The sequence below is a fragment of the Pinus tabuliformis genome, chromosome 5_1 (assembly GCF_031772625.1).
Source record: "Pinus tabuliformis cultivar Carrire ecotype Pingquan chromosome 5_1, CPIR1, whole genome shotgun sequence".
Taxonomy (NCBI): domain Eukaryota; kingdom Viridiplantae; phylum Streptophyta; class Pinopsida; order Pinales; family Pinaceae; genus Pinus; species Pinus tabuliformis.
The window spans coordinates 563,888,058-564,032,236 of NC_142305.1; the positions used below are offsets into that span (position 1 = coordinate 563,888,058).

At 33.6% G+C, this 144,179-nt stretch overlaps 1 pseudogene; it reads right to left on the reverse strand.

Moving 5' to 3' along the window:
- Nucleotides 1-3,416: 3,416 nt before the first annotated feature.
- On the reverse strand, nt 3,417-3,914 carry LOC149166073 (histone H2A pseudogene; annotated as a pseudogene).
- Between the last annotated feature and the right edge of the window lie 140,265 nt (nt 3,915-144,179).

Here is a 144,179-nt window from a genome sequence, read left to right on the forward strand (position 1 = left end):
TTTAAATTTCCAGATTTAATTTATTGATCTCAATCTACTATAACAAATAGTTTAACCAGACCTGTTGGGTTTGGCCTGCTGTTGCGAGTCAAACCTGCCTTGCTGTTTGAAGGCCTTGGTGATTCAAAGCAATTTTGACTTTGCAAGAACTGTTTGAACAGTGAGTATGTGCTGGTGTCTGATGGGTTGTTAATGAGTTTGACTCATTGCCCAGTCAGGAAAACCTGCTTGCCTCTTTGTAAAGCCCCAAAAGTTATTTTTTAAACACAAAGTGTGAATTTTTTTTAATATTTTTGTGCTTTCCAATATTCGATAGCGAAGTCAAACTTGAAAACTTTGCCTCACAAAGTTTGTTGGGTTTTTTTCAATGACCCAGTCAACTTCTTTGTTATATGCTCTCAAGCATTAACAAGACTGTTTTAAATATTTGAACTTCTTTTCAATGACCTCTCATTGCTTAATATATAAATCATATTAATGGTTTCCATGCGCTAATAGTTGGTTCTAGTTCATCTCACACATGGTAAATACTTGTGACGGGATTCCTTAGCATGTTTTGGGTTAGAAAATTCAATATTAAAAAACTAGAGCTTTCAGTGATTGACCTCCTTAGTCAATAGAAAGGAACATCAGAGGGCACAGTATCTGATAAAGGGTTTAAAATAATCAGAGGACTGGTAGGTCTTTACCAAAGCATGAATACCATAACTTGATCTTATTTTGAACTTTCATTATAGCTGTCATGGGTTATAGTGTATTTGAATTGCAGTCTTAAAAAACTCTATTATGCATATGTTGAATATTTGATCAAACTATATATAATTTTTATTTGGAAGAGTGTATTACTGCATTTTTGTTTTGCTACACTTTATTATGGGTTCAGAATACAAGTTTTATCTTGTTTAGATTGGGCTGTTGGTTCCAGATAGCAATTTCTGTGCTAGATGGTGGTACTTACAGTGTCTAATAGATAATTTATTGACTAATGGTTGTCTGATTATCTGCTCCTAATTTTCAAGAACACGGTTATGGTTTTTCCACTTCTATTATGGTTCCAAGAAGTTTGCTTAGCATTATGAATTGTGATATTCTAAGAGGTTTGCCTGGTCATTTTAGAAGTGGTTAGTTTCTTTCTTTTCATAGTCTCCCTGATCCTCTATTCACTGCATATTCCTTATTTAAATTCAATCACTACTGCAAGAATCTCATTGTGTGTGTGTGTGTGTGTGTGTGTGTGTGTATATATATATATATATATATATATATGGTCTTCTGTTGACATAGACTTCATATTGGCCACTTGATGAGTTAGTTTATGAGTGACTTGACTGCAGGGCCTAAAGAAAATAATAACATGAACGAGTTAATGGATTCCATGGTTAAAGATATGGAGGAGGACACAATGAATTCAGTCTATATATGTGTGTGTGTGTGTGTGTGTGTGTGTGTGTGCGTGTGTGTGTGGTCTTCTTTTGACATAGACTTTATATTGGCCACTTGATGAGTTAGTTTATGAGTGGCTAGAGTGCAGGGCCTAAAGAAAATAATAAAATGAACGAGTTAATGGATTCCATGGTTAAGGATATGGAGGAGACACATTGAATTCAGTCTCTGCTATTAAATTACAACCCCCTTCCTATTGGGTAAGTTTTTAGTATTTCTCACTGATTGTTGATATCATTAGTTTGTTTCAGAGTTTCATGGTGAGAATCATTTGGATTTGAGTTGGCCTTGGATGAGGAAGCAATTGGATCCTTAAATTTATTTGTATCGCTTATCTTAAAATCTCAACACAATTAAAGGTTATGGTTTCCAAATTTAATGATTTTCCCAAATATGGTAGATACTGTACCAAGAATATAACCACCTCTAGTTTTTCAGAAATTAAAACAGGGATTATATTTAATAATAAGAGAGAACCTACGATTCACAAGAGGCTTTTGTGTTTCAAACTTATAAAACATGGCAAATGAACCACATAGAAAAAAGTATCTTATATCTCGTACATCATTTTCTAGTTGTTAGGACTTTTGGGAAATAAAATGATATTTTCACTGTATTTTCAATTTATTGTATAATCTCTGGATTGATAAATTTCCTTTTGACAATATCTTGGATTTTCTCATATCGCAGTAGTGGCGACATTATACGAAGTCAGGGTTTACCCATTTTAGGATTATTGATGAATTTCCTTGAAATGATGTTAATTGTTCAGCTTAGGGCTTAATTATACAGCTGCAGTATTCCATTGGCAATGATACAGAGGAGCCTAAGATAAAAATTATTTATCAACATAAAAAATATGGCATATATGGCATATCTAGCATAAAAATTCAGGCATAATTTTAAGAGTTGTTGCAAGAATAAATTTTTCTTAAAAAATTATAAAAACACCTAGAATGAACATAACATCATACATTTTATAAATTTTATTACTATTTGAATAATTCAATCCATTTTGATACCCTGAACTCAGTACCAAACTATGGGAAAGTGAACAACAGGAAAAGTCGATGGCCATAGCCGGAATGACTCGCAATTCACGGTGGAGTAGTGTTTTAGATTCGCGTAGTCTTGGTGGTATATAATAGAAATTCCAGATTTTAAGAAAATTTGGCAGAAATTTTTGACAATATAATTATAGCGATCAAGTTTCATAATTTTGACAGCCCTAAAGTTCTCAAAAAATGAATTGCACAGTCACATTTAAAAAAAAAAAACAAACAAATTGGAATTCCTGACAGAATTTCTAAGAACACAAATGGGTATTCCTTACGGAATTATTCCCTTGCTGGTCATAGTTTTTTACATTAATTCGAGTGAGTTTATTTATAATAATTGATATCATCAGTTGTTTCAGAGTTTCATGGTGAGAATCATTTGGATTTGAGTTGGCCTTGGATGAGGAAGAAATTGGATGCTTAAATTTATTTGTATCGCTTATCTTAAAATCTCAACACAATTAAAGGTTATGGTTTCCGAATTTAATGATTTGCCCAAATATGGTAGACACTGTACCAAGAATATAACCACCTCTAGTTTTTCAGAAATTAAAACAGGGATTATATTTAATAATAAGTGAGAACCTTCAATTCACAAGAAGCTTTTGTGTTTCAAACTTATAAATCTTGGCAAATAAACCACATAGAAAAAAGGATTTTAATCCAAATTATTTACTATACAAAAGACATCACCACCAGTCTCCATATTGATTGCACATGAACAAAACAGGGAGCAACATGCCATACAAGCACCGTAACCCATAAAACCTTCGAAGGCTACAACATTACCATCAAAGTCACACAGAAAAACCCAAAATCACGAAACCCAGGCCCGCTGACAGTCAAATCAGGCACATTCCTATTCATGGCTATGGATGCTTAAAAATATGCCAAGACCCCAAAATCCAAATGCCACTAGGACTTCTTTGAACCTTTAGCCTTCTCTGGCATCTTTTCTCTAGCCTTCTTGGGCAAGAGCACCTAGTGAATGTTGGGAATTACGCCTCCATGACCTCTGGTAACTTTCCCCAAAAGCTTTCCCAGTTCATCGTCATTTCTCACGGTCAGCTGAATATGGCAGGGAATTATCCTATTCTTCTTGTTGTCTCTGGCAGCATTTGCTGCCAATTCAAGAACCTCAGCTGCTAGGTATTCGAGCACAGCTGCAAGAAAAATGGGGCCTCCAATCCAAACCCTCTTGGCGTATTTGCCATTCTTCAGATATCTAGCGAGCCTTCCAACAGGAAATTGAAGGCCGGCCTTGACTGATTTCATGACAGGCTTTTTCTTCAATCCTCCCTTTTCGCCCCTAGCACCCTTCCCTGACTTAGTAGAGGTAGCGCTCTGTCTGAGTGACCATATATGGCTCAAGTATCTCCTTAAACAGCTTGAGCACTTCACCCACCTATCCATTCTGTGCATACCCAACAATCATCACTGTCCATCAAACCGCATTTCGCTTGCTCGGTGGTTCTGCTCTAGGCAAGGGCGGGGTAGTAGGGGATGCTTCGGTTCACATGAATTTTTCAAATTAAGTTGGTGCAATTGCCATATGCTCGTTAAGGCATTGGTGGGGTTGGTGAAGTTGAAACAGGAAGTCGGCGTGCGAGGTGACAGTGACGGAGGTAACGGAGTTCACGTTCCGGCGAGGCGACAGAGACAGAGAGGGAAAGGCGAGTTGGGTGGTGGCCGAAATAATGCGCTTTTCAGATGATCAGAATCTCTGAAAAATTGCATTATAGACTACTCCTATCAAAAGTAATAGTCTTGAAACACACTCCTTTAACGCCCACCAAACAACTTTTGCCAACGTAAATGAAAGACGTGCCTCAGCAAAAATTATATAATTGAAAAAGGTGATGCAATTTGCGAAACAAGAGACAAATATCAAAAGTAATAATGGGTCATGGGTCTTACTTATGATTGATTCATGTAGGTTGGAATATCAAAAGTAATAAAGTCTCTCTTTTATTATATGATTGCTTCACGTAGTTTAAAATGTGTAATTTACACACACATATATCTATATATATATGGGGTAAGGGTCACTACGGAAGAAGAGTGTATGTAGGGATGAGGTAGCTGTTGCATGAGAGGTGGGAAAAAGGTAAGGACCCATGCAACTCTATGGGCACTTCTATACCTTTCGCATATCAATTCATTCACACGACCAATATGGCCACGTTCATACTCGTGTCATATTAGTTCAACCACACAAAATACTATAAAAGTCATTATCCTATGAAAATATTTGAAAATAAATTAATAAATTAATAATAAAATTTATTTTATATTAATTAATATTATGACTCGTTATCCAAATTCAATTTCCTTAAATAACATTCCAAACATATATAATTTAAATTAAAACTCAAGACAATACATACCTTAGTGCTAATAATAATTAGCCAAACATGATAATCCCCTTGATTATTTGTATGAAAGCTTCAACCATTAAAAGGTGAATGAGCAAAATTCTATATTTCAAAAATATTTATGAAAAATAAATTAATATAGAAAATGGTTAATTATTTTTTAGTTATGTTTGGAGAACAATATAAAAATTATGATTAAAGCTATTCTTTTGTCAAACTCATATATTTATAAAAAATAAATCAACATATAATTTTTAATTTATTTTTCATTATGTTGAAGAATAATATACAAATTATTGCTAAAGCTATTGTTTTGTTAAACCCATCTTAGGTTATATCGTAAATTTTGAAATTTCTCATTTTATATACTGTGCATTTTTCCTCCTCTTCATTTAATTATTTTTACGGAAACATTTACATTTAGAACATAAAATACTATTCTAATTTTTTAAATTTAAGTAGTTTTTAAATCATTTTTTCTCGCAGTGATAGAAAACAAATTAACGATTTTAATTTCTTGTTTTAGACATCTTTATCGTTTTATCAATGGAATTCTTTCTTTTTCTATTAAATCAAAAAAATTGAAAATATAGTTTTCTATTTCCTTTTTTTCACTAGATAATATGAGTTTTCAAAATCACGTGGGGATCATGTCTAGCCTAGGCCACACCAACCTTTAGTATCGCACCTAGTCTAGGCCACAACAACCCTTAGTATAGATGGAATTTTTCCTACCAGTTTTAAAATATATGTCTTAGGAAAATCTTTTAGGAACTTCCTATCCCTCCATATTTTGGTTTGGCCAATTGAATCTCTTTCTCTCTTTTATTAAATAAAAATAATTGAAAACACATTTTTCTAAAATTATGAAGAATTAGTTTTGAATTATATATAAATTTACATAAAAAAATTTGCAAAATAAATAATAGGAAAATATTAATTACTTTCCTATAATATTTTTATTTATTTATTTATTTATATTATTAATTTTTTTTAATAAAATTGTATAGCTTTTTCTTTTGAAACATAAAATTTAAATATGAATAAAAATAACACTCTTTTAGAAGAGCTCGAGCTCAAGCTAATTTCAATTAACACATTTTATAACTAATATTTAGTTAATTCAACCTACCCGTGATTGAGACCCACTTGGGATACCGAGAAGCGAACCTTCTCTATATCTTATGCTATAACCAAGCTCAGTCCTCGAGCTTGTAATCATTTTGTCTCATTTAAATCCCCCCATACCTATGTTCCAACTAAAAAACAATATGGTTTTAAGTAAACGAGTTTATAATAATATGGTGGCTCGTACAAGATAAGTTTTTCTCAAAACGTTAATTTCAATGAAAACTTTGAAAAATAACAGTTTGTTCACTGATATGGATTATTAGAAGTATAGAAGTATGTGTTCAATTTATTAAAATTGGGTAAAAAAATGAAAGTACGAATTTGAAACATACAATTTTTATATTTGTCAATTGGAGTTATCTTGGATGGTTGGACAAAATGTTTGTTATTTCCCTTGTCTAGGTTCAATTTTTTGAGAATGATATGGTGATGAGATATATTATTGTAATGCCTATGTGTTTATGAATATTGTTGTATTAACCCCCACTCTTACCTTAGAGAGAGAACGATTTCCCTTGAATAGAAAAATACAATATTTATTTATGAAACATTTGTATAACTTAAAAAAATTCATATTTCTATGAGAGCGATATGCTGTTTTTCCTTAAAAAGACAATGCAAATGTTCATGTTAAGACATTGGTTTATTATTTAAGTCATAAAATTGTTATAAATAAATTTGTACAAGTATAAATAATAAGTTGTTCTTGAATCCCACCATTTTTGCATATTTTTGAATATGTAAATATTGAAGCCTTCAATTTGTGAAGTCAAATATTAAAAATGACCTTGAAATTCTAACACATATACAATCCAATGAATAATATTAAAGAGTTTGAGGGAAATTTAAATAACAATGTGGCTGTATATAGCTTGGAAGGTAAATTGGCTATCAAATCCATGAAAAGGAAATGAACAAGCTTACAAAGCTAGATCATGGGTATAACAAAAAAACCATGAACCTCATAAATTTTTATTTAAAACTGAAGAAAGATGAGGTTAGGTTACTAATAGTCAAGGAAAAACTACAAAATCAAAACAAATTACAAATTAAAAAACTTGTCTTATAAAAGAAAAATGGTTAGGTAAAAAAATTGCATAATTCAACAAGAAAATATGTTTACTTATGTTAACCTCAACTCTAATGACCCTGAATATGACATAATTAAGAAACCTCTCAGATTCTAGAATGACAATATGAATTAAGGTAATAAAAGAAAATTGATATATTATAAGGAGGTGGTCAACCTTAATATATAACATCAAAATTAATTCTCTTACTAATATAAAGAAGAAAACTAACATTATTAACGTAAGAAAAAACTCTAATTAACTCTATAGTCAAACATGGGATTGGGAAATTCCTAAAATATTACCAATTAAAATAATTTGTCATCTTTGTAACAATAAGAGGGTTGAAGATGAAAAACACTTTCTCTTAGATTATCCTGGGTATGCCAACATTAGATCACAATTTCAAAATATTTGTTGTAATGGAGACCTTCCTAAGTTCTTAACTAAAAGAAAGTAGGATGATTCATAGTTTTCCTATAACTTTTTAAGAACATAAATAAAATTATAAGGAAAACCATGTAATGCCTCACCTTCCTTAAGGCCAGTCTAATCCAATGTAAATTTTATATATATATATATATATATATATATATATATATATATAAGTGTGTACAAATTCATTAATGATGAAAATATGAATCATATTTGAAAACATCATAAGAAATGAAAATGATAATGAATCGAAAAGGTAAACATGTTTTTGTTTTTACAATCCTAACTATCAAGTTGTCAATTTATTTTTTAAATCTAAAAAACCATCTAACAGATAAAGAAAAAAATTCAATCTTAATTTCTTTTTTCCAATTGTCTTGAATGTGCATGCATCATAAAAGAAAAAAAATATTTATCCATAAAATTATGGTATAGAAGTGATCCATAAACTAACCTACATATTACACTGGACAAATTGTTACAACAGATCTGATAAAACTATATTTAAAAATCTAAAAATATATAGTATTTGGGTTTTATTTCTCTTTATATTTTTTGATATGTAGATTATTGTTAATTGTGTATACATGCAAATTAGAATTATGCATAAAATAGATAAAATAAAAATAGAAACTCTCAAAAAATGATTTAACAAAATATATGTCTTGGGAAACCCTTTTGGGTGAAAGCCCAATTGGAAGGTGAGGTTGCTCTGCTCTCCTTCTCTGAATAGAAAATGACAGTGAGTACAAAGGGGTATGGTTGTGGCCTGTGGGCTACTACATTGCATAGATCCTCTCCATGTTCTCTATCTCCTTTCCCTCTTGATTGATTTTTCTCATATGTGGAACAAATTCACTTGAAATAATATAACCCCCTTTTCCTCGTAGTTGCTCAGTGATAAAATAGCCCGATAGACTACTAGTGGTTAGATTTAACTACCTCAACTCTTAACCAAAGTTACAATATGGACTCTTCTAGAGTCTTCTTAATCATAATAATATGGCTAGCCAATTTTTCAAGAATAATGGGGGCTGACATTGGATCCTCTTGAATTATGGTGGTGAAAATAGGAAGGTCAACTTATGACTAGCATACATTTTTCATACACACTCTGATTGAGACAATTATTGCATCGTTGGAATGGTATTTCTATGTAGAATATGAAACAAATGTGCGGCACTAAGGGAGATATTGTTCTTTACTTTAGATAATTTAATTAAAATAGTTTTCTTCATTCATATATTGCATTCACCCCATATTATCATATCATCAATAACAATTATGTAGAAAGAACAATAACATCAATCAAGGATAATTTTAGGGGCGAATGTTCACCCTGTGGCGAAATTAAGGGGTTTTAAATTTTTAGTGGGCGAATATTTTGTATCATAGTATATTTTTACAAATCACCTCAAATAGCCCACCTTATTTTAAGGGACAGGGTAAAAAAGGTAAATTTAGCCCTTGAAATTAGGAGTTACAACCTTCCATTCGCCCATTTTCAAGAATAGGTTTTATTTAAGTGAATCCATTCGCCCATTTTCAAGAATAGGTTTTATTTAACTGAATCCTATGGGCCAAATACCATATTTATAAAAGAGGTATGGTAAATTAATAAAAATATAAATAAATGAGAGGTATGGTAAATAAATAAAACGTTTTTTATATTTACTCCATAAGTCACCTGGTGTAAACAAATAAAAATATAAGTAAAGTGGAGGTACGGTAAATAAATAAAACGTCTTTTTATACTTACTCAAAAGGTATGGTAAATAAATAAAAATATAAATAAACTAGACGTATGGTAAATAAATAAAACCTCTTTTTATATTTAGTCCATAACCCTCGTTCTATTTATGAAGGCTCAAGAAAGAGGTTTTATTTAAGTGAATCCTATGGGCCAAAGACCATATTTGTAACAGAGGTATGGTAAATTAATAAAAATATAAATAAACTAGAGGTATGGTAAACAAATAAAACATTTTTTTATATTTACTCCATAATTCACCTTATGTTTACGAACACTCATGAAATGGGTTATATTTAGGTGAAACCTGTGGGAAAAATACTATGGGACAAATACCATGGACTAGATTGCTATTAATACCATGCAAAAAACCATTATTAACCCTAATGTTAGAATTAATAAAAATAAAAATGGCACATGGTATTGACCCATGGTATTCACCAAAATGGCACATGGTATTGACCCATGGTATTCACCTGGAATGTGGCCTATTTAAATGGGGCAATTAAACCATCATAGATCCATTTTTACTCTTCTCTAAGAGTTCAAAATGCTAAGATTCACTAGGACTTTACAAAGTTTTATTATTTAGTGAAAGACTCGCCAAGATCTTACAAGATTTTATAATTGACTAAAATATTCGCCATGCCTGGTGAGAGATTCGCCAGAAAATTATATATACATATTATATTATTGATAAAATCGCCTTCCATTTTTCCTATATACCATGGAGATTCACCCATTTATTATATTTATAAATTTAGGGGGGGTTCTTAAAATTTTCCCTGACATCAATTATGCAGCAAAATAATAAAAGCAACATTTGAAGAAAAGCAGGAAAAAAAAGAAACACCATTATTCTGTTAGAGACTAGGTAAAAACCCTAGAAGGGGGAAACCCTTTTGAATTCTTCTTCTTATTAAATTATCATAAAGTGGTCAACAAAGAGGGTACAATGTTCCAATTCACCAATCACAAGACTATATAGAAAAAGCAACCATGCAATATCCAAGAGATGAACCCAAAAAAATACCCATCAAAATCAAAGTTCCAAGTTTGCATTCAATAGTTAAGATCTGCGGTCAACTGTCAACAATACACTAAACCCTAGCCGCATGGAACTAGTGACCATGCGTGTGTCTGCAACACTCGGGCACATTGAGAAAAATGTATGTGTGCGACTACAACCAAGATTTGCTTGTTCCAACGCTATTGCTACAGATCAAAAACCCTAAATTACATGTGAAAGATCAAACCTCGCTATTTTGGAACTGTACAAACCAATTTTCTGTGAACCAACTTCATAACTGTGCAAGGCAATCCAAATAAAAGAGAAGAAGAATGATTGATGATGATATCCGAATGAGGTTCACTTGAACTTTATTTATATGCTTCCAAGGGTGCCCAATTTCACTTTAGGTTTGACCTGTCCTTTTGAGCACATGTGGGTTTCTATATTACAAATGCATTTTCCTTAACCAAATTAAATTCTTCCAATGACTAGGAGAGGTATTTCTTGATGAGGAAGATTTTCCAAAGGAGGTAATTTGTCCTTGAGCTGCCAAATTAATAAGAGACAAATTTTTTCCTCAAAAAAGTGTCGTTTGATGCCTCAAAATGTTCTCAAAAGGTCTTAGACCCCAATTTTCCGAACTGGGTCTCACAGGTAAAAATGGTCTGGTGAGTTGATTCATTCACATTTTCCACTCTAAAAGCATCAAGGTGGATGAAGAAAAATATAATGATCCAATAAGATCATACCTCCCCATTTTGGGAGGCTTTGGGTCCCCGAAAGATTTTATTGAATGAGGTAAGAAAAATTTTCCTCCACCTTCTCTCATGTCTACAATGTATCTTTTCCAAGAATTTATCCTTTCAACCCAATCTACCAAAGGTCATCTTTCCCATGTCTTGTAGTTCGCGACCTATTCTACAAAATTGTATATTTTGTCAACTCTTCCTGAGCGTTTGGTGCCAAATCGCCCACAGATGGTAGGACTTGTTCCACTCCTGATTCAACATGAAGGCTCATAGAGCTTTAATTTCTTCACATTCATAATTGAATAAATATGCATGTATGGGGTAGAATAAGTTTCTAGGCATTATCTCCCACCTTTTTCTAGTGTCTCAAAGGGACCATATCACATTGCCTTGATGTTCTTGCTAGGACCTTGTAGCCTCTTCTTGTTGAATTGTAACCATACTCTATCTCCCACCTTGAATTAATTCTTTGTTCTATGTTGATCATTGCTGACCTTATATTTTTATTGTGACTTCTACAACTTTTCTTGTACCTGTATGTGGACTTGCATGATCTTCTCAACAATTTTTTCAGCCGTGAAGGCATCCCCCATAGGATCCTCCCTCAATCCTCCTTACTTCCCATATGCAATATCTAAAGGTGAGGGCAAAAAATATCCAAAACAGGTTTCAAATGGGGACTTACTAGTAGAAGAGTGGACTACTACATGTTATGGGAGAATTGTATATATACTAGATTTTTATCCCAGATCTTCAAATGCTTTTGATTATAATCGCTCAAAAGATGCACTAAAGCTTTGTTGACAACTTCCATTTTCTCATATGTTTAAGGATGGAACCTTGTATGCCTCTTCAAACTTGTGTCCATCTTATCCCATAGTGTAGTCCAAAATGCACTGATAAATCTTGTGTTCTTGTCTAAAATGATGCTCCTTGGTATCCCAAAGTGCACCCAAAACTTTCCAAAGATCAATTTTGTTACTTATTTCCCATTGATGGTCTTCTTACAGGGCATCAAAACACAGATCTTCTTGAAATTGTCAACTACCATGAACATGTAGCCATGTCCCTTATTGTTTGTCTGTAAAACTCCCATAAGGTCCATGGAAATGCTTCCCAAAGGTTGACTGGGTATAGGTAACGGATTATATGGACCCTATTTCCTGTTACTAGTCTTTCTCGTACAATAAACCACGCATCCTATTATGAACCTGGCTACATGTTCTTGCATTTTGGGCTAATACACATGCATATGCAACTTGGCCACTATCTTCCCTACACCAAATTTACCTGCAACCTTGGAGGTATGATCCTCTTTGATGAGCTACAAATACTCACTTTTAGGAACACATAATTTATTGATCCTATAGAATAACTTGTCATAGAGATGGTAGTCACTGATGTTGTCACCATCATGCACATGAATCTAGTTCTGAAACTATTGAAACACCTCCTTGAAGTCCTTATCCTTCGAATATCCCTATATATGCATCTTGGGTGAATGGATCCATGTGCATTAGAGTTCCCAAAGTTGTTATATTTGATTTGGGTGGCCTTGAAAGCATGTTGGGAATTCTTTTCTGTTGCGCTTCTTGTACTTGATCACTAAATGAAACTACTATAGAAACCCCATACACTTGTGATGTTTGGTCTAATATATATTACTCTAGGCCTATAGTTATTGTAGTGGCTAGTGATCTATGTGGATTATTGTCTCCTCTCCCATCAGATAGTGCTTCCACTTCTTCACAATTTGCACTAGGGCATAAAGCTCCTTGTCATAGGTAGGGTAGCTAAGAACTACCCCATAAAATACTTTAGAATGATAGCATACATTCTGTCCTCCCTACATTAAAATCAATCCAATAGCATACCCACTCACATCTTTCTGCACTTTGAAGGGTTGTTGCAAGTTTGGTAATGCCATAATTTGTGCTTGACTAATCTTATTTTTTAGCTCCTTAAAGGCCCTATGTTGATGCTTTCCCAATAGGAAACTCTTGCTATTTGTTGTTATTACATGGAGTGGTGTTTCTACTGCTAAGAATGAGGCTATGAATTTCATGAGAATTTTGTTACCCTAATGAAACACCTAACCTCAAAAAAATTAGTAGGCACGAACCATTTTATGATGGCCTCCATCTTGGAAAGATCCATCTTTAGCTCTCCTCCACCTATCACATGCCCTAGATGCACCAAATACTTGTATGCAAACTCACACTCCTTAATATTTCCTAACAGTTGGTTCTTCTTTCATGTCTTTGAACATGCGTCAAATGTATGATGCGATCCTCCCAGGTAGCATTGTATACCAGTATATCATCCAAATAAAAAATAACAAATAAATCTATAAAAGGGTATAGTATATCATTAATTAACCTCATAAATGTATTTGGTGCATTCCATAGGCCAAATCGAATTACTAACCACTCATACAAACCTTGATTAGTTTTGAAGGTATTTTTTTGGGTATCTTCTTCTTTAACTCAAACATGGTGATATCTAGACTTTAATTCTAGCTTGGTGAAAATTTTCACTTGATGCAATTGATCTAGAAAATCATGTATCTTAGGCAGGGGGTACATGTTCTTGAGTGTGATTCTTTTCGTCATCTTATAATAAATACACATCCACCAAGTCCCATCCTTCTTTGCCACAATGATGATGGGTGACCCAATGGTAAGGTAATCGATCGAATGACACACTATTCCAGTAGTTATTGCAATTGTTTCTTCACCTCACTTGCTTCTATAACAAACTTCCTGTATAGCCTAATGTTTGGAAATGGAAATTATGACAATAGTTGGATCTCATGCTCCACTTCCCTCTTAGGCGGTAACCCTTTAGGCTCCTGAAAAACAGCCATATATGCCTATAAAAACTCTTTTAGTCGTTATTTATATTTCTTAGCACACCCATCCAAGGATGCATTTCCTCTTATAGAATCTTCTATAGACTGATTTTCTCTTAGAAATAGTAAAACATACTTCTTGCTGGAAATAATAAATATATTGGCATGCTTTTTACTTATAAACAAAATTTAGACTTGCCTTTGTGCGTGTTGAAGATGAAAATTTTCACATCCTTGATGAGTGAGTACTAGTTAGTTCTATGCATGAATATTTCATCTCATATGCGTATGTAGGAACTTCTAAACACAACTCCACATACATCAAGGGGAACTATATTTAGTTCTACTTCATCAATAAAATTAGCGTTGATGGAAAATATAACTTTGTATTGTTTTGTTACCTTCAACTCAACATCCTTATTTACCCATCCCAATGGATATAGGCTTAGATGATTATGAACTTCCTATCCCAAAATTTCAACCAGCTCTATTGTAGTGAGATTCTCTTGTGATCATAAGTCAAACAATGTATCAATCATTGTTTTCTTGGGCTTGTATCTTTTTTTTTGTAAGCTATGGTAGTTCCTTCTTTTTTCTATTTATAAAAGCAAGTTGTTCCATATACAAAATCTTGGTGGCCTCAACTTGCCTGCTTGGGAAACCAAGTCTGTTGGCCACCTTTGTATGTTATAAGCCATCTAGTAGAAAAATTTTACAGGTCTTTCAACCCAAGCTATATACACTTCACAACTAGATACACAGCTTAAGGTCTGAACTAACATACAAAGAAAAGAAAATTAAAGGCTATCCGCTAAAAATACTAGTAAAACTTGGAAAGTACAAAGCTATTCCTTGCTATCATCCTATTTGGAGTCCACGATAGTCAGTGCTACAACAGAGTCATCGAGCATCGGTGCCAGCTCCATAATTCATTGTTGGATCCTATCCAGCTTGCTATCCTGCATAAACATCATCATTTGTAGATTCTTCATTTCCTTTTTGAGGTTGGGCATGCCTTGGGCGATTTCCGCCATCTCCCCCGCCACCTATTCCAGAGCTCTGGCCAACAAGCATTTCATGACCAAGTAAATGTGCAGGGTTTGCTTGAATATAGTCATCCTGCCCCTAGTATGCCCTAGGTCAAGTACAATGTCACCCCATTCTTCCATTTTCGGCTCTGAGTCTTCCTCCATGATATTGTCCTCCATTTCCTATATCAGCTTATGAATGTCAACATCCGCTCCATCTTTGTATGCTCTTGCAGCCTCATTGACTGCCACCTTGATGAAATTCCTACCCTTTCTAGGACCTGCATTCTCTGAAGTGGTAGGTTCTTTTTTAACTGTCTGGCTTTGGTGCCCTCAACCCCCTCAGCCCCTACCTCTGCCTAGGTGAGCCATCTCTTCATTTTCAGACTCCTGGAAATACCCCAACGTTTGCGCTGACCTGCTCCTATCTTCCCTTCTCCGCATTGTATGCTCTCTCACTACTCTTTCCCTCCTCATGTATCCCTTCGCACCTACTCCACGTCCCATCCGTCTGCCACCGCCACTCTTGCCAACCTCTCTCCTCATAAACGTGCCACATCTCTCCATCGATGCTCCCACATTCATGTAGGATGCCACCATGCCCTGCTGTTCAAGCATTGGGATTGTGGTCGGTCATCCTTTCCATCCTCTCTTCCTATTTGTCTTAATGCTCATGCCCTCCCGCTTCATCACCCCGATCAGGGGTTCTCTGACCTGTATCTTTAGGTGGAAGAGTTTATTCAATTCTTTCTCTTCTTGTTGCCGAAGATTATTTAGATTCACCTCCTTCTGCACTTACATACAAGCAATATTCTCATCCATATCCAAGTTTTTTTCAACCTGGTTACTCAAATCAATGGTCGTATGATTCTTCTTATTATTATATTTCTTTTTTTTCTTCATGTTAAGCTAAAGATGAAGCTTCCAAAACTTCTCCTCTATATGGCCATCAATATTGCAGTGGTTGTTAGGATCTTTGCATTAGTTTCTTATGTATGATATCTTTTTATCTTTCCCCCCTTCCGTTTCTTCTTCCCCTTTTTAGAAGTGTCATGCTTCTCCTTCTACTTCGATCCACTTGATTTCCCTTTCGTCAGGCCTATGTTCTCCAGTTAGTGTTCCTATAAAAAGGCCTCATCCGCTAATCTTGGCTAAACTAACATCACTTCATTTTCCAAATGACTATCTAGACCCCCCAAATAATTTAGGAGTACATCTCGATACTTTCAGGAGATAATCAATATTATGGCCATGCTTCTAAACTCTAGGGTGTACTTTTGTATGTTGTCCCTTAACTTCTACTAGAAGTAGTGCCAATGGATCCACTCATCCTCTATAATACCCAATAGGTTAAAGGTGTGACCTTATGAGGGTTTTTAGGTCTCCCAGTTTGTGAGAAAGGATATCGCTCCAACCTCAAGGTCTTCGTGTAGTTTTCCCACCAAGTTAGGGCATCGCCCTGTAATTTTAGCCACGCACCAAGGGAAGGAATTTAAATAAATATATGATTAGATAATATCGTTAGTAATAATATTTTTCTAAAAGCACATAAAACTTGAAGAGGTAACTTAGATAAAGGTCAATCCGAAGGCGATGGTTCATAGGATCTTTGCAAATCAAAAAATCCAATGGATATGCCCGATATGGGCCAATCTCTTTCTCTTTCTGGAGTTGGAGGAAATCTAGTCACAGAGATCATGCATGGAATGTGAGCCTTATTACCTCTTTCTCTACCTTCCCACACCTATCTTCCTCGATATCTCAGTAATGATATAACCTCACCTTCCCCACCTATCGACAAAGAAGCATAGCCGACACCATAGGTGTTGTCCCCACTTGCCTATAATAAGGTGCTCTCAAGGGGTTCCCTATGGGGTGTGCCCACTTGCCCATGAAATCAAAAGGGGTAAATAGAGAATAAACTATAGTAAATAATATCTATACCTCTATTAACAGTCTTAAGGATCAGAGATCCTCTCCCAAATGGGCTATACTTTCACCTATGATGATTGTTACGTTGCCTGGTAACCCCTCTTTGTACGTTATGCAGGGAGGGGAAGGAGAGATGGTGTGGTTGTATCTTTTCAAAGATATGTTGGAAATAATACTGAGAGGGGGGGGGGGTGAATCAATATTATCATATCAGTAAAACCTTTCTAATTTCATTCTCAGAAACATATACGCTACTTCAGTTAAGTGAACCCGCGTGTACACGCTACTGTGTCTAAAGCAACTAGCGTATATCCAGAGATATTATGATTTACTTAGCTTATCTTCAGTAAATGCATCAGAACATTATTAACCATTTTAACAGTAAACAGGTGCAGTATAACAGAACAGATCATCACACAAAAGCCGCACACATGAACACCATGATATAAGGTGGAAACCCAATGTGGGTGAAAACCACCTGCTGCAATTTGTTTCTATCTTCCTTTAATAAGAAACTTCTTTTACAATGTACTGGTACAGTCCTTTACCAGCACGTAGGCTACAACCTGCAGAGGGCTACAACCCTCATAGCTCTTGTACTAGCCGATCCATTTACTAGTACGTAGGTGCCAACCCTACAGAAGGCTACAACCTTCACTCGTTTTCCAGCTGCTCCTGGAAGGGAGCTACAACCCCCTGGCTCTTGTACTGGCTTATATGTTTACCAGTATGTAGGTGCCAGCCTACGATCTTCCCGGGACCACGTTTCATACATTTTCATACTGGATCCATAAAACAACCTGCATCATCAATCTTTGAATCACCCAATACTGAATCACTGAAACCCTGTCATCAAGAACACAGAACACAAACCAGAGCCCAGAACTCTGCAACAACCACCAGAATCAACAGCAACCTGAAATATCAAATCTTATTATGCATACGCTACTTGGATGAACCCAACCTGCGTGTATACGCTCTTTTACCAAAACCAACCTGCGTACAGATCTGCAAATTCAAGCTTAAAACTCCGCAGCTATATCAGACATCAAAACATACCCAGATCATAATAATAATAAACATGCGTCAGTAGATCTAGTCTGTCCACAGTCAAACCATATGAAGATAATTATTCCAAGCCTTGAGATCTCGTTCCATCATCCTCCACATGAGTGAACCTTGGTTCAGATCACCAACCCATAACCAGCATTTGGATCTCACACTTCCTCAGATCTTCATCACTCACACACACTCACTGCATCCACTGGCCTAATGATCTTTCTCCTTATATAGCTTTAGGCCCTTCACAATACCACGGTCCAAAACCATAGTAACCCAATACCATCAACTCAATACTAGGGATCAACACGTTTGTCGAGACTCCATGGTCCAAAACCATAGGCACAAATTCCAAGGACTAACTACCACGGACCAAAAGTAAGCTTTCCTACATGTACGCTCTTTTCCGTTCATGAAACGGCGTGTATACCCTACTTGGTATATAGCGAACCTGCGTATACGTGACTTGGTATATAGTGAACCAACGTGTATACACGACTTGGGCTTAATGAACCTGCGTGTATGAACTTTCTTGGCCTGTTGTACTAAGATCTGTCCTCTGATTAAGTTGCCATCACCTGTACCTGTCTCTGAGTGAGTTGCCATCAAGGACAACACTTGTATCATAATGCCAACAATCTCCCCCTTTGGACTTGATGGCAACCACTACACCAAGTCACTCTCCCCCTTTGACATCAAGGGCAAAGGGCGGACCAAGATATTCTCTTCTTTGGTATACCTTTTGCTGTCCATACTCCCCTTGAGTACCTGCTGAAATCTCCAAATGTGTTCCCCTTTTGTATATGCCAATGTGTACCAATCTATCCATGCTCCCCCTGAGTACATGCCAAGTTGTATCAATCCATCCATGCTCCCCCTGAGCAGATGCAAGTTCTAAGACTATCATTCATCATATATGATCTGTACCATAAGCAACAGCCTGCAATACCATTCCTTTGATCAAACAGCAAGATGCATCATTTAGCTTCATAGATTTTATCAACAACTTCTAACCATAATTCCAACAATGCATTATTTGAAGTATATGCTCCCCCTGAGCCTATGCCATCTGTAGTTAGATCTGATCATGCATACATCAGTAATAAGCATCAAGATCTCATCATCATCAAGTTAGGATTAAACACTTCTAACATCTTACAAGTATCAAAACATTTCCAAACATCCTCAGCAGACTGTAAATGTTAACTAAGAGAGCAGATATTGGACTGAATCATATCAGACCCCTTTTCTGAGCTTATCCCCACTGCATTTCTTCAGACCGACATATACGCGACTTTGCAGTGTGAAACTCGCGTATATACGCGACTTCCCTTCATTAAACTTGCGTATGAGAATTAGAACACTGAAGTTCTAAGCCTTCAGCTCCCCCTGAGTCTGTTATATATGTGCTGTGCTGAGTACCTTGTGCTGTGCCACATTTTTCTGACTGAACTTCCTTCTTCTTCCATATCTTCAGGCATGTTGATGATTTCTTCTTATCATGAGCTTTGTTCCTGCAATCCTTTGCTCTATGTCCAAACTTGTTACATGCATAGCATCTTACATGTTTCATATTCCTCCTATAGTAATGAGCAGCTTTGTGGCCAAACATATTGCAAGAAAAGCAATATCCATTAAAGTACCTTGAATGTGATTATCTTTCTGCATGATGGTCTTGAAACCTTCTTCTTCTACATATGGCTGCAACATGTCCAAGATTATAACATTCAACATTATTCATGGGAGGAGTAAAAGATTTTCTTTGAGGAGTCTCTTTCCTTGACTGTTGATGGGGTTGTCCTTTCATCTCCTTGTAGAGCCTTTCAGATTTTGCATTAGAGATTCTTGTCTTACTTTGTGAACCAGATTCACCTTCAATAGACTCATGAAAACCAAGACCAGTTTTGATAGCAGGGGACCTTTGACTACTAAGAATATCATCCAAGATCTTAGTACTATCTTGAAATCGTAATCGTTTATCCTTTTCTTCTATTTTACTTTTCAAGATATTTACCTCAACTTGATGTTGTTCTTCTTTTTCCAGACATTGCTTCTTCAAGGTCTCTTCAGCTTTCCTTCCTTCATCCAACTGATGCCTTAGTTCGAGGATCTCGTTTTCTTTCTCTTTATTCAGCGCTAGCAACATTTGTCGAATTCTGGATGCACATTCCAACTGATCTTTTAATATGATGATTTCTTCCTTGAGGGCATTCTCCCTTTTGCTAGGTGGGTCTTGCTGATCTATGATTTGATCTGATGCTTCATTTGCTTGTCCATCTTCAATCTGAGGTGATTCATGATCTGAATACTTGCCTCCACTCAACGGTGGGTTGTCATTGTTCCTTTGAGCTGTCTTCTTCTTCTAACGTGCTTTCTTCCCCATTGTTCTACGAATCTCCTTCAAGCGATCAAGCTTCTCTGAAGGACTTGCTCTGATACCAATTGTTGGAAATAATACTGAGAGGGGGGGGGGGGGTGAATCAGTATTATCATATCAGTAAAACCTTTCTAATTTCATACTCAGAAACATATACGCTACTTCAGTTAAGTGAACCCGCGTGTACACGCTACTGTGTCTAAAGCAACTAGCGTATATCCAGAGATCTTATGATTTACTTAGCTTATCTTCAGTAAATGCATCAGAACATTATTAACCATTTTAACAGTAAATAGGTGCAGTATAACAGAACAAATCATCACACAAAAGCCACACACATGAACACCATGATATAAGGTGGAAACCCAATGTGGGTGAAAACCACCTGCTGCAATTTGTTTCTATCTTCCTTTAATAAGAAACTTCTTTTACAATGTACTGTTGCAGTCCTTTACCAGCACGCAGGCTACAACCTACAGAGGGCTACAACCCTCATAGCTCTTGTACTAGCCGATCCATTTACTAGTACGTAGGTGCCAACCCTACAGAAGGCTACAACCTTCACTCGTTTTCCAGCTGCTCCTAGAAGGGAGCTACAACCCCCTGGCTCTTGTACTGGCTAATATGTTTACCAATACGTAGGTGTCGGCCTACGATCTTCCCGGGACCACGTTTCATACATTTTCATACTGGATCCATAGAACAACCTGCATCATCAATCTCTGAATCACCCAATACTGAATCACTGAAACCCTGTCATCAAGAACACAGAACACAAACCAGAGCCCAGAACTCTGCAACAACCACCAGAATCAACAACAACCTGAAATATCAAATCTTATTATGCATACGCTACTTGGATGAACCCAACCTGCGTGTATACGGTCTTTTACCAAAACCAACCTGCGTACAGATCTGCAAATTCAAGCTTAAAACTCCGCAACTATATCATACATCAAAACATACCCAGATCATAATAATAATAAACATGCGTCAGTAGATCTAGTCTGTCCACAGTCAAACCATATGAAGGTAATTATTCCAAGCCTTGAGATCTCGTTCCATCATCCTCCACACGAGTGAACCTTGGTTCAGATCACCAACCCATAACCAGCATTTGAATCTCACACTTCCTCAGATCTTCATCACTCACACACACTCACTTCATCCACTAGCCTAATGATCTTTCTCCTTATATAGCTTTAGGCCCTTCACAATACCACGGTCCAAAACCATAGTAACCCAATACCATCAACTCAATACTAGGGATCAACACGTTTGTCGAGACTCCATGGTCCAAAACCATAGGTACAAATTCCAAGGACTAACTACCACGGACCAAAAGTAAGCTTTCCGACATGTACGCTCTTTTCCGTTCATGAAACGGCGTGTATACCCTACTTGGTATATAGCGAACCTGCGTATACGCGACTTGGTATATAGTGAACCAACGTGTATACGCAACTTGGGCTTAATGAACCTGCGTGTATGAACTTTCTTGGCCTGCTATACTAAGATCTGTCCTCTGATTAAGTTGCCATCACCTATACCTGTCTCTGAGTGAGTTGCCATCAAGGACAACACTTGTATCATAATGCCAACAAGACACAATGAAAGGTTAGGGTAAGAAGCTAAAGCTAATAAGGTATGGGCCATTCAACATTTCAAACCATTGTGGTATGAATGCCTTCAAGCTTGATTTACCAGTTTGTGTATATACTATGGTCAATGTGTACAACATGAAGCTATTTGAGCCCTCCTTTCTCGATGAAGGAGAGCCACTTTTACCTATTTGGATGATCAAACACACACTAGCTTAAAGGGGATGGAAGAAAACACTATGTTGGATGTGAGAGGGTCAGATCCACAAGATTAGTAAATCAAGAGTATGTTATTAATTGATTCATAATTATGCCTCCTTTCACTTTCACTCATATTCCTGCCTATGAAGTCAAGCGAAAATTTACTCTCTTCCATATCAAGAACACATGAACCCTAAAAATCAATCAATTCCTATGTTGATCAATTCAAGCTCCTATTACTATGTTCTTTAGACACTTGAGCACTATTAGTTAGGTAAGCTATCCTTAAACCAATCAATCCTTTCCTTGCAATCGGGTGTACCCTTCTAATAAGCTTATAGGTCCAACCCTTCCCTTTCTTCTTTATTGAATTGAATCAAATAGGGTTTTTATTATGGATCCAATAGGTTATGTGGCTAGGAGCACCTATTTATAATTAAAATGAGGTCTCGAATGAAAGAGAGATAGATTTATGCCTTCAGTCGATCATTTCCATAAATAGGACCTTAGCGGGCACTCTCACTAAATAATGTAGATTGTGAGGTTTGGAAATGGGTTACTGCTACAAATTCGAGCATAGCTAGTTATTTTTTTCACTAAGTAGAGTTGGATCTCCACCAGGAACAAGATTGATAATCTCAAGAACCTTTCTTCCGTTTTTGGGTCGTGCACTGCCTAGAAGGTTTGGAAATTCGAAAAGGAGTATATCCCCATGCATCAAATTATATTCCACGCCTTGCCTTATCGATCAAGAATCTATTCTACCAGTCTTATAGCTGAATGAATTGACAATTATAAGGCACAAAATGTGGTTAAGGGATTCTCACAAGTTGAAGGGATTTCTTATTATGGGACATTTTCTCCTATTTCCAATAGGAATTCCATACTTCTTGTGCTTTCACCTACTGCCTCCAAAGGTTGGTTAATCTATCAGATGGATGTAAAGAGTGATTTTCTTTATGGGGATTTACATGAGGAAATCTACATGGAGATTCCTGTTGGTTTTCTATAGTATCCTTCACTAGTGTGCATGCTTCGACAATCTCTATATGGTCTCAAACAAGCTCCCAATGCTTGGTATGAATATATGGATCATTTTTTTCTCTCTTCAGGGTTCAATCACTCCAATCAGATCCCATTTTTTACCCTCAAAGACAAGGAACATAAATTTTTATTTTAGTTTTTTTACGTGTATGATTTTATTCTCAGAGACAGTTCCTCATCCATGATTAAGATTTTTAAGCGGGCATTGGTGGCCAAGTTCAATATGATAGATCTTGGTCTACAAGTTCATCAATACTCAGAAAGACCTCCATCTACTAGAAGAAATATTCCCTTTATCTACATCAACGCTTTGGCATGGCTAATTGCAAACCTGCACCAACTCCTTTTCAAGTGGGTGTTACACATTCAGTTTCCCCACACCGTGTGTGAATCATTTGTTGTATCGTCAATTGGTTGGGAGTATACATTATTTGACTCATACCTGACCTAACATTTCTTTTGTAGTTTGACTTGTCTCTCAGTTCTCCCATCCCCCTCATTAGTTTATCTATGCTAGTACGCTCCCTCCCTCCCAAAAAAGATCAGTATCTTGAACCAATCCCTACAGCTCCCTAGATCTAGTGTAAGTAAATTGTTCACTCATTGGCCATTCCTACAAGTGTTCACTCACTCTGGTCGAATCATAGACCACTAGTGGGTATATTTATTGGACATCTATGTATGATCAAATGTGAGAGCTTGTTTAAAAAAGTTGCAAGTGAAATAGAAAGAGTCGTAGTTCTACAAGAAATAATGAAGAAGGTGCAATGACTATTAGAGAAATTGTTGAAAAAGAAAGTATTGAAATTGAAACAAGCCATAATCAGAAAAGAGGAAAAATTGCATGATCTTCTGTTTGTATATTCAAAACTTCTTTATCTTCTTATTCCAGTGAAATAAAACAAAAATATACAAGAGATTCACAATTGGTTCATGTCAACTATTAACTGTTGGAGATGACAAGAAGTCTCAATTGGAAAAATGAAAAGGCTCTATGCAAACAAGAAGCAGTCAAGAAGCTATCAAAGAGGAGATTTATACTCCACTACATGATTGGGTAACTCGTTCTTTGGATGAAAAGTAGAAAATAACAGATCATATTGCCAAAGAATTTTCTATTTTCGATGATGAGGTTGTTGATTTTCAAGATGAAAACCATAGCATAGAGAGTAAAATATTGAAAATTTAAAAGATAAGGATGCACGGTAGAAAAGTTATTGACATGGAAAAAAAATCTTCATATTTCTGGAATTGCAGTCACATATGTTTTGACATTGCATGAAGCTATCGAGAATGCGCTTGCAGTGTCTATTGAGGAATGAAATGTAAAGAACCTGGTACTGAAAGCAACAATAGATATGTTAGAAAATGCTTTAAATTTGGGTCCTTTGTTAATGACTCCAATCGGAATAAAGATTCACCAAACCCCAATTTCCACTACTAGCACATCTCACAGATCTAGTGGAGCACTGTGAATGGTTAATGCAATCAAATGTCATATAGTAACTAATATATACCATAGATTAGAAATAATTTAGCATGTATGGCAGGCGATTTCTATTCTGCTATGGTTAGCACAACAAATCAACTCATTTTTTTATTTTCTCATAAATAATGTTACAAAAGACAAGCATTTCATTAACAATGACTTGCTTGCTTTTGGTCAAAATCTTTAATTGTTGTCTGATTTGGAAAAGAAAAACAAAGAATTGCAAAATGTTAATCAAATGAGGCAAATCAAAGTTGGATGGTCCAAAATAATCACTATATTAGAAAACCTTATTTTTGAATGTAAAAGAATAAACAATAGAAGAAGTGATGTATTTCTAAAGGCCATGCAAACTGTTGAAGATCTAGAAGGTCCATGCATTATACGAAATTCTAAATTTATTACAAAAGATACACTAAAATTTGGACTAGACACGAGAAAAAAGTGAATGGCAGAGCAGTTTGATGTTATAATTGATTTTACTCCAGAAGAAATTGACAAATGGGTTCTTTACTTTGTCAGTATTAATGAGAATAAATCTCTGTTAACCACTCAGTTACAAGAGGAGGCAATGGAAATCAAAAAAATAATTATTCGATCAACATGTGAGGCTAGAGATTATAATGGGACCAATGAAATAATTCATTCAGGCTAAGTTAGAGACATGGGGTCAAGAAGCGATGCATTTGGGAGTTAGTTCATAGTCAAACAATTAGCCTATATGCTTTCACAAATCATAAGTGCCCTTAAATACTTGCATATATATATATATATATATATATATATATATATATATATATATATATATATATATATATATATATATTCTTTTTTTCTTTTTCCTTTTTTTTTAACTAGTATTTAATCATCGTGATTTGTTAATTTTACTAATGTCACATAGTCTATTTGTTGAATGCATTTTCTTTCTTTCTTTTGTAGCTCTCCTTTGCATATTGTAGTTCATGTATTTACTTTTGGTGGATGTAGAAGTAAGTACTTAAAGAGAATATGCCACAATAGCAGAGTGAATGAGCTAATGAATTGAGCCATTGAGCATTTTCATTACTGATACAAGCAATTTGTGCTAAGAATCAGAGTTATTAATGCTTATCATCTAATATTCTATGCATTTGTATTATGTTTATTTATTTCAACTATAACTATGATGATTGAAATTTGAAACTCGATATTGTTATTGTTACTGTGATTGTATTTCTTAATGTTACAAACTTATGCTTTGAGCATTTGTATTATGTTATTGATACATATATGATAATAACATGAAACATGAGAATAGTTTGTTTTTCTATGAAACATAAATAATTTTCACTGTCATCATATTTTAAAATTTGTTTGGAGTAGGGGCAAAGATTTTTGCAAATAATTTTTTGTGCGGAGTACATAGATTATGACAATGAAATCTTCAAATCTTCCTTCGTATAGTGCACTTAATCCGCAATTACATTTATATGCTCATTTATTAAAATATAACTATAAACAAGGCCTCAAATCTATGAAGAGTACAATGTGTAATCAATTGATTAGCAAAGTTTGTTTTGTGCAAAAAAAATTGATTTTACTGAAGTGCGAAAATCATAGTCAGGCTGCAAAAGGTGTTTAGTGACATTTGTGTTCATGCTCAATGGTTTTGGCTCATAATTAAAGACTCCAAATTTTTGCATAAAATGCATATACAATACTGAATTACTTGATTAACGCGAGTCTCTATACAACTTCCTCTGCACACATTTCTTTTGTACATGCTTCCTTTGTACAACCAACTTCGAACAACCACATGCTTCCTCCGCACATCTACCTCTATACAAACTTCACCTATTAAAATCCACATGAATATTATTGACATTAGACTATTGGAAAATAAATGTGAACATTAGAATATTAATAAGAATGAATGTTAGATGTGTTGCAATTTTGAATTTCAAAAGACCTTCTTGTTTTTTCGGTTAACTCAAATAGTAATATTTTATCAATTAAGATTAATATTTTAATGTTTTCAAAAATCATAACCAAAGCTTCAAATCTTGCTATTTTGTATTAGTTTTGAGAATACACATTAATTTTAATATTATAATGCTCTTAAAATCATGATTTTATGTTTAATATTTTAATGCTCTGAAATAATGCAAAGTCAGATAACATTGCGAAGTGATAATTGTTGTGTATTGAATTGAATTTCCAATGAAACTTTGTTGATAGTGTGAACCTCATTTCTCAGTTCATAATTTAAAAAAAAAAAAGTACTTTTATTGTAATGATCAAGTTTGATGAAGAGATAAAAGCAATTTATGAAGCATTTATTGTGCAAATAGACAACGTGTAGAACATGTGACAACGATGGACGTATGGAAGTAGAGACATAGGAATATGTACTTACCTACTCAGTGATAAATAAAGCAAGTGTGTAGTTATGAAAGGTATATTAATTCAATTAATTACAATTTCAAAATGCAATTACTGATCGAATGGCATTATTGAGTACGGAGGTAACTATTTGGAGGTGGTTTTTCATGTGCACAATCTATGCAGATAATACATGTGGAAATAATTTTATAAATTTCTAGGTTGTATATTGTATATCATATGAATGTTTACAGAGAACTGGATATGTGTGGGAGAACTGATAATACTATTTTATCTTATTTGGTAGAGCTCTTAATCTATAGAGTACGTAGTATGGGTGGGAGAGTAGTTAGGTATTAATGAATGAAACGAAAACCTCTTCACAAAATAGAGTTATGTTCTCAAATATATCACGTATGGGAGAAGATATGCAATTTTCATTGTGCGGAGCAAGAAGTGAAAAATAACAAATGTGGATGAAATATAGACCTTTTTTCACACATAAAAAAGATATTTGGAAATACAAATATCATCAACAATATCGTATAGGTTAATTACTTACTAAATATTAGCAATAAAATCCTTTAGTGGATGAAATAGATCACACAAAAATGTGACTGAAATTCAGAATTCTTCGCATAATAGAGTTATGTATCCAGATATAATGTGTACAAAAGAATTTGGGTAGTCTTCGTTGTGCGAAACAAGCATGGACATATCGATATTAATTTGTGGGAGTGTTTTGTGCCGAGTGGATGATTGGGTTATTGTGGAGGCATATGTGTTTTCTATTAATGATAAAAAAACATGTAAAATGGGGCATGTGCTAGAGAACCAGACATGTTTCTTCTTTACCTTTTTTTCCTTGGAAGAAGCTGCAACAAAAGCAACCTTAATAATACTCAAAATAATGATGTATGTACGTATGTCCACAATGGAGATTTTGTGCAGGGAAAGTGTGTTGTTTGCACTTCTGCACATTAAAATCCCTACACCAAATTAAACAAAACCAAATGACATCAATAAATTGTGCAGAGATTTGCTTATGTGAAGATTTCAATGTGCAGAAAGTTTTGTACAAAGGAGTACATTAAATTACCAACCTCAGAAACAATGAAACCTCCACACAAAGGATGACCTCAACACAATGTCTGAAGCAAGATTAATTAATCATATTATCATTGATTATTACTTTGAAAAACAACTATGCATTGTTTAATACCAAAATTTTAGCAATAAAATCCTTTCCTAAACTATTAGCAACAATATCGTATAAGTCTAGTGTTTTCTTTGTTGCTATTGTGAACAAAAAATATGGATTTTTTAATATTAAATTATTAGTAATAAAATCCTATAGTGCCAAGTACGGAAAACCACACATTGAAAAAAATCCATACAATGGACTTCTTCTACACTTCCACACAAATTCCTAATTTGAAACATATTCATAAATAAAAACATTATACATTATTTACAACTAAAATATTATTAATAATATAGGCATAAAATATGCATTTTTAGTACTAAAATATATAATCAATTGAATAGAAATAATATGATTTATTTTCAAGTAAAATATTATCAATAATCTAACCATAAGCAATATTATTGAGTAAATATGAATTATTTAATACAAAACTATTAGCAATATAAGCTTATTGAGCTCAATAGGGTGATCCACATATTAAAAGATTTCTTTTGCACTTGTGCACATATGCCTAGTCTAAAACATATTCAGAAATATGAACATAACCATTATTTAGAGTTAAAATATTGCCAATAATACCATTTCTTGTCATAATAACAGAATTTCATAGATAACTACACATTTGCATGCCTGGTGAACATTGCTTACATCTTGGAAATCAACAAGCACCAAGCACGGCGAACTAACTCCTCGGTGGCCTCTACATGGAGCAAGCCCTTCAATTTCAAGGTAAAGAACTTCCTCCACAGTGCTATTGATGGATACATCTTCGACACCATCTTCGTTTTCTATCCAATTCGTAGAAAACCATAACAGACCGAAATTAGAAGTTGAGCAAGGTGTTGGATTTGGATGTTTATCTACAACTTCTAGATATCAATAAACTAACTCCATAGTTTTGACTGTGTGGAAGATGAGGTATGTATGTCAATTTTTCAAATACATGCCCGTGTTAATCACAAAGGAAAATCACTAATGATTTTTTTTGGCAGATAAAAGTTTAATGTTAAAAAGTTTGAAAAATAATTGATGATCTTCATAATTTTGCTATAGAAGCTATTCTAAACTATTATGCTTTCTTAACACGGGAAAAAAAAAACGACTATGTAAATTCATCCAGGAACACATGACGTTGATTTTATTTTTTATTTTTTAAAGGAAAGGCATTAAACTTAAATATTCATAATTCAACATTATCTTTCTTCTTATTATTATTATTATTACAGGTTTTGCTATCTACCAGTCAAACAATCTTAAGTGTCTAATAGATATGTTTAATATTCATATGCTAATTTCAAAATACCGCTTACTAATTTTCATTGTGCTACCTATAGAAGCATTCACCAGGTGTTAATCATGCAAAAATTTTTCCATACATGTTACAAACACAATTGAGAAGAGATGATTAAAATAGAATTCTTGTCTAGGTCGTTCAATATTGTTCTCGAAATTGCGAACCATAAGTGACTATCATTTAGAATGAAACTGCAAAACATGTATAATTAGTGACAACCATCCGGTAATGATGTACAAATTTTAAATATTATATTATGTGATAATACTAAAAAATGTTTGGACAATATACATTACTAGCATATATTTCTTATTTTTAAAGTACTTTTGTGCTATGGAATTATAAACTCTTATTTTTTTTTATTTATGTATATTTGATCTAACCCATATCGTTATAGAAGAAAAAATGGATAGAAGCATAACATGTACCGTTAAGGACAATCATAACTCTTTTAAGAGGCATGTTTCTATATTATTTATTTTACTTTGATTATATTTTCATTCCACAACACAATTGTTTTTTTTTTGTGCTCCCATTTCGTTTATGCCATATCTTTTAAGGTGTTATACATAAAAGTTTTTTGTTTTGTTTTGTTTTGTTTTGTTTTATTTATTTTCCAGGAAACATATGACACTTAGAGATTCAGATTCAGGACAACAATTATACTTTGAACATTTCTATAATTCTTTTGTGTTTTCTAAAACTAAATTCCATCTAGTATTTTTGTACTTTAGTAACGAATTTTCTTTATCTTATTTTGTTTTCGTTAGACAATTTTTACTTAGTTTCAATTATAGTGTTCTTTTAAGCACGAGTTTTAGTGTAATATTTGTGAATGGGAAAAAATTATCGAATTCAAATGATGTTACAATAGTCATGGACAACAATGTGGACATAGCAATGAGCATTACCACAAAAACAAATATTGCAATAAAAAAAAGAAAATCAATGGAAAGTATTGAAGAAATAAACGCAAATATGTACTTCTGTGCAAAATCAATTAACTTTGTACCAACGTTTTCCTCTTTTCCAATCCTTTTTATCATTTCTTTGTTTTTCTATTTTTTTCTTTCTTTTTTCTTAATAAAAACAAAAATATTATTCAAATTCAATGGTTATAATTAGGAAAAATAATGTGGAGTCAATGCCATTTTCGACCAAAGATATCAATAACAATATAACTGGAAAAAATTTCCATGGCATTGTCTTGGTCACATATCAACATTTTTGGAAAAAATAAATAAGTCGAAAGAAATGTTCCACGAAAAATTAACATATAAGAAAGCAGGAATGACAATAACATTTCTTGTGCCAATATCATTAGTTGAACAACATGAGTAAAAGCTTGTTTCAAATGCCAATGTTTCTATTAAATATTTCAAAATTATTCCACATCATAAATATGATTATGAGAAAATTATTTTTCTAAATAGATTTAACAGTGTGTAAATCACTTGTCCTATTTCTGAAAATATGTCACGCAGTGAAAATTCCTTTCTAGTAGGCACAATCGTATAAATTATGGTGTAGAATTTTAGTTACTCACGAAATTTTAATCTAAATCACAAGAAACAATCCTACTCTATTGCTCTGTCGAATTAAATTCACAATTTAGAACATCAATCACAAACATGTGAATACAAATAACAAACATGCATACATATTTTTCCACAAGAAAGAAAATACTAAAAGCCCCTTATGTTTTATTACAATAATTTGATGAATAGAGATGTATTACAATTTCTTGCTCATATTGAGCACAACTTGTAAGTGAATAACCTATCTCTCTACTCAATCAGAAGCTTTGTCCCAAACATAGTCAATTTATGCGTTTTCTTGTGCCCCTATTTCCTTGCAAAATTACTGGCCAAATTAGGCCACTATTATTAAGGAATTTCATCCAAAATTATTGTGCAATTCCCAAGGTTGATCATCTCACTACATGCAATAGTTGTACACTCAAGACTAGTCTACAACTTATATTACATGGCCTTGAAATATCCACCACAAGTGGGAAAATTGAATTCTCTACATGCACTATCTATTTTGGGTTGATTGAATAGTTAATTGGATGATCACTAAGTTACACTGCTATCCCACTACACAACTGACCTTCCACTAGGTCCTCCAACAGTTAGAACTAGTTTAAATGAAAGAAACTTGAAATAACTAATCTTGATTGCTACAAAAGAGCAATCACACATGCTTAACTAAACTCAAACTACTCTAACTCAAATTTACTTTTCTAACTGAGTTACAAGAGCCATGTCACCTCAGTTAATTGCATCCAAGTTGTTTGTTGATGTGGAAATTCGAATTATCTCAATTTGACCAAGGAAAAATCAAATTAAGACTTTCTTGCTACATTTTTCAACAGTCCCTCTGGGCAAGAAAGGGATTATAAACCATTATCAACCACCCCTATCCTACACCTATGGAACTCAAACTTTCCTTTTGACAAATCCTTTGTCAAAATGTCAACATCTTATTCATCTGTCAGAATGTATTGTAGTAGCATTAACCACCTATGCACACAATCTTGTAAATGATGATTCCAAAAATCTATATACTTGGATCGATCGTGAAATAGCAAATTCTCAAAGAGCTTAATACAACTTTGATTATCAAAATAGATGATTGTTGGATCCATCATCTGGCCAAATAGTCCCACAAGTATCTTTCTCATCCGGATCACTTTACATGTTGCTTGAGTAGAAACCATGTATTATGCGTATGTCGAGTTGAGCACCATAGATATTTTCTTCCAGTTGTACAAGGAAACCTATGTGGACCCAACAGTAAAAATTCCACCTAATGTACCCTTTCGATGGGATGGAATCCCTACCCAATATGCATCTATGAAGCCACATAGCTTCACTCCCTCTATCCGTCTGTACCATAGTCCATAATAATTAGTGCCTCTAAGGTACCGTAAAACATGCTTAGCTGCCTTCCAAAATAATTTGGTCAACCTACACATAGCTTGGCTCAGTTGATTGACTAAATAGAACATATTTGGTCATGTGTTCACGAGATACATTACTGAACCCTCTAGTTTCCAATAAATGGTAGCATTCACTTCTTCACTTGAAGTGGCAACCTCCTTCCTCTAGTTGGTCGTTAGATGTGTGTCCATGGATTTTTAACTCTCCATACAAAATATTTGTAGTGTCTAATTTGCAAACATCCCTTGAGACACAGATAGTTCACCATCGTCTTTCCATACATCCAACCCGAGGAAGTAGTGCATAGACCATGTCCTTCATTTCAAATTCCCTTGCAAGGTCCTCCTTACAAGATCTGATTAGCTACTCATAACCAGTTAAAATAAAATAATCAACATATAAGACAATAATAAGCAATTTAACATCTACCAAGATATGATATCTCTTTGCATCTGCTTCACTTTTGGTGAATCCCAAACAGGTGCGATAACTATCGATCATAGTGTACCAAGCACAAGGTGCTTGTTTGAGACTGTACAATGCTCGCTTGAATTTGCAAACATGAGACACGTGATCAAATATCTCAAAACCTTTTGGTATCTTGATGTACACATCCTCCTCAATAACTCCATTTAGAAATGTTGTTTTTACATCCATCTAGTGTATCTTCCACCCCATCTGTGCAACCAGTGGAAGAATTGATTTAATGGATGTGTACCTTGCTATAGGAGCAAAGGTCTCCTCATTGTCAATTCCCTCAACTTTAGAGAATCCTTTAGCCACAAATATGGCCTTACTACTTAATGCAGCACAGTCTTCCACGTCCAACTTATGCACCTTCCTCAAATGAAATTTCATCTGCTTCACCTGTCTAATGGTTATGTGTCCCAATAATGCTTTCCCTTTACTGAAGATCACATCATAACCAGAGTCTTCCAAAACTATTACAAAGATGATATTCTTCTTTAGGCCTGGAACAAACATGACATCCTTGAGTCTGAGAGGGTATCTTGACTATCTCTGAAATATGATTGTACTAATTCTAGTCATGTTGTACCTTCTGTCATCCCTCAACTCAATATGCATCTGCATATATATCTCTTACAGGTCACTAAAAAACTATTGACATCCTTTCATGTGGAGTGAGGCACCAGAGTCCAAGTACCACATGCTTCCCATGACTATGTTGGCCATACATGAGATAAGGGTGAATTCAAGCTTGAACTACAAAGCCAAGGCTTCACCTGATGCTCCTCCTAAGGTATTCTTGCTCAAATTTTTGTGTGGACACTTTGTGTCATAATGCCCGAATTCATTACAATTGAGGCATTTTACTTTGGACAATTCTTTCTTCTCCCCCCTTAGCTAGATTCTGGTTTGGTTTGAGATTTCTTTCCTTTTCCCTTCTGTCCCTTTCCAACCAATGAAATTTTTTCTTCATCCTCTCCCTTTGATGAAGTCCCATCTATGGTATTTTTCCTTAAATTCCTCCTGTACCAAATTAGACCATAAGCATTCAAAATTTGGTAGTTCCCCCTCCCATTCATCGAATCTTGGTAGCTATTCCATCTCTTGAGAAGGCCTAGAATGGTTAGGCTTACCAAGTCATCTTCTGCAACATTAACACCAACCCCACTAAGTTCATCACGAACTTGTTTAAATTTTCTTAGATACTGCAGGATAGTGTAATTCTTCTGCATCTTGATATTTTGAATTTTATCCTTGAGTGCCAATTTCCTATGGTCATTGTTATTCTCAAACAATTCTGTCAGTGTCGTCCACATTGAAAAAAGAAATTCTTTCCCATGGATATTTGGGAGTATGTCATCTCTCACTACCTCTATTGGGATGGGGTCCCCTAGGGTACCAACTTTTGGGGCAAAAGTCCAAGTTTTTATGTATAAAGATGTAAAGTCTCTTTAAATTGTGGTCGCAGAGCATGTAGTTATTTAAAGAATCAAAAAGGGTTTTACCCTTATTTTATGTAAATTGAGTCGGCTTTGAAGACCTACCCATGGTCCATGGACCATGGGATTGTATAAATAGATGTGTCTAAGAGAGTCTGGGGCATAAGAAGAAGAGAATAATAGAAGTTATCTATGGGTACAACAAAAAGAGTCTAAGTTAGCGCAAAAGGTAGAAGAAAGGATCTACAGTTGAGTGTGGACAGGCCTAGATTAGAGTTTGCAGTTGAATGTGTGGACCCCTATAGCTGAGTGCACAGGGAAGTCGTGAGTATAATCTTAACTAAATATCAATAAAAGAAGATGATTCCAAAAATTCCTTTGTTTTATCTCTTTACTTCTGTCACGAATGAATGCGCTTTATGCTATGATAAATGATGATTTTGTAAAATAATGATGTATTGATGTGCAACTTTACTAGATATATATTGTTGTCTAAATGCAATTGATATTAAGTCCTTACGCGAAGATTATATCATTATATGTTAAAAATATCGAACACCTAAGTAGATATGAGTAAATACTCGATTGGGAGTAATCTATGATGCGTGTAAGTAGATAATTCACATGTTCAGGGTCTACGAAAGCCAATCGTAGACCTTCACAGAGGTCTAGAGGCTGATTAAAGTAAGTTACATCAATAAGCCATAAGGGCTTATCGATATGCAAGAAGGCAGATCTAGTGCACACAACAACATCACGCTAATCTCTGGGTGCGAAAACTTGGTTCCATCATCACCCCATACTGCTTCGGGTGAGACTTCAATCCACGCTCCATAGATTGATGTTGAAAGGGCTAGTAGGGTAGCGATTTGTTTGGTGTAACTAACTCTGAACCTCCGTCAGGACCCACTAAGCCAAAAAATGGTTCTGTTGCTAGGACATGAGTTGAACATAAAAATCACTGAACTAGAGCTGAAGTCACAGCCTTCAACCCCGCTAGAGGTTAGGGAACAACGTGAAGCCACTATTAAGGATGGAGTTGCTATGGTGGATATCGCAATCGTGGACTGCACCATGCTATTAGAGCAGGCCATGGAAGTAATGACTACCTGGCAGGAAGAACCCACCCCGTAGGTATTAAATACAGACGTCTACGAGCTCCAGGAGTAATACGATGAAGTAAGGGTGATGATGTGCACCGTTGCTACAATACAGTTCCTCGCCAAGCTATAGGAGGCTAAGCAGCTCCTTACACAGGTGGAAGCGGAGCAGAAGAAAGAGGTTGTCCTTAAGGCCAGGTTGGGACCTTGGTTGGATGAATCCTACATAACCTCGACCAACATACAGGAAAAGTTGGAAAACTTGCAGAGTATGCAGCAGAAGATTAAGTAGGATAGCGCGAGACCAACCACAGAGCAGCTAGTAGAACAAGTCAAGTAAGCAGCCACACAAAGCACGACTGAAGTAGCGATTGCACAAGTGGAGTTTGGGGATATTCATAGCAAGGTCTTTGCACTGGCTGAGTGACTCAAGGGCAAGCCATGATATTTGTGTTGGGGCCATGTTGGGATGGGGTCCCCTGGGGTCAATTTTTGGGCAAAACCCAAGTTTTGGGGCAAAAGCCCAAGTTTTGGGACAAAAGTTCAAGTTTTGATGTGTAAAGATATAAATTCTCCACAGATTGTGGTCACAAAGCGCGTAGTTAGTTAAAGAATCAAAAATGGTTTTACCCTTCTTTTATGTAAATTGAGTCAGCTTTGAAGACCTACCCATGTTCCGCAGACGAGGGGATTGTATAAATAGCTGCGTCTTAGAGAGTGTAAGGAATAATAAGAAGAGATGAATATAAGTTGTCTATGGGTACGATAGAAGGCGCCTAAGTTAGTGCAGAAGGTGGAAGAAAGGCTCTTTAGGTAAGTGCACAGAGGCCTAGAGTAGAGTTTGTAGATGAGTGCGTGAACCCCTATAGCTAAGTGTGCAGGGAAGTCTTGAGTCCATATGCTTAACTGAATATCAATAAAAGAATAATATTCTAGAAATTCATGTGTTTTATCTCTTTACTTCTGCTATGAATGAATGCGCTCTATGCTATGATAAATGATGGTTTTGTAAAATAATGATGTAATGATGCACGAATTTACTATATACATATATTGTTATCTGAACACAATTGATGTTAAGCACTTACGTGAATATTATATCATTGGATGTTAAAAATATCAAACACTTAAGTAGATCTGAGTAGATATTAAATTAAGAATAATCTATAATGCACATAAGTAGCTAATTCACATGTTCAGTATCCGCGAAAGCCAATCATAGACATTCGTGGAGGTCTAAAGGCTGATTAAAGGAAGTTACATCAATAATCCATAAGGGCTTGTTGATCTGCGAGAAGGAAAATCTAGGGCACCAAATGACATCACGCTAATCTCTAGGTGCGGAAACTTGGTTCCAACATCCCCCCCATACTGGTTCGGGTGAGACTTCAGTCCGCAGTCTGCGGATTTTTGTTGAAAGGGCCAGTAGTGTAAGGATTTTTTTGGCAAAACTAACTCTGAAGCTGGGTTAGGACCCCCTAAGTTAACAACCTCCAGAATTATTCTCCTTGCCTTCACTACATCTTTCTTCCATTAGGCTAGGTTCTATGCATTATATTTCGTTGGCTTTGGAACATATTTCTTGATGTATTCTAGCAAGACATTATCATCAATCACTAGCAACATGTGATCCTTCCATGCAATGATATTAGAATTGCCTTCCAAGGCATACTCTAGTCTCAACCCATTGAAAATCATCTTCCAAACTCTAAAGAGATCCTTCTACACTAAAACGAAAATTTGAACCTCCTAAGAAATAACTTTAAAATTTTTTGTTCTAATGTGAATCCTACTATGATACCATGTAAAACTTATGGTATATAATTGTAACTTCTCATAAAATTGTAATCTAAATCACAAGACACAATCCTACTCTACCTCTATATAGAATTCAATTCAAAATTTAGAACATCAATCACAAACATTCATAGAGAAATAACACACATGAACACAATATTTTTCCAATGGAAATCAACTGCTAAAACCCCCTTATGCATGGTTACATTAATCTAATTAAAAGAGATGTATTACAATTTCTTGCTTAGACTGAGCACAACCTACAAGTGCATAACCTATCTCTATGCTCATTAAGAAACTTTGACCCACATTTAGTCAATTTATGCCTCTACTTAATCCCTTATTTCCTTGCACAATTATTGAGGAAATTAGGCCCCTATTATTTAGGAATCTCCTCTAAAATGATCGTATAATTCCCAAGGTTGATCATATGACTGCGTGCAACACCTGTAAACTCAACACTAGTGTCTACAACTAATGTTAAAAAACCTTGGAATCTCCACCATAGATGGGGAACTCAAATTCTCTACATGCACTAGCTATTTTGGGTTGATTGATGAGTTAACTGAATGATCACTGAGTTAGAATGTTGTCCCATTGCACAATTGACCTTCCACTAGTTCCTCCAACAATTAGAACTAGTTTAGCTGAAAACACTTGAAATAATTGACCTTGATTGCTACAAATTAACAATCATGCATGCTTAACTAAAATCCAACTCCTCTAAACTAAATTTACTTAGATCACTGAGTGACAAGAGCCATGTCACCTCAGTTAAATTCAGCCCAGTTGTCTGTTGATATGGAAGTTCGAATCTTCTCAATTTTGCCAAGGAAAAATTAAATTGATACTTTCTTGCTGCATTTTTCAACACCATGCAATATGTTCCAGAAATCAAATATGAAAATGGAGAATAGGAGAGAGTTACAACAAGCTTTGTTTTATTTAGAGTTTTTATTATTATGAAGTTCATTGAAATTAAAAAAAATTACATATATGTAGGTCTGTATATTTCAATGTTCGGGGAAAAAATTATTCATCATCTATTGTATGATTTTCATGTATTATTTTACAAATGTTTCATATGTATCATGTTCAAGTACATGATAAAAGTGTTTCCGCATGTATCACAATTAAATGAGCACTGCAACAAAACGTTTTTCCAATGATATTGCTAAAAAATATAAGAAAAAGTTTTTTGTACATCACATTCAATGTTCATTTCAGTAGTGAATACAGGAAAAATATTTGTCAATATAAGAAAGCCACTTTCCCCGCCAAGTGGAATATGCGCAGTAAGCTATATCATATTGTTTAAAAAGACTTGGATGAAGAACAAAAAACAAGAAAACATGTGATTTCATGTGACTAAGTTTCTATTTTCTATATTAATTATGCAATATCTTCAACGATATCTCAAGGTGGTTAATGTATACATGATGCCATTTAAAACTGTATGCGCAAAATGCATTACTCCAAACACAACTTCTAGAAATATAGATACTATTATGATTTATTGCACTTCTTGCAAACAACACTCTGACTTTCTTTATTTTCATCGTGAAAATTGCATCATACATGTAGCTGACAAGACCAAAAAATAATCTATCCTGAGGGGTGTCGAACTAGAAAAAAGTATTATCTGCACTACGAGAAATTACCTATGACCAATCCTATGATGAAAAAATAGATGCTATGGAAATATTCAGCAACTTCGAAATACATGGCACATTTACGATAAACCATCAAAACATAGTTGTACATATACACTGAAAGGTTTCTTTGTTTACATTGTTAAGAAATTAGGAACCAACACAATTTTCACTTTTTTGCATTTCCAGACATCCTAATAGCTCTTTCATTTTATTGGACATTTGTGATCTATTTTTTCATTATCAAACAATATATGATACCCATGCAAACACGATTAACAATCTACTCATCATAACAACAAGATGTTTTTTTCTTTCAATGCAAATGTTATTATGACATTGTACATAAATGTAATCCAATGAACTATTTTTGTTTGTTTTCGCTCTATGTTTTATATTGTGCTATGTCATTTTTTATTTTTTATTTTCGTCCCTCATTATTGTTTTTTGCATTTTTTTCTTGATTTATCAAATTTTCAAGTTCTATAGCTACTTAGGATCGGTGACATTACTTTATTAGGTATTTGTTTCCTATTTAATTGGTTATTCCATACAATATTTAAACAAAGATCCAAATAAGTCGTCATACAAATCTCAAACGATTTTTTAAACTGATATAACTTATAAAAGTTATTATATGTATACATAGATTTGTAATCTAGAATAGTCTCATATGTTTCTTTGCATCAATTATGTCGATAATATTACAATACATAGCCTTTAGAATACATTAAATTTTAAAAATCTATTCAACAAATAAAATAAAAAAACTAATAACACTTTCTCTATTAATTAACCATTTTTTCTGGGAATTAATGATTATATTTATTATGTTATTAGATCAAGATCTCATTCATCTATTCATGATTTGAACTATCTATTCTGATAATGTTCTTACAGTATCTAGTTCATCTTCGAGATGCCTAAGCATTAGCTAAAGTTCTAGTATTTGATGCATTAACATTATAATATCTTTGTTAATCATTAAGATATCTTTGTTGAGCATTAAAATATCTTCACTTCCTACATGTACATCTTCATATGTACCCCTGCCATTGTTCCTTTGAGCCATTTCTTTAGTGTTAGTAACAAATGCAAAAAATAATAGAGAGATTATAAAGTAATACCTTAAATAGTTTCAAAACAAAATGAGCATTGACAATTTGTTTTTACAAGCAACGAGCATATATATATATTTAATGTGTTAGAGGTAATAAGTCATGTAAATCACGAGTTGACATTTAAGTTCTGAAACAACATGTAATTACTATCGATTTCAATGATAAGCATTAACTAGTAATTATTATCAATTTGGATAGTACTAATTCGCTTGATATTTAATCATTAAAGGCTGTTGTAAAACTTATTACTTTAAATCATATACATTTTACTTAAATTCCAATTTGACATGGTGTAATTGAAATGGTTAAGTTTCATGATTAATTATCTTACATTCTTTAGCAATCAATGTCGATATATTATTTTTATTAAAATCATAAATCACATTCTATTTTCATTAAAAAACACATATCTAGTATATTTACTATGCAGAATTTCCATCCTACCAACCAACTTTTACTTTGAAAAAGTAATTTTTGAACCTATACGCCAATTCACTACTTGAATGTCTTTTTTCCTTTCTCGCATTATGAAAATATTTAATGAACCTTGTTTATTGAAATAAGTAATGTTCCTCATTTATGTCTTACTGCCACTTCTAACTAGCGAGACAGAATACACAATAATCATGTAATAAAATATGTTATAAACACTAATGGTATACTACACAGATAATTATTATAGTATGTGATATCAAATATGATGAATGAAAATTGATACTACATGTTAGCTTTGAACCTTTTCACTGCCAAACTCAACACTTATGTATCAATTCCTAGAAAAAAATCTACAGTTTTTTTTTAATGCGAAATGCGAGCATTCGTAGAATCAAAGCGTGAAAGCATCCTCCGCATAACAGACCACCATATAACCATAAAGAAATATTATGTTCAATGATATCAAAATGATGATATTTGACAATACATAGATACACATTACTTATAATTAAGATATTGCAAAACCAGATACGAAATATTTAATACTAAAATATTAGCAATAAAAAACATTATTTGTAATTAAAATATTCTCATAAATATCATATCGGTCCACCACTAGTCTCGGTGTTATTGTAAACAACAAATATAAATTCCTTCAATGTGAAGTCCAAAAATACATAGATCTCATTACAAATAGGCATAAAAAAACCTTCTTCTCAATGTTCCAATCACTGATGTCATTACAAGTTCTTTGCATTACAGAATGATCCAACCTTCACTCAATTGAGGAGTGATATTAAGTAATACATAAATTTTCATCATTTATAACTAAAATATTGTGAACAACAAATATGCATTATTCAATACTAATAACATTACCAATAACATTATTTTAGGAACTTTAATTCAACTTAATATTGCAAAGCTCACTTTTGATTAGTGGTACCTACACAACATAGTCCTTGACATTCGCATTGCCATTGTGTCTAAGTTCATTGTGCACAGCTCATTGTATCGATTTCTGAACATCAATATTTCGTACAATGATTAATTTTTATAATGATATTATATAAATAAGGAAAATCATAAATATATGTATAATATTGATGCTTGTAATGATTAACCATTAATACATATTAACTATATTGTTTTTTATAATAATAATGGACTATGCATTTTGAGAAAGTAATGAATCAAATGAATTTATAAGCATAATTAGTGCCACCATGAAACAATCTCAATACTTACAGTAAGAGCACTGGTGTTTTATCCTATGCGAATAAAAGGATAGGATGTATCATCACTACTCATGCTAATGGACCCTAGCTCACAGTGCTTGTAGAGGAAGCGTATCCACACATAACGTACATGAAATAAGTCATGTAAATGTTATTGTGTAGAGCAAGAAATACTAAGAAAGCATGAGGTGAGACAAAAGTATAGGTGAAATGCATGCCCCACTTAATTAGTTGTAGAGACAGGTAGATACACATCATTTATGACTAAATTAATACCAACAATCATATAAGTCCACCTCTTGCTTTGGTGGTATTGCAATTATTTATATTAAATTACCAAATGTGGAAATTCACACATTGAAAGTTTCGTCCACAAAATGGACTTTCTCTGCACTTCCTCACATACGTTAATGTGAATCATTATTTATAATTGAAATTTACTTAAATAACAATAGTATACATCATTTAAAATTAAAATATTATCAATAATATGTGCATAAACAATGTTATCATCCCCACAATTCAAACTTGAAATCTTCTTCTACTAAAAATGAATATTTTGATCAATGTAATCCGTTTTCTTACACAACTTTGTGTGAGAAACTTAGGCCATTGTGTGGAAGCGAGAAACTTTGCCTATTGTTTGGAACCTAGTTCATTATGTTGAGCTCTTTATTTTATTCTTTTGTTGGAAAATAAATATGTCATTACCTTTATTATTGGAAAACAAATATGTCATTACCAAGAAAAAAACTAATAACTTTTGTGCAAGAAACTTATCCTATTGTGCATAAATTAGCTCATTGTGTAGAGCTTATCTATTATTGTATGGAAATTAGTTCATTGTGAAAAGCTTACGGCCTATTGTCTGAAACTTAGCTCATTTTGTGGAGCTATTTATTTTATTTAATTATTGCAAAACAAATAAACCATTACCTTTATTATTGGAAAATGAATACATCATTACCGAGAAAACAACTAATAACTTTTATGCGAGAAACATACCCTATTGTGTGGAAGCGAGAAATTTAGCCAATTATGCGAAACATAGTTAATTGTGCAGAGCTTATAACCTATTACATTTCCATATATAATGCATACGAAAGAAGTTGTGCAATCGTAGTTGTGTGGAGCAAGTAGTGCAGAACAAGAAATGTGGATGAAATATAGACCTCTCTACACAAACAAAAAAAATTACTAATTGCATGAAAGAAGTTGTGTGGAGATAGAAATAACAAGAAAATGCAAGTGCGAAAAACATTATGGAATAAGAATTTAATAACATATATATGAGAAAACAGAGGCAACGATAATGACAAAATGCAAGTGCGGAAAACACTCTTGAATAAGGATTTAATAACGTATATATGAGAAAAGGACTAGTTTTTCATAGAAAGCTACCCAAAAACACATTGAAAACTTCTTCTACACGATACAACTCATCCGCACATATGCCTAATTTAATTGAAATATTATCAATAATTTTGTGGAGCTATTTATATTATATTATTGCTGGAAAATGAATACGTCATTATTGTTTTTATATTATTTTATTATTGGAAAAAAATACATCATTACCAAGAAAATAACTAATAACTTTTGTAAGAGAAACCTAACCTATTGTGTGAAAGCGAGAAACATTACCTATTGTGTAGAACCTATCTCATTGTGTGGAGCTATTTGTTTTATTTTATTATCTGGAAATGAATACTGCATTTCCTTTATTATTAGAAAATGAATACATCATTACTGAAAAAGTAACTAATAACTTTTGTGCGAGAAACTTAGCCTATTGTGCGAAAGTGAGAAACTTAGCCTATTGTACGAAACTTAGCTCATTGTCCAGGGCTTATAGCCTATTGTGTGGAACTCAACTCATTGTGTGTAGCTTATAGCTTATTGTGCAAAAATTAGTTCATTGTGCAGAACTTAGGGCCTATTGTGCATAACTTAGCTCATTGTGCGAAGCTATTTATTTTATTTTATTAGTAAAAAATGGATACATCATCACCTTTATTATTGGAAAATGAATACATCATTACTGAGAAAACAACTAATAATTTTTATGTGAGAAACTTATCCTATTGTGTGGAACTTAGCTCATTGTGTCAAGCTTATAGCCTAATATGCAGAAATAGCAAAAACTTTGCCTATTGTGTAGAACCTAGCTCATTGTGTGGAGTTATTTTTTTATGTTATTATTGGAGAATGAATATGTCATTACTTTTATTATTGGAAACAAATACATCATTGCTGAGAAAACAACTAATAGCTTTTGTGCGAGGAACTTATCTTATTGTGCAGAAGCATGAAAATATCCTATTGTATGGAAATTAGCTCATTGTGTGGAGCTTATAGCATATTGTGTGGAACTTAGCTCATTGTGCAGAGCTTATATCCTATTGTGTAGAACTTACTTCATTGTGCGAAGCTTGGGGCATATTGTGGGGAGCTTAGCTCATTGTGGAAAGCTATTTATTTTATTTTATTATTAGAAAATGAATACGTCATTACCTTTATTATTTGAAAATGAATATGTCATTACCGATAAAATAACTAATAACTCTTGTGTGAGAAACTTATCATATTGTGCGAAAGTGAGAAACTTAGTCTATGATGTGGTACTTAGCTCATTATGCAAAGCTTATAGCCTATTGTGTGGAAATAATAGAAATTTTTCCTATTGTGTGGATCCTAGCTCATAGTGCAGAGCTATTTATTTTAAATTATTATTGGAAAATGAATACGTCATTACCTTTGTCATTGGAAAATGGATACATGATTACCGAGAAAAAAACAAATAACTTTTTTGCAAGAAATTTAGGCTATTCTGTAGAAGCAAGAACCTTAGCCTATTATATGAGACTCACCTCATTGTGTGGAGCTTATATCCTATTGTGTAGAAATTAACTCATTGTTGATATTTTATAGCCTATTGTGCAGAAATAGATCATTGTCTGGAGCTTATATCCTATTGTGCGGAACTTAGCGCATTGTGCAAAACGTATATCCTATTGTGCAAAACTTAGTTCATTGAGTAGAACTTAGGGCCTACTGTGCGAAAATTAGCTCACTATGCAGAGCTTACAACCTATTGTGCAGAACTTAGCTCATTATGAAAAACTTATAACCCATTGTGCAGAACTTAGATCATTGTGTGAATCTATTTATTTTATTTTGAAAACCATTATGCAAAAAAAATCAATTACATAGTCATAGAGGCAGGGACTATGTTGCATCGTAGTTATTACCCTTGTTTATTTTATTTTTTATTTTACTTTTAAAATTGTATTTCCCCAAAAAAATATTTACATTTTTCCCAAATATTTTAAATGTATATTATTAAATAATAATAATAATAATTGAGACGATATTATGTAATGTCGCTTTTATATTTATAATAAACTTTATGTTTTCATTCTTTGTTTTTGATGGTACCAATGGTCAAGGCCATAATGTTAAATAATTGATATTTTTAATGCCAAGAATAAAATAAAATTTAGTAAAAATTTGAAAAACATTTAAAAGTAAGCATTTAAAAAAGAAGAAAAGGAAAGATAGAGGCGTTGTTTTTCAAGATTTTTTATAGTCATTATATTTATCTTTAATACCATTGTTGTAAAATGTTTGAATTCTAACCTCAAAAAAAGAGGGGATGCTACATCACCAATTTTCAACTCAGTGTCATAATCATGATTTTATGCGAACTCCAAAAAAATGAGAACTTGGTAAAGTTCTCATTAGGTTTGTAAATTGTTTTGAGAGGAACTATATATGTATATATGTATGTAATTTATTAAATTAAAACTTAAATTCAAAGGGAAAATTAGTAACATCAATAATCCTATGAGCCTCAATGTTATGTTATGTATGTCTAGATACAAATTAATGATGTATTATAAAATTTACCTTAGGCTACATCATACTTGACCTTAGGAATGGTTAATAACATTATCACTATAAGATTAGTCTTTGTCAGGCCAGGCAGTGACTCCTCAAAAACAATTCGTTGATATTCATTCAGGTTGGTATTTATTATATACATGAGGGAGAGACTGTTCATTTCATCTCCCGGGGACTATTCATATTCTCTATTATTAATTTACATCAATTTCAATTATTCACCCAATCCTAATGATTAGGTGTCAACATTCCCCCCTTAATCTGAAGGGATGTTGTTGAGTTTAATCATTGTTCTGAATCTTTCAAGCTTTTCTCTTCCAAGCGCTTTGGTGAAGATGTCTGCAATTTGCTCATTAGTGGAACAATGGCAGAGATGGATTGTTTTGGCCTCAACATGATGTTGAATCAGATGATATATAGTATTGATATGCTTCGTTTGATCATGGAATTTTGGGTCCTTGGCCAATTTTATTCCCAAGGTATTATCAATCATGAGTGGAGTTGATTGTACTTGTTTTACCTGCAAATCGTCAAGAATTTTCATGAGCCACACAATTTCTTTTGTTGCCTTAGCTGCTACCACATATTCTGCTTCTGTTCTGGAATCTTCTGGAACTGGTTGTTTGCATGATCTCCAGGAGATAGCTCCTGATCCAAGACTCATAACATATCCTGAAGTAGATACCCCAGTTTATTTGTCTCCATCGAAGTCTAAATCAGAGTATCCAATCAAGCTGAAGTCGTCCACTTGTATATACTTGATTCCAAACTCTTGAGTTCCCTTCAAGTACCATAGAACTCTTTTTGTAGTAGACCAATGTCCCTCACAAGGCTTTTTCATAAACCTAGAGAGGATTCCAATAGTAAACAAAATGTCTGGTCTGGCAATAGTTAGGTAGTTGAGACTTCCTACAAGCTGTCTATACTTTGTTGCACCCTCAAATTCTTTTCCTACAATGAATGTGATCTTTAAGTTTTGTTCCATTAGAGTAGTAAGAGGATTGCATTCTGTCATGCCAAATTGTTCAACAGATCTACAATGTAATTCTTTTGAGAAAGAAATATGGACTTCAGATGTTGAGTTACTTCAGTACCAAGATAGTAATGAACATATCCCAAATTAGTCATTTCAAAACCTTTCCTCAATTCCTTCTTTATGGATGCAATGTAGCTTTCATTGTTCCCTGTCATAAAAAGGTAATCTACATATACCACAACATATACAACTGTTTTGCCAACTTTCTTGACAAATAAAGTTGCATCATCAAGATCATAATGTTTGAAATTGAGTTTCAGAAGATGCTCAGTTAGCTTTTCAAACTAGGTTCACGGTGCTTGTTTGAGGCCAGAGAAGGATTTCAAAAGTTTGCATACTTTATGTTCATGTCCTTTCATAGCAAATCCTACAGGCTAGGACATAAAAACATTATTTTTTATATCTCCATTCAAGAAAGAAGTTTTTACATCCATTTGATGGACTTTCCAACCATTCTGAGCTACTAGGGAAAAGAGTGTCCGGATGGTAGCCCATTTTGCTATGCGGGAAAAAGTATCCTCATAATTGACCCCTTCCTTTTGTGAAAAACCTTTTGCCACAAGTCTGGCTGTGTGCTTGTCAAGTGATCCATCAGCTTTATACTTGTTCTTGTAGACCCACTTGTAGCCAATTGGTTTGGTTCCTAATGGAGGATCAACCACCTTCCAAGTGCCATTGTTTATCAGGGCATCATACTCCTTTTGCATCGCTTCTTTCCAGTCATAATGAGAAGCAGCTTCTTTGAAGGAATTTGGTTCGAAATCTGTAGACAAATTCAATTCACAATCATAAGAAACATCCATATCAACAGGTGAATCAGAGTCATTCACATCACCTCCATTTTTCTGGTTTGAATTTCTAGTTCCTATCTTTCCAACCTCATCATGATGAACACTTTCAAGTTTCTTTATCAGCCACATTGGATGATCTTTCTTACATGGTCCAGGCTGCTCCACTGATTGAGTTGGAACTGAATCAAGATTGAGTTTCCCAATTCTATCAATCACATCACTTAAAGCATCATCCGTTATTGGAGTTTCATGTGGGGGAGAGAGTGCTTCAGAAGAAGATTCCACAGGTTGATCTAGTATAGGAATCCCCCCTTCAAGATGTGGAATCTGATTATCAAATTCTTGAAATGATTTTGCATTTGTGAATCTATCCAATTGATCAAGTTTCTGCTCAACAACATTGTCAGTTTTTGATGTTTCAAGAAATATTACATCTCTATGTACAACAAAATTTTATTGACTTCATCATAGAGACGGTATGCTTTGGAGGTGTTTGAATACCCCAGGAAAATACACTTACGACTTCTTGCACCAAGTTTGTTTCTATGTACCTTTGGTATCAAGGCATAACAGGTGGAACCAAAGACCCTGAGATGCTTTACCGAAGGAATGTGCCCATACCACATTGCATAGGGAGTCTTGTTTCTGATAGCATTAGATGGACATCTATTCTTTATATATACACCACATAGAATTGCAGCAGCCCAAAACATCAATTTTACATTTTTGAAAAACAGTATGGAGCGCACCATATTTAAGATTGTCATATTCATTCTTTCAGCTACACCATTCTGTTGGGGATTATAAGGCACAATTTTTTGATGTTTGATCCCATGTTGACGAAGATAGTTTTCAAATTCATTTGAATTGTATTATTTTCCATTATCAGTGCGAATAGAGCCAATATGAGATTGTGCATCATTTTCAATCCATTTATGAAAGTTCTTGAATGTTTGAAAAGCATCAGAGTTGTTCTTCAATAAATAAAACCAACACATTATGGTGTAGTCATCAATAACTGTCATCATATATTTATTTCCATTTGCAGAAGGAATAGGCATTGGACCACATAAATATGAATGAAGGAGTTCAAGTTTTCTATGTGCTCTTGAATGTGAAACATGAAAAAAATGTTTGCTATTGTTTCCTAGAATGTAAGCATCACATTGTTTAAGTTTCCTACGAATTGTAGGCAAACCAGCAACACCATTTTTCTTCAACAAGTGGAGGTTGTCATAGTTCAAATGTCCAAATCTAGCATGCCATAAAAACTTGATGGAAGTGTACCTTATTCATAATGAGAATTGTATGAGAAATGTTGTGCACGAGAAGAGGTACCTTGCAGCTTGAGAAGCCTTTCTTCTTCTATTCCCCTCATTACAAGTGAGTGGTAAGATGTTTTTCTTACCTCAATATTGCCATCAAACATAGGAATGGAATGACCTTGATGGCGGATGTGGACCAAGGATAGCAATTTTCTCTTTAGCTGTGGGAGATATATAACATGATGCAAAAGAAAGTCTGGAAGACCAGGCAATTTGAGCCTGATTGTGCCAAGCCTTGATGGATTGATTTTTGATTGGTTTGCAAAGTATACTACTCCATCAACATTGTCAATAAATTATTCAAAAGATATTTTCTATGAGTCATGTGGCAAGTTGCTCCCGAATCAAGCAACCAATCATTTTTCCAAGAAGCAAGTGAAGCATTAAATAAATCTTCATTTACTCTGATATTACATTGTGCCAGAACTTAATGAGCAGATTCAGGTGCTTTACCTTTGTAAGGGTCATTAGTTTTAACTTTGGGTTGATTTCTTTGCTACTCAATTTTGTCCCAAGGTAAATTGCATGTGGAGGCATCATGTGATCCATTTCTTTTGCAGCGTATGCATTGCAAATCTGAATTTTCTCCTTGACAGTGTATGCCTCCCTATCTCTAAAAATATCTTCCTCTTCCTCTTCGACCACCCCTTCCTCTAGAAGAATCTTGGGCAAGATTTTTTTCTTTATGAGCAAGGTACACAGCCGCTTCAGAAGATTCAGGGGTTGTCTTCTTTCCAAAAGCTTTCTCTCTTTCTGCAAATTTTTTTCACAAGAGAGTCAAAGGTAATATCTTTGAGATTTCCATTTTCTTGTAATGAGTCAAGATAATTGGAGTAATTAGGATAAAGTGCCTTGAGAAAAGCGAGAAGAGGAATATCCAATTCAACCTTAGTTGCTTTGATATCATGCATTATGGATTTTACTTTGGATGCAATAGCATGGGGATCATTATTTTGTAATTCAAGAGTGAAGAGTTTAATCATGAGTTGAACAACTTCAAGTCTAGAATGTGAGTCATAGAGTTCTTTAAACTTTTGTAAGCCTTCGAAAGCAGTTGAAAATGGCAAAATATTCTGACTCACTTCTTCACATACAGATGTTGCAATTAATGCATAGGCTTTGTTGTTCTTATTTTCCCAAATGGCGAACTCTTTGTCTGAGGTAGGCTTTTTTGGCTGTTTGTCTCCATCTCCAATACACACTCCTTTCCACAATTCAGTGAAAACGAGGGTGTGTTTTATCATCCGGGACTACTCAAGATAAGTCTCCTTGCCAGTGAGAACTATTCCCACAATGGATATGATTGAATGCATTGTAAAATCTGAGTGCTGTAAAAAATACTTCCGCTGCTAATCTATAAAATATTTTTACTTTTGCATTGTAATAGTAATATTCTTAAGAAAAAAAAGTGCAATTCTAATAAAGAATGCAGTTTTGGTCAAAAATGCATCACTGATAAAAATGCAGTTCTAGTAAAAAAAATCATCTTCTAGCATGGCTTTAAAGGACTCCTGTAGCTTAGAGTTTTTGTTCAAAACCCCATAAAATGAGAATGGAGCTGTGTATGGAGGGAGAAGTTGAAAACGTAGCATATTTACAAAGGAAATTAATGGTGGTATGTGGGTACAACGTGGGAACCAAACACAGTGTTTCAATGCAGCAATTAAGTCACGGTTTCATTGACCATAAAAACATAATTTTGACAGAAAGATGGAGCACAGACAGGTGAATTCAAAGATGATGAAGCCGAGGTAGGTAAGATATAGATAACAAGACAAATGAAGCTCCAACATACATATGATTGTTGCAACTGCACGCAACAATGTTTTTTCCTTTGGAAAAATTCGTAATTTCATTAATATAAGAAATTACATTTTGTAGATGCATATGCATATTCAAAAATTGTACAATGACATAGCGGTCATCATCCAGAGTAGTAGATTTCAAAAAGAAATATGTTACCTTTGATCCGTGCAAGAGGTAACAATCCAAAAAATATTGTTAAACATGATATAAGTTCGACAGAAATGTCCAAAAGTGCAATATATATACAAAATTTAAATAGCCAGGTGCCCTATAATCTAAGCAATAATATCCGTAAAAGGCTGATGATAGTACTGATAATGGGCATTGTCAATCTGTTCGCGGATCATCTAGATGCCTGGATCCCAGAGCATAGCTTCTTTGGAAAGGTGGTTAACAACTGTGTTCCGCTCCCTGTAGATGTGATTGCAAGTAAACAAATCAAAATGAGTAATCAACCTCGGAGTCTCATCTAGAATATGTCTCAAAGAGAAAGACCAACATCTAGTGGTTCTATTCAACTAGTCACAAACAATTTTAGAATCCCCAAATAATTGTAAGGCTTGGCAGTTATTTTCCGATGCAAATAGTATGAGGTGTTTTGCTGCTGATAACTCCGCATAATTGTTGGTGCCTCTTCAAAAACCCAGGAGCATGCTATATGAGTGATATGCAGAGATATGTAGTATGGCCCCTCCACCGTAGCCATCCTCCTGAGTGACACCATCAAAATATGCCCGAGGAATATGGGGATCAAAATCTTCCAGAGTAATGTTCCTTAGCCTCGAGGGAGGGGGGTCATCAGGGATGAGAGAAAAATCAGCCAAGACCTTAGCAACAATGATAGACCAACAAGGACGAGTGTTTTGAAATATTGGGAAATTGCGGGGCAATCTAGATTTCCTAGCATAACAGCAAGGGGAGGCTGCGTAGCTTGTGGGGGGACACCGAGGAGTGCCAAAGGTTCCATGCTGCATCGATTGTGTCCACAAACCAGTCACAAGGAGGGGAAACAATAGATGTTAAGAGGGACCATAGCTTGCGGGCTTCGGGCAGATGAGAAATAGGTGATTAATAGATTTAGAATCTCTTTTGCATAGATAAAACTAGTGAAGGTCGTGAAAGGTGCGTTTTAGAAGGTTATCCCCTGTAGGGATTTTATTGTTCAAGATGCACCACATAAGTAGCCTAGTCCTGGGGGGGCCTTCAGCTTCCGTAGATGTTTCCACCATGCCTAAATGGTCGGTGGTTTCCTTGCTTCCATTAATATCAGGTATCCTTCCTTTGGGGAGAATCTACCCGATTTAGCTAATGCCCAAATGAGTTCATCTTCTCCTTCAGATATGCGAATGTGAGCTTGTGATAGAGCCTGAGTATAGTCTTCCCAGGTTTGTTGCCATTGAGGGGGAATGCTGAGCTAGAAGGTGGATTTCCAAGCCTAGTAGAGAAAAGTAGAGTTTTCTATGTCTGCAATATGAGTTATGAGTGATATATTGTGTTCCCTAAGGCGTTGGAGAAATTCAGGTGGCAATTTGTGTGCGTTTCTACATCCAACTCACGGGTCAATAGCAATACGGATGCTGAGACATGAGTGTATTCGCCAAGTAAAACTAGCCCAAATGCAATCCAAAGATTTTATGATAGCCTTCCAGGTGGTCAAAATCCTAGAAGTGTTTTGGTGCGGTCTTCGGATCCAATCCAAGATTTGTCAGGGGGAAATATATTTCGATTAAGTCAGTCTTTTCTAGAGGCTGTCAGATGTGACCAGGTGCCACCCAAGCTTTATAGCCAATGCAGAGGAAATTCATCCAGTTTCTTAAGCCCCCAACCTCCCAATTTTTTTGGTAGATTGAGAGCGTCCCATTTGACCCATGCAAAGATCTTTCCTAGCTAGCTTCCCCTCCATAAGAATCTGCAACAAATTGCTTGTATTCTGGTGAGAATTCCTCTAGGAATCCAAGCTAGTGGCATCTAGTATATAGGAGTGGCTTCCAAGATGCTCTTGACAAAAGTAAGTTGACCAGCTTGGATAAATATTTGAGGTACCAAATGTTGATTGTTTTCTCCAATTTAGCAATGAGCTAGGTCCAATCAACAATCTTGTATCCAATGGGCTTCAATTTATACACCAGATATTTCAGTCCATCAGAAATATTCAACTATGTAAACTAGAAGTGGTGTAGGGAAAACTGTAATTCATGCTCTGTGCATTTTCTTGCTGTAAGAATAGATTTATTTTCATTGATCACCATGCCCATTGCTTCTTGAAATAAGGTAAAATAGGCCCTGATATTGTTGAGGTCAACAATACTTCCATTAAGGAAGATCAGAACATCATCCACAAATAGTAGATGTGTGAGTGTGCAATCATCTATCATCTTGATACCCTATAGTCTGCCTCTTTTGTGCTCTTCCTTGATGATCCTGGTTAGCCCCTCCGTAACCAGTAGAAAAAGTAGCAGAGATAGAAGACATCCTTCCCTCAAACCTCTTTCCGAGAAGAAAAAATGTGATGCACTCCCATTGACCAGGACACTAAACGGGATGTTAGTGATGCAACACATAATCCATTTGATGAAATTGAAGGGAAAACCAAGATGGGTTGAACGAATTCTTATGTACAACCAGTTCACTTTGTCAAAAGCTTTAGATAAATCAACCATCAGAATCATACCTTTGCCTTTTTTGGTGTGGATAGACTGTAATACTTCCCAGGTAATGTCTATGACCTCATATATCTACCTATCTTGGAGGAAGGCAAATTGTTCAGGTGAAATATGATTGGAAAGTATGGGCCGCATCCAATTGGCAATGATTTTGGCAATGATCTTGTACAAGTAGTTGCAGATCGAAATTGGGTGATATTCATCAAAGGAGAGTGGATTATCAGATTTGGGAATAAGAGCGATAAAAGTAGAGGTGATGGATGCCTCCAGATGTCCACTCTTTTTGGAATCCTCAATAACATGTAATAAGTCTGCACCAATGATGTCGAAAAAAGCCAGGTAGAACTCAATAGTCCAACCATCATATCCAGGGCTCTTGTCCTTTTTAAACCATTTTGAAGTGGCCTCCAGCTCATCCAAAGTGACTTCTTTCATCAGGTCAATACCCTCTTCTTGCTCCACAAATCGTGGGAAATGTTGAGCTACTCTGACGATCTCGACCAAATTAGTGTCCCGGGGAGCGTTGTATGCCGTTTTGAAGTGAGAGGTGGCTAGATTGGCCAGTCGAGGGAAAGTATTAGCAATCTATCCCTATTCATCTTGAAGCTGCCATATAGTATTAATCACCTTCCTCCCATTGGTGAACTTATGGTAAATTTTTGGTATTTTCATCGCCCTCCTGCATCCAAATAGCTATGCTTCTCAGCCTCCAAGCTTCTTCTCTGTCCTTAAGAATTTTGCTTCGAGCTATGTAGAGGGATGTGATATTCTCCTTATGTTCCTCAGAACTGTATAGTCCACCCAGATCATTTTCAAAATTTACCAGCTTGAGTTCAATTTGTCGCAGAGTGAGATCATCCTAGATTCTTTTGTGATGTGCCCAGTTTTTTGACAATTTCTTTAGCTCTAAGAGGTTATTAATGAATCCCTCCGTAAAATTTCCCCTAGCACCAGGTGGATTTGCTTTCCAGTATTTTGTAACCATGCTGATATAAGAGGCTTCCCTGAGCCAGGCAGAGCATAATTTATATGGTCCCTTTTGTTTTTCTCTACCTACATCAATTTCCATTTAGATAGGTAGATGGTCCGAGATCCCCCCTGATCCGAGCCATTGCCTAATGTGAAGACCCAAATCCAGGACATTTTCTTTAACTAAGAAGTGATCTAGTCTTCTAGCCAACCCACTCCCTCTCGTCCTATTATTTCTCCAGGTGGCTTGGATTTTGGGAGAGGGAATGTTAATCAGGTGGTGTAATTCCAAAGTGCTAGAGAAGAAATCCAAGAGAGTGTCTGACTGAGCACGATGACCCCAGGACTCTGAGTGTCCTATGGAGAAATTGAGATCTACTTCAAGTATAAGATGATCAGCAGTAAACAAAGCCGAGCCCAGAAGCTTCTCCCAAAATACAAGCCTGTTTTGGCAAGGCACATATATATTGAAGATTCTAAAAGTCATTCCCAGGTCGGCTGTATGGATATCCGGATCAATATGACCAGCCCCTCCCCAGCATTTGAGAAGCTTGATAGATCGGGAGTTATATCCCAAGGCCAGACCCCCAAATCTACCATGGGCATATAATCCAATGAATTTCCACCCAGGTAGTATATTCTCCAGAGTGCGAGTAATATCAGCCGCACGACCGAGGGTTTCCTATGAAAAGATTAGGTCCAATGAGTTGACGTAGAATAACCTACAAAGAGCTAGCTTTTTCTCAGGCCTAGCAAGCCCTCTACAGTTGTAGGATAATATCTTCGTGTCGGGGGTTCGACGGGGCTAACTCTAGCTCTAAGGACCCCTAGAATAGTGGACTAAATACCTAATGCAATATCATCAACTGCCTGAGATTGTGCAATGGAGATGGAAGAGGGTCGACCTCAGTGAAGCTTAGGAGGGGGAGGGGAGGGGATAATATCGAGACCAACCTGGTCCAACGCCAGTTTCCTAGCCTTTGAACGAGTGTGGTATCCAGATGCAAGAGGAGCCTACGTAGAGGATGAGGGTGCTGGAGGGGGGGGGGGGGGGGGAATCAGTATAGGGGGGGTGAAAGAGATGGTAGGGCGAGGGGGAGATATATGGCAATCAATATGGGTAGTGGCATCCAAATAAATTTCCAAACACGAACACAAAGGAAGTCCAGATAAAGAAATATCATGCAAACTAGAGAAGCAATGCGAGGGTACAAAATGATTGAAGATCTTACCCGATGCACTAGAGTCTCCGGAGGCCGCCATGGGATGTTCACGAGGTGGGGGAGGGGGACGGTGAGGAGGCCTGCCTCACTTCTTCTAGGTGGTCTGTGCAGGTGTGGAAGCCAATTCCTTAATGCCAGGCTGTGCAGGTTGTGCTGATGAAACTATTTTCTGAGGCTGATCCCCAATTACCCGAGGTTGATCCTCCCTTATTGGTTTCGCAAGCCCCTGTGACTCCGAATCCAAAGGTTCCTGAGAGTACACTCTATTTGTCTTCCTGAGCTTCCCACCATTATGTTGGAAATCCTTGAGGAGATGCCCCACTTTATGACACCGCCTGCATCTGAAGGGGAATCCATCATAATCTTATAATTGTTTCCTTGTAACATTTCACCATTGAATATTAATGTGTTCCAGTAAACCATCAGAGAGATCTAAATGTACTAAGATCCTAGTGAAAGCCATACGTCTTGTAGTTTGGAAGGAGGCATCGTAAGTGAGGTAAGTTCCCATAGCATCCCCAATTCACCTAAAGACTTCTTCCATCCAGAAATGAAAGGGCAACCCTAGGAGACGAACCCAAATTGGTCCAGCATCAACCATTTCCAGCTCGAGAACAAACATTGGCATCCATCGTCGAAGAAGCACAGGGGCTTGATCTATATGCCAAACAGTAGAGAGAACCCAATTGGTATGGGCCAAGCAGTTGAACCTCAGCGCAAACCATCCCTTGAAAAATGTTTGAACCCTAGGGGGTTCTGTCATATGATGACCCCAAACCTCAATCGTCCATTTCTGTAGATGCTCGACACTGTAGTGTCTGCCGCGAACCCTCCCCACAAGAACCTTTTCCACTGAGTTCGTAGTTTCTAGCAGCAAAATATCCTCTGATAGCTTGAGGAATGTCTCACTCCTTTGGAGTTGAAGGCATCGCTTCCTTTTGGATTCCCCTCTAATTCTGCTGCCCGAACCTTCAAAAATCCCAATAGGATGTGTAGTCGCCTGAGAGGCAGAAACCCTCACCACATATGTGATCTTCACCGGGATGGAGTCGAAAAGGCTAGGAATAGAGCTGATACCACTAAAGTTGTCAGGTGTTTTAGCCACCACAGCCGAAAATACCGATGTGTCGAGTGCCTGTGATGCGGTAGTCAATGGATGGGTGTCCAGGGGTTTAATTAATCAGGGCGAAGAGGGTAAAGGACCAAAGATCACCCCTAGGGATTGCTCCCCCAGATGATGAAATGGCTCACCCAAGGCCAGAGAATGCGGTAATGGGGGATGGGAGTTGTATTCCTGGATAACAGAAGTGCCTTCAAGTAGTGAGATGGAGGGTATTAGAGGCCAAGTAAAGGACTGATAAAAGGAGGGGAGGCCTTCTACTTCCTTGGAGAGTTCATGGTCAAATGAGAAAAAACCCTCCGTAGTGGTCCTCGGTTGTGTCTAGATGGGCACATCCTCTGAAGGGTCCACAAAATAATCAAGAAGATCCTCCATAACTATCAATCTAGCTAGCTGACAGCTACCTGCAGGATCGATGCAAGACAACAGGGAATGTCGGTGAGAGGGAATGAAATTGTTGATGGGAAAATGTTAAATTGGTGGACAGGGTCCGTAAGCTATTGAGCTGATGGTTACGGGAAATGTAGGGACATATAATAGTTAAGGGGGTTGACTGTGGAGGTGAGTATTATTCCATGTAGCCTGTGATCTGAAGCTGCCTCGCAACCCTAACCCCATCTCCCTTTGCCTTAGGCCCATCTCCCTCTCTGCACACAGCAATGTTGACCCACATAAAGATTCTTTATGTTATGTGAACAAACAGGTGTTTAGTGCTTGACAACTCGTGAGTTGTTATGTAGTCCTCTCTGAACCGATGGATGCTGACCATTGTCTCAATGTTAGGCAACGTTCAATGCTCAAACCAATTCACATATATAAATAACCGCACCAGGAGATATATCCATGCTCACACACCAAGAAACAACTGATTATTCAATGAACAACACCATTATTCAATTAACACAAAATTTAATTATTCAAATGAACAGACAGCCCTTGGGGTAGTGTAATACCAGAACTTCTTCAAGGTAATGAAAAACTTGTGTATGGTAGTAAAGAGGAGGGGAGGTCTGCGTATTACCAGTCCATATTGTTGGGAGCAGCGTGAGGTTTGACAACAGAGGTGTGGAAATGGAACGTTGATAGCACTGTAGGAGAAATACAGTGAAGAGAGGCAATGAAGACTGGCAAATGTTTCCCCTATCTTCTCACTCCCCCGCATCGGCATCGAGACCAGAACATTTCAGAGTGCATTCTTTTCAAATTTTTGCAAGGGAATGAATAGTTATGATGCAACGTAATATAGATTGACTCCATTACTTATTCGCTTCCTCCATAAATCGAATGACTAGACCATTAAATATTGCATCCCAAAAAGAGAAGTTCATGAAAACAATAGGCTGAACATTGAATGAGAGATAAGCAGGCATTCAATGGGTATACCAAGTGTTACCCAGATTATCACACAGAGGGTAGACCCATATTATCATGCAGAGGGCAGATGCAGATTATCACGTAGAGAAGAATATGGCACACTGTAGGAAATGCATAACAGATTTCTGAAAAATGGCAGAAGGGAGTTATAATGGCAGATAAAAGCCAAAAATGACACTGGCTCTGATACCTTGTCAGACTAGGTAGTGACTCCTCAGAAACAATTCATTGATATTCATTCAGGTTAGTATTTATTATATACATGAGGGAGAGACTGTTCATATCATCTCCCGGTGACTATTCATATTCTCTATTATTTATTGACATCAATTTCAGTTATTCACCTAATCTTGATGATTAGGTGTCAACATTTCTTCAAGTGCTTTTCCTCACTCATACGATATCTTGACATCTTGTATTCAAATTTGTGTCATTTCTTTTGAATATATAAGACAAAGCATGAAGTCATCATAGAAAAAAAAGGTTAAATATTAATAAAATACTTAAATTAGAAGACTCAATAAACATGATTAGTGGATAAAAGATTCTGAAAGAACTATTTACAAAGAGTATGTCGAAGGATAGAAGGAGCATTAGAAACCAAATATTCAAGCATAGACACAATTTGTACAAGTCTCAGGGGCATCATGAAAGTTTGGTAATCGATAAAGTTCCAATCCCTAAGCCTCAAGGTAGATAGGTGGATGAACCATTAATAAAGATCCCAACCTTAACCTCCTAGATAGTCAAATAATGGATATTAAGCACATAATGGTAGTATATTTGGAGTTAAGAAGAAAAAGATAGTTGGGGGATCTTTTCATTTCGCTTATCTAAGAAAAATAAAAGGGGTGGTTGTTTTCACTACAACACATCACAATTTTGACAAAAATATGATTCTTAATAATCTAAGAATTGCCTCTTATCATTTCCATAGACAAATTTGTAGGCGGGCTCTCTAAAAACTCATTGGAAAAAGGAAATTCATAATTTATGCAACTTAGACAAGATTGAAGATTCATTTCCTATTTTTTTGGTTCACTTTCTCTATCTAGTTCTTATAGACCAAGATGGTCTAAAGGATGTTAAAATACATCATAATCATTATATCAAGTATGTATCAAGGAAGTTTCACTTAGTGAACCTATTAATGAATGACCATATTTTACTAAAACCCACTTTGAATATATCTTTCCAACTAAAAAACACCTTATTCTACATATCCATTTTTGTGATACTTTTAATAACCCTTTTTATTTTTGTCCCTATAATGGTGGTATGGCACATAATTTTATATGACTTGGATGAGGATTATGCAAAAATGATGGACTTATATTTTATTCTTTATTTTAATAACCAACAAACCAACTGAATATTGATAAAGAGTATTATAAATGCATTAATTTGATTACAACATCCAATGAGTTCAAAATTATCCAGATTACCCAAATCATGCCTTGTATTTTTTCTAAGAGATTCAAAAGAAAACCACACAAAGAGACTAGTAACAAACATGTTAGCTTTTTATTCATTCATATATTAATTTCCACTTCACTCTCGATAATGGATGGAGAAAATGCTCTACAAAAACTAAGCATAGATTCCTGTGACCTTTTAATTGTTTCTACCTATTCCTTCCCATAAGTAGATTTTTCATTGTGTTGGTTAGAAACATGATTATTGTAAAATTTGAGAAAAAAATAACTCAAAAGGAGAACATTTAAGGAAAATGAATGTCATTGTGAACTTTAAAGGGCATAGGCAAGTCATTACCAATCCATGTGTATTCACCCAACCCACCCTAAATACCTAACTCTAAACCCCAAAATATATATATACTTTTAAGATATTTAAAATACCCCTTTATCTCTATATATTAGCCAATAATAATTCCTTTAATTTGGTAAAAGTTTGAAATCCCCAAGTTGAACTTATATGATATCGTATTCTGTAATTATTAAACCCCATGTGATATGATTTCACTATAATTTCAAATGTGCATTCAATTAGCATATATATAACACATTTATATTTTATTAATATAAATTTATGTTATTTATTTGGCAATGCAAATATATTCGGGGAGACCTTGTGTACTTATCCATTAAATGACCTTGTGTACTTACCCATATTTAATACCCATATTTAATGGATGGTATATGGCACTTGATTTGGAAATCAATTTGAATGAGGTTGTAATAAATGTAGCAATTTTTGAAGAATAAATATATATATATATATATATATATATATATATATATATATATATATATATATATATATATATATATATAGTTTGGGTTTGAATTTATAAATTAAGTTTCGTAGTTTTGGTATTTAAAAAAACTTTAACAAGGTTGTATAGTTAGAGTTTCCTCCCGCTTAGTTTAATTATTGAACTTTGGAATGTACAAACCAACTACCACATTTGAATAAGGGATACATTGCTTGTAATAATTGAAAAGGCTTATTATATATGTCTAGCAATCATTTTTTTTAGTTGACTATTAGTTGTGCTTGACCAAAAAAAAACTACTGCTCTTTTATAGTTTAACATTAGTAATTAAATTTTATTACTTTTTATTATATATAAATTTATTCATTTAAAATCTAATAGGTTCAATTCAACCAACTATATTAACGAGTATAACAAATACCTTTTATTAGACTTGAATTTGAGAAAAAAGTAGGAAAATTCACCAGATCTGAAGCCAAACCGTTGAAAATGCATTGTGTACTGTGGTTGCTTGGCCAAAAATGCATTGGACATGGGACAAGTCCCATGAACATATGAAGGGATATAAAAGACCAATATGTTGGAAAAAGAGAAAGTATTAAACTTGAGCATTTATCCTATGATTTGATTAGGAAGAATCTAATCTAATCTCTAGTCCATTGTATAAAAAAACATAATGACAATTTATGATAAGTTTTTTTTGGATATGCATTACTCACTGACCTTTCCATTAATAAAATCTAATCTATCTAATCTAATCTCTAGTCAATTGTATAAAAACACATAATGACACTTTATAATAATTTTTTTTGGATATGCGTTACTCACTGACTTTTCCATTAATAGAAATAGAAAAGGCGAGTGACACGGCTGAATAAAATCATGTAACGCCACTTATAATTATTTAATTTTGTTAAATGAGAATCTAATCATTCATTAGAGACAATGGGAGCTTTTTGAGGAACAATGGAAAGTGCTACTACAATGACTTGTCTGGAAAATGTACATTTGTATTACCGAGATGGATCGATTTTATTTTTTAATTACATGACATTCCTTAAGTGTCTTCGCTGTTTGGGAGGCCAGATTTCTCCATATTTGTAAGCTATAAGCATTGTTGTGATAGCTACTATTTGTAATTTCTTCCTTGCAGTAGTGTGAATGGAAAGGTATCTATTAATAATGTTCAAAGTGAGATACAATGTCTTTGACATTAGTTTAAATATCAAATGCACCTAAAAAAATTAAGATTTCAATATCAAGCCTAAGAAATAGCCGATACAAATGTGTTGCAGATACAAGTTTGATAAGAAATGAAACTAGCACATGAATAGATTTTTACCTCTATCAACTAATCAATCAATATTGCCCTCATTTTCTCATTGATTTCAGCCTGCTTTATCATATAATCTGGAGGTATGCAGCTAATGGTCTAGACATATGGTGCTACAAACTTTTACTGAAAAAATATAAAAAATTACCTTAACATTCCAAAAGAACTACAATAATTCACAGAGAGACACACCTCAATCTTCTGGTAGAATTTATATATATCTTCAACATATTCAAAAACTTCCAATTGATTTTTAAGGTCTTCCTCATCCTTGATAGGAAGAGCATTGTGGCAGTCCCTGCATGCATCATGAAATTATGCTTATCAAAATTATTGAACCTCTTTTATCTTACTTACATCATAAATATGCATAAAGATATCTAAAGTCTATAACACCTGCTAGTAATTTTGTGTGGACGTAGGTACCTTTGGCTCATGCGGATTTCAACTAGTAGTAAACAAGAAAAGTATCAAGAAAAGTATCAGAGAATTAATAGCACTTCAAGAAATACAACAGACCTTCCTTTGGGCTGTTAGCATCGCTGTCAGTGCTTGTACTCTGGGTTTTATCGCCTTCAGTTGGCTATGTCTTTTTAATCCACCGTTTTGTGCAGTTCTGTCGTTGACATCAATGCCAATATCCTTTCGAATAGTTGTGGTTTATTGAACCTCCCTTCTGATAGTATGCCTCTGTTTGTTTCCCCGGATTACTCCTACCTCTGCTTCCCTTCCTTCCGTAACAAGAATATCCTCTGCTTAGGATTGTTATAATCAAAGTGAGAAAGATTCTGTGAGATCTCCTTCTTTTCTCTCACATAAAATAGAAAACAGAATGAGATTCCTGGAGTAAAAGGAAAAGCAACAAACTAAACATGCCCATAAAATTAGAATACTAAACATGGAGATCGGGCAAACAGGTCAACACTACAGAGGTTTTCTCGTAAAAGGAAATGCAACAAACTAAACATGCCCATAAAATTAGAATACTAAACATGGAGATCGGGGAAACAGGTCAACACTACAGAGGTTTTCTCTACATGCTAGCGCAATTGCCATGGAGGTTGTCCTTCAAAAAATCCTAGACCCTATTCAACATTTTTCTTAGAAAACAATCTTTCATGTTGCTTAACTGGCTTTGTTTAAACTTTAAAGTTACCTAAGTGTTGGAACTGGCTCCCTTGTTGGAATTTGGCATTCAAATCATGACATAGTCGATATCATCACCAACGAACACGGAAGTCGGATTACTCCCTCGATGGTCGCCTTTACTAACAATGAAAGTTATATTGGACAATCCGCCAAGAATCAACCTGCTTCTAACACTGCAAAAACAGTATTTGGCGTCAAGAGGTTGAACGGGAGACGCTTCTCCGATTCTTTTGTGCAAATTGACAAGTCTCTTCTGCCATTTTCTACAATATGTTGACCCAAAGACAATCCTCTCAGCAATGTAATGTTTAAGGGCGAAGAGAAAACCTTGATAGCAGAGGAAATATTGTCAATGGTGTTGCTTGGACATCATAATGGAAATGAAGGCCGTGAAAAATGTGACCACGACCCATCCCCAAACCAAAGGCACAGGCCCACCATAGTGAAGACTCCACCGATAGAACGACACTATCCCTGTTAACAGTGTGATCGTCGAGAACGCAATGGCCAGTGTCTTGAACAACGTCATTTCTCTTCTGAGCTCTTGCTTTTATCCCAGCGCATTGAGGCACTACTCCACAGGCTCGATCCCATTAACTATGGATTTGCCAGCTTGAAGCCATAGGGCGTCGGCACTATCGTCAATAGATATGGCAAAATATTCTTCCAGGTGAGATTAAGCAACAAGGGGCTAGAAATTGGTACTTATCTAGAACGGTCTGCAGTTGGATTACCGAGGCTGATCCTGCTACTAGTGTCTTAAATGTAATTCGTTGATTACAATCTTAGTTGCAGTCAACCGTACGCCGGCAGAGGACCACGTTATCATGACTAAATAAGAGGAGGCCTGAGGCAACTAATCACCAACCAATCACCTTTAAAAAAAAAATTAAAATTATTTAATAAAATAAATTATTTTTAGATACAAAATTAACATTACACAACCCATTTTAATTTTTCGGTCAAATCAGAACAAATTCACGATCAACGCATTTTCGAATGCGTTATCCAGTGGCGGCAGGAATAATAAGCTCGTATGCCATTAGAAAACTAATGTCATGATGATTTTTCCAACATTGGTTGATTTCGAGGCTCATATAACTCACGATCGTTGGTGCGTAATATGATACCATCTAGCAACAACGTCACTAATACCAAAATCTTTTGCCATAATTGGGGCAATTTGGAAAAGTACTAATCAATGCTTAAAATGGACAATGAAAATCATTGTAAATGACAAGTGATGTTATTTTTTTATATTATTATGTATAACATTGTTATACATATTATGCATAAGCTAAATCATAACGTAAATTTAATAATAAGTTCGGAAGAAATAAAAAATAATAAAATTTATAATTTATAATTAATATATTAATACTAAAATAAGTTATTGACTGTTATGTTAGTTGGATGTATTTTAGGTGGTTGAAGGAATGATTATCTTTTTTAAGTAGGTAAAATTCCCATAAATAATATGATCAACATTGTTCTAGTGGCTTCAAGTTTTGTTGTTGATTTTGGACAATAAAATTAGGAGATAAACATATATACTCCTTATATAAAAATATGTTCTGTTTCCACATGTTCTATTATAAATATAATAATTGTAACATTTTTATTTTGATATTTGAATTAATTTGTGATTAACTATTCTATTGGAATTTTATTGTGTATGCTTATATGGATGTCTCACTATTATGAAAAAATGAACAACTTGATGAATCTGGAAATAATGTATATGTAATCTAAATGATTGATTAATGATTATTTTGACATAACCAACTAGGAGCACGCGAGAATTGATATGGGCTATGATGAGTAGGATAATGATGAGGGTCTTACAGGAATTGTCTTGCCAAAACCTTGCCACGAAATTTGAAATTAAAATTATGAGACTTTTCCTTCCTACCCAAGAACTAATTGTTTGTGAATAACTAGGTAGTAGGTAGTCGGAATAGTCATCTTCATAAATATGAGAGTTAGGGTGGTAATTACAATAATTATTCAAACTTTAATGGAAAGAATAAGTTGTGTATTCATTAGATTTTGAACCTGATCCATGGATAACTTGGAGACTAAGGTAAATGTAGGAGTATATAGCAGCAAAATACATTGATTATAGAAAATTCTAGAAGGAGTTAGATTCCCATGAAAGAAAAAAAGTGTGTTACATTCCTTCACATAGGTATTCAACCATAAACATTTAGAGAGTCACCCACATAGAATAGACGCACATGGATGCCTGTTTATTCAGAATTGTGAGTAAAATGTTGCCAATACTGAGTGGAGTGATGGTTGGAGAATTTTGGATGAAGAGACAATGTTTTGAATGCACAAATATGCCCAAAAAAATTCAATCATGGATTGGAATGATGATGGTGTGATTTGGGCTCCCTAATTTATTTATTTTCTTGTTAAATACTTGCAAAAGTTCTTTGGACTGTAGCTAGTCATATTGGGCTATAACACCGGTAGTGAACTCCACTTCTAATGACAACTTGGATCTTTGGGCTTGAAGTTGGTTCAAGCTATTTCGATTAGGAATTGGAAAAATTGGAGTAATTGATTTGGTTTCTAAAAGGACTTCATAATGATCTTCATTTTTTTGTAGGCATGGATTGTTGAATGGAATTCTTTGAATAGGGTATTGTTGGAGAAGACTTATAACATAGCTTATAAATTAGAATCAAATTTTTCTTACTCCCACCACCTTATCAACTTTACATTTTATCGACCAACCCATCTATTTCTTTCTCCTCACCACCATATAGGTATACATTTCTAGATATAGTGGTTTTCATTTGTTATTTTGTGTGATGCCAAATTTGATTTAATGTGTACTAGTTGAGCATGATAATAACGAGTGGGGAAATCACCAAGGGATTCTAGAGTGGCACATGGATTCCCTTATTTGCTTTAGTAACCATTTGAGAGGCATATGGTGATCATAACGATAATAGATAAGTTGGGAAATTAAATCCCCAACTCTATCATATGTGTCAAGTAGATTTGATTTCACCTAGCCCAATTACCACTAAGTTGTCATTTTCCCCCTTGTGGTATCACGGTCTCACTAGGTGGTCAGAAATTGTAAAAGGTTGATGTGCATCTAAGTCTATGGTTGGGTTGGAAAGACTTCTTCTCATATTGGTTTCCAACATGAAATTTCATATAAGTGTTTCCTCTATACATTTGACTATTCATAATTTTCTGTTGAATAAATCTAGTAAAAGTTTATTACTATTTGATGTTTTGATAGTGAAAATTGTGTTTATATGATTACGGTATACATGCATGTTCATGAAAATATCTAAAGCTATACTTTAGTTTCATATATATTTGTAAAATTGTATATTAATCCAAGATTATATACAAAGTATAACAATAAAATTTGTGAAATATATAAAATAATAATAATAATAATAATATATTTGTATTTAATTTTAGTTATTAATGCAATTGAATATTGTATTTATTACGTTATTTAAACTATGAATTTATTTAAAATTGTATGTTAGTTTTTTTGCAAGATTGTTTAAATAGTATAAGGTAGTTTGTCAATTGCGTTATAAGGGAATAATTGTTATCTTTCCTATCTAGAATCAATTAAGGTAGGCTACATGGTGAACTTTGTTGTAATTAATTTTAACTTATTGTTATGATATTTATCATGGAAAAAAAGAAACAATAGTTTGGTTTAAAGTTAATCGTCAAATTCCTAAATGCACTAAATATGTAATAGTGGATTTTTTAATTTTCAATATTCTTTGTTTGTTCTAAAGTGGTCAAAATCTCATAAGTTAAAAGTGAATTAATAATAAAGATCGTTATTCACAATATTCATAAATGTGAGTTGATCCATCATCATTATTTAATGAAAATTATATTTATAGTTTAGTGATCCATAAGAGGGCATACTTTCAGCCTTAGTAGATGTCTTTGGGTCTTAGTTCATTTATATGTTTTTTCACATATAAAAAGACTAAGACTTAAATAATGATAAATATTTTTATGTTAGAAAATATTGCTGTAAATGGTGTTCAAAAAAAAAAATTCCCAGTGTCCTTTTAGTAATATCTTACCTTAATTCCAGATATAAAAGTACATTACTTGAATTATAATTTCACTTGTTGCTAAAATGATATTTTGAATAATTATTTTTCATTATATATATAAAATTATTATTTAATCTGAAAAAGCCAAATTATTGTTGAATATATTTTTTAAGGTAGTTATTATGAGTTGTTATTTATAATTGTAAGTTGATTCATTAGTATTATTTAAGTAAAATCATTTCATATAAAGTAATTTGTTGGTACTCCTATTGATGTGTATGAACCTTAGGTCATTAACATATTCGCTTACATTCAAAAAGATGAACTCATAGCTAATTAAAAATAGTTTTGTTATCTTAGACAACTAAAAGATAGTTTGGTTTTTGTTTTTGTTTTGATTTTTTTTAGATAACAAAATGATAATTTTAATGTAAATAATGGTTGTGAAAAAATGAATTTCTCTTATACAATCAGCAATTTTCTTTTTTTGTAACTAAAGGAATCAACAATTGGGTTAGTCTTGTGCATGATGGATCATTTCTGCCACTATGTCACGTGCCATTTCTGCCACTATACCTCTGAGGCTTATGCCTTGTCCTCCTCTCCATAGACTGGGCTATAATAGGGGGATTGAAACTTGGATCTCTTAGTTTCCACCATTTCATCCATTCAATCACCAATTAAGCTACCCCTAAGACAGAACAATCATCAATATTAAACTCATATTTCTTTCCAATAATATCTAATCTTAATTCTAAATAAAATTATAATGTAATTATAATTTAACTTCTTACCCAAATAAGATTTTCAACAATTTGGAGATTAACTTTGGAGGAGCGAAGCAAGATGGCTGTAATGATGAACACCTATGTATCAACCAACCTACAATTAGGTCACAAGGGATGGGATCCACTAAGCAGAAGCAACCCCAATGGCTACATGGTTCCCACACCCTTTGCAGGCAGGCCCATGGCCCGAATCCTCCGAAGATCTCTGGGCACATCCATACTCTTGAGCACAAAGAACCCCATGGGGCAGGAAGATTGTGGAACATTGTATCAGGGAGCGACGATGGGATGTAGAGACAACAAAATAAGCAGCTTGAGAAGCAAAGGGCATCTGGGAAATAGAGATGAAGCGTACATGAAGGAGATGGTGAGGGTTTCTGCAGATATCTGTTTTACGTCTGCTCAGTTCCATGGTCAAGGGAATTCCAATGCTTATAGTGCTGGATCTGGCAGCCTATACATCATAGTCTTTGAGGTAAGGGGCAACTTGCCTTTCATTCACCTTATCGATAATCTTGAGTTTGGCTATGTTGCATTTGTATGGCCATTGAATGGATTAGGGTCGACCCTTCCTGCCACAAAAGTTAGTAATAATATCAAAACCGTTAATGATCTAATAGATCACGCCTTTGGAAGATCGGGCAGCCCACACAATGTTCAGATCTGGGGGCATGCAACCGCCAAGATACCTCTCTACCCTAAATCACAGGCCCAAAATGTAGAAGAAGGCCTGAAAGGCAAGCAGAATGGTGGTGATCTAGTGGTTTGGAATAGGATGACCTGGGCAACAGATCGAGGTCATTCTCAAATGGATTCATACCCTATAGAGACGGATCTCACACAGTTCTTTATCAAAACACCGGAAGGCAGGCATTATTGCTTGAGGCTTTGGAAGGGCTGTAGGATCCAAGATCTAAGATATAAAATACAGAACCTCCTTGGTATACCAGTACATGGGCAAAATCTGATCCACATGGGACACAACTTACAGGATAACTACACCCTTCAGGATTACAACATAACTACAGACTCGACCATCATCATCAATCTTCGTCTGCGGGGTGGATGTTCTGGGACCACCTCAAAGAATAAAGGATCCTTCAAAGATGTAGTCAAAGTTAAAGGGAAATCGCAAACCAAACTAGCAACAATGTCTGAACTACTCGGGCCCTACATTGTAGAAAAAAATTGAGAATCATGCTCTCACCATTGCAATGCCTGAGGTAAATGCTTTGTACTCAGATCTTTATTCCCACTCAGTTATCTATAGACACTACATGGACACCATACTACGAAATATACTTATGGCCCAAGGGTTTTTTTTATAGTAAGACTTAATACAAAACCAGAAAAGGAATATATCCTCAACAAGGGACCATGGTTCTGGGGTAGCGCAGGGCTCTTCGTGACCCCTTCGTTTCCAGATTTCGATGCCACCACAATGGTGGTATTAAAGATGTCAGTATGGGTTAGGTTGCACAACCTTCCATTACATTTCTGGCACCACAGGGTATTAATTGCAATAGGGAACACCTTGGGAAAATTTATAAAGACTGATGGAGACAGACTCACAAAGGGAATATTTACTTTTGCTAGGACTTGTGTTGAAGTAGATCTCAGCGAGGGACTAGCAGAAAGTATAACACTGAATTTCAATAATACATAGTGGATACAACTATTGGATTACAAAAATATAGCGTTCCGATGTCGTGGATGTCTACAAATAGGCCATCTCCTCAATGCTTATCCACAGGCAAGAAACACCCCCAAATGGAACAAGAAGCAATAGAGGAAGGCTAAAGGATGGCAACATACAGAGCCATTGGATGAAGAAAAAGACACAACAGACTACAGAATATAAAGCAGAAATGGATGAACAAAAAGTCCAGAACAGCACACTAAAGAAAGAGGAAGCCCCCAGTAACCCTTTCCAGTAGCAAGCTTCCCAGCCAACAAGAAAGGAAATATCTGGCAACAAGAGAAGTCATGGATCAGAAGGATTTGAGTTGGACAAGGAGCCTCCCATAACTATAACCGAAAATTAGCTATCCATTATAACTGCTACCCCCAACACTGGAGGATGGTGAAAGGTGGAGAAAAAGAAAGGGAGAAAAGAATAGCATTTTTATTTTTTATTATTTTTTGGTTTCTATGAAAACAAGAATAGATCATCTGCATATGCTCTTTAGCATCTACAAAATGTAATTTTGTCTTATGAATAAAATTACAACTTTTTTCACGGAAAAAAAAAGATTTTGAAGAATTTTTTCCATTTTAACTTTTTACCTAAATAAAATTTTCTATTATTTTAATTCAAAAAATATATATTATTGTTTGGTGCATATGTAAAGATTCTAGAACACTTTCAAGGTGGGTCTCATGATAATGCATTGCTGTCGACAAGAATGATGACGATTTGAAGCACAATCCTTCAACGCCCACCAAACCATTTTTGCCAATTTCTCAGCCACATTTATGAAAATTATATAATTGAAAAATTTGATGCAATTTGCTTTGCTTTCGGAATTGAGTGGTAGTCATGGGTCCTGCGAGACAAGAGACAAATATCAAAAGTAGTAATAAATAAGACAAGATTATGATGGGCATTATATAATTGATTCACGCAGTTTGAAAGTGTAATTTACATAAGGGGAGAGGGGTCACTAGGGCAGAAGAGTTTATGTGGGGAGTATGAGAGGTGGGAAAAACGTAAGGATCCATGCAACTTGGTGGGCACTTCTATACCCTTCGCATATCAATTCATTCACACCACCAAAAGAAAGAGTGTATGTGGGGAGTATGAGAAGTGGGAAAAAGGTAAGGACCCATGCAACTTGATGGGCACTTTTATACCTTTCGCATATCAATTCATTCAGACCACCAATATGGGCACGATTATACCACTTCAACCACGCAAATAACTATAAAGGCATTGTCCTATGAAAATATATATCTGATCTTCCTATTCATATATTTGTCAAACTTTGCCTTTTATAAAGGAGAGATGTATTACCCGAAACGAGAAGGTAATCATGAACGTGGGGCCCAAAGATTTAGGTGATGAGATCTGTGTTTGAGGAAAGTTTGATGATCCTTTACGAGGGTACAACGTATCATATCTGCCGACAATTTTTTATTAATGTTATAATGATTAGTGACGAGTCCAACCTCATCGAGTAACTAAGCCCATGCATCTCTTAGGGTCTTCTTTATGCCCAAAATGGTATGCCCCACTACATTCATTATAGGCAATTTGATTTGAATTTATAAACCATAAAGAAGACCCCGCCTCATGTAGATGCATGATATCTTCCACGAAACATAAGTTTGTTTCCAGATACATAGAACCATGCAACATTAATAACAAGTGTGGTGGTCAAACATGATTATGGATATTCACCAATAGGATAAGTACACATTAAAAAGTTAATGGAGGAGGATATGACACTAACAATACAAATGTTGTTAAATGTTTTTACGTGAAAGAATAACCATTGGCAGGCTCTAGTTACTATTTTCTAATTCCAAATCCAACTCATGGGCTTCTCTTCGTACCAGCCATACTTAAATGTCAAACCTTGCATTGACATTTGGTTTCCATTGTCTATTATTCATAAACAAAGTTCTTGCTTTAGAAAGAAAGTTTTTTATTACCACTTAGAGTAAAGTGCGCATATCATTTCAAAATAAGATAAATTGTGAACAATCTGCATATATTCATATTTATACATGGAAATGGAAAACATGTAAGTAAGATAAAATGTCAACACTCTGCATATGTTAATATTTATACATGGAAAACAACATGAGTGATTGATATATCAATCAAATGCTTATGTATGGAAAGCAACATGGGTGGGAAGATATTGATAGAATGTCATCCCAAGTAATATTAATATTTAAGTAAGTAATTTATAATTAATATTAATATTAAAGTAAGTAATTTATGGGGAGCAATAATTTATTTTTTTATTTAAATTATTATTATTATTATTATTTTAATTAAAAGAATTAATAATTGGGTTGGTGTTGTACTTATGTGTATTTAATTTAAAGTTGATTTTAATTATTACTATTATAAGGTTTAAGTACTTCAATATGTTCTTTTAGATAGATAAAGATTAAAATAATTTGAATCTAGTTTTACATTATATATATATATTGGTAGGTAAGCATTCATGGAGATTTGAACTAGTGACCTATGGCAAGGAGTGCCTTAGCAGTGCACCCATTCATGGTCAATCCAAATCCCAATGCACTGTCTAACATAATATTTCATTTTTACAACTATAATATAATTTATTGCTCTAGAAGCAAAAAAAATTAGAAATAATTATTTCAATGATATATATATATATATATAGATAGATATAACATTACTTTTTAAAACCATCGTCTAATTTATTGCCATGGAAGCTAAAGAAATTATAAAAAGTTATATATATATATATATATATATATATATATATATATATAAATGTGTTTTTATATAGTAAGAATATTTTTATCATGAATTGTTGTGATAGTATGATATAATATGTGAAAATAAAATTACAATAATTTTAAAAAAAATCAACTATCTAAATTATAAAAATGTCAATATTATTTTTTAAAGTAGATTTATTATATAATATTGGAGGTATTATCTTGTATATTATAAAAGAAAAATTACTAATACCAAAACATTTTTTAATTAAAAAAGAAAAGAATAATAATAAGAAGGCTAATATCTCATTTCTTGTTTATAACATATTTTATGTTTCAAACCATTCTCTATCTGTAGCATCTCCTTTTTTATATAGGTTTCAAGATATAGATATCCAGTCTTTGATTGAATTTTGATGCCAAAATGTGTAGAAGTGTCTAGTTTCCATTTGAGGCCATGATATGATCACCATGCAAAGAAACAATCATAAAACCAATACCCATTGGCTCAAACGTTAAATTTTCTACCATAAAAAGCTCAAGAAAGGGTGAACAACTACCCAACTTTCTTTCGAAGAGTTTTTACTTGCAAACTAATCTCTAACTATTTCCTCTTATAAATACACATGAAATCATTTACTTCTATCTTCCATTTATGAATAATTAACTATACTTCTTGCTACATCAATTACATAGTTATCTTGGACCTTATTTTCCTTCAATATGCATCGAGAAATCTCATCTTTCCGATAATTCCCTGTGATAGTCCAATTCACTACACTACATTGTGATTATGTTGTTTATATTTTATACTAATTGAGGTTATGTTATAGCACTTTTATTTTAGGTAAAAAATCAATAATTATTAGGAAAAAAAATGTGTTATTTTAATAGAGAAATTAAAACAACAAATTATATAGGAGTTGTCTATATGTGAGGAATTTTGGAGTTTCTAATGGATTTTTGGCATTTGGGAAAAAACATTGTGATCAAATTTTTATTTGTGTTGTTTAAAATAGATTTGTTATTGCATATATGGATTTAGCACCCTAAAAAACCCCTAGGGAACTTCCACTATGAAGAGTTCACCCATAAAACTTGATTTCAATGAATCCCTGCTAGATTCTAGCCAAATTAGATCGGAAAAATAAGCTAGAAAACTTTTCAAAAAATCTCACATATAGACAACACCAATTATATATATCAAATTTATATAGTCTACAATAATAATTAGAGTGTGTGAATATAAAATTAGGGTGTATTCTAGGTTATAGATATAATGATCTTTTTCACCATATTTTTCTGGCTAATTTTAACCAAAATCTTATAAATATTTTTAAAAAATTGAATTTAAGTTGTTTAATATGTAGAATTCAAGTGCCCTAGAGATTTTTTAGGGTGTTGAATCTATTTATACATTGGAAAAGATATTTTAAATAACAAAAAATCACATTATAATTTGAAAGTTTATGACCAAATTCCAGTAATTTTTTTTTATTTAATCTATGGATTAAACTACAACTAAAATTACAACCAAATCAAACTTTTTATTGAAACTATTACAATTCCCAACACAAGTACCCTCTTTCATTTTCTTTAAAAATAAAAAATAATGATAAATAATTATTATTCCTAATGAATACAAATTCATTAACCTCATTTACTTTAGAATTAAAAATAGACTTCACCTAATAAACATTCAAGAGTTAACTAAATTTCTTTAAAATAAAAAATAATCATCAACACTTATTACCCGGTCTTCCATCTTAGGAGAGCATGATGAAAAGACAATCATGTATGTATTGAGGAGGTTTGTGCTATTGTTAGGGTTGCTCAATTTAAACACCGGAAATTTAGGGAAGCCATTGAGATTGAAAAAAGGCCAAACAATCTCAATAGAGATGATCGTTGGAAAATTAGCAGTAGTTGGATCCCCGGCCTCTCTTCTTAGCCATTCCCTAGCCTCTCTTCCTAGCCATTTCCCCCTACCCCGTTCCTTATGTTGTTCTTCCCCCTCATTTTCTCTCGATCGTCGGTATTTTATTTTTATCATCCCTTTCATTTTATGTTTTAATTTTTTGTTTGCCTATTCTCTTTCCCTTCCTCTAGATTAATATTAAAAACTTTATTGTTTGCTTAAGAAATACAAATCCTTGTATAAAAACTTTGTTTTCCTAATTATTGATGAAGGATTTCTGAAAATGAGAACTATTAACTAACCTACTTTAAAACAAACTTCTTACTTTCTCCCCATTGGTTTAGTTAATTTTTATCCTTGGTCCTTTATTCAACTACCTTAATAAGTTATCCTTTAAGGAATTATTCTTATTCTATTTTATTAATATATTTAATTAGATAAGGCTTAAGTTTATATTTATTTTAATAGCTTTATTAATAAGATCGATCAATAGCTTTAACAACAATTAATTGTTCTAGTAATAACTATAACAATACAAACTTACAATTAGATTTTTAATTATATATAGATTTAATATTAACCCCTCTGATTAAATATAAATAAAACCTAACTTACAATTAATTAACTAAATATTTAATTATATAATGTTAATATAATAATAAATATTTAATTATATAACTATTTTATAAATTTAATGTCAACCCTTTTCATATTAATTGAATATGTTACCTTATTTATATAGATATTAAACTAACTTTCCATTAACTACTTAATTATATGTAAATTTAATTACGTCATAAGGCATTTCCCTTTGAAATAAACTCCCCCAAATGCCTTTTTGTCCTCATCGTAGCTGTTAGATCTACTGTTAGACGATTGAACAGAAATCAACCATCTAATTTCATAACAAATGTTATAAAACATTAAAAAACCCTTTAAAAAGGTTAATTTATTAGTTATTAGTTAATATATCAGTTATGAGTTAATAAATTGGTTTCTATTACCTACCGAACTTTACCCTAACCACGTTAATGAACCCATCCTGTGTGCGGATATCCGCGTTTGATGCAGAGGAGGGTGGGGGTGTTGAGGAGAGCGGAGTGCTGCAGAGGAGGGCGGGGAGCTGTAGAGAAAGGAGAAGGGTTTGGACGAGGGCCGCAAATGATGATTTCTTCACTGCATGAGGGCCGTGTAGGCCTTTTTTGTGCAGATCATTTTTCCCTCAGAGTATGGTGCCCTCTGCATATTATGGTGGTAGTTATGAAGTTTTATATATATTCATGTTACTGTTATCTTATATCTTTCTTTATGTTTGTTGTTCTTGAGTTGCAAGTCTACAGGTCTATGGAGTATTGATTCTACTATGCGTAAGGACAAAGCCCACAAGTTAGCTATTGATACAAGTTAGAAACGATAAAGAAATGTTAACTGGTGTTTTTCTTTTCGAAACTAATGCAAAGTTGTTGTTTTTGTTTGTTGATTTTGGATTGCAAGTTCGCTTGCATTTGAAACAATGTTCAAATCAAATTTGTATTAGATAATGTAGAGTTGTTTTTGTTTTTCGATTTCGGACTGCAAGTTGGCTTGCATTTGAAAGAATGTTCAAATCAGATAGGCCTTTTGTCCCTTCACCAAAATCTGATCTGATGTTCAGGTCTCTTTTAGGGCTTGACCCGTTTCAGACTACAAATGGGCCTTTTCAAATCAGATTTTATTCTCACTTATGTAAACCCTTCAATCTTGCCCTTATGCACTCTATTGACACATGCTGAGGCACTCAGCCTCCTTCAAGTTCTGATCTTATCAAGCCCCATAAAACCTGTAAGGGATGAGGAATATTTTCTTTTCAATATATAATGTTTAATGTTCTAAATGGGTTCTAGTTCTTAAAATTCCTCTACTAATTACAACAACCAGTACTTTGGCGGTGGACTGCCTAGCCCTCATCCAGCTTATCACTCTTCTTTTATAAAGGCTTTGCCTTTACAAAAATCTAGCAAACCTTCTTAGGCCTTTCGTCCCTCCACCATAGTCTAATAACTCAACCTTGCTCTAGTGACACATTGTTGTATTGAAATTAATTCTCAATGTAGTGATGAATGTGTATGTTTTGTGGAAAATACAACTATGATTTCGGACTGCATCGATCAGATAACATGTGGCCTTCGTTGTTGGGTTCCGGTTCTTACAATTCCTCTACTAATTACAACAACCATCACTTTGGCAGTGGACTGCCTACCCCTCCTCCAGCTTATCAGTCTTCTTTTATACATTAGGTAGGTACAGTGCTTATCTTACCATGGTCAAGCAAGTTTTGATCTTATCAGGCCCCATAAAACCTGTAAGGGAGGAGGAATATTTTCTTTTCACTATATAATGTTTAATGTTCTAAATGGGTTCTGGTTCTTACAATTCCTATACTAATTACAACAACCAGCACTTTGGCAGTGGACTGCCTGCCCCTCATCCAGCTTATCAGTCTTCTTTTATACATTAGGTAAGTACGGTGCTTATTTATTTGTTGTGAAAGAAATTATAAAGAATGTTCTAAACTCTTCAGTTTTCTTTGGACCCAAGAAAAAAACAGAGTAAAGTTTCTTATTCCTTTGAATACTGATAGTAACTTTCTTGGAACTTTCTCACTAGTCACTGTAAGGGAGGAGGAATATAATCGCTCTTCATGCAAGTTCCTGGGTTGATGTGACAACCTCCTTGCACTAACTTCCTTTGTGCAAAATAGGGTTGGTTATGCCGATATCAGTCAATAGTGTCAATTTTATAAATTAAGAAAGAGCCAAAGCGGACATGCTATTGTCAAATCTCCTTGCTCATGTAGCGAGGGAGCGACATTACATTTGACAACTCCTTAGTTACCTCAAATATCATTTCTCAACTTTTACCTACATTGTATTTTTAATTAGTAGCACTGGCACATAAAGCTTTACCAACTGGAAGCTGGCTTTGGAGCGCAAGTTCCTGGGTTGATGTGATAGCCTCCTTGCACAAAATTCCTTTGTGTAGTGCCATCATTACTGGCATATTTAATGTCATGCCTCATGGACCATATTCAGCTTTTGATTGTGACCTATGTCATGTTATAGGGTATGTTTCCAAAATGAATGTACGTATTAATCCAATAAGGCATCAATAAGTTTGAATCTCAGTATTTGAGATGGTTCGTGAAGCGTTGCTATTGTCTCCTTCCCATTTTCTGTTTCTATTTCTCAGTTTCAATTCCTTCAACTAAACTTCTATACATATGCAAAGTGTGAAATGTATATGGTTTATAACATATCATCCATTAACAAAAGATTTATCAGGCCAGAAACTGGATGTCTACTTGCGACACATTGTTGTGTTGATATAAATTCTCAATTTAGTGATCATTGCCTTTGTAGAAAGAATGCACGGATTAATCCAATAAGGCATCAATAAGTTTGAATCTCAATATTTGAGATGGTTCATAAAGCATTGCTATTGTCTCCTGCCCATTTTATGTTTCTGTTTCTCAGTTTCAATTCCTTCAACTAAACTTCTATACATATGCAAAGTGTGAAATGTATAGGGTTTATAACATATCATTCGTGAACAAAAGATTTGTCATGCCAGAAACTGGTTTTGGTGTGCAAGTCCCTGGCTAATGTCATAGTATCCTTCCTCACTTTGTTACTAACATTGTCAACGGTTTCAGTGCCATGCCACATGGGCCATATTTGGTTTGTGGTTGTTTTCTATGTGATATTTCAGGTGATCTTACTGCAGTGGCATAATTGGATGTCCTTATTTTGCGATTATTGTGTGTATCTTAACATTGTTGTTGGGATTATTTATCTGAAGAATTTTCAACTTCAAAAGAAGTCAAAATGGCACAAGTAATTTTTTTTAGGAATTCTCCAACATTTGTACCTAACTCTGCTGCAGTGGGATTATATTAGAATATCTCAAAATAGATATCTAAACATTTTAATACTCACAATAAATTCCATTGTAGACCTTGATGTTCTCCCTATGTTTTAGACATTAACCCATGTTAAAATGTCTATTAAGTATCTAATAGAGTTGCGAGGAAAGAATTACCGAGAGAAGTTGCAAGTGGGTTAATGTAATGGTTGGAAATTCACAAATTGACTGTGGAGCTCCCAAGTCACCATGATATCATGGTTGCTGAAGGAGCACATAGTTACATTTGATCATTTTTCTTTACTGACTCAGACTCAAAATCAGACATATTAGAGCATGGTTCTTACAATTCCTCTACTAATTACAGCAACCATCACTTTGGTAGTGGACTGCCTGCCCCTCCTCCTACTTTTCAGTCTTCTTTTATACATTAGATAGGTATGGTGCTTATCTTACCATGGTCAAGCAAGCTGTGAAATGTATATGATTTATAACATATCATCCGTGAACAAAAGATTTATCAAGCCAGAATCTGGTTTTGGTGTGCCAGTCCCTAGCTAATGTCATAGTCTCAATAATCACTTTATTAACTGAGTCTCATAGACACATCACCATTCACACTAGCTTTGACACCTTCAAACCTTACTATACTTCAATTCATTCTATTATTATAATAAAGTATTATTGTGTGTACTATTCAGTTTTTTCTGGTAAAACTAGTACAGGAGTACATTCCATACATTGCAATTTAGTACTGACCTCCCATTGTGGCGCTGTCCTTTCAACCTAAATATGGAGGAGATTAAGCGCTTTCATTGCTTCCACCAACATTGTGTGAAACCATATAATTTCGACCTAACTCAACATAAATCTCAAGGCCATCTCTGCACTTCACGTGTACTACTTGTACTACCAGATTTCAGTTCCTTTCTCCTTCTCTATCAATCTAATTTCAATAAATTATAAATAACAGACATTCATTGACTCTCAGTTTCAGAAAGGGTTTCCCCTGCATATTGGGCTCACATGAATAAATGAGACAAAGCAAGCTCAATTGGGGTGACCTTGCAACACATTCACAGGACTAATGGAGAAATCAAGAGTTTAGAGTAATGTGGACGTGTTCCCAGGTCGCCCCAGTCGAAACCTCTTCTATTACTGCTACTTTAATGGTGTCCTCTGCTTCCCTTCACTTCTTATCTCACAGCGAATATGCTCAAAGTTAAGAATAGATACTATAACTGCAAGCAAGAACGAAATAGAATCTGCAACAAGCAACAATTTTTAATAGTCTATTTTATTTGTTTATGATTCTTGCAGTCTCCCCTCTCTTTGATAGTAGTGCTTTGTTTTTAGGTGAGCAAATGTGGTTTATAGGGGCAACCATGGGCATTTTTATATATTCAGCAATCTGGCAGATAACAGGAAGGTTAATGGTTTGAACTTGCTCTTATTTTTAGGATTGCAAGATATTTTTAGATTCTAATAGTTTTTAAATTTGTTTTTTTTGAAAGTTTTCTGATTAAATTTGTCTAAAATATGCTAGGGATTCATTGAAAACAGAAGTTGTCGAGGTGAATTCTTCACAAAGAAAGTGCCCCAGAGATTTTTTAGGGCGCTGAATCTATATATGCAATTAAAAAATCAGTTTAAACAACACAAATCAAGATTTGGCCACAAATGTTTTCACTAGGAAACTCCAAAAAATCTCACTTGAAGACATTGGCTCTACCTATCTGTTATGTAGAATGTGCATTTAATAGCGACCTTGACTCTCATTTCTAAAAATATGCTTGTTTCTTTGATTGAGAAAATTGTATGTCACAACTGGCATAATTCAGGTGCAGTAAGTTGTTTGTTACTGAATCCTTCTATGCTATCAAAATCTACAAATACAATTAAAACCAAATTATTTGTTTATTTTCATGATTTTTCAGAAATCAGGGTGCAGTATATGTTTTGTACTAAATCCAGCTATACCATCACAATCTACAGTTTTAATCAAATTGTTTGTTTGTTCCATGAAATTGTATATGAAACCCACAATGCATAATCAGGGTGAATAAGATATTTGTTACTGAGTCCATCAGTACCAATCAAGCTCTAGAATTTCAATCCATTTAATCATAAATTTCAACAAAGATTTGTCCACCATGTATGTGGATCAATCATTAGTCAGTAACCCTACTCCTTAGGAGCCAACGTTCTTTCAAGGGTTGCAGTTTAATGCACATGCTACATAGGAGATAGGTGTTGCCACGGTGTTCAACCATGGGATGTTCAGCTCGCAACTTAGTTTCTCTGCCAGCGGGCCATGGTGCCTTGTAATGGTACATTGATGCTTGAAGGCCTCATTCAATCAAATTTGTAGGGAAATATGAAAGGAGGAGTGGCAGAAATCTGATTGTCTGAGCTCGAGCCCTAAAATTGAAAAAATCTTGAAATTTGTCTTTATCTGAAGAATTTTCAACTTCAAAAGAAGTCAAAATGGCACAAGTACTTTTTGTTTTAGGAATTATCCAACATTTGTACCTCACTCTGCTGTAGTGGGATCATATTAGAATATGTGAAAACAAATATCTAGATATTTTAATTCCTTTGAATAGTGAGAGCATCCAGCTTATCAGTCTTCTTTGGCCCTGTTATGGAATAAAAAATATAAAATCTACTTAGGCCTTTCATCCCTCTGCCATAGTCTACTGTTAATTCGCATGTGTACTTGTGAATCATTATATTTTGAATGTTAGTAAAATTGTTGTATCGTGTGGGGCTAATGTAGACATAGATGAGTTGCTATTTTGGTTCATGGACCATCTTCAGCTTTTGATTGTGACCTATGTCATGTTATAGGGTATGTTTTCAAAATGGCATATCCTTTTGTTGAAATTCCATTCCATATTAGTATTCTTGTGTCTTATCTTTAGATTTAATCTTGTGACATCTAATTTATTGCTTTTTGACAGTCACGGTAACTCTTCAGCTTTCTTTGAACCCAAGAAAAAATAGAGTAAAGCTTTTTATTCCTTTGAATAGTGATAGTAACTTTCTTGGAACTTTCTCAATAGTTATTGTAAGGGAGGAGGAATATAATTGCTTTTCATGCAAGTTCCTCGATTGATGTGATAGCCTCCTTCCACAAACTTCCTTTGTGTAGTCCCATCATTGCTTTGAGTGGTCTCAAACATTTCCAAAAACCATTTTATACAATTGGTTTATAAAGGCTTTGCCTTTACAAAAATCTAGCAAACCTTCTTAGGCCTTTCATCCCTCCACCATAGTCTGATCTAAGGTTCAGGTCTCTTTTAGGGCTTGACCCTTTTAGGACTGCAAGTTGGCCTTTTCAATTTTTTTTTAATCCCATCCACCTAGCTAAGCATTAAAATTCCTTTGTGCAGTGCCATCATTACTCCGAGTGGTCTCAAACATTTCCAAAAACCATTTTATGCAAAAACTATTTTATGCTTCCTATTTACTTTTCCAGCTATTGTATGATTGTTGCTATGGTCCAAAATTAATTTCTACATTAATTAAATTCAATAATTGATATGTTTGATTGAGATCATAAGGCAAAGAATCACTTAGGGCTAGAATTTTCTACAATTGGAACAATGCACAATGGATTCATTATTAAACGATTAGAAGCTAAAATGCCAGAAATTTCACGATGGATTCATGTTTGAAACCATTAACTTAAAACAAACATGTTATTTTTTAATCACCTCGTCAATTTTGAATAGTCAAAACTATGGAGCAATTTTAAGGTAACCTTTCATGAGGTGGTTGCTCAATTTGAAAGAAGTTTCAACTTAGAATAGGGTTGGTTATGTCGATATTAGTCAACAATGTCAATTTTATAAATTGAGAAAGAGCCAAAGCAGAGATGCTATTGCCAAATCTCCTTGCTCATGTAGCGAGGGAGAGGAATTACATGTGAAAACTCCTTAGTTACCTCAAATATCATTTCTCAACTTTTACCTACATTGTATTTTTAATTAGTAGCATGTCAGGTAACCTTTGAAGGAAAAAACCAATTATGATTGAATTGTGGAACGGTAATATTCAAACCTTCAAGTGAGCAGTTGCTTTCTTTTTGTCGATGAAGACACGTGTGGGTTCAACCACATACTCATTTTTTGACACAAATATAAGTTTTAGGCCTGTACAACATACTAAGTACAAGGATGGTAAGTTGTTTAGAGCTTTTATATCTTCCAAAATGGTGCCAAAGGTGACGTTATTTGGCTTAAAAACACTCTCCTCATTTCACCAAAAACATTTAGGGCCTTATGGCATTACCCAATGCAGGCCTTGACAATGGTGCCAAAGCTGAAGTTGTTTGGCTTAAAAACACTCTCCTCATTTGACCAAAAACATTTAGGGCCTCATGGCATTACCCATTTTTTGCATATCATCAAATTACAGAACCTGAAACAATTGCACAACATCTCTCCACCATTATGCACAACATCGTTTTCTCTAGAAACAACAATACTCATGCAAAACCCAAATTCCACAATACGAATTTGCCCAATACAAAACCCAAAATGTAGCTCTGGTGTTGCTACTGCCCAATGCCCTAAAAATGTATACATTATTTGGTATTAACTACATTTTGCAATTTAGTATTTAAACATTAGCCAATGATGATAGTAATTGTTTCTAAGCTTGAATAAATCTCTGTCTATTGTTATGACAAACCTTATTGGTCAGCTGGTTTAACCTTGTATGTCTAGCTAAGCCAACTTCAACTCAGTTTGGTAATTCTACAACTAGACCTTAGTTGATATCAACTCCACTACACAATTTTACATCAACTCAACCAAAGCTAACATGAACTTGGCTCATTCAGTGGACTCAATGAACAAAGGCTTTAAGTAATGGGAAACTCAATCAGCATGGCCTATCTGATTGTTTCTAACATGTGTAGGTTTTTGAAATTGTTAATTTATAGTTTTAACTATGTTTCAAAAAGAATAATCATATAGAAGTTGTTGTAATAAATATCTTCTTTATTATGTTTACAAGTGTAGATAACTACTCATTTAGAAAAAAATTGAACATGCTTCTTGCCCTTTAGTTCATATATTTTCATGTATTGTTATAAGAATGTAATGAATGTTAAACATCTTACGCAAAGAAAACAACATTTTTGTGTTTTGTTTTGTACAGTACTTATTTTGTCATCTCTACTTCCAGAAAATGACAACAAACGTTACTAAGAATGAATTTTCTCAATGTTATCTGGATCAACTCATATTCAACCATACCTACAAATTGTTGAACTTGAACCAATACAATCAATGCAAAACTCAACTTGATATCATACTGCAATTTCAGATGGAACACATAAGAAAGGCATCGTGCTTCCAAAAGATTTCAATTACCTCGTAGCAATAGGCTTGCTACAAAAGGGTTATGTTATAAATGTTAAAAGTTGGACTACTTTAGCTATCACTCATCAACGTAAGTTTGTTATAAATTTCTTATTTCAAATTTAACATTTTTATCAATAACACATCTGCTTCTAACAATTATTCCTATGACTCTCATTTGTCATGTAGGTCTATAAATCTAATAGACTTCGAAATTTCTACTTCATTTGCACCCTTAATTGGCAATCCAAAAACTATGAGTATCCCAATCACATCTGATGAAAGCACTCCTTCCTCATCGAACCCATATCCTTTATCAAAAAGACACTGCCCCCTTCCAACTACTCCAACTCCATCCATTCTGCTAGTTCAAATTCGCATCAAATCATTAAACCCTTACCACTCAAATTGGTGCATAAAATGATACGTCCAAAGGAAAATAGCTCTTCGACAATTTCAGAATCAATACGGACCTGGTAAAGTGTTTGGTTTTGACCTGTTCAATACAGAGGGTGGAGAAATACATATTACATGTTTCAACAATGTCACAGATTATTTTTTCGACAAAATCCAAAACAGAAATTTCTACATTGTCTCTAAAGGGAATGTGAAAATGGCTAATAAGCAATACAACCAGTTGAACAATGTCTGGGAAATTTTGTTGAATGCAACATCTACCATAGAACATGTTGCCAACGAAAAAAACATAATCCAATAGTGCAATTCAATATAAAATCAATCAACGATATCATAATGACAAACGTCAACTCCATTGTTGATATTCTTGGTATTGTCACAGACATTTCTAGTGTGTGAACTATATGTAGAAAAGACGGCTCTGAAGTTAATAAACGAACACTACAACTTCAAGACATGTCAGGGTATAACATAGATGCAATATTTTGGGGAGATAATTTTGATGACGTATCACAGGAAATAACCCCATCATTTCAATCAAATCTACGCGTGTTGGAGAATTTAATGGAAAAAACGTTAGCACTACAACGAGATCCATTATTCTTGTAGATTATGACATTAAAGAGGCCCACACACTAAAGTCATGGTTTAAAAAAGAAGGTTTGACTACAACTTCTACATCTTTGACAACAAGAGATTCTCCTTTTGGCCATCAACAAAAAAAAAAATAACAATTGTTGATATTTACAGTATGGATTCCTTAGAGAAACCAACATTCTTCCAATTAAAGGGAACAATAAAAAAAATTGGGATGGACAGTTTTTACTACATTTCTTTCCCGTCCATCGTTGATGGGAAAAAATGCATGAAAAAACTTATTCCACAAAATACAGGGATGTGGTTCTTCCCAAAATGCAACGGTGAAGTAAGTGACTGTGATTACAGATACTTACTGAAAATCGAAATACAAGATCACACTTGTGAATTAGCTTCCACTATTGCTTTCGAAGACGCGGGATCTACAATTCTTGGGAATAATGCCAAAGACTTCTATTTATTATCTTCAGATCTAGATATGATCAAGGAAATTGTCTCCAAAGCTCTATGGACAGATCATATCTTCACACTATCAATGAAGACAGAAACTTTTAAAGGAGTACCATAGTTGAAATGCGTTATCATAAAAGAAGAAAAGTTGCATTTCACGACAGAATGCAACAACATCCTTCGAGAAATTCGGAACATCTTGATATCGTAGATAGATATCGCAAAATGTATTCCTCGCTTTTACATGATATATTGTTGCATGCCTTCTCACAAATGTTTTTTTACATGCCATTGAAATAAGTATTCGTCCTCCATTGTATCTAGCATTATGTGAGTAGACAAATTCACATTCTTATCATCTTTTTTCTTTTAAAAAATGAGGTAACTTGCTGCATTACACATGAAACTATCTACATGTATAAAGGAAAAATACTAAAATGTTCTTTCAAACACATTATTCAAATAAAAAATTCACATAAAACTATTCAAAACTTAATTTTTTTTTCCTTCTTTCGCTTTTACACAATAACATAGTCATTTTCTCGAAATAACATTCTTGTTTTCCCCTCTCTTGCTTATAGGTACCATAAATTTTGCAAATGTCTTCTTCTTGTAATGATGAACGTGCTCGGAGATACTATGCAACAAATAAAGAATGAATAAATGCATGATGCCATGAGCTTTATCAGGTAAGAAAAGGCATCAGAGATTGTCAAAAACACAAAAAATAGAAGGAAAACCAACATTCCTCGTTTGAAAGATCCTCCTTTGCAATTATCAAAATCTTTATCTTCTCAGCAAACCTCTCAAACAAATACATCCATACCTCATTTCCCTATCCCCTCCTTCGCACATGCTTTCAACAACGTTTATGCTAATCAAGCACATCGAGATTTCCATGCAAAGATTGATAAACTTCCACCTAAATTCCCATGCTCCATTTGTCTTGAATCATATCTTGGAATACATATCTGCAATTCCAACCAAATGTATTGTTGCTCCAGATGCATCTCTGAAACAAAGCGTCATCGCTTCTCATTATCAAACAACGTGGACCCTGGTCCTCAACCAACTATCCTTACATCTCTTTCACAAATAGAAGAAATGCTCATTGCTAGGGTTAACCCTATACTGCAGGTAACACATGCACATGGTGGCCAATATAAATACAGTGGCCACACAATTTGTTTTCCTTAATAAATTACAAAAATCGCAAACATGTTGCCAAGACGTGTCGAAAACTTGGAGATCCTAATTGTCACTCGTCATAGGAATGACCATAAGGCTTATGATTTCATTGTCGGTAGACATCGCGTTCTCGCTGCATTAGAATACAAATTGGCAATGAACCATACTATAAGAATGTTCGTATTGATAACAACACACTGGCATCCTTACCAGTAATCCCCACCGACGTCTCCTCCTGCCTTCGCCATTCCAATACTACAGAAACCATTGTCCACCTTTCACTTGAACCACCACATGAGCTTACTGAAGATTCTGCAAACCCATCCGCAAACAAAACATCATCATTTGTACCAATAATTCCTAATAAAAATACAGAAATCCAAGAAATTCGCCATTATTTACATGCTTACAACCACCAATCTGATACTACAATTGAATGGCCAATAATTGGTTTATCACCAATCAATGAATACAACACAGAAGGTCTACTCTCTATGGCTTTCCCCACCCTTTTCCCCACAGGAGCTGGAATGCCAAATCAAGCAAGAATGAAAGCAGTGCAGTTACATGAATATGTACTTCATCTCATATGTTACTACGATAACAGATTTGGAAAGAAGCCACGCTTTTGTTATTACATATATAATCTCATGATGCGACATCGCAGTCAAGCAATGTCATCGATTTTTGTGAAGAAGAACATTGCAGATAACTTCCTAATATCTATTCAAGATCTAAACATCCGATTAGAACAATTTCCAGATGAGCAATTGGTAGAGAAAGTCATGCGATTCAGTTTCTCTTTACGTGGAACAAGATCATTTTGGAACAAAGATAAAAATTAACTAATGAACATGATATCTCAACTCGGTTGCTGACGTTCTTCTTCACATTAAGTGTAGTTGATACAAAATGGCTTGATCTTCATGCAATCATGCCCGGATGTCAACCTTTTGATATTGCAAAACAACAAAAGTGGAGAAATGATAACATTATCTCTAACCCACATTTAACATCACTATATATTCACCATAGATTCATAGCATTTCGTGAGGTTATCTTAGAGAAACAGTTGCAGAGAAAAGACTACTGGTATAGGTACGCATTCTACCGCATTTTTTTCGAAAGAGTCGAAACATCATTCGTCACCTATTACAAAATTATCTTACAGAAATGCATACTTGATAGGTATGAATGGCAACATAGGGGATCTGCACATATCCATGGTTTCCTTTGGATAGAAAATGCACCTGATATGGAAAGCCTCAACTGGGAAGACATAGAAGCAGTTCATATTGTTAGGCAGTTCTTCGACAAATATATTTCCTCTTGGAACCCTCGTACTCCTTCGATTTCAAACCAACAAATTGCTTGGAAAAATCCCAAAGATCCTTGTCTGTTGTCCACACTGCAAATCTTCAGAACCAATTCTTTCAATGATTATGAACAACTTATCAATTGTGTTGAACGTCACACAAAATTCACAGAAAGAACATGCCTAAGAAAGAATGGATCCTCATTCCAATGTTTTTATAAAGCACCATGGGAATTACATCCAAAATCAACCTTATTCATTGACTCCAATGGCCAAAAAACATACACCCCTACTCGCAACGACGATTGACTCAATAGCCATAACCCTACCATCCTATCTATTTGGCATGCAAATGTTGAATGCCAACCAGTACTCTCCATACATGTTGTACAAAAATATATCGTCAAATATGCATCCAAAGCAGAAAAAGAAATCTGAAAGCTTCCACCACATGCTACGTAGAATTGTCCTTGCTTCACCCATTGCTGACCCAGCAACATCTGCATTTTGAACATTTCTTGCAGAAACCCTTGTTGATTGTGACATTGGAGCACAAGAAACTTGCCATATGCTACAAAAATTACCATTAACATTGTGTAGTCGACCATTCATTTCCTTAAACGTAAACCAAAAAATCCTTATGCGCTTATCACAAATGAACACCACCTCCACTACATCCCCACACATCATAGATACATATATCCAATGCCCTTCTACCCTAGAATCCACATCACTTATAGAAGTAGCAAGATCCTGGTCATATGGTCCTTGTCGCAAAACAAACAAATGGAAACAAAGAACTATAAAAGTAATTGTTTGAGTCATACCACGTTACTCCTCCATACCATCCACAATTGAACCTTGCTACACTGACTTTTGTAGAGTTGAACTTATGCTATACAAACCCTTTCACCATATCGTACAAGATATAGGAGATTCTACTACAGAATTCATCACAAATTGGCAAACATTTCGTCCATTCTACAAACCTTGGCATCAACACCGCACACTATCTAATATTGAATCTGTCGCAAATGATACCTCAACTATTCATGAAACCAATCCTCCAGACACCATGGAAATAAATGAATGGGAATTACTTTCCCAATTACACCCTACAAATGAGCTTCTCATAAATGACCTTGACATGCTTGGCCTTCATGGCTTTGATGACAACCATAACTGGAATCATACCTCTATCCCATTAGATCTACAAAATAGTGCCATACAATTCATTGAGAATAGCCGCTCCATCCAACGCATTCTTCAAACACATCAACGTATCCTGGCGACCCTTACTACATTATATCCAATTCAAACAAAAGCTCTAAATATTATTTCTAATCATTTTTCTAAGAAGGATTGTCTAACCGCTCTCAGAATGATAATACAAGGCACTGCTAGTATAGGAAAATCCCTCCTTATCAATTGCACCAAAGATATGCTCATAACCCTTGCAAGCCCAGAACCTTCACCGATCATGCTCCTCACCCCTATAGGGATTGCTGCCTTCAACATACAAGCATCGACAATCCATTATGCTTTGCACCTTCCTATAAAGGATCTTACACCCTTAGAAGGTAATCCTCTTGCAAATTCCAAGAAGAAATCAAGCATATAAGGTACGTACTAATTAATGAAATGAGCTTCATTGGGCCAAAGCTTCTCAACCATATTGATGAACGTCTTCAAGAGGCATTTCCATAGCAAAGAAACACTCTTTTCGGCGGCTGTTCCATTATATTGGTTGGTGATCTTGGTTAGCTACCACCCATCAAAGACATACCTCTATATGCAGGGACGAGCCACAAAAGTGCACTGTGGAACACCTTCAACACAGTCATCACATTAGACACAATATTTCATCAACAAGGCGACAACATCGCCCATGTTATTTTGAGGAACATCCTCCAGAACATTAGAGATGCAAATCCAACAATCGATGACTACAACATAATCATGTTGCGCATAGATTCCTTTTTATCAGAAGATGAAATACATGTTCCTTCCATGATTCCATGCATTTATTTCCAACAAATGCTCAAACAATGGTCCATAATAAGCAAATGATGAAATCTCTAAACACTCCAATTGCAAGATCCGTTGCTGAAGATGACAACACATATTCCAACATTTCCTCAGAAGACGAGCAACTTGAGCGAATTGTGTCACTATGCAATGGCGAAAAAGTTATGTTAACTTCCAACCTTTGGGTTTCAGTCGGACTTGTTAATGGTTCCCTCAGAGAAATTGTAACCATCTTTTACAAAGAATCAACTGCACCACCAAAAATTCCATCATTTGTCGTCGTAAATTTTCCCAAATACATTGGGCATCCTTGGGATGAAAGAAACCCACTCACTTGCCTATTCCAGCAATAAAAAGAAATGGACGTACACAAATTCCACTGAAGATGGCTTGGGCTTTAACCATACATAAATATCAAGGTATGACACTTCGAAAAGAAACAATTGACATTGGGAAAACAAAACGTCAAGGTCTCACATTCATAGCAATTTCAAGAGTACCTTATCTACAAGATCTCCGGATTAGCCCCACATTCAGTTTCAATCATTACAATAAAATGAAGGACAAAAAAAACATTACTCGCAGAAAACACACAGAAGAAATTCTCTGTTCAATGCCACCTCCAGATAATCTGCTCCAATCCATATTTTAACATCACCAAAAGGTTTCCTCTATTTATTTAGCTCATTCTATTTCATAACATACCTTTCATATCTTTCAACAACAAACAAATTTAATCATTATTAATAATTATGCATATATTAGAATGTCTTTATATTATCTATACATCACATTCTAACATTTTCTTTCTTTTGCAACAAGCCATATGGACTCAGAGATAGCACACCCATGTAACTATTGGGATGAAACCGAGGCATCAGTACTTACACTACAACATATACAACACAGATTTCTTCCAGTGCCAAATCCAGCAGTACCATTGTATCGCCTACGTCCAACCATACAATTATTACAACAAATAAAAGCTTCCCTGAAACGCATAAACCACATTCATCAACATGACAAAATCTGAAAAAGATGAGCAGAATGGAAAGCAAGAAATATGCGTCTCCAACTACGCATAAATCTCCAATGGTGTTCAGTATGACATCATTAACCATGCATCTACGACTAACAATATATAAATCCCCATAGAAAAGGTAACTTCATTTCCATTCATTCCAAATTCATTTTAACACAATTCACCTGCAAAGTATTACTAATAAATTTCCACAACTGATTTACATATTACAAATTCTAACAAAATATACATTTTGCAGGTTCATTACTGCTTCTTGAGTTCTTCGATGCCTCCAACAATTTTTGATGCAACTTCAAATATGGAATGACAAGTGCAATGTTCTTTAGAATATTATATTGCTTCTTGAACCTCTTCTGTTACAATTCACTAGTTGTATTTTCCAATTGAAACTTGAAAAAGGATGCTTCAAGATCAAATAACATTTTGATAGTTTATTTCTTCACAACCAATTCATTATCAATGGGTTTTAACATTTTTTTTTAACAAAATCTTATTAATTTCAATGAATATAATACATGTTTTAAGGTGTCTAAACAAGTTCAATGGATATTTATGACTACATGTATTCCATTTCGTAGCCACTTTAACCCCCAAATACGGTTTTCGGCATGGCTTCTTCAAATTAAAACTCAAAATAATCGACACTTGCTTTCAAAAAAGCCCATAAAAGGCCATTTACATTTCAATATTCTTCCACACACTATGCCTTACGGTGTTTCCTTTCCAACATTAGGTGCAAATGCTACTATTAGCTCCTTTCGATTTAACAAAAGTAAAACTAACTTACTATTATTTTAGTGATTATTTAATTATTTTATGTAACTTTAATTATATAACTTTTATATATATACACTTTTGGTTCATATTACATTACCTAGTTTATATTTGATATTAAACTAACTTTCAATTAACTAACCAAATATTTATTTATATTATTTAGATATAGGTCATTTCAGTAACTAATTAATTCCTATTGATTAATTTATATTTAAATATGGTAATAGACATATAACTGACTTACTAACTATTTAAGAAATTATGTTCTCCTATCTCTATCCTTGGTTCAGTCTGGTTAGCCTTTTCCCAGTCAAATATAGGCTTTAGCCAGTCTAGCTGACCAGTTCAATATAGTCGTTGCCTAGTCAAATATAGCCATTGGATGTTCTGCTTGATTCTTGACAATAAACCGCTTGATTCTTGACAATGAACCACACTAGTTAATTCCAAATGCATCGACAAACACATTCAAATGTAATTTACGCTGAAATATCTTCTCGAAAAACTTAATATAAATTACAAAAATTTAAATTCAACAAATAAATATAGATTTCAATTAATACCTATTATATGTCATTTTTAATAAATATAAGTTTAATAAATACATATTATAAATTATTTTTAATAAATATAGATTTCAATAAATACATTTTTAATAAATATAGATTGATAACATATATTATATGTGATTTTTAATAAATATAGATTTCAATTAATACATATTTATGTTATTTAAAAAAATAAATATGGATAATAAGTTAAAAAGTATGTTGCTTTATTGTTTTAAAATCCATATTTTGAACTTTATCCATTTCGTTAATATGTTTACATCCTAATGACGATAATCTTGTACTTAGTTTTAAAACTAGTAAATAGTAACTTAAAAGTATAATAGTGTTTTCATTTATTAAAAATTATAAAATATATATTTTTTTAAATATTTACATAATTAGTTTATATTTATTTTAATTTAGGATTTATAATTTGGGGTTGTGTAACGGGTGATCAAAATAATATGAATTTTGTAAAAATCGAAAGATATAAAATTCAAATTTTCTGGTTATGACCTGGTTTCCAAAGAAGAGGACATGTCAGACATATCGCAAACCCCCCAAAGCCCCAAAACGTTCACTAATAAAAAAAACTAAAATCAAAATAAATCTACATTTATAATTATTAATTTTACATTTTTATAATAATGATAATGATAATTATTAATTATTTATTATATTTTTATTTTTATTATATATTATATATTATTTTATTTCAAGGAAATGAACATTACAACGTTTTCTAACCACTTTACACTGAAAAACACCTCTCAACTCAATAAAATAATTATAAAATTATAATATTATTATATAAATTAAAAACATTTGTTACATATCATCATTAAAATATGTTAGAATAAGTACATGATTGATATCAGTTTTCAAAGAAATATTGATGTTACATCTTGAAATATTGATGTTACATTTTTTTTAACTAATATTTTAGTTTATATTTTTACTTATTTAAAGTTTATATTTATTATACATATTGAATTTTTTATTTATGATTTTGAATTAAGAATTAAAATTATGTTTTCCAAGTTTGTTTTTTAATTATTTAAAATTTAAAAATATTAGTTTGAAGTTAGAGTTTTTTTTGTATGTTTGGAAGGACTATATCTTTATTATGTCCAATATATCAACCTGAAACATGATTTAAAAGCTAAAGTTTATCTCCTTATAAATTATTCATAAATTATTTAATGTTACTTATTTATTTTTTTAAATAATAATGATGAGTTAACTTACTTATATTTATATATTCTTCTCTCCTCATCATTTTCCAACTCTTCAGCCAAACATTTAATGTAATTAATTTTATATTTTTAAAGTTACTTTAGGCGTATGTTTTTTCTTTTCAATGTTTATTTTTCCCAAGACATTTGTCCATTTTTTTTTGTATATGTGGATATTAATTTTGTTTCCCTCATGCATTAGGATAAGCATGCCTTTTTAATTTTGAAATATTGCAATCAATGTAGTTAGCTTTCGATGATCAAATTGAAAACCTTTAACTAAATATTCATGAGTGAAATTGGAGACTTGAATCTAAGTAATGTAAACCACATGCCCCATTTTCACCAACTTGGAAAGTCCCTATTAACATGAACATCAATCTTAATGTTTATATATTTAATTTATAAAAAAAAAATCTTGGTATCTTCATGCTTGTTTCTTACACCTTCATGCGATTATACAGAAGTAAACTTGTGTTATAGCACTTGTGTTGATAAAATATTAATAAATACCTCTAATCTCACTGAATATTAATAAAAATCTCTCAAAATTCTTTCCTTAACACCTTCCAATACATCATTCTAATAAACATAATCTCTATTTTTAAAAGATATCCCTTGTTGTTATCCATTATTCCATTTTACACCCTCTAATACCTATAAATTAGCCCACCCAATACTTACAATAGATTGAATTTATTTTCTTATAATTTTCAAGCCTCGTCTATAAATAAATATGGTAATTAACAACATAAAGTCCTGGCAGATGAGAGTGAGGATTCGATGTTATTTTTAAAAAAACTTTCAATGATTTATAGCTTATTGCATGTGTTATAAAGTTAAGAATGAAAACAAGAGTATATGATTACAATAAAACATGCAAAATATTGAATTAGCTGCATATAATCTAAACAAAAATAATTGAAGGTTATTTATTATCGAATATTTCATTATTAGGAAGTTGCAAATGCCATATATAATTATCATATCATATTTAATATTTCCTAGATTGCAAAGTTTATTCGATATCAAATAGATCATAAATGTAATATTTTTAGAAGATGGTTAAATTTTATATTAATAAAGGTTGGATGATGGGTCGATTGTAAGTTTGTTTAATGGTATTTTATGATAATTAATTTTTTAAAAAATATCAAAATTTTCATCATTTTTACATATTTTAAAGTCATTACAACTATTCTTTTTATGAAATGCCCTTAGGATAAAAAAAAACTTGCATGGTAGCACTAAAACAAAGCTGCGACCAAAACAATATCTCCAATCATTAGTTGTATCTATTTCCAAGGTAATCTTCCCCACGTGGTTGTCAAATATTCCTCATTGAAGCAGAGCCATAGCTAGTACCATTCAAGCTGAACTCGGAATTTCCAACAATGATATTTTCTAGTGTAGCCACCCGAGCATTGAGAGCCACAATCACGTCCGTTAAGGCATTCATGGAATTTTCCATATCGCTGAGGTGACAAAGAATTTTTTCCTTTGTTAATAGTTGAAATGACTATCGCAGTTAATAAGCCATGTCATCATGTCTCACACGAGCATCAAGGAGGGCTTTTGTTGCATCCAAAATGTAATCAAGGGCATTTCTCTTCGAGCCAAGGTTAGTGTAATTATGGTTCTCCGCCTTAGTCAAGGACATCCACAAAGAACCTAAAAAAACTCACCACCCTTATGACGCTCTTCGGGAATAAACCATACTTCATATCTTCTATCAAAATCCTAGCAGACTATTAAATAACACTTGCCATTGAGCCATGACCCTGATTGATACCAAAAATCCATTACAGAACCAAAACCCTAAGAAGTGTGGGAATCTAGAGTCACCATTATCTTCTATTCAATGAATAGCTTATGTTCCAGTGCATTCAAATAAAGACCCACCCACTCCAACTAAAGGATGGACTAATGGTTGTACCAGATTGAGCTATTATAATTTATGACTAGCTTCCACTTGGGGCAAGGGATGTACCACCAAGAGAGAAGTTTAAAATTTTGGGACTAAGGGTAGACTGAAAACATGACCATCAATCCCATCAACTTACGAATTCGAGCTAGGATGAGATAGAAATAGTGTAGAAAATTTGCCCTCAAAGCCATAAATTCTTTTGGTGATATATTTCCTTATCGGCGATTGCATACCTTTTAGGTTTTTCCATATTTAAGGGAGAGGATGATATTTTAAAATTTTCAAGTTTATAATGATTTTCCTTTGGGCTAGGGAAGAGGCACTTTTTCCAACCTATTTTCCATCTCATTAAGATGCATATACACATATAATCTCCATTTTCTCAAACTGAGAAGTAATTAATGAAATCATTTGTTGAATAGGAGGAATATCACTGAATTTTTCTCTAATACTTAGTGAATAATAAGCAATGAATCACCTCAAAAAATTTCATGGTCAATGATAGTTCGATCCCTTTCCATAATGCTAAAAATCAGCTTGATTGCTGGTCAAAATTCCAAGACCCTAGGAAAATTGGAACACTATTTCTTCCTCGGGGCTAATTAGATCCCCTCCCACTCTTGCCTCACCCTCCCCTCATATTGTTTTGAGTAATTGAAAAAATACAATTTATTATATGTTTAGATTAATTTTTATTTTTTTAATAAGAAAAAGGATTTCTAAGAATTGGTGACTTTAAAACATCAGCTACAAAGGTTACAATAGATACAATTATTTCATAAATGCCACAATGGACCAATTACAACATGTCTCTCAAGATTGCAACACATCCAATGAGATCCTTTGACTATTATATATTTAGATTATTATTTAAATCTTTAACACTACATTTTCATATATATCTTTTTTAATTTCATAATTTAGATATGAAAACTTTTAATAATACATTTAAAGTGGATTTATTTTTCCAACACCAAGTGTATATCCAGCATCCCGTAAGCCAAATATATCCCAGGAATTTTTGACTTAGCTCCACAAGGGTGGGGAAGGCTACTCCTTGAGGCTTATCACAAGGGGAGGCTTATCAAGGGGCCACAAATATCCCTTGTGAGATTTGAAACTAGATAGAGGGGATAACATCCTATTATACCAACCACTCAATCATCCCATGAGAAAACAACAAGAAATTCACTCAATCCTCCCATGAGAAAACAACAAAATTTTTTATAACCAAGTAAAAATTAAAAAACAACAAAAAAAAATTATAACAAGTAAAATCCAAAACATCCGCTTTATTACAATAATATAATATATTACTTTTACAAAAATATAAATAATAAATAATAAAAAAATCAACAAAATGATAACATATAATTATGATATTGTCTCATTATAAAATGCAAACCACACTCATTATTATAAGAAAATGATCTCATTAAAAAATATAATTATGAGAGGTGATATTTATTATAAGAAAATGATCTCATTAAACAATATAATTATGAGAAGGGATATATAGAGTCCACTCTCTCCTTCCATTTTTCAAGAAAACACTTAAGATAACCCATTCATTTAATTTTATATAAAATCAAAGATAGCTCTCAACAACTATCACTCATAAAATTTCATTTCCTTAATTTTCTATAAAATCAAAAAAAAGCCCCACAACTATCACCCATAAAATTTCATTTCCTTAGGTAAAAAATAATCATATACAACTATCACCTCTAATAAATACAAATATTAATAAATGCATATTATAGTTGATTTTAAAATGAGTAATAAGTTAAAAAATATGTCACTTTTTGTTTTAAAACTCATAATTCATTCTTTATTCATTTCATTAAGATTCAAAAACAGAAAAGTGTGTTTATTTTTAAAACTAATAACCAGTGAATTAAAGGATTTATTCACACAACCATTTTACAATGTCTGATGGCTATTTATTTTAACATTTAAGATTTATATAATAGCAAAAATTATAAGATTTTAATATTTGTTATGATATAGTGAAAGAGTCATCTTTTTTATATCATTTAAAAAGAAAATATAAATATATATGTTTTAATCATAATTTTTTTAATATTTATATTTTATATTTATTATAAATGTATACTAAAATTATTTTTATGATAGTACATTACTATTATTTATTATTGTTATTATGGGAATTAATTTTTATTTCTTTTATAAATAAGAAAATAAAAATTTAATAAAAGCAAAGTTTTTTTTGGATTACTAATCTAGGTTATTTTATGTGGCTTAGTTTTCTTTTATGTGCCTTAGTTTTCTTAAATAACATTATGAGATAACTTATATTAGCAAACACAATGTTGTATCTTCGTATTTTTTCTCTCCTAATTTTTTTCTAACTATTTATTAAGCAAAAAAATAATGTAATTACTTTCAAGTTTTGGAGTTATTTTAATTATATGTTTTTATTTTCTAATACCTTTTTTTCCCAATGAATCATTTTTCTTAAATGTGGATATTAATTTTGGTTTCTTCGCCCCATATATGAAAAACATGCCTTCTTCAACCTTAAATATTGCAATCAATGGAGCTTAATTACAATGCTCAAATTAGAATCCTTCAGAGTGAAATTGGAGATTTCAACCCAACTAAAGTAAACAACAATGCCCTTCTTTCATCAATCTGGAATGTCCCTATTAACATGAATGTCAATCTTAATATTTATATATCAAGTTTATAAAGTTCTTTGTTCATATCTTCATAGTTGTTCCTCGTATTTTACATGATACTATTAGTTCTCCACTTTGAACTTGTGCCATAGTCCCTATTAACATGAATGTCAATCTTAATATTTATATATCAAGTTTATAAAGTTCTTTGTTAATATCTTCATAGTTGTTCCTCGTATTTTACATGATACTATTAGTTCTCCACTTTGAACTTGTGTCATAGTCCATGTGCGGATAATCTATTAAAAAATACTTTTGATCTCACTAGATATTAAATAAAAACTCCCAAAATTTTCTTATTAACCCTGTTAACACATATTTCTAATAAATAATCTTTGTTTATTAAAAATGTCTTCACTTAAAAAATATCACCGCTTTTCATTAAATATCTCTTTTTCATTAAATATCTCTTTTTATATCCACTCATACCTATAAACTATTTTACCCACTTTTTCTTATAATTTACATTATATTAATCCTATTTTTATAAATTTTAAAGTCTGACTATAACATATTAATTCTGACCACAAAACTAAGTTACTATTAAATAGTTTTAATAGCAGCTCGACGATTCCATGTTACTAACGACCCTTCTGACCATGACTCTGTACGGCTTATTGCATATATTGTAAAGTTAACAGGGAAGGAAAGAGTTTAGGAGTTCAATCAAATATGTAAACATTGAATTAGTTATATAAAATCTAAATACTTGTGATCAATATTTCATTATTAGAAAGTTTTATATATCTATATATATATTTAACTAACTTATTTGGAAATTTTAAGTTATAAAATTGTGCTAGGACAATTATAATTTATTTGCAAATTTTAAGTTATAACCCTAGACAGTTTTAACATTGTCCCATGATAACAATTCCATATCATTCATTTAAAGTTAAAGGTGTACAAATAAACCATTCGACAGTACACAGCGATAGAAGTTTTGATCCGCTTAAAATAGCTTAACACTCCCCTTCCATCTAGGCGGCCTGATTGAAAACCAAAGTTGACCCGATTTGAAAACCAAACTTGAGTAACTTGAGAAACGCTTCCTAAAAAATCTTATGAACACAATACAGTCAGAAACAGTAACTAAACATCCATCAGGCTAATGTAACAATCTATGGGTTAAAAGCCTGATATAATCTCACATGTTTCCAGACAATTACTATATTGTTCACTGAGAAAATTGCTGCATTAGATGTGGGGCGTGGAAGATGATGGACAGTTTCCGGAAAATGGAGAAAAACCGAGTGGCCTTTCAAACACACAGTGGCCACGTCGTGTGCACGAGCGGACATTTCTGGGGTGGAGAAGAAGCCGAGCCAGATGCGAGACTTCTTTTTGGGATCTCTTATTTATGATACCCACTTTCCCATCTACGTTTCCTAACCCCTCTGTGCACCGGATGCGATGTTTTTCCACTTCCCCTAATATTTCTCCCTTTCTCCACTCACCTTTCATTCGATTCTGATTTCTGCTTTTCATCATCTCTATCGTTTGCCTCCATATTAACAACATCAACTGTGCCGCTGCAAATTTGTTTTGTCGGTAAATCTGGAGTTGCTGGCTCGGTTTTCCTTTCTTGGTACGCTGCAGCCATTGACCTCACCTTTTTGCCTGTTGCGAAGAATATGGGAAATTTTATTCAGGAGGACCCATTCACTGCCCGTGCCATTTCCATTTCCTGAAACAGTGGAGTGAGGAGGACTGAATTTTCTGAATGGGAAGACACCAGAAATGGTTGAAGTGGAGCCTGTCGCCCCCAAATGAACGCAATATTTATGAAAAATAAATCAACATATAATTGTTAATTCCTTTTTCGTTATATAGGAGAAGAATATTAAAATTATTGATAAAGCTATTGTTTTGTCAAACCTATTTTAGGTCATACCGTAAATTTTGAAATTTCTCATTTCAAATATTGTGACCTTATCTTTTTCTCTATTTAATTATGTTTATTACGTTTTAAATTTAAATAGTTTTTATATCATTTTTTTTCCCAGCTATTGAAAATAAATTAACGATTTTCCGTCCTTGTTTTAGACCTTTTAAATTAACGATTTTAGGTCTTTGGTTTAGACATATTTATCATTTTATTAATGGTTTTTTCTATTAAATCAAAAAATTTGAAAATATAGTTTTCTATTTTCCTTTTTGCTAGATAATGTGAGTTTTCAAAATCATATGGAGATCACACCTAGCCTATGCAACACTAATCTTTAGTATTACATCTAGCCTAAACCATAACAACCCTTAGTATAACTGGAATTTTTCTTTCCGAGTTTCAAAATATATATCTTAAAAAAATCTTTCGAGAACTTCCTATCCCTCTATATTTTGATTTAAACAATTAAATCTCTTTTTTCTATCAAATAAAAAACATTAAAAACATATTTTTCTAAATTTATAAAGAATTAGTTTTGGAATATCTATACACTTACATAATTTTATTTTATTTTTACACAAAGATATTATGAGAAAATATTTTGTAACGTTCCTATTTTTTTAAAATATTGTAATTTTTTTCAAACATAAAATTTGGATCAATTTGGATATGACTAAAAAGAATAACACTTTTAGAACAGCTGAAGCTAATCCCAATTAACACATTTTATAACAATATAATATTTAGTAAATTCAACCCACCCGTCATTGAGACCCACTTGGGATACTGAGAGGCGAACCTTCTCTCTATGTTATGCTATAACCAACCTGAGTCCTCGAGCTTGTAATCATTTTGTCTCATTTAAAATCCTCCATACCTATGTTCTAATTAAAAAACAATATGATTATAAGTAAAAGAGTTTATAGTGGGTGGGTACAAGTTAGTTTTTTTTCAAAACATTAATTTAGAAAAATAGCAATTTGTTTACTAACCTGGAATTTAGAAGTATGTGCTCAACTTACTAAAAATTGGAGTAAAAAATTAAAGTAAGAATTTGAAATATATAATTATTATATTTTTGCATTGGAGTTATTTTGGGTGATTGGAATTGTATTGTGTATGTTTATATGGATATGTTACTATTATGAAAAAATGAATAATTTGATGAATTTAGAAATAATGTATGTGTATTTTTAATGATTGATTAATGATTATGTTGATATAACTAACTAGGAGCATGGGAGTGTTGATATGGGCTATGATACCATGAGTAAGATAATGATGAGGGTCTTACAGGAATTGTCTTGCCAAAGTCTTACCATGAAATTTGAAATTAAAATTATGAGACTTTCCTCTCTTGCCCAAGAACAAATTGATTGTGAATAACTAGGTAGTAGGTAGTTGGAATAATCACATTCATAAATATGAAAGTTAGGGTGGAAATAACAATAATTCTTCAAACATTAATAGAAATAATAAGTTGAGTATATTCATTGGATTTTGAACTTGATCCATGGATAAATTGGGAGACTATGGTAAATGTAGGAGTATATAGCAGCAAAACACATTGATTATAGAAAATTCTAGAAGGAGACAGATCCCCATGAAAGAAAAAAAGTGTGTTATATTCCTTCACATAGGGATTCAACCATACACATATAGAGAGAGACACCCACATAAAGTAGATGCACACGTGTGCATGTTTTGTTAGAATTGTGAGTAAAATGTTGACAATCTTGAGTGGAGTGATGGTTCGAGGATTTTGGATGAATAGGAAATGTTTTGAATGCAAAAATATGCCCAAAAAAATGTCAATCATGGATTGGAATGATCATGGTGTGATTTGGGCTCCCTAATTTATTTTTTCTTGTTAAACACTTGCAAAAGTGCTTAGTACTCTAGCTAGTCATAGTGGGCTATAACACCGGTAGTGAACTCCACTTCTAATGACAATTTGGACCTCTGGGACTGAGGTTGGTTCAAGCTATTTCGATTAGGAACTGGAAATTTTGGACTAATTGATTTGGTTTCTAAAGGACTTTAGAATGATCTTGAATTGTTTGTAGGCATGGATTGTTCAATGAAATTCTTTAAATAGGGTATTCTTGGAGAAGACTTATAGCATAGTTTATAAATGAGAATCAAATTTTTCTTACTCCCACCCCCTTATCAACTTTACATTTTATCGATCAACCCATCTATTTCTTTCTCCTCCCCACCATATAGGTATCCTTTTCTAGATATATGGACTTTAATTCTTTATTTTACATGATGTCAAAGTTGATTTAATGTGTACTAGTTGAGCAAGATAAGAAAGAGTGGGGAAATCACCAAGGGATTATAGAAAGGTGAATGGATTCCGTTATTTGCATTACAAACCATTTGAGAGGCATATGGAGATCATAGATGTCATAAGTCAGTTGGGAAAATAAATCCCTAACTCTATCATATGTGTGAATTAGAGTTGTTTTCACCTAGCCCAACTACTACTAAGTTTTCAATTTTCCCTTTGTGGTATCATGGTCTCGCTAGGAGGTTAGCAATTGTAAAAGGTTGATGTGCACCTAAGCCTATGGTTAGGTTGGAAAGACTTCTTCTCATATTGGTTTCCAACTTGAAAGTTCATATAAGTGTTTCCTCTATACATTTGACTATTATTAATTTTCTCTTGAATAAATCTAGTAAAATTTTATTATTATTCGACATTTTGATAATGAAAATTTTGTTTATATGATTATGGTATACATACATGCTCATGAAAATATATAAAGCTATATTTTTGTTTAATATATCTTTGTAAAAGTGTATATTAATCCAAGATTACATACCAAGTATAATAATAAAATTTGTGGAAAAAAAAAATTAATATATTTGTACTTAATTTTAGTTATTAATGGAATTGTATATTGTATTTAGTACATTATTTAAACTATGAATTTATTTAAAATTGTATGTTAGTTTTTTTACCAAAATAAATTATATTGTTTAAATATTATGATTTAGTTTATGAATTTGGTTATAAAGGAATAATTGTTATCTTTTCTATATAGATTCAATTAAGGTGGGAGACATGGTGAACTTTGGGGTAATGAATTTTAACGTTATTGTGATAACATTTCTCATGGAAAAAAAGAAACAATAGTTTGCTTTAAAGTTAATGGTCAAATTCCTAAGTGCCCTAAATATGTTATAGTGGATTTTTTAATTTTCAATATTTTTTGTTTGTTCTAAAGATGTAAAAATATCACAAGTTAATAGACAACTGATAAGAAAGAGTGTTATTAACCATATTCATAAATGTGAGGATATTCATCATTATTATTTAATGAAAATTGTTGTTATAGTTTAGTGATCCATAAGAGGGCATACTTTTAGTCTTAGTAGATTTCTTTGGGTCTTGGGTCATTAATATGTTTTTTCACATTTAAAAAGACTAACACTTAAACAATTATAAGTAGTTTTAAGTCTTCCTTTAATGTCAAAAGAAAAATTTGATGTAAATGGTATTAAAAAAAAAAGGTTTCCTTGCAATCATTGTCCATAAAATGGTATGTCTTTTTAGTAATATCTTACCTTAATTCCACGTATAAAAGCACATTACTCCAATTATAATTCCCCTTCTTGCTAAAATGAGATTTTGAATAATTATTTTTCATTATATATATAAAATTATTATTTAATTTGAAAAGCCAAATTATTGTTGAATACATTTGATAAGGTAGTTATAGTCTGTTGTTAGTTATGAATGTAGGTTGATTCATTAGTGTTATTTAAGTAAAACCACCTCATGTAAAGTAATTTGTTGGTACTCGTATTGATGTGTATGAACCTTAGGTCATTACCATATTTTCTTACATTCAAAAAGATGAAATCTTAGCTAATTAAAAATAATTTTGTTATTTTAGATAACTGTAAGTTTTTTATTTTATTTTATTAGATAACCAAAAGATAGTTTTAATTGAAATAATAGTTGTGAAAAAACGAATTTCTCTTATACAATCAACAATTTTAATTTTTTTGTAACAAGAGGAATCAATAATTGGATCAGTCTTGTACCTCCGTGACACGGATCGTTTATGCCACTATACCTCTAATGCTTATGACTTGTCCTCCTCAACATATACCAGGTTACAAGAGAGAGATTAAAGTTTAGATCTATTATTTTCCACCCTTTCATATCACATGGATCACCACTTATGCTACCCCTAAGACAAAACAATCATCAATATTAAAATCATATTTCTTTTCAATAATATCTCACCTTAATTCTAAATAAAACTATAGAGTAAATAATTTAACTTCTTACCTAAATAAAATTTTCAATATTTTTTTTTTCTAAAAATATGCATTATTGTTAGGTGCATATGTAAAGATTCTAAAACACTTTCAAGGTGGGATCTCCCGAAAATGCATTGCTATCGACAAGAATGACGATTTGAAACAAATCCTTCAACCCCAACCAAACAAATTTTTGACAAGAATTTTGACGATTTGAAACACAATCCTTCAACGCCCCCAAACAACTTTTGCCAACGTAAATGAAACACGTACCCCAATCTTAGCCACATTAACAAAAATTATATAATTGAAAAAGGTGATGCAATTTGCTTATGATTTTGGAATTTAGTGGTAGTCATGGGATTTGCGAGACAATTGGCAAATTTCAAAAGTAATAATGAATCAGACAAGCTTATGATTGGTAGTATATAATGTCTTTCTTTTATTATAATATAAAATAATAATGATTGATTCACGCGGTGTGAGATGTGTAATTTACATACAAGGAGCTGAGGGGTCACTAGGGAAGAAGATTGTATGTGGGGAGCATGAGAGGTGGGAAAAACGTAAGGATCCATGCAACTTGATGGGCACTTCTATACCTTTCGCATATCAATTCACTCACACCACCAATACGGGCACGTTTATACTCGTGTCATATCAGTTCAACCGCACAAATAACTGTAAAAGGCATTCACCTATGAAATTATATATCTGATCTTCCTATGCATATATTTGTCAAACTTTGTCTTTTATAAAGGAGAAATGTATTATTACCGGAAAGGAGAGAGTAATTATGGATGTGGGGCCCAAAGATTTAGGTGATGAGATCTCAATTTGAGAAAAGTTTGATGATCCTTTACCTGGTTACAACGTATCATATGTGCCGACATTTTTTTTTAATGTTATAATGATCAGTGACGAGTCCGGCCCAATAGATTAACTAAGCCCATGCATCTCTTAGGGTCTTCTTTATGCCGAAAATGGTATGCCCCACTACATTCATTGTAGCCAATTTGATTTCACAGGGTGGGATGGAACTACTCTAGGAAATGAATTTATAAACCATAATGAAGACCCTGCGTCATGTACATGTATGATATCTTCCACGAAAGATAAGTTTGTTTCCAGCTATATAGAAACATGCAACATTAACAAAAAGGGTGGTGGTCAAACATGATTATGGCTATTCACCAATAGGATGCGTACTGTTAAATGGAGGAGGTGATGGCACTACCAATACAAATCTTGTTAATTGTTTTTATGCGAAAGAAGATAATCATTGGCAGGCTCTAGTTACTATTTTCTAATTCCAAATCCAACTCCCGGGCCTTTCTTCGTACAAGCATTACTTAAATGTCTAATCTTCCATTGACATTTGGTTTACGTTGTCTATTATTATAAAACAAAACATTATTAATAACAAAACATTTTTAATTAGAAAAGACAAAAATAATAATAAGGCTCAATATTGTATTTCTTCTTTACAACATATTTTATGTATTGAACCATTCTTTATGTGCAGCTAAAAAGTGCAGAAGTGTCTAGTTTCCATCTGAGGCTATGATCACCACACAAAGAAGCACTCATAAAACCAATACCCATTGGCTTAAAGGTTGAATTTTCTACAATAAGAAGCTCAATAAAGGGTGAACAACTACCCAACTTACGTTTGAAGAGTTTTTACTTGCAAACTAATCTCTAACTATTTCCCCTTATAAATATTCATGAAATCATTTACTTCCATCTTATATTTATGAATATTTAAGTATGATTCTTGCTATATCAATTACATCAATTACATAGTTTTCATTCAATTACATAGTTTTCATTGACCTTATTTTCTTTCCATACGCATCGAGAAAACTCATATTTTCAATTATTCCATGTGATAGTCCAATTCACTACACTACATTGTGATTATGTTGTTTCTTTTTTATATTAGTTAAGGTTATAACACTTTCATTTCACATAAAAACTCAATAACTATTATGACAAAATGTGTTATTTTAATAGAGAAATAAAAACATGAATTATATAGGAGTTGTCTATATGTGAGACTTTTTGGAGTTTCCAATGGATTTTTGGCTTGAATATGGGGAAAGAATCTGGTCAAATGTTGATTTGTGTTGTTTAAATTAGACTTTTGGTTCCATATATGGATTTAGCGCCCTCAAAAGACCCTTCGGGCACTTTGATTGTGAAAAATTCACCCATAAAGCTTTTTATTTCAATGACTTTTCAAAAAATCTCACATATAAACAATACCAATTTAATATATCAAATTTATATACTCTACTATAATTATTAGAGTGTATGAATATAAAATTAGGGCGTAGTTTACACTAAATCCTATAAATATTTTAAAAAACTTGAGTTTAAGTTATTTAATCTGTAGAATTCAAGTGCCCAGGGATTTTTCAGGGTGTTGAATCCATTTATGCATTAAAAAATATATTTTAAATAACAAAAAATCACATTATATTTTGAAATTTTATCACCAAATTTTAATAAAAAAAAATATTTCGTTTATAAATTAAACTACCTTTAAAATGAAAAACAAAATCAATCTTTTTATTAAAACTATTACCATTCCCAAAACAAATATTCCCTTTATTTTTTTAAAAATAAAAAATAATACTCAATAATTATTATACTTAGTAAATACACACTTCAGTTATTATACCTAATAAATAGAAATTCATTAACCTTTAATCGTGACACCTAATCAATACAGACTCATTAACTTCATTTTCTTTAAAATAAAAAATAACCATCAACAACTATTACGCTCGACAAATAAAAATAAAAAATATAGATTTCAATTAATACCTATTATATGTCATTTTAAAAATAATGATTGATAATAAATTAAAAAGTATGTTGCTTCATTGTTTTAATACCCATATTTCAACCCTTACCAATTTCGTTAAGATGCTTGTACTTAGTTTTAAAACTAGGAAATAAGATGCTTGTACTTAGTTTTAAAACTAGGAAATAGTAAGTAGTAACTTAAAAGTATAATGGTCTTTTAATCCTTTTTAAATGTATAAAGTATTTTTTTAAAATTGTATAATTAATTTAGATTTATTTTAATTTAGGATTTGTAATTTTAGAGGTAGTTTAATTGGTGATCAAAATAATATTAAATTTGTAATAATGATGATAAAGATAATTATTAAAATGTTCTAATAATAATCATAAAGATAATTATTAATTATTATATTACATTTTATTTTATTTTGAGCACGTGAACCTTACAACATTTGTACCACTTTAAACTAAAAAACACCTATCAACCCAATAAAATAATTATAAAATTATAAAATTATTATATAAATTAAAAGTTTTCGGTACATATCATATTATTAAAATATATTATAATAACCATATGATTGATACTCAGTTTTCAAAGAAGATATTGATGTTACATATTTTATGTAACTAATGTAGAGGATCTCAATAAAATATGCAAAATATTGAATTAGTTGCATATAATCTAAACAAAATATTTGAATGCTAATTGTGATTAGATATTTCATTATTAGGAAGTTGAGAATGCCATATATAGTTATCATATGATATTTAATATTTCTTAGATTGAAAATTTTATTCATATAACTTAGGTCATAAATGTAAAATTAATTTTATATTATTATAATTATTATTTTTAAAAGATGGTTAAATTTTATATTAATAAATACTGGATTTTCGGCCAGAACCTTAAAAAGACGGGTTGTATTTTGTTCAATAATATTTTCTGATGACTATTCTTTTAAAAAAGTATCAAAATTTATAACCAAGTAAAAATCTAATAATAATAATAATGATAATGATAATGATAATGATAACAACAACAACAACAACAACAACAACACCAACAACAACAACAACAACGTAGTAAAAACTAAAAAACTAGAACATCCTACTAAAAACATCCACCTTTATTATAATAATATAATATATTACTTTTACAAAAATAATAAAAAATAATAAACAAAATTATACCATATAACTATGATCTTGTCTCATTATAAAATGAAAACCACACCCATTATTATAAGAAAATGATTTCCTTAAAACAATATAATTATGAGAGGGGATATATAGAGCCCACTCTCTCCCTCCATTTTTCAATACAATACTCAATATAATCACATTCACTTAATTTTCTTTTAAAAAAAATAGCCCTCAACAACTATCACCCATAGAATTTCATTTCCTTTCCTTTCCTTTGAGGTCAAAGATAATCATCAACAACTATCAGTCTAATAAATACAATTATTTGTAAATGCATATTACAACTGATTTTAAAATTAATAATAAAATAAAGAATATGTCATTTCATTTTTTTAAAACTTATAATTGATTCTTCATTATTGTCATTAAGATTAAAAAACATAAAGAACTAAAGGATTTGTTCACAATATGGTGTGCACATTCCTCTTGTTAAGAACCTTTCGCTATTTATTTTAAGATTTATATAATAGTAAAAATTATGAGATTTTAAGGTTTATTATGATATATTGAAAGAGATTTTTTCTTATATATATTTTAAAAAATATAAATATATATGTTTTACTAATTTTTTTTTAATATTAATATTTTATATATATTAAAATTATTTTTATAGTTGTAAATTATTATTGTTTATTATTATTATTGGAATCAAAATTTTAATTTCTTTATAAATAAGAAAATAAGAATTTCATAAACAATTTTTTTATTTTTTTTATTTTGTTTATGGATTATTAATTTAGGTTATTTTATGTGGCTTAGTTTTCTTAAATAACATTATCATGAGATAACTTACATTAGCCAAATACAATGTTGTATCTCTATATTTTTAATATTTATTAATTAAATTTGTTTTCAGCGATGAGAAGAATGTTTGAGATTTTCTAACTCCAAATTTTGATAATAAGTGTGAATAATTTTTTACCAAAATACAAAAATATTTTCCACATAACAAAATTAAATAATGTAATATTGAAATACATAAATACAAAATGATTATTTAAAAAAAAAATTGCTAACATAATTTTATTTAATATTAATAAAAAAATTTGTAAATAAATTAATAATTAAATATATTTTATATTAACTAATATTATTAATATGTTGTTATCCCAATTCAATTTCTTTAAATAGCATTTCAAACATATATAATTTAAATTAAAACATATGTATAATTTAAATTAAAACACAGAACAATATATACCATAGTGCTAATAATAATTAGCCAAACATGATAATCTCCATGATTGTTCGTATAAAAGATTCAACCATTAAAAGGTGAAATGAGGAAAAATTTATATTCCAAATATATTTATGAAAAATAAATCAATATGTAATTGTTAATTCTTTTTCGTTATGTTTAGAGAAAAATATAAAAATTATGACTAAAGTTGTTGTTTTGTCAAACCTATATATTTATGAAAAATAAATCAACATATAATTGTTAATTCCCTTTTCGTTAGGTTGGAGAAGAATATAAAAATTATTGCTAAAGCTATTGTTTTGTCAAACACACCTTACATCATATCATAAATTTTGAAATTTAGCATTTCAAATATTGCGCCCTTTTCCTCTTCTCCATTTAATTATGTTTACCGAAACATTTAAATTTAGAACATAAACTACTATCCCAATTTCATAAATTTAAATAGTTTTTATATTATTTTTTTTCCTGAGTCATAGAAAACAAATTAACCATTTTAAGTTTTTGTTTTAGACATATTTATCATTTTATCAATGGAATTTTTTTTCTATTAAATAAAAAAAAAAAAATTGAAAATATAGTTTTCTATTTTCGTTTTTTTGCTAGATAATGTGACTTTTCAAAATCACGTGGGATCACGCTTAGCCTAGGCCACACCAACCCTTAGCATCACACCTAACTTAGGCCACACCAACCCTTAACATCACACCTAGTTTAGACCACACCAAACCTTAGTATAGCTGAAATTTCTCAATCCAACTTTCAAAATATATGTCTAAAAAAACCTTTTGGAAACTTTTCATCTCTATTTTGATTTGGATAATTGAATATCCTTCTTTCTTTTATCAAATGATCTGTTTTTCTCTTTTATAAAATAAAAAAACACATTAATCTATGAAGAATTAGTTTTAGAATATATATACACTTACATACTTTTATTTTTTTACAGAATAAATATTATGGGAAAATATTTGGTAACTTTCCTATCATACAAAATCTTTTGAAACATAAGATTTGAACATGAATAAGAGAATAACACTCTTTTAGAACCGTGCAAGCTAATCCCAATTAACACATTTTATAACAATATAATATTTAGTGAATTCAACCTACCCGTGTTTGAGACCCACTTGGGATACTGAGAAGGGAACTTTCTCTATATCTTTTGAAGCGAACCTTCTCTATTTCTTATGTTGTAACCAACCTGAATCCTCGAGCTTGTAATCATTTTGTCTCATTTAAAATCCTCCATACATATGTTCGAACTAAAAGACAATATGGTTATAAGTAAAGGAGTTTATAATGAGTTGGTGTAAGCTAGGGTTTTTTTAAACTTTAATTTCAATGAAAATTTAGAAAAATAACAATGTGTTCACTAACATGGATTTTTATTTAGAAAAATAACAATGTGTTCACTAACATGGATTATTAGATGTATGTGTTTAACTTATTAAAATTTTGTGTAAAAAAAGAAAGTAGAAATTTGAAATATATAATTTTTATATTGGGCAATTGGACAGAATGGTTGTTATCTCCTTCATCTAGGTTCAATTTCCTGAGAGTGACATAGCGATGAAAGATATTGTTGTAATTCCCTGTAGCTTCATTATTTTCTTTTTCCACAATATTTCATGTTTGAGTTTCCTCATTTTCCTCATCTACTGGATCTTTCATGTTTGCAAATCTCCCATAGTGTCATTTTTCAATCATTCCATATAATGGTGGTTGAGGTTTCTTTTCTTTTTTTTTCCACACATGATTCATTAAAATATCCTTTCCTCAAACCAACTTCTTTCATTTCATCTGGAAGAAATTGAAGAGCCTTAAGTCTTTGTTGAATAAAATTGCATTGTAGAGGGTCTCTATCAATCGCAATGCAATTTCTTCCTTTTTGTAGGCAACATGCTAGTGTTGTACCTAATTATCAAGCACAAAAACAGTAAGTAAGTAAATTAGTATAAACACATAAAAACAAAAAAACAGAATATTAAAATTCAATCTTATATAATATAACTTACCTGAACCTGAAAATAAATCCAAAACCCAATCTCCTTCATTTTAACATAAATCTATAATATAGTTAATCAATGTTTGTGGTTTTTGATAAATGTTAACTATCCCTCATTTTCCATATTTATCCTCATGTGTCAACTTTTTTTCGACAACATCATGAACCAGTACTTGGCTATGAATCTTTCTATCTACTTCGTTCAGAAGAATGAACTTATAGTTATCATATTTTGCCCAACATTCAACACAAATGAACTCACAATCACTTGTAATTGGTTGATCTCTGGAAGAAATAAGATTTGAATTTTTCCTGTAACATGTCATAGTAAAAGTTCAATCCACTTGTACATAAAAAAAAATTACATTAATCAAACATACAATTTCAATGTCTTACCATGTAAGCTACATCATTGAGTTTGATTTTCCCTTGAAGCTTCTTAATAACATTGCAAATTGTGTGTATGAATGAAATGTCACAAATCTCCAAAGTGGTTATGTTGTGATTTTTTAAAAGCATGTAACTACTTTATTAAAATCTTGATAAGTGTAAGTCTCACTATCATATTCAATGTTTGGGAAATTGAAACCATGAGGAATGTATGGAATAACTAGGGTATATTCCCTTTTAGGTATGAGTTTTGCAATGTTTTCACAATCACCTTCTATTATTTGATATTGGATAGTTCCCAACCCATTTCAAATGAAATGAGTAAGAGTAGGATCAAGTTCAATATTCCTAAGATGTTGATTTCTCAGCCTTTCCAACTTAATTTTTTCAATGAAACTTTTGAAAGTATTTGGTTCTCCATTCACATCCTTTTTTGACATATTTAATGCAATAAATAAATATAAGTATAAGTAATATAATAAGATAAAAAATCATATGAATAAAATGAATGTAAAAATAAACATACCTTTTTGAATGCAAGATAAAAATCTTTAAGTGTTGTTGTAGAACTTGATTCTGGGTAGTTGAGTACAACATCATTCCAAATCTCTTCATTCAACATTTTAGCTATATGTTCTTGTTTTTGATATAAATCTTATGACTGAATAAATAAAATAAAAATTGTTAATATAGTGATATGTATAACAAATAATATCAACAACAATAAGTTATATTTAAAAGAAAATTATAATCCAAGAAAAAGTAAAAGTAATTCCACAAACTTACTTTTGAAATTTAGAGCACATTTTCTCTATGACAATTCATGTGACTTCACATGACATAATATTGATTTGACTAGTTTTTCATCTTTCACATCTTGCATTGTTCTCCAAGGTGTGATAGTCATATCATCTGGAAGTTGCTTTATTTCAGGACCTATCTTACTGTTGGAACTGTCCTACAATTCGAAATTATGATCAATCAATTCCCATATCTCCCATGTTCTAAATGCCAACTGGAAATTGTTATCTATGCCTCTGATTAGTTTTGAATTTACTTTGCCACCTTTTGATTGGATTATATCCTCAATTTGATAACATGTTTCCATACAACATTCCTTCTGAAAGCTTAAACTGACATTAAGCTTATCCCCACCACATTTTTCTAAAAATTCATTATGAATAAATCTGACCGTTTGAATGAAAGTCGTGGACATTCTATACTCATTATCTGCATTATGATCCCATGCTATTAACTTTGCCTATGTTTATGTTAAACTATCATAAATGATGCATTTCACTGTTTCAAAAATATAATTTCCAGGATATTCGTCGATCAATTATCTTTTGGCCTCTGCTAAATGGTTCCCTCCAATTACATAATATCTGTAGTTAAAACATCATGTCCTATCAAATGCTTCCTTATTGGGAACCTGATTTGGATCAACAAGAACCAAATAAGCCACCACATGTGCATATGGATTGTACGTGAACAATGTTTTCAAATTATGCACATGTAGGTGATGTGCCTTTCTAATTTGATATTGAGATCGTCCTTTATCCGACCTATAGAATTGGATGACATTAAGCTCAAATATTTTGCCACCATTAATTAATTTATTCTTCCTCAAGTGACTCTGAATGACATTTTGTTTTTTTTTCATAATGTCATTCTCTAAATCGGCACCTGGTGTTATGATTTCTTTGTTGCCTTTAGAACTTTCACTTTGTTCTTGATTGTTTCTTATGATTTTAATAGATTCACCAATTTTTGATTTCTTCTTCTTCCTAGTTAACATTTCTTCTTCTAAGAAATTATCTCCTCATCATCAAGTGGAAGAGCGACATCCATGGACATTTTTCTTTTCGGTGTTTTAGTTATTTTCGCCTTTTCAACAACAGTTTTAACCTCCTCTTCACTAATGGAAACATATTTTTGAGCTTCATCTTGAGCTACAACTTCCACATATTCAAAAGAAACATGTTTATCTTTGTTAGATTGACCCATCGTATGGATTCTTTGTTGATCCCCTACATGTACCATTACAGTGTTATGGATTGTTGATCTTTGCTTCATTCTCTTTTCTTGTTCTGACTCTATATGGAAATTGCTGATGACATGCATAATATTTGGTTCCATATAATAAATACCCTCCAACATTATTGAAAGACTCTCAGCAAAATTCTATTGAAGAAAATACAATATGTCAATGATGAATCATTTATAAAAATTTTAATGATCATTATAGTAATACATTACACATAAATATAAATAAGCATACTTATAATGTTATTTGACATGTTGGATGATATTTCCTGATACAATGGTGTAGATCCTTGATATGTGTCATACTTGTTCTTTGAGAGACGATATCTAACCATTTTATGCGACCTGGGCAATTTTGCAAGAGCATAAACAGTGTTTCAATTCGGCACCAAACATGTCTCGTACTCTGCCTATCACCTTATACGATTCACCCAAATAAATCACACCACAGTATAGATAGAGATGTGTATTATCATTAGATTCAACATCTTGAACATGCCATGTAAAATTTGTTTTATTGATTTCTCGTGAATTCTTCCATTTAGAAATAATCTTTGGTGCACTTCATGGGCTAGTTGGTTGACTTTTACTTCGGTATATTCGAAAGCCTTCAAAATGTGTCCACCTGCAACTTTAGATTATGGAATTGTTTCCTTCGTTCCAAACGTATTCACAGAAACCTTCCTTGATGCCATCTTCCTCAAAAACATATATATATATATATATATATATATATAAGTTAACAAAAAAACCATATATATTACTTAAAAATTTTAAAAAATAAAATAAAATATTGATACTATAATTGTTATTTAAATATAAAAATAAGTTAAACTATATGTAATTATAAAAAATGTTATAAAAGTTATATCTACAAGTTTATAAATAAATTATTATATAGAAATTTTATTTATATATTTTTTAAATTAATAATTTTTTTTATTAAATATAAATAAAAAAAGAAATTTTAAATGATTTATATCTACCCTTTTATAAAAATATAATCACATATTAAATTTTAAATTATTAAAATCAACACAGTATATATATATTTAAATAATAAAACAAAAAAGTTAAAAAAAAAAAACCTAATAATTTTAATTTAATAAATGATTTTTTAATAATTAAAAGAAACATATAACAAATAAATTTATATAAAGAAAAATAAAACAAAATTCTAAATATTTTTTTGTTTAAATTAAATTTTAATTAAAATTTTCGAAAATTTTCAAATATATATATTTTAATTTAAAAAAAAATATATAAAATAAAACATAAAATAACAAATGAAATAAGAACAAAATAAATACAATTTTAATTAAAAAAAATAAAAAATAAAAATTTAGAATTACAAATATATAACAAATAAATTAAATGTAATTTTTTTTCTAATTGGACAATTTTTTTTTTCCTTTTCATGCAATAATTTTAAACCTCCCCAAACAAAATTAAAAAAATGAAAAAAAATAACACTTATTTTTCACTTCAAAAGCCTAAAAATAAAAAATAAAAAAAATCTTAATTTTTCTCCTAAGAATATATATAAAAAAAATAAATTATGTGGTTTTTCCCGTAAAAACACAAAATTTCCCCAAATTCATTTGTAAATAGTCAAAATAGAAACAAAAGTAACCTTTACAATGCATAAAACTCTCGTTGAATGTAAAACCCCCGTTGAATGTCCTATCTATGACAATCCAGCTTCTCCGCAAAATCACTCCAAACTTTTCAACAAGACCGAGAAGACTTGATGTGATGTGATGAATAGAAACGATGAATTTTGTTTTATAGCGATGATTGCTGGAATGATTTATCATTTCTTGAATGTGAAATTAAACTGAAAAAAAAAAAAAAATAAAAAAATTAAATAAATAAATAAATTAAAAATTATAGTTAATATTATAACTTTAGGTTAATTTTCATTCATTATGGTATTAAAAAAAACATTAATTATAAAAATTAATTTACTTACATAGTCATTGTTAAATAATTTAAAATAAAAAATTATTTTGAGTTTCTACCAATATTTTGAATAGAAACTAGAATGAAATTTTCCAAAACCAAAAGTATAGTAATATGTTTTCAAGTAGATTACAGATGAAATTTTGGAGGGAAATATTTTAAAACGGAATTTTTGGACGGAAAATTTTCAGTGAAAGTTTTTTGGGGCAAACTTTGGATGAACAATTTTTAGCGAAAAAAAATTGGGAGAAAGATTTAGAGGGAAATTCTCAATATCTAAGTTATATATTGTCATTGGAAGAGAGTGCATTTGTATCATTCGACATCTTCTAGTTGAGGGTCATGGATTATTTTGATAGTGAAATTTTTCTTTCTTGAGCATCGACATCTTCATCATGCAACAACTCTATTTATTTTGACAAATGTAATCGGAATTCTTTCATTATGAATAGAAAGATAGATTTTCCACTTGGTCTTAATCCTAAGGATGATGAGAGCAACATTGATGAAGGGTAGCAAAAATAATTTTCTCTGAATAAAGAGTCAATTTTTCCACTTCCTCCTAATCCTAAGGATTATGACAGCACCACTGATGAATGGGGGGATGAAGAATTTCCAGAATCAAAGTTTCCACATAGTCCTAATCCTAAGGGTTATGAGAGAAGCACTAATGAAGAGGGTGATGAAGAATTTCCCAAGGAAAAGTTTCCACTTCCTCCTAGTCATAAGGATTATGAGAGCAGCACTGATGAAGGGGGGGATAAAAAATTGCAGAGTCAAAGTTTCCACTTCCTCTTAATCCTATGAATTATGAGAGAAACACTGATGAAAGGGGGGTGAAGAATTTGCAAAGTCAAAGTTTCCACATAGTCCTAATCCTAAGGATTATGAGAGCCGCATTGATAAAGGGGGGGATGAAGAACTTGTAGAGTCAAAGTTTCCACATAGTATTAATACTAAGGATTATGAGAGCAACACTGATGAAGGGGGGGATGAAGAATTTGCAGAGTCAAAGTTTCCACATATTCCTAATCCTAAGGATTATGTCAGCAGCATTGATGAAATGGGTGTGAAGAATTTGCAGAGTCAAAGTGTCCACATATTCCTAATCCTAAGGATTATGACAGCAGCACTGATGAAGGAGGGGATGAAGAATTTGTAGAGTCAAAGTTTCCACATATTCCTAATCTTAAGGATTATGAGAGAACCATTGATGAAGGGGAGGGCGAGGATGAACAATTTCCAGTAAATAGAGATTCAAAGTTTCCACTTATTCCTAATCCTAAGGATTATGAGAGCATCACTAACGCAGGGGAGGATCAAGAATTTCCATTAAACAAAAAAAAAAAGTTTCCACTTGTTCCTAATCCTAAGGATTATGAAACCACCACTAATGAAGGGTTGGATGAATAATCTCATGGAAATGATAATTTGACTATGATAAGAGAGTCATAGTTTCCACTTAGTCATAATCCTAAGGATTATGCTAGCACCAGTGATGAAGGGGAGGATGAAGAGTTTCTTGCAAATGATAATTTTAGAGGCACAAATCTCAATAATGCATTTTCTCTAAGTGCGTGTTTCAAAGGTAGTCGTGGTGATGATGAATTGAGTCCTCAAAGGGAGGTTTTAAAAAGTAGGGATGAAGATGGTGAAGAATTTTGTCTAAGTCAAGATCTCAAAAGCACATATGTTGGTAGTGAAGAGTTTCCTTCATGTAAGGATGGTAATGAATATTTTCCAAGCAATGATGGTGATGAATTTTCTAACTATCTTCGTCAATATAATATTCCTCCTACTGATGATGAAAATTCTTTTGTAGATAATAATGAAATTATGGAGACGTTGCAAGCAAATATTATATCTAGGAGTAGGAGTAGGCCTTTTCATATCAATCCGAAATATTCCAGTTATAAAAGGGATAGGATAGAATAGCTCAAAAGTAGAGGTTTTGTCAGTGATCTGATTTCAAGTGAATGTTGTCAAAAAGGTTGCTTGAAACATATGGATTTCAAGTTTTCTTTGGAGCAAAGGAAGAAATATTTTTCAATGAATAAAAGCATGCAAAATTCATTTTTAGTGGGTTGCATGCAATCTACATTGGCAAGTTATGATTATCATATTGGGAATGTATTGATCTGTAGAAAGGCTTTCAAAATGTTGCAGTCAGTTGGTAATTTTCGTTTGTCAAGAATCCAACAAAGATTGGAAAAAGACCCTACATACTATTTAGAAGTACGTTACAAAGACCCTACATACTATTTAGAAGTATGTTATAAAAGAGAGGTTGGACCATCAACAATTATTGCAATGTCATGGATGAAAGACTTAGTTTCAAAGCATGGAGAGTGTATGTGAAATAAAGACACAATACATATTCCACATAATTTCTCAAGACGAGAAACTACAACTTATATAGAGAATATGTAGAAGGTGTTGAAGGAGATCGTAATTTGATCACATATTCATATTTTACAAGGATATGGAGGAATGAATTCAGCAATGTTCATATTCTTAAGAAGGCAAGGATGGGGATTTGCAGTACATGTGCTTCTCTTAAATAAAAAAGAGATCAATTTCAAGGGGCAGAAAGAGGTATGCATTCATAACGTTATTTTTAAAAATTGGATAGTTATTAACTATGAAAATATATTTATAATAGATTTCTTTTATTTTATGTGTAGATTCCATTGTCAAAGAACTTCAAGAGCATCACAATCAACAAACAAGTGAAAGAAAAAATTTGTATAAACATAGAAAAAAGTGTTATGATAGTCCAAATAAATATTTGGGTTTGATAATTGATGGTATGGACCAAAATAAAATACTTCTTCTACATTTTGTCTACACAAAAAAATTTACAGGAAGAAAATTTTATTCAGTTTTACTTGGTTGGTTGTATGGTCTTTAACAGGAAGATGTTTCCAAGGGTTTACTTCATCGCTCCAAATATTCATAGTGATGCAAATCTTACCATAACTATAATCCATGATGTGCTTTCTCATTGGTCTGGTATTCTTCCTGAAGTTTTGTATTTACAATTGGACAATACAAGCCGTGAACATAAAAATCAAGTTCTTTTTGGATATCTAAACATGCTTGTTCAATTGGGAATTTTTAAAAATGTAAAGTTTGGTTTCCTTCTTGTTGGGCACACTCGTGAGCATATTGATCAGATGTTTAGTCGTTTTTCAGTAACATTGAGGAGGAAGAATGTTGGGAGCCTTTCATCATTAATTGAATGTATTAAGAAAGCATATATTCGAGAGCCTGTTTTTCATGTGCTCGAGGAAACTATTGACATGCAAAGGTTTATTTTTCGATTGCATGGTGAGGAGAAATGCATTGAACAACTTAATGACATTAGCTTCTAGCATCACTTTCGTATCAAAAAAATTGATTGCAAAACACTTAAATGGGGCAAGAAGTATTCAGTTGTTGCAGAACAAGGGTCATTGTCACGTTTAGCATTTTTAAATTTCATTCTAGATCATCCAATATTATAATCAGTTGTTGAACTCAACAATGCACGAAGGCATAAGAGAGAGATAAATTATTCTGAATGTCTCGAAGAAATAAAAAAATGTATTAGAGATACATATGAATACTTTGATGTTGTTGCTTCATTTTGATGGGAGTCTGTTGGGTCCCTATAATACTAGTGATTACCCCATTACTATTGTAGTTATACCCCTTATTTATATTGATGTACCCATGTAGTGCCCATATTGTTACTATTGTGCCACATAGAAGCCCACTATTGTTATTGTTGTGCCCTACAATATTATTGTTATGTAGGCTTTGATTGTATTGGGACCACTTAGACTCCTATATATAGAAAGGAGGTATTTTCATTTGTATCATCCAAGAATTGTTCATTTATGTAATGTAAAGGAGGTTGCCCCCTCGAAGAGGCTGAATTCTAAGGCGTGGATCTCTCTTTTCTATCTTTTTGTGAGCTGGTTTCATAACATTTGGTATCAGAGCTTTGGATTCTAGGGTTTCGCTGCTCCAAACAGGTCATCGTGGCAGTTTCGCTATAACTTTTTTTCTGTGACGTTTCAGAAGTCACAAAAAAAACCCATTTGAGAAGAAATCGCGCTGAACCTTGGGTCCGAATTTCAGAGCTTTTTGCGCTATTTTTGTAGAGATATGATCTGAGGAAGTTGGTCTTTTTGCAGACTCCTGAATTACATTCAAAACAGGTGACCTGGGGAAAATCGTCATAACTTTCTCTCTGGGGATCGGATTGAAATTTTGTAAGAAGGTACAGAAAGAGGACGGACTGTAGTTTTTTTTATGTGTGTTTCAGATTCAAAGGTTGAAATAGGGACTCGTGGCAAGTCGTACAAGTTCGCTGTACTGAACTAGTCTAAAAGCTAGTCACTGTGGGAGATTTCACATAACTCTTCCTTGGAGAATCCAATTTGGCTCAGACTTGTGGCATTGGAAAGAGGACACAGAAGGCTACTACAGGTAGCAATTTCAGAATTGGAGGATCCGAAATTACAGAGATACATCAGATTCAATATCAGGCTTCTATAAAGTGAAAAAAGGTGTGTAGTTTTTTTTTTTTTAATTTTTGTGTAAGCTTGGTTTAACGGAATTCAAAGGGCATAGTAAAACATTATTATCGGTAACTAATGCCCCGAGGAAAGAAAATGCAAACACCTAGTAAGGAACCTGAAAGCTCTAGCATGACTCATGAAGAAGAGGAAGAAATGCTACATGATATATCAAAATTACAAGAACAAGTGCAACAAATGTCACGCTCACAAAAGCTAACAGAAGCTAAGATAAGTGGCGTGGAATCTAAGATAAATGGCGTGGAATCTAAGGTAAATGGCGTGGAATCTAAGATAAAGGGCATGGAAGCTAAGATGGATGGCATGGAAGCTAAGGTGAATGGCATGGACGCTAAAATTGATGGCATGGATGATAAGATGGATGAATTGAAGAAGTTGCTACAAGAAAGGGTCACTAATGGTGAAAAGGTAGTAAAGGAAACTCATGATGAGAACAAAAGAAATGTTAATCATGATTCCATAGACTCTAATGTTGGATCGAAGACTCACCATGTTCCAAAAATCGATATGAGGAAGTTTGATGGCAAGGATCCCGCCACATGGATATTACAGATGGAGCAATTCTTCGATCTCAATAATGTGCAAAACACACAAAAGGTACGTATGGCAACTTTATATTTGGAACCAAATCAGTTTGTATGGTATCAATGGCTTTGTTCTCGTAAACAATTTATCACTTGGGCAATTTTTACGGAAGAATTGATAGCACATTATGAGGATACAAAAAGCAACACTTTTTTTAGCCAATTGATAAGTCTCAAACAAAAGGGTTCAATAATGGAGCACATTGAGGAGTTCCAAAAATTGAACATAAGGGTAAAAGATATTCCAGAGGAGCATAGGATTGATGTGTTCATAGGGTCTTTAAAGGATAATATCCAACATGATGTGCGCCTTTGGGAACCTGATTCATTAGAGAAGGCATTCAGGTTAGCAAGAAAAATGGAAAGCAAAATTATGGCAACTAGGAAGCATACCATTCACAACTATAAAGACGGAAGTGTTGTTGCCCATAGTCTTCCACAACCTACAAGGTTGACACCACAACAATTGGAAGAAAAAAGAGCAAAAGGGCTTTGTTACAATTGTGATAGCAAATACACAAAAGGTCATAAGTGTGCTGAGAAGAAATTATTCTACATAGATTGTGAAGAGGAAGAAGAAAAGGAGCAAGAAAGGTCAAAAGAAGAGGATATATTCCAGGAACAAAGCCTAGATGAAGAACAAATAAATCCGACCATATCTTGTAATGCATTGGCGGGAATTACCACTCCTCAAACCATCAAGATAGAAGGACAAATCAAGAAGAAAAAGGTAATAGTGTTGATTGATTCAGGAAGCACCCACAATTTTATTCATTGTAGGGTAGCAAAAGAATTGAATTGCTTCCTATATCCAGCACCAGAGTGTCAAGTGATGATTGCAAATGGAGGAACAATAAATTGTTCTGGAAAGTGCCATAATATCAAGCTATCCATGGGAGAATATGTATTGACTAGCCCAATGCTTTCCATTCCAATGGGAGGTGCTGATGTTGTACTAGGAGTCCAATGGCTACAATCCTTGGGTACAATAGCTTTTAATTTTCAAGAACTTTTCATGAAATTTTATGTGGAAGGAAAGGAAGTTGAATTAAGGGGTATTGCAGGGAAACCAGGAAAGATAATCAGCTCTAATGGCATGACAAAGCTTCTAAAAAAGGAGCAAAGAGGTGTAATTGCACAATTATGTTCGCTAGATGTTTCCACATTGGAATCATCTATTTCTCCAGATCTCCAAAAAGTCCTGGACAATCATTCCAAGGTATTTGAGACTCCCAAAGGTCTCCCACCTATGCGTGATCATGATCATGCTATTCATCTGATTCCAGGAAGTGTTCCTCCAAACATCAGGCCGTACAGATATCCATATGTCCAAAAAAGTGAAATTGAACGTATGGTTGCAGAAATGCTAGAGGCTGGTATAATTCAACCGAGTCAAAGTTCTTTCTCAGCTCCAGTAGTATTGGTGCACAAGAAGGATGGATCATGGCGCATGTGTCCAGATTATAGGGAGCTCAACAAGCTCACTATTAAAGATAAGTTCCCCATTCCTGTTATTGATGAATTACTGGATGAATTGCATGGATCAATTTACTTCACCAAGTTGGATCTTCGTTCGGGATATCATCAAATCAGAATGAAGATTGAAGACATTCCGAAAACAGCATTTAGAACTCATGAGGGTCATTATGAATTTTTGGTCATGCCTTTTGGCCTTACCAATGCACCTTCAACATTTCAAGGTTTGATGAATTCAATTTTCAAACCATTCCTTAGAAAATTTGTGTTAGTATTTTTTGATGATATACTAATCTACAGCAAGTCTTGGAAGGATCATGTTGAACATGTTGACAGGGTGCTACAACTATTGGAGGAGAAACAATTATATGCAAAAAGATCCAAATGTTTCTTTGGAGTCCAGGAGGTGGAATATTTGGGTCATATTGTATCTCATGAAGGAGTTAAGGTAGACCCTAGCAAAATTAAAGCCATTAAGGAATGGAAAATCCCCACATCCATAAAGCATCTGCGAGGATTTCTTGGGTTGACAGGGTATTATCGCAAGTTTGTTAAGAATTATGGGAGAATAGCAGCACCTCTAACAACATTATTGAAGAAAGATTCATTTTCATGGACTTCGGAAGCAACAAAGGCCTTTGAACATCTTAAAGAGGCAATGTGCCAAGCACCGGTCTTAGCTACACCGGACTTCACAAAAACCTTTATTGTGGAATGTGATGCTTCAGGAAATGGAATTGGTGTTGTTCTAATGCAAGATGAAAGACCCATTGCTTTTGAAAGTCGTCCAATCAAGGGAAAGTTTTTAAACAAAGCTATTTATGAGAAGGAAATGTTGGCAATACTCCATGCACTTAAGAAATGGCGACCCTACCTAATGGGAAGACACTTCAAGGTAAAAACGGATCATGATAGCCTTAAATACTTTTTAGAACAAAGATTATCCTCTGAAGAGCAACAAAAGTGGGTCACAAAGATGTTGGGTTATGACTTTGAAATCATCTACAAAAAAGGGAAGCAAAATGTGGTGGCAGATGCACTCTCAAGAAAGGATGAGGATGTGGAAGCATTGTTGTGTGCCATTTCTATTATCCAACCAGATTGGATAAACGAAGCAAGGGAGGAATGGAAGAATGACGAAGAAGTGTGGGCACTTATTCAAAAGCTACAACAAGATTCCAGTACTTCTGATACATTTAGCTGGAAAAATGATTCGTTATGGTACAAAGATCGCTTATACCTCTGTAAGAATTCCCAGCTAAAACAAAAGATTCTTATGGAATTGCACACTTCTCCCTTAGGAGGGCACTCAGGATTTTTAAAAACTTACCACAGGGTTAAGAAGGAATTTTTTTGGGATGGCCTTAAATCAGATATTCAAAAGTTTGTGGCGGAATGTTTGGTTTGCCAGCAAAATAAAGTTGAAACAATTAAGACACCAGGTCTATTACAACCTTTATCCATTCCAAGCCAACGTTGGGAGGAGGTTTCAATGGATTTTATCACAGGTTTACCCAAGTCTGAGGGAAAGAGTGTCATCATGGTGGTAGTTGACAGACTTACCAAGTATGCACACTTTTGTGCATTATCACATCCATTTAAAGCCAGTACAGTTTCTACTGCATTTATGGAAACAGTTCAAAAGCTACATGGAAACCCAAAGATTATTGTAAGTGACAGAGATCCCATTTTCACTGGAAATTTTTGGACAGAATTATTTTCTTGTCTTGGTACTCAGTTAGCTCATAGCTCATCTTATCATCCTCAATCTGATGGGCAAACTGAGATAGTAAACAAATGTTTGGAAGGATATCTTCGTTGCTTTGTATCTGATAAACAGACACAATGGGTCAAATGGTTGCCTCTGGCTGAATGGTGGTATAACACTTCCTTCCATACAGCAACAAAAATGACCCCATTTATGGCACTTTATGGGTATCAACCACCATCCATCACATCATATTTAAGAGAAAATTCTAAGGTTCAGGCAGTGGAACATCACATCGAACATCAACAACAAGTCCTCCAACTCTTAAAGGATAACCTTGTGTTGGCACAGAATAGAATGAAACAACAGGCAGATCAACATCGCAGTGAAAGAAGTTTTGATGTAGGTGATTGGGTATTCCTACGGCTACAACCATATAAGCAAATGTCCCTCAAGCAAGCTAAGAAGGATAATAAATTATCACCAAAGTATTATGGTTCGTACAAGGTGTTGCAAAAGATTGGTACTATGGCATACAAATTGGAGCTTCCTGCAGCTTCTCGATTGCACCCAGTTTTCCATGTTTCATGCTTAAAGAAGGTTATAGGAGACAAGCTCCCAGTTCAAACAATATTACCAGAACTTGACGAAGAAGGAAAAATTATATTGGAACCAGAAGCAGTTATAGAAACAAGAACTCGACAGCTACGAAATCGATCAATTTCAGAGTACCTTATCAAGTGGAAGAACTTATCCGCTGAAGATTCCACATGGGAGGATGAGAATTTTATGCAGAAGTATCCTGAACTACTCAAGCGTTGAGGACAACACTTTTTTGAAGGAGAGGGGCATGTTGGGTCCCTATAATACTAGTGATTACCCCATTACTATTGTAGTTATACCCCTTATTTATATTGATGTACCCATGTAGTGCCCATATTGTTACTATTGTGCCACATAGAAGCCCACTATTGTTATTGTTGTGCCCTACAATATTATTGTTATGTAGGCTTTGATTGTATTGGGACCACTTAGACTCCTATATATAGAAAGGAGGTATTTTCATTTGTATCATCCAAGAATTGTTCATTTATGTAATGTAAAGGAGGTTGCCCCCTCGAAGAGGCTGAATTCTAAGGCGTGGATCTCTCTTTTCTATCTTTTTGTGAGCTGGTTTCATAACAGAGTCTTTTTTCAATGATCAAAGTGATATCATCTCAATATCAGAAAATGAATATACACTTTTGAATAATCCATTTATTTGGCCTCAGAATATGCCAAATGAATAGGAGGAAAGACACATTGTTGAACAACAAAAATCTCAAGGCATTATTAATTCTCAAAAGTAAGAGGAAAGAGAAATATATATTGGTTCTAGAAGATCGCATGCACAACATGAAGCTGTGGAATACCTTTACAGGGGTTCTATGTGGGATGTTAAGGAGGGTTGCATGATAACAGTATTACCAAATGAAGATCCTCTTAGCTATCCATTTTGGGTTGCGAAGGTTATAAAAGTCATTAAAGAAAATGAAGATATTACAATGGTTGAGGTACATTGGTATGCCACGAATACCAACCCATTCAATGGTGTGTACAAGTTAGAGATGGTAGTTTTCGCAGAAAGAGAAAACGAAAGGGTACAAATATAAATCGTTGTTGCACAGACCTATTAAAATTGGAGGATGTTGACATACTTGTCTATGACTTCAATTTAACAAAGAGAGGAACTCTTCGCTTCAAGACCATATATATTTTGAAGTAGTTGATACCAAAAGGAACAATGTTGAGATGGGAGTCTGCTGAACCTAGTTGTATATCTAGAAGAATTTTGAAACCTGAAATGGTGGGCATGCATGTTGACTCATATGGGGTCATCTTCATCTGTGTCCATGCATTCATCTGAAGATGTAGATTTTGATGGTGTGCCAGATCCTATGGATGATTTTGAATAAATCTCTAAGACATTTTATGTAAATGAAGTTTACATGGTAACTTGAAATAAATATTTTGACTTCCATGATCTTACATGAATTTATGAGTCATTTCTATGTTTGTTGGATTTAATGTTTTAAGTAAAAGAAATTCATGTCTTTTGTGATGTTTGCATGGTAACTTGAAATAAATATTTTTGACTTCCATATGATCTTACATGAAGTTATGGGTCATTTCTATGTTTTTTGGATTATATACTTTAATGTATGTGATATTCAATCTACGAAAGTTGATATTTTGATTAAAAGTAAATAAATATTAGAAATTAATGTTTATTTTTAAAATTATAGAGTGATATTGTCATGATATTATTTATTGTTATCATTTGGTATAAGATAGTTTTAAAATTGTTGAAATTTTAATGCCTCATTAAAAATAACACTTCATTTTGATGGTTGAGTTTTAGGTTTTTCTTATAATAAGATAAGTTGTCCTAGGCTAAAATTTGAAAAGACCTATATTTTTATCCTTTGAAATAAAAATTACTCTTGGAATAATGAATCTTTCATTTACTTGTTCATTTTTAAAAATTGTTTTAGTCATATACTTTGTCCATAATTTCATGGTTGAAATGTGTTAAAAACTGAAGGTTTTTAATTACAAGGTTGAAAATTTGTCAAAATGTTAAGGTGTTTCTGAATTATGATATGTTATCTTTAATGCTATGGTTGAAAACAATTACAATTTCAAGGTTTTTTAGAGTCAAGATATTTTATCTTCAACTCCATTGCTAAAAAGTACTATTGGAATAATGAATCTTTCATTTACTTGTTCATTTTTTAAAATTGTTTTAGTCATATAATTTGTCTATAATTTCATGGTTGAAATGTGTTAAAAACTGAAGGTTTTTAATGACAAAGTTGAAAACTGGTCAAAATGTTAAGGTGGTTCTAAATAATGATATTTTATCTTTAATGCTATGGTTGAAAATAATTACAATTTCAATGTTTTTTGGAGTCAAGATATTTTATATTTGACAACATGGATGGAAATAGTTGGAATTGCCAAGATTCGAGATATGATATTTTATCTTTAAAATCATGTCTGAGAATTGTTGGAATTTTATAGTGTTTCAAAGTTTGGATATTTTACCTTTAACTCCATTGCTAAAATTTACTCTTGGAATAATGAATCTTTCATTTACTTGTTCGTTTTTAAAAACTGTTTTAGTCATATAATTTGTCCATAATTTCATGGTTGAAATGTGTTACAAACTGAAGGTTTTTAATTACAAGGTTGAAAATTTGTCAAAATGTTAATGTGTTTTTGAATTATGATATTTTATCTTTAATGCTAATAATGGCAGAAAAGAATTACAATTTCAAGGTTTTTTAGAGTCAATATATTTTATCCTTAAGAATATGGATGGAAATAGTTGGAATTATCAAGATTCCAGACATGATATTTTATCTTTAACATCATGTCTGAGAATTGTTGGAATTTTACAGTTTTCCAACATCTGGATATTTTCTCTTTAACTCCATTGCTAAAAAATGTCAAAATTGTAACCCGAATTTTCTTTTTGTTATTCTAGAATAAACGATTTTTTTAAGGGTGTTTTTTTCATCAATTTAAAAAAAATAGATTTTACTTCCACTTAAAAAAGAATTTTGAAATTTACCCTAAAAAAACATTGTTCTGGAATAAACAATTTTATTTTTTGGGTTGTTTCTCATGTTTTTTTGGGGTTTTTGGGCTCGAGTACTCGTTTTGAGGTAATAGTTCCCACTTCATCCATAACTATGTTTTGTTTGTTTGGACAAACGCAACCTTTTATGGAGTTTTGTATATTTGAGTTTTGATTTTAAACTTTAAATCTCCTTCATTGTTATAAAGAAAAGGGGTTTTGAATTTTTTCGAGAAGTATTTTGGTTTTTATTACTGTAGTTGTAAACAAGTCTTAATAGAAAGAAGAACCACACCGATTTTAATTATGAGCAGAGTGAATGTGTATCAGGTACTATCATCTTTACATTGATTCTATGTTTTTGAGCTAAAGAATTTTTTTAATTGAAGTGTGTTGTAATTCATGTTTGTCATATATTATTGCATGTGATTATATAAATATCACCATTGATGTGTTTTAATTGAAATTTGTTAAGTATATAGACAAACAACGCTATCATATATATGCAATTGATGATTCAGTGTTTTTTTATATGTTAGCACTTGAAACTCCCCATCTCTGACTTGCGATAGAGCACTCCCTCCGATATCCATATCCCATCGATATTCTTGAAGGCATGTGCTGTGATATGCGATAATCTCTGGCCTCATATTTTCTCCAATCTTCAATATCTGGACCCAATATGTTGTATTAACATTTATTAATAAGAATTTTGTGTCCGCCTTTGATTCAAATTCAAACAGGAACGCAAAAAAATACAGAGAAAACCATATACACAAAGATGCAGTGGAAATAATACTTCATTTCATTAATGGAAAATACTAAAATATGCTTACAACCAGAAATGGAAATAAACCAGCTAGGGCGATGGTAGCTTATCTCTAAGAAGAGATGTAGTGGCTACATGCCTCTGAACTGTCTTACAATGAGGCTCGAAGGCTTATTTATTGTTGAGAAACAATGGAAAACCCCTTCACATTCCAAAACCTAACCCTAGAAGATGAAACGCCAAATTTTCGGCCCCGTTTCTGGGTAAGTTGGTACATCAACTTCCCGGGGTCACGAATTGGTCATACTATCTCTGTTTGACGCACATGATAGCCTATTGGAAAGATATCTCTGAGGACTACGACGAAAAAGACTATTTTTTGGCAGAAAAATCGTTGGCGGTAGATTTCCCAAGAAACGTCGTTTAGGGCCTCAAAACAGCTCCAGAAGTTTAGGACCTAAAAAACTGATAAAAATAGTAAACTGTGCTACAATGTAGGAAACTGAAAAGACTGAAAGAGACAGTTGTGGGGGTCCAAATGGGATAGGTGGGTGGCCACCAACATCCACCTGGATCAGCCTTGATATCGAGACTTTCGAATGAAACCTCCAATATCAAATTGTCAATTGTCAATACACTTGCGGACCTAGTATAATTATAAGATTGGATTTAATCTAAGATCACATCCATTTATCAGAACTTTCATTATGTGCCATCATCTAAAATTGCCGATAGTATGGATGTGATATTGATATTAAAACGAGTTTAATTGTAATTTGGCATCCACCATATCAGAGCTTTATAATAGTGCAAGTTTGCAAATTGTGGCATGTTGCAATTTTCTTCGATATCAAAACCTATGATATTATGGACCTGATACAATTATTAAAATGAGTTAGTTATGTTATGGAATCCATTCCACATCAGAGGTACCCATATTGAAAATGTTTTGTGTTGTCTCATTCTGAACGTTTTGATGAGTAAACCTCTGATTTTGCTATTGGTTCTGGATTGAAGGACTACATTCTGTTGATTATGTTTTCATATGTGGTACATCCCTCTGGGGATGAGTTATATATATGTGTGTGTGTGTGTGTGTATGTGTGTGTAATGAAGGAAAAGATGTGTGTAATGATTGCTAAAGGTAAAAATAGAATGTTTGATGCTTAAGAGACATAACAAACCACATGATAACAATGATTTGGAAACATAACAAACTGCGTGCTATAACAAACCACGTGATAACAAAGATTAATAAATTATTAAGGAAGGGACAAAAATCATTACATGTCATGGTCGAGCCATGAGAGGTTGGATCAAACTTGAAAGATAGTGGGTTCTGAGACCCTTTTGTTAATATGAAGATTACAGGGAAGACCGCCTAGATAATAGGGTCTTTATTTGCTTGCATGCCTTTCGTTTTCCAAGTTACAAGTTGTTGTGTTGCATGGAAAGCATTAGATTAATGTCCAGGGGAGTTTTCCCTTGAGATTTGACAAGAACTAGCTTTTCCTAAAGGACCTTCAACCTGGCCTTCTCAACTCTTTGGATACCTATTATTGGCATCTTAGGATGGTTGTCGAGTCACCCGAAGGTTTTGTCAAGCACCATGGAGCTTCTTCTAGTCTCAACATAGGGTTTGGTACCGTCGGCTTGTGGCAGGTGAGGTAAGAACCTCTCAGGAGTCCACCTATAACTTGTGGTATGTAAGTGATGCATGAGTGCCTATGTTGCCTTAGGTAGGATTTCCTCCTAGTCGGAAGGGAAGACTTGTTGTCCAGGAATCCATGGGAGAATGTATCACCCAAGCTCAAGAGGGATAACATTATGTTGAAAATAGCAACAAGAAATTATAAAAATAGAATCTAGAGATTCCAATCTAATTTGTCCTTGAATTAAAATGAGAATTAAAATCAAATTCTATTCTCATAGCAACTTGTAATAGTTAACTAGAGTGATTTGAAATATTTAACTTAGGAATTTCGAGTTGGAAGTCTTTCTGAAGTCATGTATATGTTCTCCCTATATTATAGGGGTCCAGGATGAGTTAAGTATGAGTGGTAATGAGTTAACTCAATTTATTGAGTTAAGTCCAGTTAAATTAGTTCTAGACTATTTGACGAACTAATATGGAGTTAATAGTCAGTTGATGTATTAGTACACTCAACTAGTGCTACCCCAGTTAACTAAATATTCCCTGATCAGAAGCTCATGCATGTCGATTCTAAGAAAGACCTAGTTGAGACTAGAGTGCAGGGATAGTGTACTATTGTCTTAGAATTTTCTGGGTTGTATTCATAGTGCATGCAATTAGGAACTGATCCTTGAAGGGATTGTATTGTTTTGGATGAGAAATTTCCCTTTAAATACGAGCTGATTCTCTTGGGAATTGTGCAAAGAATTAGAAGCTTGGAGGCTTGGAAATTTGGCTAAGTATTGGCCAAAGGAAGTCATGAGGTGGAGGATAGGAAATTCTTATGCAGGTTAAGCTGAAGGTTGAGCAAAGCGTATTGTGTTCATCCAAATTCTTTGACTAGGGGCACAAGGAAATAGGAGGCTTGGAGAGTATAGAAGAGTCTTGGGTTTGGCTTGAGCTTGCTGATGAGTTGGAGATTGAATTTGTTGAGTGTTGCAATTGTTATAGAGAGAACATGCATTGTAATTTCATCTTGATTTTTTAAATTTAATGCGATAAAGATAGTGGGATTTTGAGTTGTGTCTTTCCCATGATATTTATTGTGTTATGTCCCTTAGATTTTGTTCCTCTATTGGTTATTGTTTGCTCAATGTTTATGGGCTTCTGTTGTAAAGAGTAGAAGTAGATTCTTATTTCTTTCTTTAGAAAATTTCGTTAGTTTGTGAATCTACAGGATTTTCTACATGGTATCGGAGCTGAGAACAATTTAGTAGAGGAGATTTTGAACTTTTCAGTTTTGGACAAAGCATTTGGAGAGTGGATATGAACACTTTTGTGAAAAAAATTAGAAACAAATAGCAGATCTGGATTCCTTGTGAAAAAATACTCAAATTCAAAAAACAAATCAGCTGAACCAGAGCTCTAAAGAGGGAGATATCGCTAACTTAAAATCATCTTTTTTTCCAAAAAATTATGTGATGGTGGGATAGAAGAAAATATGGTGAGCCCTGCTCTTCTTGGACTCACAAATAGTTGGCATAGTTATTAGGAATTTTTCAATGGTTGGGAGAAGTTACTAGATTGGGAATGACTGTGGTTGGATTTGATGCAGGAGGAGATCAAGAGGAGCACCAGAGATGGGACCTCTTCCAAGGAAGTGGAGGAGGATTGTGCCTTAGTGAGCAAGGAAATGTAGGCCAAGGGAAAGAAGTCCCAAGGCAACGAGGGAAAAAAGAAAATGGACTTGACAAAATTCAATTGTTTTCACTGTCACAAGCACATGCACTATGCCAAGGACTACCCACAGAAGAAAGCAAGCAAGAAGGATCTGATAGTAGTGGCAACAGGTGAGCCTCTAGCTTCACAGTTTGAACTTGATTTCACTCTCATTACATGCAGGGGTGACACTGCCATGTGATGCGTGTGGTATCTTGACAGCGATGCCTCATTCCATATGATGGGGAATAGAGGTCTCTTTAGTGATTTTGAGGAGAAACACCTCAAGAAGAGCATAGAGTTTGGAGATGACAATTGGTATAGAGATACCTGGATCAATACGATTACATTTCATAGGGATTCTGGCTCCCCTCTCAGGATCACAAATGTCATGTATGTTCCAGGACTAAAGAATAATCTTGTTTCAGTTGTGGTATTGGAAGACAGTGGATATGATGTGGTTTTTAGTAAGGGAAAATTTTTCCTTAGACACATCGCCTTGGGACAGGTGAAACAGATCGATGCACAGGACAAGAACCCGTAAGCTCTGAAGGTTTAGGATGCATGCAAAGCTTTGAGGAGAAAGGAAAAGGTTAGAGACTTGGTGGTTGAGAGGGAGAGTAAATTACCTCTCAACATGTAGCCCCCGAAGAAGCCTTGAAGTAGCTTCAGGAAGTTGTGGAGCAGCAACAACTAGAGAAGCTAAGAGGAGACTGAGTGGAGAGATCCACTCAAGTAGAGAAGAAGTAGTCTCAGACAATTGTGGAGCAACCACAATTGGAAAAGCCGAGAGGAGACCAAGTGGAGGCATCCAGTCATGCAGAGACCTCCACTAGGGGGGAATTTTGAGCCAAGTGGGAAGAGGGACCACATGTAGCCATACCTCCAGGTGTGAGATGGGGAAATTTGAAGTGATAGTCCCAAGAGGGATGACATTGGGAAAGGTCCATTGAGTGGTTTTATCTCATGGATCATATTGTGCTACAAGATCCCAAAGTACATAGTAGCGAGAGGAATCAGTGGGATTGATGCAGTCAGAGATCAAAGTGACATAGGCTAGAGGAGTTAGATACTGAAGAAGCAATTAGAGGGTTGAAAATAGTGCAGAAAGTTAGAGTCAATAGAAGCAGAAATTGTTTAGTCGATAGAGGCAATAATAGTCAAAGACTTTGATGACAGAGGCATCATTCTGATTTAGGTTGGATTTTTTTTGTTTCTAGAGTTTCTAGAGAAGCAACACTAGAGAGAATTTTTTCATGCAGAACATTCCAAATGTTCAGGATTGGGATCGAGTCGAATTCCTTTCTTGTTGAGAGGGAGTGTTGAAACTAGCAACAAGAAATGATAAAAATAGAATCTAGAAATTCTAGTTTAATTTGTCCTTGAAATAAACTGAGAACTAAAATCAAATTATATTCTCATGGAAACTTGTAATAGTTAACTAGAGTGAGTTGACTTAGTTAAGTTCATAATTTCGAGTTGGAAGTCTTTCTGAAGTCATGTATATGTTCTCCCTATATTACAGGGGTCCAAGATGAGTTAAGTATGAGTGGTAATTATTTAACTCATCTTATTGAGTTAAGCCCAGTTAAATTATTTCCAAACTATTTGAGGAAATAATAGTGGGTTAACAATCAGTTGATGCATTAGTTCACTCAACTAGTGCTAATCCAGTTAACTGAATATACCCTCATCGAAACTCATGCATTGAGACTAGAGTGTAGGGACAGTGTACTATTTGTTTTACATTTTTCTAAGTTTTACTGATAGTGCATGCAATCAGGAACTGATTCTTGAAGGGATTGAACATTTTTGGATGAGAAATTTCCCTTTAAATACAGGTTAATTCTCTCAAGAATTGTGCAAAGAATTATAACTTGGAGGCTTGGAATTTTGGCTAAGTATTGGCCAAGGGAAGTCATCAGGTGGAGGATAGGAAATACTTATGCATTTTAAGCTGAAGGTTGAGCAAAGAATATTGTATTCATCCAAATTATTTGACCAAGGGCGTAAGGAAACATGAGGCTTAGAGAGAAGAGAAGAGGCCTAGGTTTGGCTTGAGCTTGCTTGTGAGTTGGAGATTGAATTTGTTGAGTGTTGGGGTTGTTCTAGAGAGAACGAGAATTATAATTCATCTTGATTTTGTGTATTTAATGCAATACAGATAGTGGGGTTTTGAGTTGTGGCTTTCCCTGGATATTTATTGTGTTAAGTGTTTTTGATTCTCTTCCTCTATTGATTATTGTTTGCTCGATGTTTATGGGTTTCCGTTGTAAAGAGTAGAAGTAGATCCTTGTCTCTTTCTTTAGAAAATTCCATTAGCTTGTGAATCTATAGGATTTTCTACACATTGTAGAACATCCTAAGTAACAAAATGTATCATCATCAAACCATGAAGCACGTCTGGGAGTCTACGAGATTCCTGAGACAAAGACATAGTCGACAAGACTAGGTCGAAGAAGCCTTTGCAACAAGAGAGCTTACAACTGAGGAGGCTCTAGAGATCCACATCTAGGACATTATGTGATCTAGAGTCGAGGTCCCTTGACTGTGTCATGACAAGAATCAGAGGGAAGGCCTTGTTTCGAAGCATAGGAGTGAGACTATGAGCTTAAAGGAAATTTTGGGATAACCTTGTCCTTTGGATGGTAAAAACCCTAGTCAAGGGAGGTTTCTGATTGTTGGAATCATATTTCCCCTCATGTGATTGGTCAGAATGACATGGCAGAAAATATAGAGAGTGGTTGTAGTCTATTGGTGGGATGAACCTTTTGATAATAGAGCTATATTAGAGTTAAGACATTGGAGGAATTATTTTCGAAATCTCTCATACTAAAACAATAATACATATAACATTGGTTATTTATAATAATAAGAAAATATCTAAACTCCAAAACACATAAGTGATAGCCCTTTTAAGAAAAATCGGCGTACTATAATAAGCACTATCGGAGGAGCCCACATGGCATATTATACTCCACTTTAGCAAATCGTATATTCTCTATCGATTTTTTTTTTATGTTACATGATTCAAAATCTTTGCTCTCCAATATGTGATAAAGGGATGCAGTGCAACATTGTGATATGCTAATCTCACAGGTTCTCCGATATCAGTGGTCAGAGGTAATCACATATCGAAACAGATGGCTTTAATGATGAAAATATATTTGCGAGCAAGTGAGAGCATTTATTATTTTTATTCTTTTTGTTGTCAAGTGTCCTGAAAGCATTTTATTTGAATTAGAGTTGTAAAACCATGCTCAAATCAATCATCCAAATGCGAACTTGTAATTTTTTTCCAGTTTTTTTCTTTTTCTCAACACAATGAACATTATATCTTTTTAGAAAGGGGAAATTTTTGGAATTTTAACTGAGTTTTGCACGGACTATTCGTAAAAGAAAGTAACTACTTTAAAATTGAATCAAAAGTATGCTTATCGAAATGTAGTTAGAAGGGGCTAGTTCAATATAAAAGGGTTAAATTCGCATGGAAATACAAGTGTTGGACTCGCAAGATATTTGTTTCATTTATTCTAATTAATGAATAATGAAAAATAATCTTTAAAAATAAGATTAAGTCAAATTGAAAAATAAAACAGGACGACAGGATAAGAAAAAGTGAAATAACAAAGGATCCAAAAGGCAATTGCAAATACATAGGGGTCCCCATTACCAATATGATAACAGTAAGGTAAAGTTGGGGGTGTTTTATTTTTTACCACAACAATTTAGAAAGCTTGTTTAGAGTAGGTTTTGTGTCCTTTTGTTGTTTGGAAAAGTCGATGCAAACTTATGTGGTAAGTCACTCCTTGGAGAGCTAAAAAGAGATTTGGCACTAAGTGAGAACATATATTTTAGTTTATGTTTCCCCGTCAAGAGTTTTCTAAAGTATGTGATTTGAATCACAGTTGTAAAAGTATGCTCATATCAATCAGTGAAATGTGAACTTGTAAAGTTTGTCTTTCTTTTTTTTCTAAAGACGAATGCACATAATAATTTCTTTTTTGTAGAAAGGGGAAAATTTATGGAATTTTAACTTAGTTTCATAGCAACTATTTGTAAAAGAAACCAACTATTTTGAAATTGAATGCAAAGTATTCTTACTGAAAGGGAATCAAAAGGGGCTACACACAATGATGAAATTGCAGGTCGTTGTAAAGACTTTGATGATAGTATGGATTTCTCTTGTTGCTTATGCTTGATATAAGCATTGCCTTGCATGCAAGTGTAGCGACTGAACGAAAATGGTGGAGAGGTATGAAGATCAACCAATGTTTGAACTCTAGAGATAGAAGTGAATGTTAAGCCTTGTTAGTCTATGTTGCCAATGTCCACTGTCAACCTTGGTAATGTCATTCCTTGCGATTTATGTATTGTCAAACCCCATGCCATTCGAAGGGGAATTTTCCTAAGAGACCCTCACAATATTGGGGGAAGTGGAACATAATATGGGTTGAAGTTGTCCCATGGTGAGCCTTTGCATTGGAAGAAGAAGAAAAAAACAAAGGATGGTAATTGAGGGAGTTTTGATCCAGCTACATAGAAAATGGAAATTACTTTTTCAAGTGCTCTCTTTACATGACCTACTTCAATCCACAAGTTACATGTGAGGAAAACCTATTGTTAATTGTAAATAATAACTTTTCTATCCAATTGTTCATGTTCTTCATGTGCACCAGTAAGATGGTGTTTCCTTTCTCTATGTAGCAATGTACAATTGACATGTTCAATCCTTTCAGCATTTGTTTGTTACCCAAATCGACAGCTAGTTTGGTTGGAAATAAGTTGATTACATTGTCAAACTCCTGTTGCTCCTCATTGGACAAAAAGGAATTTTTACTTAACATGAAAAGGTTCCAGTCTTCAGCTATTGGTGTTGCATTTCTAAGATTCGTAAGCAATTGTCAGAATGCAATTTGAAGAGGGGTCATCCATTTTTGATGAAATATGGTAGATAGTGTGACGAATGTGTCAAAGGTGCACCAAAGGGTATTGTAGCGTGATGTGTCGACTAACATGGGGATGTCCTTCACAGCAGGTAGTTTCCCAAGATCACCAATAATTATGATAGACCGATTTCCGAAAGGAACATTCTGATACAAAGGAAATACCTCCCTTAAGTGATCATCTATGTGTCAAAGAATTTTAGGGCCAATAAAGCTCATTTCATTGATTAAAATATATTTAATGTGACAACATTTTTCTTCAGGATGTAGAAGTGGTTGGATCTCAAGAGGATGCATAGACACTAAATGAATGCAAAGGGAAGAATGGATTTTAAGCACCTTTATGTTACTGCAACACCTATTGGAGCGAGTAGGAGAAATGGACTTGAGTTGGGAAGAGATTCAACAAGAAATGTATCTTTTTTGAGAAGAATCTTCAGCAAAAATCACATAGAGATATTTTTGTCGACGCATTTCGAACCAACCAGTGTTGTTCATCATTAGGAAAAGTTGAATGAGCAGATCTTGCTATTCATTATAAATAGATCGAGTAGATTATAAATAGATCGGGTAGAATATCCAATGACCAAATTTCCAAAAATGTATCTTTTAGGCAATCAATTAAATGAGATTTCCCTGTGCCATCAATACCTTAGATGAGAATTCTAAGTGGAGGAATGGAGGAAGTGGTCGTAAAGTGGGTGAGGTCAATGGTGAAAGCAACTTGTTGGGTGGGCGATAGTGAGGTGAGCGAGCGGGGAACTAGAGATAGGATAGACTGGATTTCGATGGTTGAGTGACTAAAGTCTATGAAATATATGGTTGTCTCTTGCAAAGGGAGAGGGATGGTAGTATGGGCCCAATTGTGGCTAGAATCAAAGTCGCAACGTCCAAGCATGTTAATGTCATCAATTTCCATGTTCTTTCCAAGTTGTATCTGGGAAAGGAATTTATATTCATCAATGTATACAGATTCAGGGGGGTTCAACATATCATTAGTAGAGGTGTCATTAGAAGAAGGGGAAAGGGGGGTTTCATGGGATCGATGAACATTCCATGGAACATATGCATATCTTTTTTGTTCCCAATGTGAAATGATTGCTTCATTAGCGGAGCCTATGTTTGATGGGAGTGTTTGGAAAGGGAAGTATATAAGTAGTTCAATCCAACAGAAAGAAGCGTAGGATGCATCAGCATGGGAATGGATTGAGGAATAGGAATGGAGGACATAAACAATTTTGCAAGGATTTATTTGTTTCCATTGGTTATGTTACCAGCAAGCAGAGAATGACCAAGAATGTGAAACTTCAAGAAGAGTTAGTGTTTCAAGTGAATGATGTCTATTCATGTATGCTACAATGAAGGGTGGCGTTGGGAACAGGGAACCTAGACCATGAGAAACATGTCAACAAACAATTTGAGTAACATTGAGGGAAACAAAAGAGTAGCTACAAAGTGAAAGGAGCAATTTTCATAGCATGTGGCATGTGTTCCTATGCGTCAATGTCCTGATCGGTAATTGTTTCTGTTAAAATTTTCAGATAACATTAACAATAGGTGTTTCACGGTGGACATCTTGGGAGACATGTGAGAACATTTTTCAATAACTTTTTGATTTTTTTTTCTCTGGTTTCAATTCATATTTCGTGATGTAGCCGAGAAAAACATGTCGAGGCAAAACCGATTGGAAATCGACTTTTCGTCTCCATATGTATAGAATGTTAGAGTTGTATACATTTATTCTGTCATCATTATGAGTAGGGACATATTTCTTTCGTCCATTATCATTAATGATCGAAGAGGTGGTGGGATTCAAATCCCATGGAACTCTATAGCGACAAACAAGAGTAGCACCCTTTTTGCAAATACGTGAAGAGGGTGGAATTTTGTATGGCGTTGAATGCAATTATGAAGATTCTCGTAGTCCTGAAGGTGAGAGGATGAAAATATCAATGGCGATGGGAGGATGCATTGGTAATTCTATCTAGAGATGTGTACATAAGGTTCATGTTGTTCAGGAGGGCGAGGATTCAAAACATAAATGTGTTCATCTAAAAAAAACATTGTTGTATCCATCGCAACTTGGTGATCTCAATCGAGGTTGTCTTTGTCACATGTGTTTTTGAGCCAAAGGAAACCATGTATCTGTGTGGAGCCCCTAAGTTGCAACTCATACCTGCAAAGATTAAAAAGGAAATTTTATGAGGCGAATGTACATCCAAGCAAAGAAATAAAAGGGAGAAGGATGGTGAGGGAAAAACCTGCACCAAAAGTCCTTTTCATGTAAAACTTTTTGCAAGACCTCTTCGAGGAATATTGTGAATCAACAATGAATTTACTATGTTGTAATATGTGGATTGTTGATTATATTCTTGAATTTCCATTGAGGAAGCTCAGATGAATCTGTTGGGGGCTTCCAGGCATGACCATGCACATGTCATGTCATTTGGTGTCAACTCTACCTAGGGTGAGGAAGAACTACGACTAACTATTAGTATGATCATATTAGTGAGTTTGCCTTTGTGTTTTTTTTATAACGAGCACGTCCCTCTAAGGCTTGATCCAAAGCGCACAATCTGGTCAGGAAGCATGGAATCAGGCATGTCATGGAGGCATGCATGAAGGTCTGAAATGGTCATTGGAAAGCCCTCTTCAAGGTTTTTCTTCATGAAAACAACAACAGTTGCTTGACTATGGTTCCGCAACATAAGATTGTACAAGTAATACCATAATCTTGGATGCTGGGAAAAATGATTATCATAGTAGCGTATGAGGTGAAAAACATATTCTTGCATTTCAACTTTTCTAAGATGTGGTTGACCAGTCACGGCATCCCTTGTGGGAAATATTATGGGGAACAACATAGCAAAGAGGCCTTATGTGGAATATCCATTGATAGTGGAGGGGGAAACAGAGGGCCAAGAAAGTGAGGTAATGGAATTAGGATTGGGAGACTGCATGTAGTTGCGTATTTCTTTAGGATCAGTAAAGTCATTGTTCAGGAGAGGAGGGGGAGATGCAACGAATGAGAGAAGACTTATTAGTAGGGTGAGTTGCAAAGGTAGATATTATAGCTTGGTCCAGTTGGACATCCTTGTAGTAGGGATAATGGGCTAGTTTGTACTCTAAATCTACAAGAACATGTGTCCCGCTAACAATGAAATAATATGTTTTGTGGTCAAACCCATGCCTATTAAAAATGACAATGTCTAATTTGGAGACCAAGAATGGTAAAATGTTGGCGATGACAGTGATGCCTTGTGGAAAAAATATAGTATGAGTAATGTATTTGTACTATCCACCTCTTGCATGGGTGACTTGAAAGATTGGACTGACACATGATATGAGCATTTATTATATTTCTGTTAGAGCAGCAAGGACAAACGGTTGGTTGCTAGGGTCCATGTTGTTCACAGGTAGAAGTGTTGGGTAGATTTTGTAGTTTCACATCTGGAGAAATATAGGTTACCATGTAATAATTTTGTTTTCATATTTGGGTATGATTATTTTCATATGGAGTAGATATGCAAGGGAGAGAGGTCATCTATCCTTTCACGAAATCGATGGTGTGCATAGTTAAGGGTAGGGTTGACCAAATTATGGGGATGGGAGGGTGAAGGAGGATGAGTCGGTTGTGGGGTTAGTGATGTATATGGGCAAGAAGTGGCAGTGGATGGAGGAAGTTGAAGGGTAGTTATAGTCGGAGTAGGGAATGTTGAAGGAGATGGGTTTGTAAGTGAATCTTCAGGATGTTGGGGAAGAGAAACATTAGATGGGGGTATAGCTAGAAAGGTTTGGGTGTTTAAATAAACTTTATATTTGAGCTATCTTTGTTTGTTGGAGGCATCTTTATTTTGTGCATAAAGGACTCAATTCCAAGCATTTCGTGAGGGGTTTGCAAAAGATGTTGGCATGTCCATCCTGATACAAACATGGGGACACAAATTCAAGTGAATATAAGAGATGAGAACGAGTTGTGTTAAGCACAAAGATAGAGTACATAGCCCCAAAAGGCAAGAAATTCATTAGTGGGTATACATTTGAAATAGTGCCTTCTAGCTTATAAAGTAGATGTGTCTTTTGACAAAGTAGCTGAAGTTTAGTGGTCATAAAAACCATTTTATAATAGAGTTTATGTTTCTTTGATATTATGTACTAATTTCGTGCGATTCAAATTTTGTTGTTGGAACATTGTCAAAACTATATTTGGAGCACAGAATGGGAATATAATCAATCTTATTTCAGTGAAATATTTTTGTGGTGATAGATAACTATCTATCATTCCTTTACCAAATATTTTAAGGCAACCAAATGACAACCCTTTGTAAGAAGCCAGTGTTTATATTGAGGTGCACAAAGAACAATATCAAAGGATGCAAAGATTCTATTTTATTTAGAAGGAAGAAGAAAAAAATATATATACTATATTTAAAAGTAAAAGATGGAGAATAGTGCAAAGGTGGAAGCTGCAACATGTATCATAGGTGTATATACATAAAAAAGAGAAGTACAACGATGAAGTGAACAAAAAGAAGGGGGGAAACAAGGGACACAACAACAATGAACAGAAAAGCATATAGAATATATTGTTTACACTTCAGGGTGGCAAGGAGAAAATAAATCAACCTTCAAAGACACCAAAAAATTGAAGCAGTAAATTTTTTTTCGATTTCATGGAGGAGAAAGGAATGTGCATAACTATAGGTGATTTCCTCTAAATTGATTAGTACAAATCTCAAATGGTCCACACCATTAAAGATATTTTTTTTCACAGATAGTGTGAAGAGGAAAGGATGGCATGAAAGCCTTGCACGAAGCTCGTGGATAGCACTAGGATCACTGGAGAGTATGGAAAATTCTTTGTCTTGGACACCCATGAGTTCAATTGTAGCATTATAAAATGTGATGACATTTTCCAGTACGCGTGTGTGGTCATGCATTTCAAATTTTAGAACATACCGATAGTCACATTCCGAGAAGGCCCCACCACATTTTATGCAATGCCACATTCCATTCGAGTGTTTGACAACTCTTTTCATGCTTGCATGCCATCAAATGAGAGAGGGACCGCATGGAAGTAGAAATATTGCATCTCAATAGAGGTGATGGTTCCACGAACAGAGAACAATGTTGGTTTTCCGGGGGGATGAGAGTCTCTTATGTCGAAAATTGTACATTGTCAGTGGCCCCGCTTGGAAGGCCCCAAAATTTTCTACTTAACGACCGTGAAGAGGCCAGGTGGTCTCTTTGATGAAACCATGATTGGAGCTTCTCAGTATCTAGAATCGTGGGATCTAGCATGAGGCCAGGTGGTCTCTGTGATGACCCCCTTTGATTGCAAGCATGGTCAAATCACCAGAAGAGGTGACTTCAACGAGTTGCTTGCCCAAGGTGTGGCGATGGTCCCCCCATAGGGTGATGTTGATATTATAGCCAAACATGTCTTCCAAGCTGACATTTTTCCTAGGTTTTTAATAGCTATCTCTTTGATGAATGGTGGAAGTTGGATAAGTGGACCTGAAAATGGAAATGATGTCGAAAATTGAGTTGAGGGTTGCAGATTTGATTTCATCTATATATTTAAAATGGAAATGATGGAAAGGAATTGTCGGAACATCATCTTAAGAAGGTTTAACTATGGAAGTTGCAAAGAGGGAGACTTCCCATTTTCTATCCAGATGGTTGCAATTTCTGTTTTTTGGTCTCACAGAGCCATTTGAAACCATGTCAAGCTTCTCAATTTGGACAAGGTTGTGCAAGGAATCTTTCAGATCACCGAAGGTAGAGATATGGATTGTATCATTGGGAGAATCATTGAGTTCGAATCCAAAGGACTTTTCAGAGCCTCAAGCATTGTTTTAGGAGCTAACGGATGTTTTTCCGAGCACCTTACCCTGGATCAACCATTGTTTATGATAGGGGCTTAGTGTCATGAATGGAATGGCATAAGGCGGAGTGGAGGACAACTGAGTTGATGATGACACAGAATACTGTGTCGAAGCAGTAGTAGACAAGGCAAGGGCATGTGACATTGAAGAGCATGGTTGGTATGTTGATGTTTGTATAATTTGAAGAATTTTTGGGTGCCCAATTAAAGTTGAATGACGTTCGACAACTTACAGTTCAATAATTTGTGAAGTCCTGAAAAGAAGGAAAGAAAGAGAAACACAACACGGCATTCATCACAGTGACAATGGCAGAAAGAGGGAAGGAATAGAAAAGCATCAATAATATGGTGAAGAGTGAACATACGCATAGTTTTACAAAAAGTGCAATTGAATTCTTTGAGAATGATAATCAAGCCCAGTCGGAGGGCACCAGAGACGGCATGGCCATTGTAAGTAGATGGAAGAAAAGTTATATGCTGAGAGGTACCGTCAGAGAGGGAAATGCGGTAGCATTGAGACGATGTCTTCATGGAAGCAAGAAGGTCATTTTCAACGATTTGGAGTGATGGTTGGATCGTTGTAGAGCCAACGAGGAACAAAGTGATGACATTCGTTTTCAAGGAAACTTCCATGATGACGAGGAAAGGAGGTGTCCTGAAAGGTGAAAACCTGTAAGCAGCAAGTGTTGTCGTTCACAGGATTGGCATACCTGGAGCCAACTGAAAGAAGAAAGGTTTACAATTTAGATTGTTGCCAATAGTCAAATGTAAGTGGAAAGGAAAATTGAAATGTTCAAGCATAGAAAGTTGGTTATCTATATATGGCGTTTCAAAAAGTCTACAGATGGGTGTGTTGTACATTGTGACAATGCATATAACATTCTAAACTATATACACAATATGAAAACATTGACACTTTCCATTTGAGTGAAGAAGACGATATGGTTAATAGGTTCTCGATTCTCACCTGTTTTTTTGTTGAAATTCCGAGGAAGTTATCCAGTTGCAGGCAACAACACGATGTGCAATAGCAACATCAAGAGCAAAAACAAGAGACTAGCAATAACACAACAACAACAGCAAAAAATGAAACTCGAAAAATCAGCAGAATAGTGTGACGTGAAAAGCCTAAATAGAGCACATGTCCATCTACCAGCAAAGAAGAGGAAGAAATAAATTAGAGTCGGGACACATGGCAGAGTTCGCATGGTTACCAATGACAGAGACAATGAAAATATGCTCATCCAAGTGAAAGTAAAGTGAGAATAAATGCACATAGGCGGGCCACTAATTAGATTATTGAATAGAATATTCCTTTATGTCAGGATGTGTAGATAAGTTTCAAACCTTAATCAAAAGAAAATGTGACATATTGATTAAATATAAATGGGAGTTTTCAGATTTTGAAACTCTGACATGAGAGGAATCCTCTTCAAAATCTTGCAATTCGAAAGTCTGATCTAGCATATTAATGTGTCTTATTTGAATAAACACATATAATATAGTGTCCACGACATAAAACATATCAATTTGTGTGAGTGAGAATAAAGCAAAAATAAACTCAGTTATCAGTCCAGTAATTAGATTAATGATAGAGTAGCCACCGAGACCAAGATGCATGTACAGGTTTTAGGTTGCAATCGTTAGAAAAATGTGGCATATTGACTAAATATATATTAGAGTTTTCGAACATTGAAACCTTGACACCAGAAGAAATGTTTTGGAAATCTGTGGGAAAAAAGGGTCGATAGATCATATTAATTTTTCTTTGTACAAGGGCGTAGAACATAGGATATTCATATGAGGGAGAATAAAATGACAGTAAATGCACATAGTTGGCTAACCAACATAATTAATGAATAAAATAGGCATCGAGAGCAAGATATGTGTGTAGACAGTGGATATTATCAGAGGTCATATTCCAAAAGTTATGATAAGAGGCGGATGCGATTTCACATTTAAGGTTATTATGATAAAACAATTGGGGTTTCATATTAGTGGTTGGATGTCCATAGCATAGTTCTGAGATTCACAATTTAGATATTTTCTTATTATTATATAGGACCAATGCTACATGTATCAGAAATTTTGAAAATAATTTCCACGATGTTATTAGTCTGATATAACTCTATTATAAAGAGGTGTGTCCGACCAATAGACTAACAAGAATGTCCCG